The 127,672-nt window shown below is 52.4% G+C and overlaps 5 protein-coding genes and 1 long non-coding RNA gene across 12 annotated transcripts; 4 read left to right on the top strand and 2 right to left on the bottom strand.

Annotated features, from left to right (window-relative positions):
• Window positions 1-11,651: 11,651 nt before the first annotated feature.
• Window positions 11,652-24,268, top strand: ALAS1 (5'-aminolevulinate synthase 1). Its single transcript, XM_026500967.4, has 11 exons — window positions 11,652-11,821; window positions 12,764-12,983; window positions 15,340-15,567; window positions 16,344-16,493; window positions 16,888-17,110; window positions 17,997-18,181; window positions 18,716-18,895; window positions 19,232-19,396; window positions 21,542-21,810; window positions 22,473-22,635; window positions 23,994-24,268. Exons 1-11 carry the CDS (start codon window positions 11,663-11,665, stop codon window positions 24,152-24,154), a joined length of 2,103 nt encoding a protein of 700 aa, XP_026356752.2. The 5' UTR covers window positions 11,652-11,662; the 3' UTR covers window positions 24,155-24,268.
• Window positions 23,319-47,852, bottom strand: LOC113256944 (twinfilin-2). Of its 3 annotated transcripts, none has more exons than XM_044384887.3 (9): window positions 47,677-47,852; window positions 44,064-44,141; window positions 41,429-41,607; window positions 40,969-41,064; window positions 40,657-40,761; window positions 40,413-40,538; window positions 39,141-39,291; window positions 38,919-39,040; window positions 23,319-33,809 (listed from the first exon to the last, which is right to left on the bottom strand). In XM_044384887.3, exons 1-9 carry the CDS (start codon window positions 47,699-47,701, stop codon window positions 30,717-30,719), a joined length of 3,975 nt encoding a protein of 1,324 aa, XP_044240822.2. In that variant the 5' UTR covers window positions 47,702-47,852; the 3' UTR covers window positions 23,319-30,716. The 3 variants fall into 3 exon arrangements, with proteins under 3 accessions (XP_044240822.2, XP_044240821.2, XP_026356753.1); XM_026500968.4 differs by lacking the exon at window positions 23,319-33,809 and adding an exon at window positions 37,925-38,527 and having other exon boundaries at window positions 47,677-47,833; XM_044384886.3 differs by lacking the exons at window positions 38,919-39,040; window positions 39,141-39,291; window positions 40,413-40,538; ... (3 more) ...; window positions 44,064-44,141; window positions 47,677-47,852 and adding an exon at window positions 34,715-38,355.
• Window positions 47,853-56,577: 8,725 nt separating this feature from the next.
• PPM1M (protein phosphatase, Mg2+/Mn2+ dependent 1M) lies at window positions 56,578-61,277 on the top strand. 3 transcript variants are annotated; one of them, XM_057311753.1, is made up of 10 exons: window positions 56,578-56,830; window positions 57,501-57,624; window positions 57,767-58,021; window positions 58,446-58,558; window positions 58,868-58,982; window positions 59,089-59,207; window positions 59,370-59,433; window positions 59,665-59,772; window positions 59,882-60,030; window positions 60,394-61,277. In XM_057311753.1, the coding sequence occupies exons 1-10, from the start codon at window positions 56,613-56,615 to the stop codon at window positions 60,536-60,538; spliced, it is 1,410 nt and encodes a 469-aa protein (XP_057167736.1). In that variant the 5' UTR covers window positions 56,578-56,612; the 3' UTR covers window positions 60,539-61,277. The 3 variants fall into 3 exon arrangements, with proteins under 3 accessions (XP_057167736.1, XP_026356755.1, XP_044240823.1); XM_026500970.4 differs by having other exon boundaries at window positions 58,898-58,982; XM_044384888.3 differs by lacking the exon at window positions 56,578-56,830 and adding an exon at window positions 56,842-57,278 and having other exon boundaries at window positions 58,898-58,982.
• Window positions 61,278-63,308: 2,031 nt separating this feature from the next.
• Window positions 63,309-81,842, bottom strand: WDR82 (WD repeat domain 82). 2 transcript variants are annotated; one of them, XM_026500972.4, is made up of 9 exons: window positions 81,375-81,842; window positions 77,282-77,379; window positions 74,289-74,355; window positions 69,792-69,891; window positions 69,171-69,287; window positions 68,780-68,935; window positions 68,269-68,338; window positions 67,570-67,712; window positions 63,309-66,155 (listed from the first exon to the last, which is right to left on the bottom strand). In XM_026500972.4, exons 1-9 carry the CDS (start codon window positions 81,533-81,535, stop codon window positions 66,126-66,128), a joined length of 942 nt encoding a protein of 313 aa, XP_026356757.1. In that variant the 5' UTR covers window positions 81,536-81,842; the 3' UTR covers window positions 63,309-66,125. The 2 variants fall into 2 exon arrangements, with proteins under 2 accessions (XP_026356757.1, XP_057167738.1); XM_057311755.1 differs by having other exon boundaries at window positions 63,309-67,712.
• A 99-nt stretch (window positions 81,843-81,941) lies between these two features.
• On the top strand, window positions 81,942-102,019 carry LOC123001170 (uncharacterized). Its single transcript, XR_006409789.3, has 5 exons — window positions 81,942-82,164; window positions 91,114-91,264; window positions 95,147-96,470; window positions 98,794-98,918; window positions 99,868-102,019. It is a non-coding gene; the product is annotated as an uncharacterized LOC123001170 (long non-coding RNA).
• Window positions 102,020-104,763: 2,744 nt separating this feature from the next.
• Window positions 104,764-110,098, top strand: GLYCTK (glycerate kinase). 2 transcript variants are annotated; one of them, XM_026500975.4, is made up of 5 exons: window positions 104,764-104,812; window positions 106,928-107,342; window positions 107,566-107,717; window positions 108,336-108,511; window positions 108,852-110,098. In XM_026500975.4, exons 2-5 carry the CDS (start codon window positions 106,966-106,968, stop codon window positions 109,716-109,718), a joined length of 1,572 nt encoding a protein of 523 aa, XP_026356760.1. In that variant the 5' UTR covers window positions 104,764-104,812; window positions 106,928-106,965; the 3' UTR covers window positions 109,719-110,098. The 2 variants fall into 2 exon arrangements, with proteins under 2 accessions (XP_026356760.1, XP_026356759.1); XM_026500974.4 differs by lacking the exon at window positions 104,764-104,812 and adding an exon at window positions 104,858-106,734.
• Window positions 110,099-127,672: the final 17,574 nt, after the last annotated feature.

The raw sequence follows: 127,672 nt of genomic DNA on the forward strand, positions 1-127,672 counted from the left end.
GCCACAGGGGAGCTTTGAGCAGAGGCGGATCTCTGGGGTTTTGCTTTAAAAAGATCCCTCTGGCTGGGGCGCCTGGGTGGCACAGCGGTTAAGCGTCTGCCTTCGGCTCAGGGCGTGGTCCCGGCGTTATGGGATCGAGCCCCACATCAGGCTCCTCCGCTATGAGCCTGCTTCTTCCTCTCCACTCCCCCTGCTTGTGTTCCCTCTCTCGCTGGCTGTCTCTGTCTCCGTCGAATAAATAAATAAAATCTTTAAAAAAAAAAAAAAATCCCTCTGGCTGCTCTGGTTGAAGATCCGTGGTTTTCCCCGTGATGTCCTGGCAGGGAGAGTTCCAGAGAACTTGCAGAAATGCAAATTCCCTGGCACCCTGCTGAATCGGGAATCTTTGCGCCCCTCAAGCAGCATTGCTCAAGGTCTCCCACCCCACCGGAGGCTTGGAGAAGAGAGCAGGGTGGGAAAGGAGACTCACGCCATCTCCCCACCCACTCCCCGTACCCTGTTGCAGAGCACAGGCTGACAGAGGCTGTGCCAAAACCCACAAGCACGAAACCGGTTTGCCTTTGTTCAGCCCAGCTGAATTATATAATAGGCTTTCCTAACCAACCTACTTGACCACAGGATTTTTTTTCCAGAGAACACTGGTAAACGTCCTCCACCAGTGCTACTCCAGGTGCACTTTGGCTTATTTTCTCTGGGTTCCCGCACTGCACCTGGTACACAGTGCCCGCTCAACAACTGCCCTTTGGAAAGTACGCGAATCTCTCCATGGTGACCCTGACTAGGCTTGGGTGATTTACAAACCCATTGACCTTTCCTGAGCTCCGGGAGACATTCTGACTTCTGTGTTGCCCCGGAACCCTAGGGGTCTGAGAAGATCAGGAATAAGAAGGGGAAGACGGAGGGGCTGCCACTTGGCTTTTCCAGAACAATGACCGTCTCCGGTGCTGAGACACTCTGCCAGAGCTCATGGCTGAGTTACACAGCAGCTTTTCTAGAAGGTTCTTTTTGCCAACATGTTGCTTATAGAAGGCTTGAGTGAATCCCCAGAGGTCAGTCTTCCTGGACCCCTATCTCCAAGCCGGGCGCCTCCTCCTCGGGCCCTGGCAGACAGCCAGGTGTCAGGCCTTCTCGAGGGGCCCCTTGGAGGCCTCAAGCATAGCCAGCCTTTCCTTTGTTTTCAATGAAACTTCACTGGGGCCCATTCATTAGTGAGAGTCCTCTGCCTTGAAGTTTGAGTAGAGACTCAGGAGCCAGATGTCTCCAAGGAGCCCACGGCCCAGGAAATCCCAGAGGGGCCACAGGATCATAGCCGTTCCTATCACAAGTGCCGGAAAAGACTTGGAACCACCAGGTCCATGCCCCTGTTAAACAGGTAAAGAAATTGAGGCCCCCAAAGAAGAAACTGTTATTGTCACGCAGCTTGACTGTGATGCCCCAGGGAGCTCCCTGAGGCTGCAGAGGTCAGCTGGGGACTTTTCAGAGTTGTGCAAGGCCACCAGGGCATCCATGAGTAGGAGGGCCACTGAAGAGGCAGGCTGAGGGAGGGACAGTCAGGGCTCATGAGAGCTTTGACCTCATCAGGGATGTGGGTGGGGGAAGGGATGGTGATGCCCCATCCCAGGGAGCTAGTGAGCACCTGCGGGGGGGGAAGCGGTAGCAGCAAGAGGGAGGGACGAAGCAGGGTGCACAACCCCGTGACCCTGCACTCCACATGTGTGCGACGCCATGTATGACAATGTCACAGCAGTGGTGCCCTGCGGCTGCCCTTGTATGTCTGCCTGTAACAGTGTGAGTCCACAGCTACGGACGGCTGGGAGCATATGTGCTGCTGTCCCTCTGATCAGAGTGACTGGCCCTGTGGCCGTGCAGGGGGGTGTCGGTGACTCTGGCATCCGTGGGCCTGGGACCACTGCAGAGATATCCAGTGTGCCTCCCAATGTGACTAGCAGGTTGCTCTGGCAGAAACCTGGCCCTAAGAACTCACGAACCTGCTTTGTCACTTCAGAGCCATCGGCAAAGACACGGGCCGACAGTGGAAAACCTGTCTGCAAACGTAGTTACCCAAAGGTAAAGGGAGAGCCCTCCTGCTGCACGGCCATGGCCATCCTCTGATGTTTTGGCCACAGAAGGCAGCAGGACAAAGACAAAGAGAGGGAGTGAAGCCCTGGGGTGGGGAAGACTGGCCACCTGCCCCGTGGTCTGTCCTGCAGCCCCCATCCCAGCTCTGCTCCATGGGGCTCGGTGGGCTCCTGGCCATACACACACGGTCCACAGACCAGGCCCAGGATCAGAGATGGCCTGACCCAGGACGAGCACAGAGGGAGGTGGGAGGAGGACTGCATGGACACCTGCGAGGGCCCATGTGTGCTTGCATCTGGAGGAGAGGAGGTGTGGTGGCAGGGTGCTCAGGACGTGGGCACTCAGAGATCTCCCCGGGCAGGCTCCTGCAAATGCCCAAGCCAGCAGGTGCCTCGTCAACGACCTCACGAATATCCCATCTCTGGGCTATCTGCTGACCGGCCATCTGCTTCTTGCTTTCCACACTTGCCTCTTTGCTGACACAACCTGCCCACAAACTGCCCCGTCTCTGGGGCCTGAGAACCCACCCACACACATGCATTCACACCCATTCCACAGCGAATCCTCGTTTATTCACCCATTGCATTTATTCACGCATGCACGCATTTGTTCGTCCGTCCACCCAGTCATCTTGTGAGCCACCAGCCCTGCTGACTCCCTCAACACCCCCCCCAGACAAAACAAGGAAGGCAAAATCCCAACGAACCTTGATGTGAGTAGCTCAGAAAAGAGGAACCTTGGGGCTAGAGAGCATGGTGGCCGTTAGCTGGAGGGAAGCACTGAGCCGGTGTCACAACCAGGCGGCTGCATCAAGCCGGATGGGCTCTGGAGGTTGGGTAAATGTCACGGGGTGGCCTCCCCCCATGCCAGGCCCCCCTTAGCTGGGTCTGGCACTGCCACTCTGCCTGAAGCCCAGGGTCTGCCTCAGCTGAGGCTGAGCCCCAAGGCTTCAGAGATGTCCCTCAATCCCAAATGCCACACAACAAGGTTCATCTCTCGGCTGGCTCTCAGGGCCCCTCCACTGGGCCCTGGTGGCCTTGGCTGCCCTTCCCGCCCCTCCCCACCAGCTGCACCAGCCTCTGTGACGTCAGGGAGGGTTCGGAGGACCTGGATCCCTCCCAGCTCCTCCCTACCCTCCCTCCTCAGGGTCCTCAAAGGTCTAGAGAGCCCAACTGAGTGCTCTCCACCTCCCGCAGACTTCTCGCCCATGCCTCCTTGCTCACATCTTTGACATGACAGTACTAATATAACGAAACATGCCCACACCTCCTCGGTCCTGGGCATGATGCCTGGTGTTCCCAACTTCCCATGTTATAAAGTGCATTGGCCAGAGCTGGAGGTGGCCAAGGGCATGAATTTCCCTGCCTGGCCTGCTCCACCCCGAGTCATCACCTGGTTGGCTCCTTCTCATGCACCAGGACTCACCTTGGACACCCCTTCTCAGAGAGGTCTCCTCAAGCCCCCCAGTAAAGCAGTCCCTGAGCAGTGAGCGCTCACTCACCTGAGCAGTGAGCGCTCACTCTGTGATCACGTTTGCATGGGCTCGTATTTAATATAGATATAGTCTATATAGTAAATATAATACGTATACGTATATATAGTCTCCCCCACTAGACCATCCCATGGAATAGGACTACACCTGCCTCGTTCTGTCTTAACACCTAGTCGCTGCACAGTAAGTATTTGCTGAATAAATAAACCTATTTACACATTTCCTGAAAGCCACCTCACTTCATCAAGGGTCTGAGGCTGTTTATTACAAGAACACATGCAAGTCAATATGAGAAGAAAAAACGATGCTGGAATCAAAGATTTTGACCTGTGACCTAGCGATTTCCTTTCTAAATGTCCCACACCCCCATACAAGGAAGTCTGTTCACAAATTTGTAGGAGAGGGGCGCCTGAGTGGCTCAGTCGTTAAGCGTCTGCCTTAACGTCATGGCTCAGGGCGTGATCCCGGCATTCTGGGATCGAGCCCCACATCAGGCTCCTCCACTGGGAGCCTGCTTCTTCCTCTCCCACTCCCCCTGCTTGTGTTACCTCTCTCACTGGCTGTCTCTATTTCTGTCAAATAAATAAATAAAATCTTTAAAAAAAAAAAAAAGAATTTGTAGGAGCAACCTACTGGAAATCACCAAAGGACTGGTGAGGAGCTAGGCCAGTGAAGCAGGAACATCAGTGCCGTGGGGTACTGTGTAGCCATAAACAGGCTCTCTGCTCACTATGGGGCCCTCTCCAAGCTGTAGTGTGAAATACAAAAAGCAAGGAACAGAGAGGAATATGTTTTATAAATGGAGCTCATTTAAAATAGGCAATCAATGAATGATTGAGCAAGATCTTTCTGGAAGGACCCATGAGAACTTGGGAACAGTAACTGTGCCTGGGACAGACCCGGATGAGGGAAATTTCTTTGTTTACCCCATCTTACTATTTGCATTTTAGCCATATACAAATATTATGTACACAAATAAGTTTTTGTCATTTAAAAATATAAGAATTCTAAGTGTTCACATAAAAATCTGGATGTGAGGCTTTTCTTGAGAAAGGGGAAGAAGGCCTGGCCATACTAGGCTGTGTTCCTGGGGATGACAGTGAGCAAGGCTGAGATGGAGGAAGGCCGAAGGCACCCACTGCCCTCCCCCATCTGGCCCTGTGGGCCCCTGAGCTGCCAACCCCAAGTGCATGCTGCAAAGGGACTAGCTTGCTAGGTCTGCAGGGTGGAGGTGGGGCTGAGAAGCCTTCCCCAAAGTGAAGGGGTGGTTATTTGGCCATCACTCCTGTGCTGATCTCACTCCAACCACTCCAAAGGCCACCACAGGGCCACAGCAGTTCGGGGGCTGGTGAATGTCGGCATGTCACAAGCCGGCTAGTCTTGCCCAAGAACCTGTTAACTCAATCCCAGCCGGGCCCCAACAGTGCCTCTGGTCTCACCTCCTCCACCAGGACCTGAGGGCTTTCGTTCAACCCCAAGCGAACCCCTGAAGAAAGGGAGCCACCAGTGGCCCCTTGGGCCCCTCCACCCGAGGTTCTTGGCAAGAAGGAGGGTGACTGGGCGAAGACACATTGAAAGAGGTCGGAAGTTAGGAGTGGCTCTAACACTGACCCCAGCTCTGACACTTGGGACAAGTCACTTTTCCAAGCCTCAGTTCCCTCATCCATAGTCACCAGTTAGCGCGAACTGCGTGCTGTTCCGGGGCTGATCCCTCCCCCCAGCAGGGAGGCGGCGTCCCCGTGTCAACCTCGCAGGTAGCAGCTGTATCAGTCGGGCTTCTCCACAGAGACAGAGCCAGTGAATAGATGTAGATATGTGGAGAGAGAAATGTATTTCATTTTAAGGAATTGACTCACAGGGCAGTGGAGGCTAGCAAATCTGAAACATGGAGGGCAGGCCAGCAGGCCGGAAACCTGTACGAGGCCCACCTACGTGGCCTGGTCAAGGGGACACATAACATTCAACCATCACAGAAAGTACCACTCCCTTTTTGTGCGTGAGGGAATGGAAGCCCAGAGAGGCTGTGCCATCGGCTGAAGGCCAGGGAGCACACAGAGAGCGGAGCTGGGATCCGAACACCAGCCTGCCTCCACTCCCGAAGAATGGGGCTGCTCATTGCCACTTGGAGGCACACGTGGGAATTAGATGCGGAGACACGCACGAGTGCCAGGCCGAGGCAGAACTCAGCAAGGCAGGACCTGCTCTTAGGGATTGCTGTTAGCACTGAAGAAGGCTGGAGAGGGCTGGGGGTCTGGGAGAGGAGGCAGAAAGGAGGCGAGTTCTAGAGTACGGGAGAGAAAACCTGTAGCCAGGGCCCCCTTTCCTCCTTCCAGGTGCCCCAAAGAGAGAGGAAGGAATGAGGAGGCCTCTGCCAGGCCGTGAGCCCCAGTGCAATGCTTCTGGGCCCAGAGCCACAGACCCAGGTGCAGGGGATAGAGAGGGAATGCAGTGTCCACGAGGGTGTGGGTTCTGGAAGGACCCTGAGGCCATGGCTGGCTGCCCAGAGGTCCCTGCAATAGGTGACTCCTATGAGTCAGGCTGGCGGGTTCCTTGGCTGGCACTCCCATCTGCCTACCCACACTAGACCTAAGTCCTGGAAGTAGAGAGGAGCTTCCACTCAGACCTTGACCGCTGACACAGTCCCAGTCTCCTCCCAGCTGCCTCATCCTCCTGGGGGTGGAGCAGTAGACCAGAAAGTGCAAGGCCGCCAGGTGAGCCATGCTCTCCGCTGGCTGGCTGTGTGAACTGGGCAGTCTACTTAACCATTCTGAGCTTCTGCCCCATGCGTGGGGCTTGTCATTCCACTGACCTGTAGGGCTGCTCCAAGGGGAGCCGAGGTTGTGCATATAATCACAGCATCAGGACAGAACGTTGAATAGAGCTGTTCTTGCTGCCTTGTTTGCTGTATTATTCTCTTCCCTGGCCTTCCCCTAGTTACGCCTGTCGACCCAGTACCACTTCTCTGAGCCTCACTCACTCTTTCCCCATTCCTCCTCCTTTGGTCCAGCTCCCCGATGTCTGGACAGAAGAGGCCCAGGGCAGGCCTTTAAATGCCTCCGGGGCCAGCGAGAAATGAAGGGCCTGGTCTTGGTTGGTCATCACATTGTTGATAACAGGGGGATTCTGGCAGCCGTTGGTTGGGACTCCACTCTCCCCCCAACCTTCACCACACTCCTCCTCCTTCTTCTGCCTAGCCCCAGCCTCCCTGGCCTCCTGATGTCCCTCCTCCGCACCAGCCCCCTTGAGCCTTCACTGGGCACCCCTCAGCCTAGCTGCCTGTCGCTCTGACACCAGGCTCCGGCTTTGAGGTGGGTCTCCCTCCCTGTCATTCTCTGTCCCAGCAGCCTTGCCCACACTGGTCATAGCCTCAAACATAGCTACTTTCCTAGCGTCTGTCTCGGCAGCAGCCCAGGAGGGCAGGGAAGGAGGTTCCAACATGGGCCAGAGGAGCGGGGTCTCAGCCTGCTCTACCCATCACCAGCCCAGCACCTCGAGGGGCCTGCCCTGGCCTGATCCACATGCAGGAGCTGGGGGGGGGGTGGGTATGAAGGAAGACAAGCACCAGGGAACCCACCTCTTGGTCAGTCCCTTCCAGAAAGCCCCTCACAGCCAGCCCGATCCTTCCCCTAACCCCCTGCCTCAGACCGTCCCCTAGAGGCCGTGAGGGTGGAAGAGCCCAGTGTACGGCCTAGAAGGCAGGACACCTGGGTCCCCTCACAGCCCAAACCTCACTTGCTACATGACCTTGAGTCCTCTCGCCTCCCTGGGCCTTAGTCACCCTAGCTCTCAAATGCATCACGGCTGCAGACACACACTCTGGTGCCTACAGAGCAAACGTATGTCATTGCTTAGATGACACATATCCTTAGGGTTGGGGACCCACTGACGGGAGGGCTGGTAGAGAACTGGACAGAACACATCCACCTGGGCCAGCTCATGGGCTCCAGGCCTACTGATCCCTCCAGAGGAGTTGGAAATCTTTCACTTTCACCATCTCCTGACTGTTGAATGTTGACAACTAATTCACATTTTTAAAAAGCACTGTGTGGGTCAAAGAGAACATGTCTGGACCACAGTTTGTGGGTTCTATCCTAGAAGACTAGGTTCAGGTGTCCTCTGGGGCTTTCTGGGAGAATAGTGTTTGCTCTTTGGGGGGTGATGCTATTTCCTGTGTACAATTCCCCCTGATACACACACCTGGAGGATTTGACGGCTTTGCCCCAACCTAGCCCCTTTCTCCCCTAGCTGGTCAGAACCCACTCCTTGCTCCAAAGCTGTCTTTACAAACCCAGGCCCAGACCTGTCCCCGGTGGGCCAGAGCCTAAGAGGGTTCCAAAGGAAGGGCCTACACAAGACAGGCATTGGGGACTTCAGGACCTTCCTACCCTGCCCAACCCTTAAATTCCATTTCCTATGGTAATTCTTGGACCCTATTACTGTAAACCCTGGAGCTCACATTTCCAACTCTCCAGGGCAGAACTGAGCTGTTTCCAGAATCTCTAGCCATTCTGCAAGGCTGATCTCCCACTCGTTGCCAGCCACCCCAAGGAGCACAGCTGGCTCACAGCCAAGGCGACACCAAACAGCAGCAGCACAGGCTGGAGGTTTTGCCCATCTTCAAAACTGTCCCCAGGGGCAGCTGGCCGGCTCAGTCAGTTAAGTGGTTAAGCGTCTGCCTTCAGCTCTGGCTCTAGTCATGATCTCATGATCTCTGCGGTCCTGGGATCCAGCCTTGCCTAGCGGGGGTGGGCTCCCTGCTCAGCAGGGAGTCTGTTTCTCCTTCTCCCTCTGCACCCCCCCACCCCGCTCATGCATGCTTTCTCTCTCTCAAATGGATAAATAAAATATTTTAAAAATATAAAAATTTTTTTTTAAAAAGAACTGTGCCATGTCTATCTGGATCTCCTTGGGGTGGGGGGCTGGAGGGATTTTTTTTTTGCCTGATGGATATTGAAACTAAGGCCCAGAGGAAAGCCGTAAGCTTGTCTAAGTTCCCTCGTCGGCTCCTTGACCCTCACAGACGGGCACTACCACAAGTAGCTTCTGGGGCCCAGAGTAGAAAAGGCTGAGTTCTGGGGCTGGGGTTGACATTTTCCTTCTGCCTTGACAGCCGGGTGAGTGCTGCGTGCAGCAGCCCCGACGGTGACGACAATGATGACGATGATGGCGCAGACTGGAGTGGAGGGAAGAAATGGGGGAGGCCAGGCCCCAGCATGGGGTCTGACCTTGCCTGAACTCCAGCAGCTTGGTGATAAGATGGGTTTGTACCGCAGCTCTGAGGGAGGCCAGACAGCAGTACGGGAGGAAAGGGAGCAAGGAATGGAGGGAAGGCAGGAAAAAGAAGGGGAGAGGGAGAGGAGAGGAAGAAGGCTGAACCCAGGAAAGGGGTCACAACTCTGCCAGAATGGGCCCCGCCCAGACTCCTCAGCATGGCAGGTGGGGTACTCTCACTTCACGGAGGCGAAAACAGGTTTAGGGTCGAGCCAGAGTTAGAACTTATGGCTTTAGCCCTTGCCCTTCAAAGTCTCAAACTGGAAACCGCTCAGGAAACATTCCCCAAGATGTGGCCCTAAGATATGCCACCCCCACATTATCGAGAGGCCTGGTGAAGATGTAGATTCCTAGGGCAGGATCAAAGGGACATTGCCAGGGAATATGTGTTCTGACCAGTGCCCTGGTGATGGGTCTTGAGCCCTGACGCCGGAATCTCTGTGGCCCTTTTACGGCCTCTGTCTGACCTCCTGACCTCACATTCTGGCGGCATCCCTGAAGCCCAGCTATTCGGGCTGACTCACACTACCCCCCTAGGACAGGCCAGGGACCTTTCCACTCAAGGCTCCACTTATCAAATCTCTCGGTTCCATGTAGACCCACCCTTCCAGCTGGAACCTTCTCTTCCGGAAGCCTTCCTGGTGGCTGGGATCCCCCCTCCTTCAGCGTCTGGGGAGTAATAGCTTCCTCCTCCATCTGGAATTGTTTACAACATTCTATTTCACTTTCCATGTGAGTTTCTTTGTTTCTCAACCTTTCCCTCTATTAAACAGGAAACTCCCAGAGAGCTGGAGACTTGCTGGTTTAAACAATAAGCCTCTGAAATCCATGACTTCACCTGACCCTCCTGCCAACCCCAAGTGGCAGGGCTGGGAGAGCTTTACAATGAGGACAACAAGCCTCAGAGAGATTGCGACCTGCCCAAAGCCAAGTAAGATTTAGAGCCAGGCTTGGAACCCATAGTTAGTTCCAAAATCTAGTTCTTTCTGCTTCTGTTTTGCCTCTGACCACTCAAACAGCTCTGTGAGGCAGGTAGAACAGGGATTATGATCCCATTGCCCAGACAAGAAAAGTGAGGCCCAAAGATGGGCAAAGCACCCAATACCATCTTTACTGAGTTTTCACTTCTGGCTGCTCTTGGGTCTGAGTCCATGTGCTGACCTTTCCTGATGCTTCCTCTTGGGCTACTGGGCACTTTCCAGGGCCCCTCAGGAGGATGGGGCAGAGCTGGGCCCGGCGCTCCCATGGCAGAGCCCTTTTCCTGGACCCTGGACTGGTCCCAGTGCCTCTCTGGACCCAGCTGCCTCCTCCGCACGTGGAGACTCACCTTGCCTGCCTCTCAGCTGGCTGGAAGGGGATTGAGAAGTACCTGGACACATCTTGGTCACTATCGCTCTGGACTTTGTCCCCTTTATTAACGCCCAGCTGGGGAAGGAGCAACCTGGATGTCCCCTTCTTCAAGAATGGAGGAGGGTAGCTCTGAGCCTGGCACAGGCCCAGGCCAACCCAGCTCAACTTAAGCTGGGAAGGGTGTGGAGCAAGGAGGCCAGATTCCTGAGAGGGGTTTGCCTAACCCTACCCTGCAGGTGTGGACTAGGGGAGACCCAAAGGAAGCCTGGCCCAACTCTGAACTTTGGGATAGAGTCCTGAGCCACCCAGTTGGTGCCCAGGGTGGCCAGCAAGGGACTTTGGACAGCCAGCAATCGAAAATAAAAATAACAGTGATGTGGTTTTGGAACATAGGTGAGGCTCAGTGGGATGGAGTCTGGAGCCAATGACCAGGAAAGAATTCTTGAGATGTCTTTGGTGCAAAACGGTGGTTTTATTAAAGCACAGCGACAGGACCTGTGGGCAGAAAGAGCTGCACCAGGGGTCTTGAGGAGTGGTGATGGTATACTCGGGGAGTTGGGGGGAAGAAGGAAAAGGGAGGTTTCGAAAGAACTTTCATATGCTAAAGAGGAACAACCCACAAGAGACCTACAAAATACCAGCAGCCTTGCCATTGTCAAGTTAAGGTTGTTTTACCTTCTAACAAGGTTATTTACATTAAGATGGTTGGGAGAGTCCTGGAAGAATGTCACACATGTCGCACCCAGGAGTGGGAGATGGGGGGGGCGAGGTTGCAGGGTGTCAGCTTATGGTTTGTCTTCAGCTAGCCTTCTGCTCCCGCGTCAATAGTATGTGTCAAACCCTAACCCTGTGTCAGGCCCTGTGCTTCCACACCACCCTCAGGTTCTCAGAGCTGTATAGTCCACGGTTCCATCCCACCCTGCCCCTCCTCTGCCTCACGCTATGTCCCTTCGTCTCAGACCTTAAGTGCCACAGGTGGGTCTCCTTTCGCTTCTGCTCCTCCTCACTCCAAGAATTCCCCCTCCAGCCTTCCCCCCCACCCCCGCCCCCAGATCACTCCCAGAACCACTCCATCCTTGGGCAACAACACCCCCACCTCTTCCGGGAAGCCCTTAGTCACCGACGGGGCGGTGGCCTGGAACCCCCTCCTTTACGCTCCTTCTTCTATATCCAAGGATCCATTTCTACAGCCCCCTAACCCTCCAGTTGTCTCCGGTGGCACTTCCCCTCCGACTCTGCCCTTTTATGCCCTACACGGAGGCGTAGCGTTCTGAAGCACAGGGCAGTTAGTAGGGAAGCGAGAAGGGGGTGGTTTAAGATAAAGTCGTCGATCAAACACCGTGCCCCTACTCCTCCGGGAAGGCGACTCGGGAAAGCGCAGGTCCTCACCCTCCCCTCCCCGTCCTGCGCTTCCTACTCTGGGAGCGCGACGCAGGGCGCTTGCGTGAAGGCAGTCCGCGCCCATAGCGCATGCGCAGCGCTCCCTCCGGCTGTATATTAGGACGACGGCGCTCGCGGCCTGAGGCTTCTCGCCGACAAGGGCAACGGGTTGTTTCGATTTGGCTTGGGTGCCTGCCGTCGCCGTCGCAGCCGCCGCCTCCTCCTCCTCCTCCACAGTGCCCCGCGCAGGTGAGGGCCCGCGCTCTGGGTGCGGCGCCGGCCAGGAAAGCCCCCGCGTGTCCTGGCAGCCCGCGCCCCGCTCGCCCGGTCGTTAGGACCCCATCCCCCACTGCTCCCGTCACCCGCCTCCTTGGGGTCAGCGTTCATCTCCCAGACCCTTAGCCCATTGGGCTGCTTCAGTTTCCCCCGTTCGGCCCCCTTTCTACATTCCCTTTTAACCGGCCGCTTCTTCAGAATTTCTTTTTCCCGTTATTCTCAAGCCCTCGACCCCAGATAACCTCTGACCTCCCCCTGCCCGGGACCACCACCTAACTCCAGACCTAACGCCCTTGACAGCTCCTGCCTCTCCCCAGTTAGCCCCAACCGCGTCCCCTCCTACCCCTGCCCTTCTTTATGGCCCCTCGTTTCTCAATTCTGTCCTGTTGGAGCTGTGGAGGATGACCTCGAGGAAACCCTTGCCTCAGGGACCCAGAGCCCAGCTGGGTGCCTTCCTCAGATTTGGGGCTGTGAGGACCAGAAGTTCAGGATCCCTGTGAGTCCTCTCTGCCTGGATGGATGACAGTGGCTTCTTCCCTAGCCTCACCTCACCTGGGTGTACGCCAAGGTGTCTTATCTGCACGGTGCATCTCCCCGACCTCCCAAACCTGTTCCCGACCTGTCCCTCGTTGTTCCAGCCCCTTGGTTGTTAATCATCGATCGGCATTTACTTCACTTGGTAAAGTTGCTTTGCAGGTGCTTTTGTGTAGAGCTGGGGAATGAAAGAAGAAGTGAGTATGGTTACCACTCCTTAGTTGAGTCCCACATGAGTGCCGTCCTTAGACATTTTTGAGTGAGACTTGGTATAAGGGTACTCTTGTTATAAACTGCAGGTGACACCTGCACCCAGTGACCTCGCAGTGGTATTTGCCTGATTATTAACAAGTGTTGATGTCACTCCTTGTCTTTCTTTAGGATCAGTGTACCCTCTCGGACATGGAGACTGTTGTTCGCCGCTGCCCATTCTTATCCCGAGTGCCTCAGGCCTTTCTGCAGAAGGCAGGAAAATCTCTGTTGTTCTATGCCCAAAACTGCCCTAAGATGATGGAAGTTGGGGGCAAGCCAGCTCCTCGGGCCCTGTCCACTTCGGCAGTACACTGCCAGCAGGTCAAAGAAACCCCCCCAGCTAATGAGAGTAAGTGTCATTGGCAATAATGTAGGAGGTGGCAGTGTTTGCGTTCATCACTAGACTAGAAGCACTTGTAGTCCGTAGCAGTGACGAGGGGCACAGTAACTGAGGGGGTTTTACTCTATGCCAGGCTTGGTTCTTTGCATGGAGTATCTCATAATTGTCATCCTAACCCCGGAAGTGGGCCCTTTCGTTTTCCCATCTTTAAAAGTGAGACAGTGGCCTGTATGCACCTTATAGGTTTCTGGATTGCATGTCGGTTTCTGTTGGAGTTTTAGCGTTCATCAGTACCTCATTCGTGTAAATATAAAGTTGGAATGTTCTGGGGCGCCTGGGTGGCTGTCGGTGAAGTGGCTGACTCTTGATCTCAGCTCAGGTCTTGATCTCAGGGTCATGAGTTCAAGCCCCACATTGAGCTCCCCACTACTTAAAAAAAAAAAAAGTTGGAATGTTCTATTTTAACCTTTCCTTCATTAAATATTTGGCCCTTTGGCTTTTTTTTTTTTTTTTTTTTTTAATTAATAGACTTTACTTTTTGGAGCAGTTTTAGGTTTGTGGCAAAATTGAGTGGAAGCTTTTGGCTTTTAAAGTTGTGACTTTTTTCTTTTTTAAATTATTTTTTTATTGTGGTAAAATGCACTTAACATAAAACTTACCATCTCTTACCAATTGTACAGTTCAGTGGTATTAAGTACATTCATATTATGTTGCAACTGTCACCGCCGTCCAACTTCCAGAGGGCTTCAACATCCCAAACTGAAGCTGTGCTCCTTCAACACTAAATGCCCCTCCCCTGCCCCCTGGCAAACACCATTCTACTTTCTGTCTCTATGAATTTGCCTGCTGTAGGAAACTCAATAAATGGAATCATACAGAATTTGTTAAGTAGTGTTTTTTTTAAACACATGTATCTTTATTTTATATGTAAATTTGTAAATTTTGTTTTTAATAAAGAGATCAGAGTTTGCTTTTGTTTTGGTCTGGCTGTACCAGGAGAGGATGAGGCTTTTCAGGTTTCACTTAATCCTAGAGAATAATTCACCTTACAGGCTCTCGCAGGTGTATTCTCTGGATGTGTTCTTGTAAGAAAGGAGTGTTTTGTTTTGTTTTGTTTCTGTAAGCAGAAGGGATTTAATCCTTTGTAGGGTTTCTTTTCCTCTTTCCTCTTTTAGGATTTAGTTTTGTTTTTGTTGTTTTTACTGAACAATCAAAATACTCTTCTACGGTTCTGTCCCCGGCGTAGAGGAAGTCGAGTAGAATGTGGCTTGTTCACTTGGTAGACTCTCACGCGGCCGTTGCCAATGACGTTCACAAACTGTTTACCAGCTTAGGCAGATCTTTATAATGAAAAGGGAAAACTAAGCAGACACATGCAGAATAGGTAAAACTTTTTTTAAACTTGTACATAGGGAAAAAAGATAATTTACCTAGATGCCTGTAATGGTTATTCTTTGAGGGATGGAACACTATGATTCTGGATTTCCCACAGTGAATGTCTATTACTTTTATAATGAATGAAATGAACTTCAAAGCAAATTTTTTGACTTCCTAGAAGATTTTAATAAAAACTGTATTGAGACATCTTACCCAAGTTGTAGGAAAGGTTAGCCTCCGACTCACAGTATTCCAGGATGATGCAGAGTAAGCCTTTGCTAGAAGAAAGGTAAATGAGTTTGCTCCGGGGGAGAGGAAAGTCACTGTGGCTAGAAGCTCCGTTACCGGCGCTGCGTTAAGTCCGCGCGCTTCTTTGATGCACTCAGATGAGCAGGTAGATGAGCCGTGTGGATGTGATTTTTCTCAGCATACTAATAACTTGAACTCTATTAGACGACAATTGAAAAATCCCACTTTTATCCTAATTTCTTCTGTTAAGATAATCAGTAATTTATATGTTAAGCAACAGCAAGCTTCTTTGTCAAGAAACTGTTTCAAAAATATTGGCGGAGAAAAAAATTGTATGAACGCTTCTATTTACCTTCAAGAGTGTGTCCTCTCGTGAAATATGCTGTGTGTCCTTTGGGTAGATTTACTGGGAATCCTCCAACTCAAGAACTCTAGGCTAGAGTTCTGAAACTAGAGGATACTAGGAAAATACACCTTTTTGGTGGATTTATAAGGGAGAAATATGGCTTTGAGAGATAGCTGGATCGTGCCAATTAACTCCTCTCAGGAACATTGTTTTCCAGTGAGGCAGATGAGAAAACAGTTCAATTAGCAGAACTTAATAGAAATAAACTTGCGCCTGAAATGTGGGGGGAGAGTAAGTATAAAGCTTGTCTTTGAGGCAGTAAGAGAAACAGGGGCTTTCTTGTGTATTGTGCAACCAGATCTGATGCTTCGGTTTTTCCATTTCACCCCCCAGAGGACAAAACTGCCAAGGCCGAGGTTCAGCAGGCTGCTGACGGATCCCAGCAGACTCCAGATGGCACGCAGCTTCCGTCTGGACATCCGTCCCTTGCCACGAGCCAGGGCACTGCGAGCAAATGCCCTTTCCTGGCGGCCCAGATGAGCCAGAAGGGCAGCAGCGTCTTCCGCAAAGCCAGTCTAGAGCTTCAGGAGGATGTGCAGGAAATGCATGCCGTGAGGAAAGGTAAACACATGCTGGAACCAGGAGGAAGAGCGAAGAGGTCCTTTTGGTTCTTTTGATCCTTCCAGTTGATGTATGAGCTATTATTAGGGTAGCATTTGTATAAAAAACTTCCTCTTTTAGGGCCAAGGAGGAAGGTCATCAAGATAGGCAGTCAGACGACTGCATGAAAAATGTGGGACTTTCTTTCTGGTGTGTGTGCACGTAGGATGTGACCACTTTTTGTAGTAATTGCTTCATTTCTGAAAATACCCTGCTGGCGTAAGCTGTTACCAACTGCCCTTTGTTTCTTTCCTGCCATCGGGTGGGATAAAAGGTAAAAAATAGTGTTCCCACAGTAATTGAGGGTCTTAGGACTCCCAAGCTATGTGTCTTACAGATGGTCATTAAATCTTAATTCCAGTTGTGGCGATAGCCACAGAGCACCAGAAGTCCCCAGGAGACCTCACCAGCAGAAATGATGCATATGGCCAGAATCGTCTTCCATGGAGAAAACTGAGATTAGGGTTGGTGGAGTAGGAAGGTGGGGAAGACCTGCCAACCAATTAGAAAGCTTTGGGCTCTAATATTCATTAAAGCTGTCTGGTAGCTCAGAAAACAAAACAACACCAGGGGTCGCCCATTAAAATAGAAGGAAAAAAGCTTCATACACTCAGTTGCTACTAACTTTGGTTATGATCAGCTTTTTTTGGTGAACTAGGCAGTAATTCATTTTTTACAATGTTTCTGGAAAGTATTATGAACTCAGAATACTTTTCTTCTTGTTACCTTTGTTACAGAGGTTGCCCAAACCTCAGTGAACCCCAGTGTAATTAGTGTGAAGGCTGACGAAGGGGAGCCAAGTGGACTGCTGAAGAACTTCCAGGATATCATGCGAAAGCAAAGACCAGAAAGAGTGTCCCATCTTCTTCAAGATAACTTGCCAAAATGTAGGTCTCATTGTTCTTTGCCTGATGCATAAGAGCGTTTTTAACTTAAACATACATTAGATTAACCACAAAATTGCATGGTGAGTTAGAAGCCACGTCTCTTGCTTTGGTGCAGGTGGGTGTTCTTGGCCGTACTAAGCACGAACCCTGTTGGTAACCTGCCTTCTGTGCCCTGGCTCTGTGCTAAACAATTGGCATACCCAAGTCTCATTTGAGACCTTCACGGTCTCAAGATGAGGATGTCCTATGACTTGCTCACATGAGTACTTCGTTAACTTGTCCAGAAGCGCCCTGCTGTTGGATGACCAAGCTGGGGTTGGAACCCAGGTCTTTTGCCAAAACCCAGATGTGCTTCCTAACCATCCATCTGTCCTGTCTTTTGTTTGGTTTTTAGCTGTTTCTACTTTTCAATATGATCGTTTCTTCGAGAAGAAAATTGATGAGAAAAAGAATGACCATACCTATCGAGTTTTTAAAACTGTGAACCGGAGGGCTCACATCTTCCCCATGGCAGACGACTATTCAGACTCTCTCATCACCAAAAAGCAGGTGTCAGTCTGGTGTAGCAATGACTACCTAGGAATGAGTCGCCACCCACGAGTGTGCGGGGCTGTCATGTAAGTAGCCCTCCGCTTGCAGATACCACCGACGTCATTTGGCAAGACGTGGATGATTAGAGGGATTGGATCTTTAATGGGGGCCATATTCAGAAGCTGAAAGTGTGCCATCACAAAATACTCTCCTAGCCTTTAAAGATATCCACAGATGACTTTTAGACCAGAGTTCACGGGCAGGTGGTGGAGCCCCTTTGTGTGTAAGGGTTCGAGTGTATGAGCTCATTGACTACTCGTGTCCGTTCACTTCCTACCACTCCTCAAGTGAGCGCGCCTGCAACCCCAGGCCGCTTTGCACGGGCGGATGGAAAGATACGAATCTGGCAGCACTGGAGGGAAGACAGTAACAAGGGTGGTAGATGCCGTCATTCGTGTGCTTCAGGAGGTTCGCCATGGCTGGAGGCACCGGAGAGGGTTGCTTGCCAAAATCTCTAAGGAGGCTTGCTAGAGTCCAGTCTGAGGTGTAGTAATAGATCTCTCTTAATACTATGGGACTAGTTTCTGGAGGGTTTAGCTTCAGATAACCACCATCCAAGATGTCCCTGTAGAGACACATGTTGTTTGGAGAGAAGCTTGTTTGTCAGAGAGAAGACACCGTAGTAAGTTAACTCTGCAAATACTAAGTACCTAGTGACTGATAAACACTTGTTCTTGACGATCCCTAGAGGTAGTCAGGATCTCCTCACCAACACCCTAGTGTTGACACCTGCCAGCTAGTCTAAAGATGAAGTCAGTTGAAACTTCTGGCCCCTGGTTTCACCGTGAGAGACTTGCTAGAGGAGCATAAGATTCAGTGTCCTAGCTCCTAGGGAGAGGAATGATTCACATAGTGTCCAGAACCATGAGGTTTATTTTCTGTCTGCCCCCCCCCTTTTTTTTTAAATTAAAGGGAGACGTTGAAACAGCATGGTGCTGGAGCAGGTGGTACTAGAAATATTTCTGGAACTAGTAAATTCCATGTGGACCTGGAGCAGGAGCTGGCCGATTTACATGGGAAAGATGCAGCACTCTTGTTTTCCTCGTGCTTTGTGGCCAATGACTCAACCCTCTTCACTCTGGCTAGGATGATGCCAGGTAAGGAAGCCTGTCCTGGGTGCCTTAGAGTTTTTTGGGTTTCTTAGGAATAGCAGGGATATTGACAACACAGAGGACTTACCGAAAACAGTTAAGAGCAATGAACGTATCTGGGAGCATTTTTTTCTTGAAACATGAAGTGCTCACTGCATGTGAGAGGTAGCAGTGGCAGACGATACTAACGAAGGTCTCGTCCTTAAGCTAATTGTTTCAGATGTGCTTTGTATTCGAGGAAAATCCTTTGGCGAATTCTCTTAATCATTGGTAGTTATCTTTTGATGGAGTTTGGCACGAGGTGGCCAGATTTTAAAAGCAGATTGGTTGTCTGCCATTGGGTTATTCTACACCTGTGGGCCTTCTCAAAGGAGAAGCACTAGCTGACGATTTTCCCAGGAAGAAACTGGCCAGGAGTATCTTTCCTACTGGACAAAGCAGCACTTTCGGGGCAAAGTCCATTGTCCCTGTCTAGGAAATAACTTGTCTTTGGTGCAGATGGCAGTAAGTAGCGTTTTGGTTTTGTTTTTGTCATGTTAGGCTGTGAGATTTACTCCGATTCTGGGAACCATGCCTCCATGATCCAAGGGATTCGGAACAGCCGGGTGCCAAAGTACATCTTCCGCCACAATGATGTCAGCCACCTCAGAGAACTGCTGCAAAGATCTGACCCGTCGGTCCCCAAGATTGTCGCATTTGAAACCGTCCACTCAATGGATGGTAAGTAAGCAGAGGCCAGTCTGAAACCTTAGATGAAAAACTAGGCCTGGACTCTTTGAAAGTGTGATGCTCATTTTGTTTTTGCAATTTCTTTTTACTCTGCTAGGATTTTGTATTTGGTGGTTATTGTATAGGTTGGGTGAATGTAGATTTTCTATTCTGGCTTTTACTAGGCTCTGAGACCCCAAGATAACCTAGAAACTGGGGGAAGCTCATTGTTTTTCCCACTATTAAAAATGATACCCTTAGAACAGAAGTTATTTTGTTCTGACTCTTATCAAAACAGAAATTTGTGAAGTAGCAAGCTCTTCAGAGTAGCGTGTGTTCTCTCCTCAGGAGCAGTGTGCCCACTGGAAGAGCTGTGTGATGTGGCGCATGAGTTTGGAGCGATCACCTTCGTGGACGAGGTCCACGCAGTGGGACTGTACGGGGCTCGAGGCGGAGGGATTGGCGATCGGGACGGAGTTATGCCCAAAATGGACATCATTTCTGGAACACTTGGTATGTACACTCTACACATTCTGTAATCTGCACTACAATTTTATTCTCCCAACAAGGCCAGGGGCTAGCTGGGATCAGGTGAGGAGTCAGGGTGATGGCCTATAAAGCCTGGCCCGCTTTCTGGATGAGTTTGTATCTTCTCAGTGGTGGTACAGCTTAGCAGAATCCCTTGAATTATGGAGGCATGGCTCCCAGAACCAAAGTAAATCTCACAGCCTCACATGACAGAAATACTCTTTGTTGCCATTCGAGCTCATTCCAAATGTAGTTCCGGTTCTAGCTACATGCTATGGTGACAGCCTTTACTCTCTGTCCTTCAAATTGTTTCCTTATATTAAAAAAATATATATATATACACACACACACATATATACATATATGTATATATACACACACATATATATACATATATATATATAGTGCTGTTCTCCTGGAGCATTCATGAGGACCTGTAGGTTCAGGTGTCGTGAAGCACTGAGCTCTACTTCGTATTTGCTCCTCCTGGGTGAGAAGCATTGTGTCCCGGAGCTGGGCGCTGTCGCCGTGCTGCCTGCTGGCTGTGAATCCTGTCTGCCCCGCTCCCCAGTTGTGTGACCTTGGGCTGGTAGTTCGTCTCTGCCCCTCAGCTTCCTCACCAATATAGGTTTCCCCACTACCCTAAAGTAGAGTGTTCCTTTGAAACCTTCCATAAGCCAGTGTGGCATAAAGCACAGGCACAGGTGCTCACAGACCCAGGTCAGAGCTGTGGCGGCCTGCTGCTGGGGTGCCGGCCGCAGTTCCCGGGGCAGGGGCTTGGCGGGGCCGCTCTCACAGTTTGGGGTGCACGCTTGCCTCTGTCATGGCTCGCTGCCACCCACCAAAGGCTGTTTTCACTTTTCACTTTTTATCGTAAAAGTGAAACTCCTCTTCAGATTTCTTCCTGTTAGCGAAAACAAGTACTAAGTAGGTTTCTCATAAAAGTGAGGTGGCATAACAACTTTGGAAAAGTAGGGACACTTATATAATGGAGATAACAGACCCTACCTCCATTTTTGTGGAGAAGATGAATGAGTTGTGTGCAGTTACCGTAGACATTCTCTTTGCCTGGGAGGACTCTAGGGAGATGAAAATGTGAATTAAACAAATCTGAGGGTCTCAAATTTAGTAAGGCGGTTGGAGACCCAGGTCACATTTAGCTAAAATGCCCGTTCACAGCCTGCACTTGGTAAAGGAAGGGCAGGCCAAAAAGTGTCCCCTTCGGCACCGTCAGGGTGCTGAGAACCTTGGGTAGACCAGGAGAGCCCAGGGGTTGCAGGGCAGAGCCTCGCCAGGAGGAAAGCACTCGTTCATGTGTCTTAATTCCAGCAAAACAACCCTTTTCTCTCAAAGAGCTCTTGTGATGTGGGCTTTATGAAGGTACAGTCACTGGGTGCTGGAACAGGCTGGAGAGAAATTTTCCACTGTAAGAGCTTAACACCAACCCAGCCCTGCATGGGGTTCAACCAGGAATGTTCATTACAGAACACAGTGTTAACATCTAGAAGGACTCTTCTGCGGTCTTAATCCTGAAACTTGAGATGTAGATTATACAAAAGGATTTGAGGAGAATTGAGAAATGAGCTTGGCTCTAAATCAACCCTAACAGGTTCTGAGTTTTCATATTTCTCTGGGCAGTGCTGCTTGTCAGAGTGCTGTGTTTACTTCGGTAGGAAATAATACTGGTCACATCAAAACAACTCATGGCTTAGCTGGGTTATATTCTGGCTGTGGGGTGATGCTCGCGGTGGGAGGACAGTGCCAGTGGCACACCGTGCACGCCGTGGGAGGTGGCCCCTGGCCCGCTGGCAGATCAGCGAGTCCGGGTGGGAAAGGCGGGGGAAGAGAGGCTGCAGCGTGCTGTTCAGGCACCCGGGGCTGGTCGGTCAGTGCCAGGACTGGTGTGGGGCCCTGTTCTTGGTCCTTGTTGGACACCGGCTTGGTCCTGTGATTTAGGGGAGGACTCTAACCTCCTGCACTTTCTCCCCTTCAGAAATAGGTGGGCATCCCTTGACCTGAGTCTTAGGGCACGTAGAGAGGATAAAGAGGAAAGGGCTGTGAGGCTGGGAGGTGCCGTGCTGAGCGCATATAGGCGCTGTTGCCGGAGTAAATGAGGCTGTCTCCTCGCAGGCAAAGCCTTTGGCTGTGTCGGAGGGTACATCGCCAGCACGAGTTCTCTGATCGACACCGTGCGGTCCTACGCGGCCGGCTTCATCTTCACCACCTCCCTGCCGCCCATGCTGCTGGCTGGAGCCCTGGAGTCGGTGCGGATCCTGAAGAGCGCCGAGGGGCGGGCGCTTCGCCGCCAGCACCAACGCAACGTCAAGCTCATGAGGCAGATGCTCATGGATGCGGGCCTCCCGGTCGTCCACTGCCCCAGTCACATCATCCCTGTGCGGGTAATGACCTGTCTGGGACTGGACGTGCTGGGGGCTGTGCCTCTGCACGTGACCTGGGATGTTGCGGTTCACACCTTCCGGAAGTTGGGCTGGGGCAGGGTGACTGCTGGGGCAGGGGGCTGTAGTCAGCGGCCCTCTGCTCTGTTTCTGCCTTTGGCTGACTTCACAGTGAGAATGAAGCCTTTGAATCCAGCAGGCTAGGGCAGAGGTTCCTTCTCCCAAGCACTAGCCTTAAAAGAGCTTCTGTCTAAAAAGTTCCGGAAGACTCCACTTGGGTAGCTTTGAAGTCTGGGTTTTTATTCAGTTAATTTCGAAATAGGTCTTGCCCTTTCTGCTATAAACGGTAGCCCTGTTGGTGTCACAGTTGAATTAGTAGAATGAATATAGCTGGTATAATCCAAGCTGCTTCTTTCCCACGGTTACACACATCCCTGGGTAGGAGGGGCGGCTGGGGGCAACGCACTTGAAGCCTGGGAGGGAGATCAGTGTGAAATCTCCTTCTAATGTGCTCAGTTCTCTGGTCCGTGCTAAGCACTCCCGGGCCCTTGCAGTGGCAGCCTGCATCGCTGCTCCAGCCTGAGCCTCCCGACTGCCGTGTTCACTAGAACCGCTGCTAAGGGGTGGTCTGTCCTGTGCTGACCTTATCTTCTGTTATCACACAGGTCGCAGATGCCGCTAAAAACACCGAAGTCTGTGATGAACTAATGAGCAGACATAATATCTACGTCCAAGCCATCAACTACCCCACGGTGCCCCGGGGGGAGGAGCTCCTGCGGATTGCCCCCACTCCTCACCACACACCACAGATGATGAACTACTTCCTTGGTGAGTGCCTGCGGCGCTGCGGTGCCGCCCTTGCCGTGTGTGTGTGATTCAAGCCCGTCAAAGGCACTCAGATCCGTTTCTTCTCTCCACGTGACTAACAATGTTCTCAGATGGTATGAAACTGTAAAAGACATGGGGTTGTTGGATTCGCTTCGGGGGTGCAGGCACGACTTAGAAGCTCTGGGGGCTGGTCGCTGCTCATCCATCCACTGTTGCCAGGGCCCCCTTGTCGGGATGACTTAAAGATGCCCAGGAATGGCTGGTGCAGGGGAGGAGAGAGAAGCCTCCTGGCCCTTTGGAGGTCGGCTTTGTGCTTCTCTCTGTTTCTCTGGTGTATGAAGCAACCCCCCACCTAACCTCTTCTCATAAGAGTAATTGTTCAGTGTTTTATAAGGCTTGTGGTCCCAGCACCCTCCGTCCAACCTAAAGGCAGAGATGGAGGGGCTGCTCTCAGCCGCGGGTTGCCTTTGCCTCCTGAGGCCCCCTGACGTGGTCCTGCTGCCTTGCAGGCTTTGGGGCTGCTCTGCCAGGAACGCTCCGTTTCAGTGCGGTGGCACGATGTTGGAGCAACTTCTTCCTGAAGCTGTGTAAAACAAAGCCAGAGTTGGGTTTTGTTTCCCAGTTTTTACTTATTTTTATAACAGCCTTATTGAGATATAATTCACATATCACAAATTTCACCCTTTTGTTTTTTTCAGAGTCATTTATTTTAGAGAGCGAGCGCGCGAGTCGGGGGAGGGGGGATGGGAAGAGGGAGAGAGAGGGAGAGAATCCCAAGCTGACGCCCTGCTGAGCACGGAGCCTGGTCTCATGACCCCGAGATCACGCTTAACCGACTGAGCCACCCAGGCGCCCCTCATTTCACCCTTTTAAAGTGTACAGTTCCATGGGCTCGAAGTATGTCGTGGTGTTGTGCAACCGTCACCACTGTCTGATTCCAGAACGTTTTCATGAGCCCACCGAGAAGCTGCACACCCACAAGCAGCCGCTGCGTGTTTCCCCTTCCCCAGCCCGTCAGCCGCTGACCCCCTCTCTGCCCCTGTGCAGGTTCCCCCGCTTCGCTTTCCACGTAACGCTGCGTGGGTCCTACGTGCCTGGCTTCCTGGACGGCACGGTGTGTCCAGGGCCCGTCCACGTGGTAGCAGAATCCTCTCTCTCTCGTACCAGATAATCTTGGGTGAGGGTATAGCACCCTGCGTGTCCATCCGTCAGCGGACATTTCGGTCGTTTGCGCTTTTTCACAGTTAGGAAGATAACGCTGCCGCCAGTGTGTGTGTTCGAGTGCTTGTGTGGGTCTGTGTTTGCGTTTCTCTTGGACACATACTCTCTTCACTTGTTAAAACCGGTTTCTCTCACAGAGAACCTGCTGGCCACGTGGAAGCGAGTGGGGCTGGAGCTCAAGCCCCATTCCTCAGCTGAGTGCAACTTCTGCCGGAGGCCGCTGCACTTTGAAGTGATGAGTGAAAGAGAGAAATCCTACTTCTCCGGCATGAGCAAGCTGGTATCTGCCCAGGCCTGAGTGTGTCATGACCTCAGTTACTCACTCAACCCTGGGCCGTGTCGTATCCAGATAGCCTCCAGAGTTGTCTTTGTATGTGAATTAAATTATATTAAATTTTAATCTATAGTAAAAGCACAGTCCTGGAAATAAATCCTTGTGTAAGTGATGGGCCCTCCTGTTATTGGCCACTGAATCAAAGCAATCATTTTTTTCATCCCTTTCAATGTGGTCTGTGCTGTTGCGCCATGTGACGTGAGAAACCTATACTGACCCTCTGGTGGCGGCCCCAGCCCCGCCTCCCTCCCTTCTCCGCTACCACCTTGGCCTCAGGCTTCCCTCTGAAGGGAGGGCAGTCAGGAGGGAACACTTGTCTGTCGCCACCGAGTTCTCCAGTCCGTCTGCCCCTCCACCTGGGATGGTGTCCCTTCCAGGGTCGGTGCAGGTTCGCGCTCCTCTCGGACTCCTTCCGCGTGTATTCTGGGTCCCCTGGTTCCGAGCGCCTTCCTACAACCCTCTCGAACCCCCTCAGTCACAGATTGGCCCCCCTTGGCCTGTAGCAGGCTTTGTCGTCCACCTTAAAAATAAACAAGCTCTCCCTCTGTCCAGACCCCCTTCTGGCTGCTGCCACAGACAGGCCTCTGTTCTGCCTCTTTTCTGCCTCACTGCCCCACTTGGTCCCTCATCCTGGTCCCCGTGGAGGCTGCTCTTTTCTTGCCACATCTTGCCTCTTAGCTCGCCAAATCCAGTGGTTCTGTTTTCCTCTCATTGAGCCTCCCAGTGGTCTCAGGGGGCATGGCCGTCCCTGGCCCTTTCACAGCTTCCTGCTCTGCGCCACTGTGCCACTTCCCTCTCCTGAACGCGGTCCTCCGACTTGATGAGCTGTCCTCTGAATGCTGAGCACCCGCGGCTCGAGCTGTAACTGCCCTCAGCGCTTCCCCTCCCGCCACGTGGCCTCTTCCAGCCCTGGGTTTCCAGTTCCAGCCGTTCACTGCTGACTGCCGTCAAACAAGCACCTCAAAGCCCACAGGTCCACAGGGCACCCGGGCCTGCCAGCACCTCCCCTGCCTTCTCTTCCCTTGCCTTCCCGGCATCCACCCGCTTAGGCTGGCCGCTCACGGGGAAGCCAGCTGTCTTTCCTCACTTGAGACTCTTGGCAAGTCCTGTAAGTTCTACCTGTAGGCTACATCTCGGGCCAGGCCACTTGCTGTCACCTCTGCTGCTATCATCCTGGCATCTGCCCCAGTCTCATCCCCACATGGCAGCCCGAGAGAGCTTTCAAAATTACAAAGTGCGTTATGTTCCTCTTCTGCAGGGAACTTTCCTGGGCCTTCCAGTGGCACCCAGGTTAAATTCTAGCTTCCTCACACAGGGTGACCACATTCTGTGAGGTCAGGAGCCCATCCCACCTTGCTCCACCTGCTCCCTGCGTTGGCGCCCACTCATGGCCTCCGCTCCCCCGTGTGCTCTCCGGCTTCCAGGCCTTGGTGTTCCAGGCCATTTTTTCTTCCCTCGAGTTCGCTACTCTGGGTCATGACGTGGCGGCCTCTGTTTACACAGGACAAGGGTCCTGAGGAGACCTTTCCTGAGCCCCCGGGGTAGGGCAGCCCAGCCCCTCTGATGTTCTTACCATCGCCTGACCTCCTCCTGCGCTGCCCTTCAAAGCACGGGTGCCACCCCCGGTGACTATGCCGCTGCTGGTCACCTGCCCCGTCTGTCTTCTCACATCTACATCCCCAGCGCCCAGCACAGTACCTGACAGCAGGCACTGAGCCAACGTGTGCTGAGTAAAGGAAAGGGGGCTCTCCTCGCTCCGCTGCCATAACCACGGCAGACCCCAGCCACCAGGAGATCTCCACTTCCCACAGTTACAGAGGCCGGGAAGGTCAACACCAAGGTGCTCACAGACTCAGTTCCTGGTGAGAGCCCTCTTCCTGGCTTGCAGACCACTCTCTCCTTGCTATAAATTCACATGACCTTTCCTCAGAACGTGGGTGGAGGGAGATCTTTCTCTCTCTCCCCCCAAACCCACTAATCCCATCATGAGGGCCCCACCTCCTGACCTCATCCAATTATCTCCAAAGGTCCCACCTCCAAATGTCAGCACACTGGGGCTAGGGCTTTAATCCGTGAATTTGGGGGAGTACACATTCAGCCCATAACAGGGACCAAGGGAAACATCCAAGTCTACTTCCCCAGAAAGCAGAGATGAGCTGCGGAGACAGCAAGCAGCTGGAGGACAGAGCGAATGCTTGGCCTTGCTCCCCTCTCTTATCTCTAGAAGGGCAGCTGTGCTCTCTCCTCCCTGGACCCCATTGTGCTGGCACGGCTTCCCGGGGCGCACCCTTCTCCGGACTGGCCCTGGAGAGAGCGGCCGAGTCCTGGTCCCATCAAACAAAGCCACGCATCTAGGCAGGCCACTGGGCATGATGGAAGTCACGTCACCTCGCAACCAGCACACGGTTCCTTTCTGCTCGGGAAACACGCCTCACTCGCTTTCCCAGCCCCGGTTCCCTCAGGAGCGCTGGCTGGGCTTTCCCATTGTCCCCCACGCTCCCACACCGGGAACCCCCTCCACCCCTTCCTCCCAGGGTGACTTTTAGCATGGATCCTGTTTCTCTCTGAACACTTAGCAAGATCCCCTCCCCTCTTCCTTCTCATAAGACCCAGAGTCTGCTGGGTCAACGGGATTGGTCACTCCCCTTTTGTCCTCACTGCTGCGCAGGGTTGGGAGAACACTGGATGATGGACAGGTCGGTCTGCAGGAAGTGGACAGGGTTTGTGAACTGCTTCGAAATGCGGCGCTGGGCTAGGCTTCTAACTGATGTGCTTTTGGAACATAGGTGAAGTTTGTGGGGGGTGAGGTGCAGAGCCAACGACCAAGAAAGAATTCTTGAGACTTTGGTGCATACAGGTGGTCTTATTAAAGCATGGGGACAGGACCCGTGGGCAGAAAGAGCTGCTGCTCCAGGGTCTTGACAGGGGGTCTTGACCAGTGACAGATGGGGGAAGTAAGGACGAGGGAGGTTTCAAAAGGATTTTCCTAATGTTAAAGAGGACCCTCAGGACACTGGAGGCCTGGCTATGATCAAGCTGAGGTGGTTCTTCCCTCTGGCAAGGCATTAAGGTAGTTGGAAGACTCCTGGTAGAGTGTCGCCCGTGTCCCGCCCAGGAGTAGGGGGTGGGAGGTGGTGGCAGGGTGTCAGCTTCCGCTTTGTTTTTGGCTAGCCTTCAGCTCCCTCATCATAACAAGGACTTGAGTATGGAAATGTATGATGTCGTACAAGTTTTCCAAGAATATACAGATGCCTGGAGCATGCAAGTATCCTCGAGGGAGAAAAGAATTGTCGTTTCCAATCTTAGCAGGGAGAATTTCCTCACGTTTACGTCTTCCTCCTATCAGGTTGTCCTAAGTCTTGTGCCCAGATGTCTGCCTAGTACTGGCTGCCCCCACGACAGCAAAAAACACAGGAGGCAACACCGGGAGTCCGCTCCCAGCTTCACGTGCCTCTAATTCAACCACATCTGCCTCTGAACCCTGTTCAGTGCTCTGGGTGCAGGATCTGTCTCCGGGTCACAGAGAGAAAATAGCTACCGCCTCAGCTAGCTGTCCTCCGCATCAGCCCCTTACATAACAATGATGGCCGAGGGCTGCTAGTTTCTCAGAACTCCACACGCATTAGCACAAGCCTTCTTTTTTTTTTTTTTTAAGATTTTATTTATTTGAGACAGAATGAGAGCATGAGCATGAGAGAGCGCACAAATGGGGGAGGGGAAGAGGTAGAGGGAGAAGCAGGCTGTCCACTGAGCAGGGAGCCAGACGCGGGACTCGATCCCAGGACTCTGGTATCATGACCTGAGCTGAAAGCAGACGCTTAACCGACTGAGCCACCCAGGCGCCCCTAGCACCAAGCCTTCTAACAGCAGGCAGAGTAACCCTGGCCACCCCCCATTTACAGATGGGCAAACTGAGGCTCCAAACAGGAAGTCACCTGCCCGAGATAATCCAAATGGCAGAGCCAATGGTTAGCCCAGGTAGCCCGACCGGAGTCCCACTCTTCCCCAGCCTTGCGGGGCCAGGTCGCAGCTAGTGCTCATGGCCGGGGATGTCCAGCAGTGTGGGGGAGAGGGCCTGGAGTTAACCATGAGCGCCCTTCCTGAGCCCAGGGCAGTGGCAGCCGCCTCTCCTCCAGCCCCACCCGAGCCTAGGACCTAGGATAAAGGAGCTCTGCACCTTCAGATCCTGGAGACGACAGCAGAACTTCTTTCTGCAGGTTGAATCAAGGGCCACGGACTTAAACCAAACCAACCGTCCTACCATAACCCCGTGCCTCATTTCCAAAATGCTCTTCTGAATCCGAAGCCCCAGAAGAACCAGGACTGTGAGCAGGAGTGGGTGGGTGGGTACATGAGGATTCTATGTGGGAACTGCTTGAGGGCAGACGCAGCTGTCCTGAGAGGCAGATGGTGCTCCCCACATGCAAACTGTGGGGCCCTGGATAAGGCCCTGCTTCCTGCTCCTGCTTCCAGATGCGGCCAGATCAGCCCACGAGCGGCACGGCAGGGGCCTCCCCTAGATTCCGGCCTGGCCGAAAGGCAGTTCTTGTTTTCTTTTCTCCCCAGGGACAGGCCAAGGAGGTACTCGGGGCCATGCTGTGCCTCGGGCCGCTTCTCCAGAAGCTAATAGGCCCCCTCAAGACAGAACAGAGCCCATGTGGGACTTCCAATTGGTGAATCAGACCTTTCTGTCTTTCTTCTTCTTCTTTTTTTTTTTTTTAAAGATTCTATTTATTTGTCAGAGAGAGAGTACAAGCAGGGGGAACAGCAGGCAGAGGGAGAAGCAGGCTCCCCATAGAGCAGGAAGCCCCATGCGGGACTTGATCCCAGCACCCCAGGATCATGACCTGAGCCAAAAGCAGACGGTTAACCAACTGAGCCACCCAGGAGTCCCTGTGTCTTTCTGTCAGGCAAGAAGGTAACGGGGCGGCACAGTCGTTAAGCGTCTGCCTTCGGCTCAGGGCGTGATCCCAGCATTCTGGGATCGAGCCCCACATCAGGCTCGTTCACTGGGAGCCTGCTTCTTCCTCTCCCACTCCCCCTGCTTGTGTTCCCTCTCTCCCTGGCTATCTCTGTCAAATAAATAAATAAAATCTTAAAAAAAAAAAAGAAAGAAAGAAAGAGGAAGGCGGCCTACATTTCTCTCCCAGCTATCCCCTCCCTCCAAACCCCAGGGCTGCCCACAATCAGGCTGTGTAAGATTAGCCAAGTCTGAGGCCAGCATCAACCTTCCACCCCAGAGGCCTGGAGTGGCTGGGCTGGCCCCCAACTGTCCTGAGCCAGCCAAGCAGGTTCCACTGTCCTGCCGCCCCAGGCCCCAGCACCAACTGTCCGGCTGCACACGTCTCTTCTGCTCCTCGAAGGGCAGGTCCAGCTGTGGGGACAGTGAGGCCGCACCGCGTACTCCCCAAAGCCACCCCCAAGGCTCCAGGTCTGACATACCCACAACTCCCCCCACACTTGGCTATCTCCAAACACGGTCATTGGTGCTCCAAGCGATGTCTGGAACTCTACACTGGATAGAAATGGACACACATACTCCACCCTCATCAGACATGGCTGTGTCTCCCACCTAAGTGCAGTCGGCGGTGATAGGCGGGGGTGGGAAGGCAGGCCCCACCTTTGTAGCCGGGTGGTGGCTTACCCAGGTCTCCCTTTGATGTCAGAACACACAGACCCAGCATACACTCTAGGTGAAAACAGAAAGGGATGGATCTGAGCTCACTCTAGAATCTTGTGTGGCTCCCAGCTCCCTGCTGTGGGGACCTACCCAGACGCTTCTCCCCAGCCCAGCGCGGCCTCCTGGGCACAGCACAGGCACGGCCACCAGAGGGCGCAAACACCCCTCTGAACTCCGCACAAAGCTTTCCTGCCCCCCAGCTTGGGAATGAACACTCACAGAGCTGCTGCCTCTCAGGACTTTGCTAGAGGCCAGAGATGAAGCAGGCCTGCAGGTTCTCTGCCCTCGAGGCAGTTTCAGTCCTGCCGGTGTGGGAGGCAGATCCTGAGGCCAATATACAACAGAGGGCTGCTGACCCAGCGGGCCTTGGGCGGCCTGGTGCAGCCTGGGATGGGGAGGGGAGGAGGGCCTGTAGGGAGGGGCCTGAATGGGACGGGAGACCCGGCCTGCTGCCTGGGAAGGACCAAGACCACCTTCAGTGACCTTCCTCAGACTCCCCTGAGAAGATGCTCGTAAACACGACTGCCCTTAGCACCTTCCCTGCCCTGCAGACCTGCGTTCGTGGGCCCTCCCTTTTTCTGCTTGGCAATTTCTCCCAAATCACCTCTTGTCCCTCCTCGCTTCAGGGAGGAAAGCCTGGCGAAGGCTGCCTTCTTTCCTCCCACTCACACCTCCCGTGAGCTCAGGGTTAGCCTTCTGGCCTACCCGCCGCATTGATCGAGCGCCCCCTATAGGCCAGGGGTGGGAGTAGGGGAGGCAGAGCAGCGGCGTGGCCGGGCCAGCAGGTCAGGCCTCCCTGGCGGGCAAGCAGGTGGAGGGGGCGTGCGGCGCCGGGCTGTCACTCGGCTATTCGGCCGTCGTGGGGCCGCGGCAGAAGTTCCGGTTGTAGAAGTGGCGGTTGTCCCTGGTCAGGGCCGTGCCCAGCTGGGCCCAGAAGCTGCGCTGGCCCCTGGGCTGGTGCGGCCAGAAGAGGACGCTCTGGCGGCAGAGGCGCTGGCGCAGGCGCACGTAGCGGGAGCGGCGGGCGTCGGCGCGCAGCATCACCAGCACCACCACGTCCTTGCGGTCCTCCAGCAGGCGCTGTTGGGCCAGCAGGAAGCTGGCCCGCAAGAGGCCGCTGACGCTGTCGGTGTGGGCCAGCACGAACAGCGTCTTGCGGCTGCTGTACACTGAGGCCCACAGGTTCTCGAAGAGCGTTCTGCCGGGCAGCCAGTCACGCTCCTCCAGACACAGGCGGAGCGCCCGGCGCCCGCGCCGCTCCTCCAGCTGCACGCGCAGCTCGTTGTACACCCAGTCGGCCACCGAGCTCTGCGCCTTGTCGAAGACCACGAAGGCGTCGTAGAGCAGGGCGTCGGCGCCCCGCCGCCGCCCGCGCCGCGGCAGCCAGGCCAGGCACAGGTGGAAGCAGTACCAGAGGTCCCAGCCACACAGGTGGTGCAGCACGGGCACCGCCAGGCTCAGGGCCACGGCCAGCAGCGAGAGGCCGAAGCAGTCCCAGGACAGGGCCTCGTCCAGGCAGAGGCGCAGGTCCTGCGCGAAGATGCTGCGGCCCTGGAGCTGCCCGGGGCTGCCACACCGCACGTGGCTGGGCAGGCCGGGCACGGCGGCCTGCACCTCCAGCAGGAAGTCCACGAAGGCCGCCCCGCAGGCGCAGTGCAAGGGGTTGGCGGTCACGTCTAGGACTTGGAGGGCGCCCGCCAGCGAGCCGAACCAGGAGGGCTCGATGGTCTTGAGGGCGTTGGCGCTGAGGTTGAGCTCACGCAGCTGGGCGGCCAGGGCGAAGAAGCCGGGCACCACGAAGCCGATGCTGTTGCCGCTCAGGTCCAGCCTCTGGAGCAGGGTGCCGTTGGGCAGGCTGCCGTTGCTCAGGGCCTTCAGCTGGTTTCCGGCCAGGTCCAGGGCCTCCAGGCTGGGGAGGAGGGCCAGGCTGCTCCAGTTGAAGAAAGCCAGGTAGTTGTCACGGAGCCGCAGCAGCTGCAGGCTCTTGGGGAGGTTGTCCAGGTTGCGCGGCAGGAGGGTGTGCAGGCGGTTCTGGGACAGGTCCAGGTGGACCAGGCTGCTCAGGCCTTGGAAGAAGCGCAGGTAGAGGTCTCCCTCCGCCCACATCTGGCTCAAGGCGTTGCCGCTGAAGTCCAGGGCCCACAGCGAGGCGCTGCGGAGCTGCTGGGACACGCGGCTGTGGATGTCGTTGTGCGCCAGGCTGAGGTAGCGCAGGGCCGGCAGCTGCGCCACGAAGCTGAGGTTGTGGCCCACGCCGCGCATGCTGAAGGGCTGGCTGTTGTAGCTGAGGTCCAGGGCCTCCAGGCGCGGCAGCTCGGTGAACGAGCGGCCGTGGTAGAGGTCCAGCTTGTTATGGGACAGGTCCAGCACCCGCAGGCCGGTCAGCGGCACGAACTGCGAGCCATTGACTGCCTGCGAGATGCTGTTGTGGCTCAGGCACAGGCACTGGAGGCGCGAGAGCTGGGCGAACATCTCCGGCTGGATGGTCACGACGTTGTTCCGCGAAAGGTCCAAGGTGAAGTTGAGGGTCCTGCAGCTTGGCATGAAGTCCTCGGAGCTAGGGGCGCCCGGCGGGCCCTGAGCTGTGTTCCGGGGCAGCCGCCAGGCTTGCTCCGGCCCGTCCGCCTCCCCCGTGGCCGCCACCGGCTCCGCAGCTCCGCTAATGCGGTTGTCCGACAGGTCCACGTGGCGCAGGCCCGGGAAGGCCCCAAAGAGGCTGAGCTGGGCCTGGTTGATGAAGTTCAGCTGCAGATGCAGGCGCTGGAGCGCGGGCAGGTGGACCAGCGGCCGGAGCGTGGTCTCGCTGAGCGAGCGGAAGAAGATGCCGTGCATGTCCAGCTCCTGCAGGGACAGCAGGCTCCCGAAGGAGGGCGCCAGGTGCAGGTGGGCGAAGGACACCTTCTTGTGGTAGTTGAAGGACAGGTTGAGTCTGCGCAGCCGCGCCAGGCCGTGGAAGGCTTCCGTTTTGGTGATGCAGTCGTATAGGAAGTTCTCGCTCAGGTCCAGCACCAGGAGGTTGTCCAGGCCACGGAACCACCTGGGGTCCAGGCTGTGAAGAGAGCTGTCCCTCAACACCAGGCCTTCGAGGCGGCTCAGGTGGCTGAAGGTGTCGGGGTGCAGCTTGGGGAAGCCGCGGGGGCACTCCCTGCAGGGGTTGCGGGCGTGGTCACAGCGGCGACAGTTCCCGCCCACGTCAAGCACGCGCAGGGCGGTCAGGTCGGCCAGGTCGGCGGGGGCCAGGGTGGTGATGTGGTTGTAGGACAAGAGCAGGTACTCCAGGCTGGGGGGCAGGCGGCGGGGCACCGCGGTCAGGTTGTTGTACTTGAGCGACAGGTGCGTGAGGTTGCGCAGGCCGAGGAGGGCGCCCGGGGCCACGCGCAGGGCCTGCCGGCAGGGGTTCTTGTAGTAGCAGTTGCCGTCCAGGAAGAGGTAGCGCAGGGTGTGCAGACCTGCCAGGTGCCCGGGGTCCAGCACCAGGATGTTGGTGCGGCTCAGGGACAGGGACACGAGCGAACTGGGCAGGGCGGGCACGGCGCTGATGCCGTTGTAGCTCAGGTTCAGGTCCTCCAGTGTGGGCACGGCCAGGAAGGTGTTGGGCTCGATGGTCATGTGGCAGGGGAAGTGCATGGGGCTGAGGCCGGCGGGGGGGCAGTTCCACTTGAGGTCGAGACGGCGCAGGCTGGACAGGTGCACGAAGTCGGAGTCGTGGAGGTGGCGGATGCGGTTGGAGTACAGGGAGAGGCTGGTGATGTTCTCGCGGGGCGCTGCCGCCGAGAAGCGCGGCACAGACGTGAGGAACAGCCAGTCGCAGTTCACCAGGCCGCGGGACTGCAGCTCACAGGGCAGGAAGGGAGGCAGCGCGCCCGGGGCCAGGACCACGGCCAGCGTGGCGGCCTGCACCAGGAGAGACAGGGGGTGCAGGGCACCACTGCAGGGGCCCTGCCAGCCTGTGAGAGGGCAGCCCCAGCCCCGCCACCACCTGCCCCACTTTCTGGGGGCTCCCAACAGGGCTCCCAAACCCCTTTCTCTGAGCCCTCCCCAGGGAGGCTCCTACCTCTCTGCTCCGCACCCACCCCGCCTCTAAGCCTCGAGGAGAACGTAGGCTCGTCTCAGACCCAGCCTTCAACTCAAAGCTGCTTCTGAGACCTGGAATCCAGACTCACAATCTAGAACTTTCACACAAAACCAAACCCCAGCCAGACAGGGGAGCCAGGCAGGCAGTCAGCAGGCCCACCAGGTTCTCCCCCACCTTCCCTTTTCCTTCGTCAGGGGCCACTTCTCTTTCCTCCTGAGCCAGAAACATCTGGCTCCCTTCCACCCAGCTGCCCTGGAAAGCCCTCCATGTCCTCCACCAGCCTCCCCAATGCCTCTTTCTGCCTCTGGCTAAGTCCCAGGCAGGCACGAGGGTCTTCTGCTGGGGTCTGGGCTGAGTACCACCCAGGGCCCTGGCTGGGGGGATGGGGGGCTGGGGGCACAGCCCAGCTCTTCCCCCTCCCCCCACCTCTCCCAGACCAAGCACCCAACCCACTGTAGGTCAGAACGGATCAGACAGGATGGGCAGCACAGGGCCAGACAGGGCCTAGTCCTGGGCGTTCACCTAGTTTCTTGCCCCAGCACCACCACTGAGCGAAGCCTCAGGTCTCGGCCTCCCCAGCCATTTAATGGCTTCAGGTCTCATTGCCCAGAGAAGGCTTCTGCTCTGATGTCTTCAGGGTTCAGTGAGTGTCCCCAGGGCCATGTCGGGGGACAACCCTTTCACTGCTGTCTGCAGCCACCAAACCTTCCCCCCTTCCCACCACTTCCTGCTGCCCCCTTCGCTGGGGGGCTGAGGGCCGTTGTCCTACCATGACAGGGAGCGGGGGCTTCTCCAGAGGGTCTGGCTGGCAGACTGGGCAGCGGCTGCAGGAAAGGATGGTTGGAGCTCACAGCCCCTTCCCGCATCAGCTCAGAGAACAGAGAAGTGAGAATTAAGAAAAAAACCCAGTAGCCCCCTCCCTTGCCCTCACCGGGCCCAGGGCGAGGGTTGGGGGGTGTACTGAGTCAGCTTATTTGCATAGGCAGATGGAAGACAGCCCCTTCAATCCTTCCTCTTTCCATTCCCCCACCACCCCCACCCCAGCCTAACAAATTCGCCACCACCTCAGTGGGCCTCACACCTGTCATCAGGGAAAGTCTGGGGAGAAACAGAGGCCCAGAGCCCAGTCTCAGGTCAGTGAGAGACTGGGACTGGGGGCAGTACCAGATGGGGGCTGGGCATGCTGACACCCCTGCCAGGGCACTCCCTGTCCCAAGAGGACTGTCACCCTCACCGTTCAGCCCCTCGGCCCCTGCCCCAAAGGGAGCTCCCTTGGGCCAATGGCTCCCACATCTGCCCTTTCCTGCCCCCCACGGCCCTGTCCCAACACTCCAGGGGGCCCGGCATGCCCGGGGGTGCGGCAGCGTGGGCCTCGCCCTGGCTGCACCTGCCTCCACCACAGCCTGCCACTTCCTCCAGGGGCAGGGCCTCCTCCTCTGCGTTCCCAGTGTGCTGGGGGCCCCGTCAGAGCACCTGCCCCATGGCCGGGCCAGCTGCGACGGACCCAGCTGATCCTAACAGATTATTCAGGCCCAAGGCCCCAGGGTGATCTGGGCCCACGGCAAGTCCCGTTGGCTCCAGCCTCAGAATCTGCCCGTTGCCCACGACGTTCACATTCACCAGACTGGCCTGAGCTGCCATCGACTCTCGCCTGGACCAGTGCGGTCACCGCCGCCTCACGCATTGTCTTGCTTCTGTGCTCACACCCCACGGCCTATGCACATTCAGCTCCTAAGTCACACTAGACCCTTCCTCGGCTCAGATTCCTCCCTGGCCCTTTCTGGAATCCAAGGCACAGTCCACATCATAGCCAACAAAATCCTGTGGGATTTGCTTTCCCATTGCCTCCCCGACCAATCTCCAGCCACATTGGCCTCCTTGCTAGGGCTTGAATACTCCCCTGTAATCTCCCGTCCCAGGGCCTTTGGACTTACTGTTCGCTCTGCCTGGAGACTCTTCTAGATATTTAGTTGGCCCCCTCCATTGCCTCCTTTGTATCTCGGCTCACACATGGCCCTCTGGAGGCCTTCCCTGACCTCCTTTTAAACCTCTCACCCTAGATCTGGCTCTCCTCAGCCCCTTTACCTGCTGCTTTTCGTTGTCATAACTTTTTACCTGCTAACACATCATATCATTGATTTCCCATGGTTTATTGTATATTGTCTTATTCCCCTGCTGGAATGTCTGCTTCTTTTTTTTTTTTAAGATTGTATTTATTCATTTGAGACAGAGAGACACACAGAGAGAGAGAGAGAGAGCGCACAAGCAGGGGGAGGGGCAGAGGGAGAGGGAGAAGTGGACTCCCCGCTGAGAAGGGAGCCTGACGGGCTCGATCCCAGGACCCTGAGATCATGACCTGAGCCGAAGGCAGACACTTAACTGACTGAACCACCCAGGAGCCCCTGGAATGTCTGCTTCTTAATGGCAGGAGTCTTTTGTCTGTATACCCAGGGTCCAGCACAGTGCCCAGAACATCATAGGTGCTCAATATTTGCTGAGCCCGTGAGTCTCCAGCACTCAGCTCTGGGCAGGCTCAGAGAGTGTGTCTCTGAATGATGTCTGGATGAATTAATGAAAGAACAAAGAGCTTCTGCTGGGAGGAGGCAGAGCCGGCCCCCCGGCCCTCCGGCTTCCCCATGCCCACTTCTGGGTGGCTGTCCTGGCAGGCAGGCTCCAGGCTGCCGGGTATCCAGCTGGCACCCAGGCCCAGGGCTTCAGCAGCGTGGGGGCAACACCACTGTCTTCCTGCCCACCCGGGAACCAGCGTTTGGGGTGGGCAAGGATAGGCCTCCTTCTCTGGGTCCTAGCTAGGGTTCCAGCTCTCCTCGCTATAATTGTAGGGTCTTGAGTAGGGGCTGCGAAAAGCCCTGGGGATGGGACACTCCTCTGAGCCCCAGCCCAAGACGTGCTCCCAAGAGAAAGACCGTGCCCTCAGCAGCTGAATCCTAGCCACTGACCCCTCATGTCCCCTCCCCTGCACACCTCCCACCTGGGATAGGAGGGGCCTCTCACCCACTTTTTGGAGGCACCGACTGAAGTTCTGGCTCCTGCTGAATCCCGAGCCCGAAGGAGACTCTCCCAGAGTCCCCGGGAGCAGGGAGCCAGACCCTTGAGGGCAGGAGCACAAGGAGTGGAGAGGACCAAGGAGCCGATAGAGCTCAGGTCTGCACGCACGCGTGCAGACTGGAAGTCCAAGGTCCACGCCTCAGCCCCCACGAGTCCAGGAACCCCAGCGGGCAGAGTGTACCCAGTGTGGCGGGCTGAAGAATGCCCCAAGGAGGTCCACAGCCTACCCCCCAAACCTGTGGGTACACCCTATACAGGACAAAGGGGGCCTTGCAAGTGGGATTTAGTGAAGGGTCCCGAGGTGAGGAGAGCATCTGGAAAGTGGGGAAGCGAATGTAATCCCCAGCATCCTTAGAAGACAGACGAAGAGGAGGGTCTGACTACAGGGAGGCCATGTGACTGGGAAGCAGAGGGAGGCGGAACCACAGACAAGGTGCCACCTCTCCGGCTTTGAAGAGGGAGCAGGAGCCATGAGCCAAGGAATGTGGGCAGCCTTTCCAGCTGGAGAAGGGAAGGCAACAGATCTCCCCTGAGGCCTCCAGAAGGCACGAGTCCTGCCAAGAGCTGGGTATCAGCCCTGTCTGACTTTGGCCTTGTTAGATTTATAAGAACTACTAAGACAGTCCGTGTCTGTGGGTTTAAGCCACTGAGCCCGTGGTACCCTGTTACAGCAGGCGTAGGAAACCAATCCACCCAGATGCCCCAGATCATGGCGAAGGTGTGCCCGCCTCTCAGGCTGAGCTCCCATCAACAAGGGGACCCGTGCGAGGCCTGTGTCCTCACACACGCAGACACACACCCTCCCACATACCTGCAGCCAGGAGTGCTAGAGCCCCCCAGCAGACTGACAGGCCCCTTCCGAGTTCCCCAATTCCCAGTGCCAGAGGTGATTCCTCAGGGCCGGACTCAGGTGTTGATTTAAAAATATTTTATTCTTTAAAAAATACAGCATTCAACCATCTTATCTTTCAGTGACCCCCTACCCCAGCCCTGACTGAACCCACCCCTGTGGCCAAAGGCTTTGGGGCTGTGCTAGGACCCTAGCCTCAGTTCCCCTGGGGGCCAAGCTCGTTCCAGGCTCCCTACCCAGCCCCCTTGAGCCAGCCAGGCGGGGTCCCTAGACCCCGTGGGCACACAGATGAGAGGCAGCGACAGCAACAGGGGGAAGGTCACAAGATGCTGAGCCCAATGGCCCTCGGAAGCTGCAAGAATGTTCTGTCACCAGCCGTCCTGCCCCATAGGAAGCAACCTTCCCCTGGAGCCCAGGCTGGGAAGGAGGCAGGTGGCCGGGAGCAGGGGGACGCACAGCCCCACAGTCCACATGCCCACATGGCTCCGGTCCGGCCACCTAGCTGTCGTCCCCATTCTCGCCGGGGCCACGGATGAGGCGCTTGTGGCCCCGCTTGCCCCCTGGGCCCTTGGGCTTGGCGAAGGCCTGCTTGAAGGCATGTTGTTTGGGGTGCACCTCGTCGTAGAGGAACTCAGCTGTCAGCTCCGCCCCATCACCAATCTCAATCTGCATGGGGCAAGGCAGTGGTCTGGTGGGGGCCCCGACACACACCCCCCTGGGTCAGCCCCACTCCCGGGGCACCCCCTTGACCTCTCTCACACTCCAGCCCTGGGGTCTTCTCCCAGATCCCCACCCGAATGCCACCCCCAGGAACACAGAGTTGGGGCCCGCTGCCCTGCGCACCTTGGTGACCCCCTACCTGCCTTCCAGACCCAGGGAGAGGAGAGTCACGGGTGGGTAAGCCTGGGGCTTGTCCACGCCACCAGTCAGCTGGCCCCACCCGTGTAACACAGCGCTAATAACCCTACCCGACCACTGCCTTGGGACTCCAGCGCCCCAGGTGGAGGGCGGTGGTACAGGCCCCTGGGTGGTGAGGCTCTGGGGAACGGGCACCTACCTTCTTGGAGATCTCCAGCTGGAAGTCCTGCTCCACAGAATCGAGCAGGCGACTCTTGCAGCTGGAATAGAGCATGCGCTCCTTGATGCTGCACTTGTACCCCGGCATCGAGTAGATGAACACTGGGGGGGCGGGGCGGGGGGACGTGAGCGGAGGCTGGGAGACCTGCTGACCCACGCCCCCTGCAGCAAGGCCACCCAGCTCCTGTCCAGGCACGCTCACCCACAGACTCGAGGGGGTCACCCTCATGGGTATGCTTGTAGAGGAAGAAGTGGTAGCGGGCAGCATCTCGGGGAACCCTTGAGGGCAGCTGGGCCACCTCCGTGGGCTCCGTGTGCACCAGCTCGATTGTCTCCCGCTCCAGGTCCAGCTTCTGCCAAGGGCACGGGGAGTTGTGAGAACAGGAGCCTGGGCCCACCCTAGCGAACGAGAAGTCCTCGAGGGGACAGGCAGGAGCCAGGGCCGAGCCTATTTGTGGTCTCCCGCTCTCAGGACTCCCCACCCCAGCAGCCATCCCGCCATGGGGGTCCCTGCGAAGAGGCCACACCTGGGCCCCTAGCTCTGCCCCTCGGAAAGCTCTGCTAGAGGAGCAAGTCCCACCAAGGGCAGTGGACAGGACAGCAGGGAGGGCCTCAACCGGAGGGAGGCACCACTATCAGGCTGGCCTATCCTCAAGGGTGAGGCTTCTGGGGGGGACACGCCTCAGAAGGAAGAAGCCATTCTGCCTGGTAGGGGGAGGCATGGGGCGCCCGGCAGGCTCAGTCAGTGGAACATGTGACTCTTGATCTGAGGGTCTTGAGTTCAAGCCCCACGCTGGGTGTAAAGCTTACTTTAAAAAAAAACAAAAAACAAAAGAAGGGGCAGGGGCAGCTGGGTGGCTCAGTCAGGCGTCCAACTTTTGATTTGGGCTCAGGTCATGATCTCAAGGTCATGGGATCAAGCCTGGGTCAAGCTCCACACTCAGGGGTGAGTCTGCTTGAGATTCTCTCTCTCCCTCTCCCTCTGCACACCCCCGGCCCGCTCACACTTTCTCTCTCAAATAAATACATAAATCTTTTTTAAAAATTTAAAAATAAGAAAAAAAATGAAAAGGGGAAGCCTGGCCATTGGGCCAGGAGGCCCTGAGGAGAGGGGGCAGCCAGGGGGGCTGCAGGGGCATCTCAGACAGATAGGGGCTCAGGTCTGAGGGGTCAGCGTGAACTCCAGGGTGAATGCGTGTGTGCAGTGAGGAGGGCGGAGTCAGGGACAGATGTGTCTCACGGATGTCCCTGGACATGAGCAAGGACTGGGCAAGGCAGGGGAACGCCGTGTGTCTCCTGCATGCGGCGAACAGGACCAGGTAGGGCCGGGGAAGGGGCGGGGGACAGTGCGTTCCACGAGGACGCGGGGGAGCTGAAGTGCACAGACCGGGGGGAAGGGGGCGGGCACACATCCGTACACAGTCCGGCCGAGCAGGGAGCGGCCCGGTGTGCCTGGGGCGGGACAGGCACCTACCAGCTGGATGTAGCTGATGGTCCTCTGCTTGAGCTGCTGCAGTGCCCGCTGGGCTGCCGGCTGCAGTGGGAAGGTGAGGCCCTGCAGGGTCTGGTGCTTGCTCTCCACACTGATCTCTGTCTTCACCTGGGGATGGGGGAAGAGCAGGGCGTAGCCCTCCTGCAGTACAGGCCAGCCGCCAGGCCTCATGGGACGTGGAGGGCCTCAGGCCGGGACTTCCGCCCACCCGTTCTGGCACAACTACCTCGTTAATACGGATCTGCTGAAGCTCTCTCTCGGCCGAGGTCAACGGGGCGGGCGCCGCACACGACGACAGGTGCTTCTGGTACCCAGCAAAGGAGAGGTCGTCCTGGCCGGTGGATGCAGAAGCACAAATGGGCACCTTGGCCTGGGCTGGCAGAAGCCCGCTGAGCACCCAGCTGGCAGCCCCTGGACTCCTCCAGCCCTCCCCACGCCTTCCCACTCCTGGCACCCACTTCCCGTGCGACCCCGCATAACACCCCACCCTCTGTGGGCCTGTGGGCCTGGCCTGGGGGGTCTGGCCTGGGAGGCCTACCTTCACAGTCCCAAAGAGTTCATCCTTGATGTGGCCACCGCCAAACTCCTTCTTCACTGTGGCCCGTGTGGCTGCATACAGCATCTTCAGCCGCACCTGGAGGGCAGGAGCTAAGCCGTGAGACCCCTCTAGGCAGGGCTGTCTCTCCAGGAGCAGGCAGGAGCCTCTGGGTGGGGACCAGGTCACACCCAGCAGAGGGCGCAGCGCAGGGCAAGGATGCAATGGGGTGGAGCCCTCTCCATGCTGACCTCGCTGGCTCCTGGAGCCAGGCTGAGGCGGCTGGGAGGCATCTGGGAGATGCCAGGCTTCAAGCACAGGGTCTTGCCCTCTCTCAGACTCCGGGGCAGGACCTGGTGTCTCTCCCCTCAGAATCCCTAGGGCAGGGCCTTGGTATCTTGCTCGGACCCAGCTTCCCCTCTCCCCTGATCTGGGGGGCCGGGCGGGGGTCCTCAGGACTCACGGGAGAATTGTCAGGTGACCAGGCGAGGAAGAGCCACTCAAAGCCCTGGGCGTTCTGCGAGTCCAGGCGGTAGAGCAGATAGCAGGGCTCCTGGGCGTCCAGCAGTGGCAGCACGGCCTTGTCGTAGTCCTGGTCCCAGCGGCCCATCAGCTCCCGCGAGGCACCCAGCACGAGCTGCTCTGGGGGCAGAGGCCGGGTGAGCCACGGAGCAGCCATCTCCCATACCCATCTTGGACTGTGGACCCCCTCGGCTGGGGCTCAGACCTGCTGGCCACTCCACCTCCTTCCCTGGAGCTCGCAAGTCCCCGAAGGATGAGGCGATGGGACTGAATCCGTGGATGAGTAAATGAATGAACGAGGGCTCAGTGCTGCCAGCTGTACGAATGCATGCGCACACGCACACACACGCATGCACAGAAATGGCCTCGAGAATGCGCCCCCAGATGACCGAACACCGACAAGCGCGAGAAGACACGCAGCTGTGTTGCCCACAGCCACCTACGATGTGGTCCCCTCGCAAACACCCACACGCCAGACCCATCCCCCGGCCCAGCTGCTCAGGCACAGTCCCACTGTGCCACCTCCTGCTCCCCTCCTCCCTTAGCCTAGGGCCCCAGCAGAACCCCCAGCGCACCCTTCTCAGAACAACTCTGCCGAGGGAGGTGGCGAGTCCAGCCTCAGACACAGGGAGCTGCAGGAGCAAAGAGGGAGATGGAGGCTCCTCCCAACACGATACAAACCTGTACCCTGCTGCCAGCAGCCAGCTAGAGTCCCCCCCCCCCCCAAATGTCACAAACCTCTTAACGGCCGGGGCCAGGAGGCCTGCCACCTCCCCGGCTGGTGTACATTGGCCAAATGGGCCACTGAGGCTGGACACACACTTGACCTATCCACCCACAGGGCCTTAGCGGGGCGCCAAGCACCAGCCCAGGGCGCACAGGCATGGCCAGGGGCTACCCGACCACCAGGCCCTCCTGATGAGGGCAAGGGGCCCAGCTGTCTAGAGCCCAAACACGTCAGGCCCACCAGCCCAGATGCCTCTTTGCAGGCCTTGGCCTCCTCACCGATCCTCCCAGAACTCTGACGGGATCAAGGGTGAAAACCAGCAGGCACAGTTGGCCCAACAGCACTGCCAACACTGTTTAATTTTATTGCCGACATTTTCAAAATGGGAAGCTTCACATAAGAAGTGGGATGGACAGGGGCGCCTGGGTGGCACAGCAGTTGGGCGTCTGCCTTCGGCTCAGGGCGTGATCCTAGCGTTGTGGGATCGAGCCCCGCATCAGGCTCCTCCGCTGGGAGCCTGCTTCTTCCTCTCCCACTCCCCCTGCTTGTGTTCCCTCTCTCACTGGCTGTCTCTATCTCTGTCGAATGAATAAATAAATAAAATCTTTAAAAAAAAAAAAGAAGTGGGATGGACAGATTCTCTAGAAGGTGCTCCAGCCACAGTCGGGAGGTGGGCAGTGGCCGCCTGTCAGGGGGCCTGAACCTTCCTGGGGATCCCAGGTGGCCCAACAACCACAACGCAGAACAGCGCTAAGAGCCCACCCAGAGATCCCTCCTGCTAAACACCTGCATGGACGTCCGGTCTGGGAGGCAACAGGGAGGCTGTGGACTAGGGCCATGAGTCTATCTCTTTCGGGGGCAGGGGGCTGGTGGCCTGTCACCCCAGGAAGCCTTTACTCTTGATCTACTGCAGTGACCCCGACCCAGCCTCTGAGGGCATCTGAACTTGGCGATCCCGGACAAAACCCAGCACAGCTCTGGCACTGAAGCCTGGGGTGAATTCTGGGTCTGGGCAGACCCTGCTTTGCACCAATTCAGTGGGTGAAAAGTCAGCTGGGAACCAAGCCCTTTTGGGAGGCCCACGCTGCTGGCTACTGAGGACTGGAAGGATTCGTGGGGGGCCCGACCCACTCCCAGTGTCTGTCCCCCTCACCTCCAGGGACAACCCTTCAGCACGAAGGGAAGGCGGAGATGTCGCCACCAAGCCTCTGTCCAGTCCTCTTCTTCCTCAAACCCTCCCCGCACTTCAGGCCTCAGCTCAAGCTCACCCACCCGCAATCCCTATATGCCAAGCACCGCCCTCCACAAGCCTTGGGTTCCCAGCGTCCAGGCCACGGCCTGGTGAGGCCTGGAATCCCCCAGTCATGCCCTCAAAGCAAGCTGGGCACGAGTCTCTTTGCCCTGTTGCAGGGGCACTTCCCAAGGGCAGGGCCCCTGGCTTCTCCTTGGGACTCCCCCCGGCCAGCAGCCAAGCCAGGCCAGCCTGCCGATCACAGAGGGAGGTGAGTGGCACTCGCCACATGCGGCAGTGCCTGGCCTCACTGGTCCCCTGCCCCCATGCCCAGCCCAGCACTGGGCCTCTGACCCTACATAGCCTCTGGGGAGCTGGACAGGACCCCCAGGCAGGGCTGTCCTTGCTGTCTCCCCAGCTTTTGACCCCTGCTCTAACAAGGGCAGTGATCATGCCCACCTCCGCTGCTCCCCTACAAAGCACCTCCCGTCCCCAGATGGAGGAAGTGAGGTCCTGAAGGGGCTGGAGGCCAAGATCCAAGAGCTCCCAGAGAAGCAGCTGGGTCCAGCCTTCAGCCCACGCCCTAGCTCGCCAAAGGGGGCAGTAGGGGGCACTCACCATCCTCAATGACGACTTTGATGAGCCGGACAGAGCCAGCCCGAGCCTTGGCGAAGAATTCCTTCAGCTCCTCGGTGGCTACGAGCACAAGAAACATGGTGAGGGATGAGTGGGCAGAGTGAGCAGGGTGGACAGGGACACGTTCAGGGCCCGCTCGGTCCTGCGGGGTCTGCTGGTGGAGCTGGGAGCCGGGTTAAATAGGGCCCCCCATGTGACTGGGAACCTGACACGGCCCATGAGCAGAAGCTCCCAAATTTAGCCGGCAGTGTGGCCTGCTGGCTGAGATAGCGCTGGTGACAGGGTGGGTGGGGATGGGCCAGCCCACTCAGGGATGGGGCGGGCTCTGGGACAGGCCAGGCCTACCAGAGCGAATGCCCCCTACCTGTCCCCTGAGGGGGGCCCAGCACTGAAGCGGCCTGTGACACTGTCTGGCATATCCACAAACACAGAAATAGGTGAACAAACACCCCCACTGTGCACTGACCACTATGTCCACGCACACACACAGAGGCACGCGTGCGTCACCTGTTGTGTATGCCATCGGACAGCCACTCAGTCCAGCATGTGTGAATGGAACAAATAAACCCGCATGTGACAGAGTGGAGTAGAAATGCAAACACCCTCACATGTGAAAACCCACTCAGCTGGTCAAAGATAAGCACACACACACATTTAGAAACGCCAACATATACACGGACACAGTCCCCCAGTAACAAACACATAGGCCTGCACACCTGGGGCCCTGTCAACCAGGCTGCCTCACCCTGAGAGGCCAGGAGCCCAGCCCGAGCCAGCCCTAGCACAGCCTTGCCAGGGGCAGTAAGTCCCCAGTCCTGAGGCAGTCCAGAAGGCTCCCAGATGAGGAGTGGCAGTCGGGAACACTCCAAAACAGACCCTGTCTTGGTCCTTGGGTCACAGACATGGAAGGTGACAGCCAATGACCAAGGATCCCAAAGGCAGACGTAAGGACCAGGGTCGTCCTGGATCTACCAGTGGTTCAGACGCGGAAACAAAGTCCAAGTAGGGAAGGGGCCCAACTTGGGTCTCTGGGTGTGCAGGGCGAGGCCAGCATGACCTTGAGGCCACCCAGGGGTCAGGAGAATTCGGCAGGAACACAGCTGGAGGGCTGAGGTCAGAGAATATTTATAGGGCCCAGACTGGGCAGCTTGGGGGGTGGGGGTGGGGCCTTTAGGAAAACAAACTCTGGTCATGTCCTCAGGGGCCCCTCAGACAGGGTGAGCCTGAGACCTCAGGCTGCATACCGCCCTCCATGGCTGCTGGGCGAGCAGGGTCCCAACCGAGAAGCATGGCGTGGAGACACAGCCCCACTGCGCCAGGACAGAGCTGCCTATCAGCAGACCCCAAGCAGGTCCCCGAGGTAAAGCCTGGCCTCTGGGTCTCCACCTTTCCCAGAGCTGTGTGTGACCTCTGACCTTGCTGAGCCTCGAACTCATCTATACTATGGAGCTAACACTCCCAAGCTGTAGAGAGCCATGCTGAGGAGTAAATGGGAAAAAATACTCAGTAATGGGGCGTCTACGAATAACAAGTGTTAAATTTTATTACTGTAATGACGGCAGGGCAGGCTGCATTGAGCGGCCCTTTCCCCCTGCTCAGACCTTCTGGGAGGTAAAGCCAAGAGGCTCCCCTAAGGGAGAGGCTGCCACGCCCCTTCTAGAGTTACTAGGACAGAGTGACACCCCAGTATTGGAAGAGACATCCCCCTCCATGACTCCTCAGCCACCATCAATAATCCAGAGGCCAGGCCTGGGACACCTGAGCCTCTATCATCAAAGATTCATGCTCTCCCACCTCCCTGCCCCCGCCTCTGCTGCCCTGCCAACCCTCCACCCCGTAAGCCTCAAGTTACAAGTCCCCCCACCCCCGCCCCCTGCCCTGCTCTGAGGTCACCAGATCCACACTTATGGCCACGACTGGGCTGGCATCTGGGCATCCAGGGCATTCGATCTCACCTGCCACCTCCCTGGGGCCGAAAGGGAAAGGAGTGCGCTGCTCATAGGCAGCAGGGCTGGGGGGCAGCCCAGTCCCCAGTGACCCCCCTAGGCATGCCTGTCTTACCACATGGGAAATGAAGGCGCGAGGCAGGGCCTTGGCCACAGGACCTGTCAGTCCTGAGCAGGGAGGAGGGGCCCTGACTTCCGATCCCCTCTCAGATGGAGGCAGCAGCAGTAGTGACCAGACAAAGGGGAAGGAAGGGGCAGGTCCAGGGGGGCAGCTGTTCCCTTCTGTGGGGCTGAGTCACGAAGCCACCCTCCAGCTCTTCCAGCTCCTTCTGGAGAGGCTGGCCCACTGGTAGGAGGCTGGCCCTGACCCAGACCCTGCCTTTTCTGGTCCTGTGGGGTGGGGCCAGGGAAACCCTCTAGCTGGTTTAGCCACCAGGCAGCCACGACAACCACAAGCCAAGCTGACATCCAGGCAGTTGGGCCGGTCGATGGTGGGTTGGTGTCCCCGGGCTGGGGATCCTGGTGTGGTGGGAGGAGTGGCTGATGGCCAAACCACCAGGCTGTCGGCTGTCTGGGCAAGCAGCCTGGGCCTTTCCCACAGGCCAGGCAGTCCTCCCAAGCCAGTGACAGAGGGGGATACTCAGACCCAGGTAGGGTCAGGACATCTGGCTCCTGGCCATTGCTCCCCAGCCTGTGTAAAGAGGAAACTAGGCCCTTGGGGGAGGGGGTGATGCTCTAGGCTGGAGAAGCATGGGTAGGGTAGGGGGCATTGGCCCCAATCTCTAAAGCCAGGACCCTTCCTCACAAACCCCATATGTGGACCCTCTTTTCTACCTCCAGCCTGGAGCTGGGACCTTCCAACCCTGGCTGGGGCAGACTCAGGAGATCTGAGTGGAAAATGGTAGGGAGGTCAGAGGTCAAGGTCAGATTGGCAACTCTCCCCATCCCACTCTGAAGGCCCTGTCCCGGTTTTCCCTGGTCTTGCTTGCTCAAATGTGTGAGGGTCCTAGGAGGAGCCAAAGGTCAGGGACCCCTCGTCACACAGACACAAACCCACAGAAGCCATACAGAGACACATGATACATGCATCCGTGGTAACGAACGTACACTGAGATGTAGCCAAACTGCACACACACACAGACACCCACAGACGTGTGCACATAGTCACAAAACACTGATGCCTAAAGATGGTTCCATGCGACACTGGTCATTCAATCAGCTATTGGTGCATGTGCATGAATGACCCTAGACGTACACAAGCAGTCACATCCAGATATCCAAACACAGGACTGTACTCACAAGACAAGTGCACATGCGTGCACATTCCCCCAGATGTGTACATCCGGTACACCCACCCCCAGAAAGGAACAAAAACATATAGATGGGTACACACAGGCACATCCACCCCCAGATGGGCACACAGATATTTGCACTCCAGCTGTGTACCCACATACACCCACTCCCAACTATGCACAGTAAGAATCGCACGCCCCCAGATGTGCCCACCCCAGGCGACCCTCGGCTGCAAAAGAGAACAGGAAGCTTCCCCAGGCTGGTGCCAGGAAGGAGAAAGGGGCTGAGCGCCAGGGACGGGGCGCAGCCGCGAGCGGAGACCCTCAGCCCCCTGCCCGCCCACCATCCGCCCTCACCGTGGATGCCCGTCTGGTGCGCCATGGCTCCGTGCCCCGCTCCGCCCGCGCCCTTGGAGCCCTCGGCTCAGCCCTGGACCCGCTCGGCTCGCCCGGCCCGGGAGGAGGAGGAGGATGTGGCGGCGACCGCCCAGCCTCGCGCAGCTTCCCGGGCGGTGCCGCAGGACCCGGCCCAGCGCGCCCCGCCCCCGACGGGCGAGGCCGGGAGGGGGCGGGAACTCGGGGCCGCGCGTGCGCGCACCGTGCGTCTTGTTCCGGGTGGGCCTATCGCCGGGAGCTGAGCGGTGTGTCCGCGCGCCTGCGCGTGCCTGTTTGTGGCGGACAGGGCCTGCGTGTGGTCGAGCGCGCGTGGGCGCACGCGGGCGTGTGTGTCTGTGCGCCCGGGGCCGAGGGGTCTGTGGCTGGGGCGGGTCCGGGAGTGCGCGCGCGAGTCTGTGCGCCCCACGATAGGTGGGTTTCTTAGTGGGGTGGGATCCGCGCCCCACTTATGGCCATTTATGGCCGGGAAGGGTGTTCACTTGCGGATGTGCGCGCGTGTTTGTGCCGCATCCCTTTTCGTAGAGACGTTTCCTGAGCGCCTCCTGCGAAGCCCTGGCACCTGGAGGCTGGCCTGGCCGCAGGCCCTGCCCTGAGGGGGAGTCGGACTGGTATACCAGGTAGTTAGCAGATGAACCTGTGGCCCCGAGGGCCCAGCCCAGAGAGCCAGGGGCCACCAGGAGGTGAAGTTTGGGTGGAGACCTGGAGGTCAGCCTAGTAGAGCAGAGGGAAAAGTTTTCTGAGAAGCGGAAACTACATGTGCAAAGGCCCAGAGGTTGAAGGAGGGCCAGCGCTTGGCGAGCGAGGAACTTCCCAACTCCTCATCAACTTCTGGCTCCGTACCCAGAGACTTTGCCTTCTTTGGCATCAGCCCTGCTGTGACTGGCCAATGAACATAATGTATCTTCCAGGCCACCGTGAGTCAGGGGCGAACACGTGACCCCAGTCAGTCCAATCAGAGCCTGTCCCGGACTTGGGCTGGAAAGATTGGGAAGGAGGACACGTTTTGGGGCTGGGGTTGCTGAGAATTAATGATGGGGTGTGGGGCCTGCCTGGCGCCTGGCCCCAGTTTGAGCTCCCTGCTCACTGTCCCACTACCCCGCCCTGACTAAGGAGCATTGCGCCCTCTTCTATGTGCCTCAAGCCCTGGGTTTCTCATTTTCTGAGTGTCCAGCAAACACGAAACTGAAGAATTCTCTCTTCTCTTCTTTTTTTTTTTTTTTTTTTTTTTTTGAGAGAGAGAGAGAGCGTGAGAGCGCACGGGGTGGGGGGAGGGGTAGAGAGAGGGAGAGAGAGAATCTTAAGCAGTCTCATCGCCCAGTGCAGAGCCCAATGCCAGGCTTGATTCCACAACCCTGGGATCATGACCTGATCCGAAATCACGAGTTGGTTGTTTAGCCCACTGAGCCACCCAGGCGGCCTGAAGAATTTTCTTTATCGTTCTTTTTTTTTTTTTCTTAATCTATTTATTTGAGAGAGAGAGTGAGAGAGATCACAGAGGGAGAGGGAGAAGCAGGCTTGCTGCTGAGTGGAGAGCCCCATGTGGGGCTGGATTCCGGAACCCCAAGATCGGGACCAGAGCCGAAGTCAGATGCTTAACTGACTGAGCCACCCAGGCACCCCTGAAGGATTTTCTTATTTATCTTCCTGAGCCCACCCTGAGACTGAACCTGTGTGGTGTGCTCACGTTGGCCACCCCACGCTGGAACATAAGAACTGTGAGGCCTCGTGGCCTGCCCTTGGGAGAATAGCCCCTAGGCAAGTCCCCAGCTCAGCCCTGCCACATTGCAGATGCGACCAACCACATAGAGCCAACAGTTACATCAGCTCTCAGGCCTGGCCACCTCCATGGGAGCACTTGGCAATTCCACTGAAACAGAAGAGCGTCAGCTTCTTGGAAACAGGAATTAGCCAAGAAAACAGGTTCATGAAAAATAATAATGTTATGTTCCCTGTAGAAATGTCCATCACTGGATGAACTGTGACTGCCTTACCTGCATGGTCTCCCCTGTTGCCAGACTAACCCCTGCCTGCATCATTCTCTTTGATTTTATTGCCGCCTGATATCTATACTTACCTGCTTATTTGTGTATTGTCTTCCCTCTACCAGTAGTTAAGTTTCTGCCCCTGCTGCATCCCCAGCACCTAGAACAGTGCCCAGCATTGCTAAGTGTTCGGGAATATTTGTCAAATAAACAAATGAATGAACAGTTGGAGTCTTAGGGCACCTGGTGCCTCAGTCAGTAGAGCACGAGACTCTGGATCTCAGGGTCGTGAGTTTGAGCCCCATGTTGGGCATAGTGTTTACTTAAAAAAAAAATTAAGAGTCTTTATGTTGCACACGTACTGTGTACTGGGCACATTTATTTAATCCTCGTGACAACCCTACGAGGTAGGTGTTACTGTCTTTTACAGTTGAAGAATTGGAGGTTTGGAGACATGAAGTGATTTGATGCAGGTTACAAGGTAGTGAGTGTCCCCAGGAACCTTAGTTTCCTTGACTCAAGACAGTGGAACAAGCAAAGGCTGAGAATCCCACTGGGCAGTGGTCCTCACACCCTCCATCAGTATCTCCCACCTCAGGGATGAGGGTTTGGCCAGGGAAGGAAACTCCTTGGGAGATGGGTTCGAGCCCAGTCCTGCTCAGCTTCACAGCCTGGGATGCAGGCAAGGAGCCCAAGGGCCAGCAGAGTGCCCGGACTCCATCCCTGACTGAGATCTGGTTTCAGGCAGAAAGATGAGAAAGCTGCACCCAGTTCCTCACATGAGTCCAGGATGAACACAGTATCCAGGAACAGGTTGGCTGCTCCTTTCTGATGTTTCTCAACACAGAGTCAGCCATTGAAATCGTTAGAACATACTGTTTTTTCAGGTGGATCCAAGGTTAAAAAAAAAAAAGTGAGCTATAAAAATACTGAAGAAACAAAGGGAAAGTGTTGTAGAATCTTGGAGTGAAGGAGGCCTCTGAGTATGTCACCAAACTCAGCAGCCATAAAAGAAAAAAAAATCAAAGAAAAAAATCGATAAATTCATTTACATTAAAAATTAAAGGTCTGGGGGCTCCTGGGTGGCTCAGTCGTTAAGCGTCTGCCTTCAGCTCAGGGCGTGATCCCGGAGTTCTGGGATCGAGCCCCACATCAGGCTCTTCTGCTGGGAACCTGCTTCTTCCTCTCCCACTCCCCCTGCTTGTGTTCTGTCTCTCGCTGGCTGTCTCTCTCTCTGTCAAATAAATAAATAAAATCTTTAAAAAAAAAAATTAAAGGTCTGGATTGAAAGAGCCACCATCAAAGCCAAAACACAAACAACAAACTGTAATTGTCTACAAACAACATACTTGTAACTCACTTCAAAATAAAGAGCTCTGGGCCACCTGAGTGGCTCAGTCAGTTGGGCGTCCGACTCTGGATTCTGGCTCAGGTCATGGTCTCGGGGACAGGGGTTGAGTCCCTAGGCGGGCTCCCCGCTCCTTGGGGAGTCTGCTGGAGATTCTCTCTTTCCCTCTGCCCCTCCCCTCACTCTCTGCCTTTCTTCTCCCTCTCTGAATAAATAAATAAATAAATGAAATCTTAAGAATAAATAAATAATGAGCTCCCAGATCAATAAGAAAAAACCCAATGGCTCACTAAGAAACTGGGTAAAGGGTACAGAGTATCCACAGAAAAAATACAAATAGGCCTCTAGAACTATGGAAAATTGATGATCCTTCCTTTTTTTTTTTAAGATTTTTTATTTATTTATGTGACAGAGAGACTGCCAGCGAGAGAGGGAACACAGCAGGGGAGTGGGAGAGGAAGAAGCAGGCTCCCAGCAGAGGAGCCCAATGTGGGACTCGATCCAGGAACGCCGGGATCACGCCCTGAGCCGAAGGCAGACACTTAACGACTGAGCTACCTAGGCGCCCCTGATGATCCTTTCTTACTAAGATAAATGGAAGTCAAACTAGACTTGCATATCTGTATCTATAGGGAAAGATTAAGTTTAATGAAAAACTGTGATGGTCAAATGATGGGAAAATAGGTTGACGGGAGAGGAAATTGGGGCAAACTTCATGTAGGACAATATCTACAAAATTGTAAATGTGTATTTCCCCCCCCCCCCCATGAATTGAGGTGAAATTCACACTGGGACGCCCAGGTCGCTCAGTCAGTTGAGTGTCTCCCTTTGGCTCAGGTTATGATCCCAGGGTCCTGAGATCCAGCCCCACGCCAGGCTCCCTGCTCAATGGGGGAGCCTGGTTCTCCCTCTCCCTCTGCCCCTGCTTGTACTTTCTCTGTCAAATAAATAAATAAAATCCTTAAAAAAATGTAACCAACTTAAAGTGATCGAGTCAGCGCATTCACTATGCTGTGCAACCACCGTCTCTAGTTCTAAAACATTTCCATCGCTCTGAAAGAAAACTGTACTCATTAAACAGTTCCTCCCCATTGCTCCCTCCTCCAGCCCCCGGCAACCCGCAGTCTGCTTTCTGCTTCCACGGACTGACCTAGTCTGGATATTTCATATGAATGGAAGCATGAAACAGGTGACCTTTTCTATCTGGCTTTTTTCACTTAGCATAAAGGTTTGGAGGCTCACGCACATTGTGGCATGTGACAGTACTTTGTTCTTTTTTTACGGCTGAATAATATTCCATTGTGCGTATATACCACAATTGGTTCATCCATTCATCCAGACGATGGACATTTGTGTCGTTTCCACCTTTTGGTTGTCATGAGTAGCGCTGCCTTTGCCCCGCCGATTCCGTTACTAGGAACTGATCCTACCCACACGCCCCCGCAAAGGACTGTACAGCCAGTAACTGAAGACAGGCTAACTAGCCATCACTGAGAGGCTAGCTACAGAAATCTGCGTTTTTGCAGACTACTCTGTAGCCTTGACAAATAAGGCAGGCCTTCAAGGACTAATACTAAAAGATAGAGGTATCTTTTATGAAAATGTCGGGTGTAGGATATGGCACAGAGTATGCCATCACGCATGTAAAGAAAAGGAGGGGAGGAGGAAAAATTTTACATATATGTAATTTTAGTTTTTTAAATTTTTTTTAAAGATTTTATTTGTTTGACGGAGCATAAGCAGGGGGAGCGGCAGGCCGAGGGAGAGGGAAGAGCAGACTCCCTGCTGAGCAGGGAGGGGGGGGGGCCCTTCGGGACTCGATCCCAGGACCCTGGGATCATGACCTGAGCCAAAGGCAGACGCCTAACTGACTGACCCACCCAGGCGCCCCCATATATGTAATTTTTAAAGTATTTAATTTAACTTGAGATATGATTGATGTATCACATTGTATCAATTTTAGGTGTACAGCATGATTTAATATTTATATATTTTGTGAAACGACCACAATAAGTTTAGTTAGCACATGTCACCACAGAGTTATAATTGTTTTCTTGGGATGAGAACTTTCAAGATCTACTCTCTTAGCAACTGTCAAATGTGCAATACAGCAGTGTTAACTCTAGTCACCATGCTATAGATTACATTCCAGAACTTACTTACTTATAACTGGAAGTCTGTACCTTTTGACCAACTTCCGCCAATTTTACCCACCCCCACCCCTCACCTCTGACAGCCAGCAGTCTGCTCTCTGTGTCTATGAATTTGGGATTTGTTTGTTTAGATACCACATACAAGTGAGATCATACAGCGTTTAATCTTTCTCTATTTTATTTGGCATATGCACTCAAGGTCCATTTGTGTGGTTGCAAATGGCAGAATTTCCTCCTTTTTATGGCTGAGTAACACTCCTCTGTGTGTGTGTGTGTGTGTGTGTGTGTGTGTGTGTGTGTGTACCACACTGTCTTATCCATTCATCTGTCAGTGGACACTTTGGTTGTTTCCACGTCGTAGCTATCGTAAATAATGCTGCAGTGAACATGAGGGGGCCCATGCATTCAGGATTTCACTTTCTTCAGATAAATACCCAGAAGTGGAATTGCTGGATCACATGGTAGTTCTATTTTTAATTTTTGAGGAACCTCCATACTGTTTTCCACAGTGGCTGCAACCCATTTATAGTCCTACCAACAGTGCACAGAGTTTCCTTTTCCCCACATCCTTGCCAACACTCTTTATTTCTTGTCTTACAGGTAAAAAAAAAATTTTCTCTTGCTTGAATTTGCACAGAATACCTGGCATCTCTGGAAGGATCCGCAAGAAACTAATAATATTGGAATGCTCCAGGGAGAGGAACTGCCTGGCCAGGGAGGGGTTAGGGTTGTGGGCAGAGACTTGTTACTAAATACACGTTTACACCTTTTAAATTTGGGTTTTTTATAAAGGCCTGTTTTTAATTTTTATTTATTTATTTTTTTAAAAGTAATCTCTATGCCCAGCGTGGGGCTTGAACTCATGACCCCGAGATCAAGGGCTGCCTGTTCTACCGACTGAGCCAGTCAAGCACCCGCCTTTGAAATTTTGAGTCATGGGACTCGACAAAAGCTATTCTCATTGTGAGTGAAAAAAATGTAGCATAAAAACCTTTTCTTTTTTCTGAACTTGCTCCTCTCACCCCCATCCCTCACATGCTGGCTGAGTTAGCCGAGGAGAGGTGTCTGGCCGGGAGGGGGGCAAGCTTGGGTTCATTTGAACAGTCGCGAGAAGAGTGTCACTGAGGGGTGAGGAGTTGCATGGCCCCCAGGGAGGGCTCAGCCCAGGAACGAAGAGAGACCCACCCCAGGGAACCTCACCTACGATTTCAGACAACAGCGATGGAAGTGCCTGGAAACTTCTGGAGAAAGAAAAAGGCAAATGGTCAATCCAAAGGTCTGGGAATGAGGGGCACTGGATTGCTGAAGCAGCAACAGTCAGAAGACAATGAACAGAGAACTCAGAATTCTGAACCAAAATATCAGTCAAAAGCTAAGGCTTTTGCCCCCATGTTGGGTGTAGAGCTTATTTTTAAAAAGAGGCGGGGGAGGCTTTTGAGACAAACCCTCGCAGACTGGCAAGGACCCAGGGAATTACCTCGCAGGCATCCTCTCTCAGAGAGTTGTTAGAGGATGTGCTTCAGCAACATGACGTAGAAACCGAGACAGGCTTGGGATCCAACAAGAGTAGAGGCTCCCAGGGACCCAGAGGCCGGAGCAGCTACTGTGGCACTGGAGGAACACCCAGGCCGCCGTGGGACGGGGAGGATGGGACTGCCACAGGGCTCCAAGGCTACGCTGGGCAGCAGACCTCCTGCAACATCTCAGGAGCTTCTCTGAACAGACAGGATTCATCCCACACAGGGGAGCCCAAGATGATGGGTTGGAGGAATAGACTGTGTGTTGTTTCCTCTCATTTTAGACTTTAAAACCCTCTGAGCCATTGGCTGGTAGGGATGAGGAGGTGAGCCCACAGACTGAATTGGGTCTGCCCCACCCTGGGTCCCTGGTCCATTTCTGTCCCAATGATAGGGCATAGCTCAGGGGTCCTTTGGGAAGCTTTTTCTGACTTTGCCCCCAGCCCCTTGCCAGCTGGATCACACGCCATCCACCAGGATTCCACCATCAGAGCAGGGGAGCCCACCTGCATTAGTGCTGTGCTCCTGCCCCCAGCGTGGGGCCTGGTGCACACAGTGGGGGTGGGAAGTTAGCCCCCAGGCTGCTCTGGACTGGAGTCATCTGAGGGAGGGGACATGGGGCACAGCTTCCCGTCTCAAAAACAATCCTCCTTGGGCAGGGGGACCTCCCAGTGGGGCAGGGCTGCAGCCCAGAGGAAGTAGGGCGTCGTGAGCAGGTGCTAGGCTTGGGAGTGGAGGCAAAGGTAGGGACTCCTGCTGCAGCTCTCCCCCGGGACCCTGGGCTAAGGGCCTCAGGGGCTTTGAGTTGGCAAGCCTGCCTTTTCGAGGAGGAAAGGGGAAGAGAGATACCCTGTGGGGGGTCTGAGTCAGCTGAACTGTCATAATGGAAACAGCACACCCTGGGCATCAGGACACTTCCCCTCTGCGGGCCTCTGAGTCCCCCTTATGAGACAGAGGAGTCCTGCACCAGCAGTTGGGCTTAAGTGACAGAAGGGTGACAAAGCACCCTGTTAACAGGCAGATGCGAAGGGAGACACTACTGCTGACCCCACCGTGAGAGCTGGCTGGGGGGGGGTGGTGTAGAGACTGCAACATCTCGCCCCCAGCCAAGATGAAAGGCTTTCACTTCCCTTAGTTCCAGGTCTGAACTCTGGTTGGAACCTTTTGGAGACCATGAATTCCTCTTGTCCCCCAGCCACCAACACTCTAGTGACGATCCTGGCGTCTGTCCAGAGAGGACCTCTTGACTTGGGGGGCAGTCGTTTGGGAGGCTGTCCCCGAAGTGGGGAGCAGCCTCCCACGATGAGGAAGGCCAGGGTGACCAGCAAGCCCCATCCGGGGCGGAGGGTGACAGACTGCGGGGGTGGGGAATGAAGGCCACCTGAGGGAACCCTGTGCTCTGAGCGTCTTACTCAACGCGTCAGCCTGACACCTCCAAGCACATCCTGTTCCCATCTTCCCCTTGCGCAAGGCTGAGGCCCAGCAGGAGGAGGCCGGAGGCTCGGCTGCGGACGGGGGCCCCACCTGGAGGCCCTGGCTGCGGTCTGAACGACCCCTGCACCTCGCTGGGGGGCCGGGAGGGACTTTCCCGTGGCCAAGGCCGGCGCCCCCCGCGTGTGCGGCCGCAGCAGGCCTGCTCGGGCGCCTGTGGGACGCGGGCGAGCCGCTTCGCTTCTCGAGGCCTCAGTTTGCTTGCCTGTAAAGTGGGCCTGACGACAGCCTTGGCTTCTCGGGGTCGTGCCGGGGCTCGGCAGGCCCGAGGGCGCCCAGGCCGCGCGCGCGCGCTCCCCGCGGGAGGCCGGGGTGCGGGGGTAGCCTCCGCCCCGCCCCGGCCCCGCCCCCGGCCCGCTTCCTCCTCCCGCCCGGCGCCCCGCGGGCAGCCCCCTGCCGCCGCGCCATGTCCGCCGGCTGGTTCCGGCGCCGCTTCTTGCCGGGGGGTCCGCTCCCCGCGCCGCGGCCCCCCCGACCGCGCGCCAGCCCGGTGCCCTACCGGCGGCCCCGCTTCCTGCGCGGCTCGGGCTCCGGCCCCGCCGACGCCCCGCGCCGCCCGGACGCCCGGCCCGTGCGCAGCCCCGCGCGGGGTCGCGCGCTGCCCTGGAACGCAGGCTACGCCGAGTGAGTGCCCCGCTCCCCCGGGCCCCCGCTCCCCGGCCCTGCTGGGCCAGCCCCGGCGCCGGGACCAACCTGGAAGACAGCCCACGCTGAGCGAGTGCCCCCACCCCCCAGCCTTGCGGCTAGCTCCCTCCTGTCCGCCCCTGGGACTCTTGACAGCTCCCCCCGACTCCCGGTCCCACCGCAGCCTTTTCTTCGGGACTCCAGCCTCCCTCAGAGAGGCTTGCGAGTTGGGAAGGACCTGCGCTTCTGGGGCTTCCACGATGAGGCAGGGACACTGGGTAGAGTTCCAGCACTGTGGCCTGGGAGCTACGCCTCTCCCGCACGCACGCATCTCGCCCGGGGCTGTGGCCGGCGCCCTACGGGACAGGAACTCTGGCCGAGGTGGGGTGGAGGATAGGCGAAGGAGCCCAGATCTGCCCTGGCAGCCCACCCTCACCTCCCAGCCCAGGTCAGCGGGTAGGCTCCAGGGGGGCTGGGCCCTGAGTTTTGCCTTAGCTTGAGGTTACTGACCAGTTAGGAAACTTCTACTGTGTGTCCGGGTGTGTGTTAGGGGCAGCATGGGGCTGCTGTCGCAGAGGTAGGGCTCCTCCTTCTGTGTACCAGCTCTGGTGTCTGCCCGTGGGGACATGGGTGTGTCCCTGAAGGGTCACTGATCGCTTACCGGCCTCAGGATCATCAATGCAGAGAAGTCGGAGTTCAATGAGGACCAGGCGGCCTGTGGGCAGCTGTGCATAGGGAGGTGTGCGTTTGCAGCTGAAGAGGACCAGGAGTGGCTGACCTTGTGCCCCGAGGAGGTGAGTAGGACCGGGCCTGAGCCAGGCTTACAGGCTGGGACCAGGACTACAGATGGGACGTTCTTGCTTCAGTGTTCTGCTCTGGGCCAGGGCCCAGCTGGGGAAGCCAGGCAGAGCCTGACGCCAAGCCCTTCCTGCACAGCTCCTGACAGGTCACTACTGGGCCCTGTTTGATGGGCACGGAGGTCCAGCTGCAGCCATCCTGGCTGCCAACACCCTGCACTCCTGCCTGCGCCGACAGCTGGAGGCCGTGGTAGAGGGCATGGTGGCCACTCGGCCCCCCATGCACCTCAGCGGCCATTGCGTCTGCCCCAGTGATCCCCACTTTGTGGAAGAAAAGGGCATTAGGGCGGAAGACTTGGTGATCGGGGCTCTGGAGAGTGCCTTCCAGGAATGTGTGAGTGTGGCCTTTGGCTGGGGAAGGGACCAGGGACCTGAGGGGCATTGCAGCACACAGCGGTGGTCTCCTTGGATCTTTGCATTGGGAGGACAGGATGGGGCTGGCTTGTTAGTAGTGGTCGTCGTTGTCATCATAAGCCCTCCCGTTTATCCGCGTGCTTTTCCGTGCCGCGTACCTCGTGCGCCCTGCGGGTCCTTGGTGCAGGGGCTGCTATCCCTTCCTCAGTTCTGAATAGGACTTCCCTCCCTCTCAGGGGATACATCCAGATTCTCTGACCACAGGGATCCTGGAGTCATAGCTAGACTTAGGGTGGGGACCGCCAGGCTTGCTGGTGGGGAAGTGAACTGTGGGGTGGGGACTGGGGACAGAGTGTTATCGTGGCAGTACCAGCAGCAGCTCAAGTGGCTTCGGTTTGCCCCAGGATGAGGTGATCGGGCGGGAGCTGGAGGCCTCAGGCCAGGTGGGCGGCTGCACAGCCCTGGTGGCCGTGTCCCTGCAGGGAAAGCTGTATGTGGCCAATGCTGGGGACAGCAGGTAAGAGCTGGAGGGTAGGTGGGGTTGGGGCCGGGCAGGCGGGCACAGAGGCAGTGGGGACAGTGAAAGGGGCTGGAAGTGGAGGGCTGGAAATGGGGATTGCCTGGCTGAGTTGCTTGTGTACCTGCATGTCAGGTGTGAGTGGACAGCAGATGCGAGGGAGGGCAGACTCCTCAAGCGCCAGGCCCAAGGGCTGAGCTTCTTCTCTGCAGACTGTAGGTGGTCATGGGGGGCAGAGCTGGTCCCTGGTGGCTGGAAGAGGGGCTGACAGGAGGGGGGCCATGAACGAGGGCGGAGTCTGTCCCGCAGACCTCTGCCTTTCTTCGGCCACCTGTCCAGGGCCATATTGGTACGGAAAGACGAGGTTCGGCCCCTGAGCTCCGAGTTCACCCCGGAGACTGAGCGGCAGCGGATCCAGCAGCTGGTAGGTGCCTTTGGCAGAGGGAGGCTGTGGACTCCCAACTTGTGAGTCCAGGGTCACCAGAGGCCACCAGAGAGAACCTGATCCATGCCTGGCCTTCCTACCCCAGGCCTTTGTCTACCCCGAGCTTCTGGCTGGTGAGTTCACCCGACTGGAGTTTCCTCGGCGACTGAAGGGGGATGACTTGGGGCAGAAGGTTTTGTTCCGGGATCACCACATGAGAGGCTGGTGAGCGAGGTGGGGTTGGACACAGTGGGGAGAACCCTGGTGTCCAGGCCCAGTGTGTGACCTGGGGGCCGTCCTCTCGCACCTGGGCAGGGTGGGCTCCGTGGTGCGGGGAGGTGAGGGGGTGGGTGGGGCCTGGGTTGATGCTGGGTCTGCTCCTGGTAGGAGCTACAAGTGCGTGGAGAAGTCGGATCTCAAGTACCCCCTGATCCATGGGCAGGGCAGGCAGGTCAGTGAACGGCCCCCTCTAGGAACCCCTCTTAAATTGCCCCCTGCAGAGGTGGGAGCTCCTTTCTTCCTCTGGTGGGGGCTGTAGCTGGGGTCTTGGAGTTTGCTGCAACGCTACGGGATGTTTGTCCGTCCACGCAGGGCACTTGAGGGCCATACTATGCTTCCGTGTGCTTTATTTGTATGTTCACTGGGGCTGTTGGCCATTACCTCACATCTCCCTTGTCCTCAGGCTCGGTTACTGGGAACACTGGCTGTCTCCCGGGGCCTGGGAGACCATCAGCTCAGAGTCCTGGACACAAACATTCACCTCAAGCCCTTCTTGCTCTCCGTCCCACAGGTGAGTGGGCAGCAGCGCGCACCAGCTTCCGTCTGCCCCCGAAGGCAGACAATGAGGCTGGCGGGAGCCGGGAAGGGAGTGCGGAGGGATCCTCAGGCTTCACTTGCAGGTGACTGTACTGGATGTGGACCAACTGGAGCTGCAGGAGGAGGATGTGGTTGTCATGGCAACTGATGGTCTCTGGGATGTCCTGTCCAATGAGCAGGTGGCACGGCTAGTACGGAGCTTCCTCCCTGGCAACCGAGAGGACCCACACAGGTACTGTCGCTTCTGGGGACCTGGCTGGCACCAGCCGCAACACCAGAAGTAGCTGTGGCTGAGAAGACAGAGTTGATGATGAGCCCGGCTCAGGGCAGGGGGTCAGGAGCAGAGCTCTCTCAAGCTTCTGGGCGGAGGGGGGGTGACTGTGGGTCCCCCAAATCCCTGGGTTCAGAAATCCCCAGGACCCAAATCTCCATGGTCCAGCCCGTGGCCCTCCCATGCATGTGGTTTGCCTGGCCCGCAGCTGGACTGCATGGTTTGGGTCCCCACGTGCCCAGCCCTAGCAGCAAGTTCTCCCTGAGGGGTGCCCTTGCCTCTTTGCTCTGGCTCCAAAGTGCATCTGCAGGATGATCCCCACAGGTTCTCGGAGCTGGCCCAAATGCTGATACACAGCACACAGGGAAAGGACGACGGTCCCACAGGGGAAGGGCAGGTGTCCTACGACGACATCTCGGTGTTCGTGATTCCCTTGCACAGCCAGGGCCAAAGGAGCGGTGGCCGCTGAGGATTCAGACACTATATCCCAGAACCACTCTCGGGCCGGGTATAGTCTGGGCATCCCTCCACCATGGTCAACAGCAGGCCTGCCTGCCCTGGCCTAAACACAATGGGTTGACCCCCCACCGCAGCCCATTTCAAGGAGAGCATTTATATCAGGCAGTGAAAGCTGGAAAAGTATGGAGAGCCCAGCTCCCCAGGGCCCCCTCTGGCAGGCAGGGCAAGAGCACAATTACCAATAACCTCTCTTTACAACGTAGGAAACCAGGTGGGGCTCCTCTGACAGGGTCTTAGCAGCCCAATGTTATTGCCAGATGGGGACAGCCGGACTAAGGGCATTGGCCACTAATGCCAGGAGGGGCAGAAGAGCCTGTTTGGATCCAGGTCTCCAACCCATGAATGTCAGGGTATTTACTCAGTAACCCCCAAAGCCTATGCAGGGTGCCTTATTGAAAGCTGGGGGTAGCCTCCTATGTGCTCAACAGCCATCTTGAATCCGCCCCTCGGGAGAGACCAGCCCAAGTCCTGCCCTGACCCTCTTCTGCCACTGGAGGTGAGGCCCAGGCCCGGGGGGTAACGTTGGGGCAGAACAGAAAGAGGCAAGAGGAGCCCCAGAGTTTGCTGAGCCAGGAATGTCCCGATCACTCCTTTCTGGCCCCAGCCCTGCCCTAGGCTGATGTGCCGGCAATGCCTTTGGTTTTGTTGCTCCCCGTCACCTCCCTATTATTAAATGTTTGTGTGCTGAAGAGCCCTTGTGAATCATGAGTTGCTGTAAAGCTTGGCATTATAGTACACTTTTTGCTCTTTTACTTTCCAAAGAATCGGTCTTAGCTCCACCTTGCAAGTTTGCCTGTAGTCAGGACTGCATTTTCTCCAAAGGCCTTCTCAGTCCCCAGCGTGGGGTGAGCCCCAGTGAGAGAACTGTGGTCCAGGGAACAGAAACGTCTCTACCACCATCTGTGAGCTCTGGGCTTGATGTACCAGGAGCGCCTTTAACTTGGTTTTGGATGCCGATTTCGATAAACCAAGAATTAGCTGGCGACAAATCACTGAGGGTTCCAGGGCTTGCTGTCTGATGAACAGCTTAGTTCTTCACCTTCCCCACAAGACTGTCCTCACCTAGCACTCGCTGAGGCCCGGGTGCTCAGAGCGTTTGTTGAACTACAAGGCGACCACCTTTATGACTCAGCCTCACACTCCTACTTTAGTTTACAACTAGGATAAATTCTATTGAGGCAACTCACAACCCTAGATGGGGGCCACGAGGGACATGGGCTAAGAGGCACCAGAATTGATGGTAAAACTTACGTGTTTAGATTATTGGGGAGGCTCTCAGGCCCCCTTTCCTGCCATTAGCTCCTTTAATTTTTTTAATTTGCCCATTTATCTTTTTAAAGTAAGCTCCATGCCCAGTGTGGAGCTTGAACTCACACCCGAGATCAAAAGTCACATGCTCTACCAACTGAGCCAGCCAGGTGCCCCTCATGAACTCATTTTAGACCCCACTTCCTGTACATTCTCCAGGAAAGGGATAGGAAACTACCAAATTCCTCATTTTGCACAGTCCTGTCCCCCAGCCCAGCACTTCCGGGCCTCCATCTGTCCACAGCTAGGTCCTGACACCTGGGGCCGCCGAAGCGCTGGCAGCCTCTCCAGGCCTGCTCTAGCTAGGCGGCCGAGCGATGGGGGAGTACGCCTTACCAGCCTGCAGTTTTACTTCCTGTCTTCAGCAACCGCCCCTGCCCCCCAGCAGTGCGGGCAGCATCCTGTGCCCGCCTCTCACCCACACCAACTGCTGAGGCAGCTCACCCTGGCAGCCCGCTGCTGCCTTTGCTCCTCACACAAGGCCAAAGGCTGGGGAGTGGGCCCCGTGGTGTATCCACGGCCAGCACGCCAAACAGACGGGAGTGACGGTCACAGGGTCAGCCACGCTGACCTGTGTGTTCATGCTGCAGCAGGCCTCCCACCAGGCCGTGGGTGGGGGGGGGGGTTCTTTCTCCTTGAGCAGCCTGCCAGGAGAACCTACGCATGGCCTCTCACTCACAAGCTGGCATGTTCCCTCTGCTGCTCTTCATAATCCTTGGCCAACCTCCAGTGACCACGGGCAAAGTGGCAGGCCCCAGGATGTCTTCTCTGGTTCAGAGGGGGCCAAGAAGAGGTAGGCAGCAGGTCCTGCAGCTCTGAGGATATGGAGTTAGTGCATGGGCTCTAGAGTCACCAACTCACCAGCCAGGCGATGGGTTACCAAGCAAGCTACTGGCCAGGGCCTCTGTCAGAACTAGTGCAGGAGCCTCAAAGAAGAGGCTGCATTCTCCCTGCCCCACAGACGCCAGGGCCTAGCAGGACAAGCTTTATTCTGGCTAGAACCTGCCAATCTGAACAAGTTGAGGTAACAATGGGGGATGAAAGGCAGCCTGAGGTATGTGGCAGGTCGTCCGAAATGCTACTTCAATGCTGGCTCAGGTTGGCTCTTCCCACTCATTTCCGGCTCTGTGGCTGCTTATTAGCGCCTGTGGTTGAGGAGACCCAGGCTGCTGTGCGTTGAGGTCCAGGTCTAGGGGTTCTTCCCACCAGCCCTCAGGCCTTGGTCACCAGGGAAGGGCAGGGGACAGTCCCAGGAAGCCCAACAGTCCATCCACACAGCATGATCATGAGTCCCAAGGTGAGTCAGGAGGACTAACGGGAGACAACCCACCCCTCCCTCCAACCCTCCAACTCTAGGAACCAGGCAAACAATGCTACGGAAACTCAACAACAGAGAGGCTACAGCCATAAAATTCTGTTTAAGACTGGTAACATGGAAAAAATGTTTATATGTTAAGTACAAAAGGGACATAAAATTGTATATACAGAATAACAACTATGTAAACACACCAAAAATCTATGCACAGAAATGTCTAGGGGAACATTTAACACCAAAAGATTAACAGTGGTAGCATTTGGGTGGCAAACTGATTCATTTTAAAATTCCCCAAATTTTCTCAATAAGCATTAATTATGATTGCAACAGGGAAGGTTTTTTCCTTTAAAAAAAATAATAATAATAATAAAAATTAAAAACACACCCCACTGGCTGGTGGTTGAGCAGTGCAGTGTCACATACAAATCGGTGGCTTTGGCCAGGACTCTCAAGAGTATGGTGTGCGCCCGCTCCCACCCCAGAGAGCTAGGGTACCCCTGGCTCCACTGAGAGCAACCCAGCAGCCCCAGCCCCTCTGCTCCCTTTATTCTACCTTATTCCCACATCGTCTCCAGTCACTTCCAGCGATATCCTTCCTCTCCCTGCACACTCAGGAGCCAGCTCTATAGCCACGGGTCCCTAGAAAGAGAGGCAGTGCCGTGCATATTTCAAAGGACATGGTACCTCAGCTTTGGACACTAGAAACTCAAAAGAAATCACCTTCCTTGCTGACAGGCAGGCCAGTTGCTGCTGTGGTTGCAGCTACGCTCACTGTGCAGCCCTTCTTGTAAACCCGCAGTCGTAAGCACTCTCTGAACAGTTAGTTACTGCTACCACGAATTTTCCACCCTGGAGAGCCAGGAGTGGGCAGTAATAGCTCGATCATCTGGTTTCTGAAAGTCCCTCCGCTCTGAGAAGGCAGAGCTACAGATAGTGGGAGGCACTGCAGAAAAGCTGCAGATCCCAGTCTACATTTTGGAAAGATGTATGCCCCTTGCCCTTTAAGTTTGAGGAACAAGTCGAAAGTAACTGCTAACAAAACAAAACTGTAATTGCTGGCAATTCACAGCCTATTCCTGCTGCTGAACAAAGGCAGTTAATGGCTTACTTCCCTTAGCAGCTATGTCCTCTTGGGCAAGTAGTAACCTTGTTGAGCCTGTTTCTGTATCTGCAGGGAACGTGTGACCTGCTTCCATGTTTGGGAACTTAGTGAAATAACATGCCACTGGTCCTGCTCTAAGGCCATGCAGGGGAAGGAAAGGCCATGAGCCAGCCTTAGCTCATTACAACCCTGATCAAGACCTCTCCCCCTTCCAAGAGAAGGCAAGGAAAAGAAGAAAGCAGACATACCAGGTAAACAGGAATGACCTGTAATTGGAAAAGAAGCTTCGGACAAACTGAAAATGCTCTGGTTCCAGCATCTTGTCCCCAAACGCCAGGAGCCAGACACAAAAGGCATGCAAGAGTGACTGTCACACATGTACAGGCGCAGACAGAGCATCACCGAGCAAAAAGGGGGCTAATACTGCAGAAAGGGCCCCAAAGTGCGGCTTGAGGAACACAAGGGAAGTTATCCCAAGACCCTCGTTTAGCTGCCATGGGAACAGCGAACACCTGAAGCTTTGCTTCGTTCTGTCTCCCAAAGGAAAAAAGGTAATAGAGAAGACTCACTAACACTTGTGGCAAACACTATTAGCAAGGATGCAGTCTTTCTCCTGGGCTGCCGGACTCCACCTCCTTCTGCTGAACTCTGAGAAATGACATATTCTATATACATATATATATATGCATACATACATATACATATATATGTATGCACACACGGATATATTTCAGTGAAGGTGTACACACTGTGCTAAAATACAAACAGAAACCCCATGTCATATATAAAAAGGCTAAATATAACATATAACACAGGCCTAGAGCCAGCTCTCGCTTGGGAGCTGGGAAAGGGGTGGTATCATCTGGAGACTCTGTACACAATTTGTGGTGGGCAGGGAAGGCATCAGTGTAAACAACTCGGACTCACGCCACAATACTGGCCCACAGGAAAGCGTGATGTAGCTCACGTACAAAAATAGACTCCCACCTTGCTTTTGTACAAAACCAAGCGTGGCAGGCACCCAGAAAGACCGCAGGTTTGTCTTGATGACGGGGGATCACACCAGGCTACCGCTAAACCTCCCAACCACAGGAACTACCTGCAACCCCTACTTCCCTCCCTTCCAGGCTCTTGGGCCATTTCCCACCCAACACTCAGCCTTGAGGCATGCCCAGATCACCCACCCTCACAGGACTAACTCACAAGGCTTCCTGGCAAGCAAGGTCCTTCTTTCTGTATCTGTCCCTTTCTTACCCCAAGATATATGAAGACTTATTTCTGTAAATGTTTGGCACCTAAGTAACATGATGGTTGTGGAATAATGCCACAATGACACAGGGAGACCCAGTAACAAGACATGCAGGGTGAGGGCAAGGGGTGCTGAGCTGCCCTTAGCATCTCAAAACCAGAACTGTGGCTTCCCATGCATTTATGGGGGTGGGAGAAGGGATGTGCAGAATTAACAACTTCACCGGCTCCTCAGCAGCAAATACATTCAAAATTGAAGGCGTCTCGAGGGCCCCAGGATACCCTAATCATGAATCTGGTCACTCCTCTGGAGGAGCTCAGTGCAGTGACAGCTGGAAAATACATCTAAGTCCTGATAGAATCTGCCACACCAAGAGTCTTTTCGAAGAAGCTCAGCGAAGTACTTTTTTTCTTTTGAGCAGATGTACAGCACATCCATGGGAAGGCCATGTGGAAGGATGCTCTCCAGCCCAGTCAAATGATCCAATCCATTGTCTCAGTCCCCTCTGAGTTCTTTCCTGTTGGCCACCCTTACTGTACACAAACAGCCGAGCAGCACCAAGGTCAGTCGTCAATGGTGGGCAACCAGAAGGCCTGAAAGGAGAAACAGAAGTCAACTTTTAAAAGCCAAGCCCGTCTCCTCACTGCTGAGGGTTCTTACCCTCCACACAGCATCAAGGTGCCCAACCCCAATAGTGGAGGAATTATGGCTGGTGGCCTTCGCTCACAACAAATCAATTCTGGCGGTCTATGGAGAAATACCCCCTCCATGCAAAAGCAAGCTGGTTCTGTCTCCAATACTGTCGACCTTCTACCCCAGTGGCCCAGTAGTAAGGAAAACCAGGAAAGCCATCTGCAAGGTGGGTGTCTGGGCAACCTGGCCTCACTGCTAATCTGCCAGGTGACCTCCAACAGGCCCTCTCCTTCCTGAGCTGTAAAAAAGTGAGAGGGATTGAACTGGATGGTTTTGTTGCATTTCCTTCTGACACTGTTTCCTTAGTTGGAATTAAAAAAAAAAAAAAAAAAAAGACCAAGGGGGCAGTGTGTTCTGGGTAGGCTAAAAGCAGAATCCCTCATCCTCAAATACCCAGGTGGATTTAAGAGATGCCAGAAAGAAACTTGAGACTGAGACATACTTTGCTTTGTTCTGCCAGCCTTGCCTAGGAAGAGACAGGGGCCTAGGGGAAATTCTAAGTAGTGAGTTATGATCAACCGTATGAATTTCTGAGGAATTCAGCATAAACTGAAAGGAACGGCACACTGAGAGGTTACAGCCACAAAAGGCTGGTTCAAAGTATTTTAAAAGGCCAAAAAATGGGACGCCTGGGTGGCTTAGTCGGTTAAACGTCTGTCTTCAGGTCGTGATCTCGGGGTCCTGGGATGGAGCCCCACATTGGGCTCCCTGCTCAGCGGGGAGTCTGCTTCTCCCTCTCCCTCTGCGCCTCCCCCAGCTCATGCGCATGCGCGCGCTCTCTCTCTAATAAACAAATAAAATCTCAAAAGAAAGGGAAAAAAAGGCCAAAAAACTATCAGGCGTAGTCCCAAATAGTTTGGGCATAAAACCAGGGGCCACAGCAAAAACTGGCCTGAGATCTCCCAGCAGCACAAAGTTGATCTCAGATCAGGAAAAGAAGGGTAAAAGTAATAGTGAAAGATCAGTTCATAAGCATCTGACTCTTGATTTCGGCTCAGGTTGTGATCTCAGGGTCCTGGGATCAAGCCCTGTGGAGGGCTCCCTGCTCAGCAGGGAGTCTGCTTCTCCCTCTCCCTCTGCCCCTCCCCCCTGAAATAAATAAATAAATCTTAAAAAAAAAAAAAAAAAAAGTGAAAGACTACTCCAACCAGAGATCAGATAATAGGTGAACCAGAGAGGCCACCAGTTGAGGAACAAGAACCTGGAGGCTTGTCACATACCTATTCAGAACACATCTTGCTGTGCTCACTGAAGCACCCATCACCCCAACTAGAAAGGGCCCCTAAGTGGAAGATATCTCCCATGTTCACATACCATGTTGGAACATGCACTGGCAAAGGTCATGAACTTGGGGTTGAACTGCAAACAGGTAATGGGGCCTGTGTGTTTGCCATCCAACACAGCTACTTTTATACCACTCTCTCCATTCCAGACATGGATCTTGCCATCCTCTGAACCTAAAGGGAATGATAAGGGAAAATACAACAGCTCAAGGTGCAATGCAAAGACAAGTGGGAAAGACACAGATTGACATCTGGAGAAAAGCCAAGCTTCAGGACCTGGCCCCTCATCAGAAATTGAGGGAGGAGAGGCAGTGAAGAAAGGATACTTTGGAAACTGATCTTAACCCTAGTTATTTGTTCCCGAGCAAGTCATTTCCCCTCTAACTTCAGTTTTCTCACGTAAAAAGGGGGCTCTCTACCAACGTCGAGCCACTGACAACCGAATGCAGGGTTAAATCAGGAAAACAGTATTACTAGTAATATTGTGCTTGTAGAATTTAACTCTTATGATGGTCAAGGGAAGATCAACATTAATGCCAGTTCCCGATAAGGAACTACACAATCAGGATAAAGACACTGTACCTTTGGCATAACATGCTATACAGAAATCTGAGAACATCTATCAAAAGGATAACAGATAGTATCTTAATTAGTTAAAACTAATAAAAATAACACAAATAAATACACAATACCAGAGAAATAACCTCCAAGGGGGATAAAGAAAGCTTACCGATCATAATAAACTGGGAGTCTGGAGTAAATGAAGCCTCCAGAGTGACAGCTTTACTGTTGGCATAACCCTAAAAACAAGAAAAACAGTTCTCTTATCACAGCCTTGTTAACATAAAATGATTCCCTGCAAACACTGACCCAGCACACACACACATCACCTTCCTTTCCATGAAACCCTCTCCTCTTCATGCACAGCATCACAATGTTCCACACAAGGCTGCCACCCTTTACAATTCAACCCCATCTCAGACTCCACATTCAGTGCGGCAAGAAAATTATTATGGTCAAAAATTATTTTGTATCTATACTCCAAACGTGGGTCATTATGTGAGAAGTGAATGTCTCTAAATCCGAAAGAAGTATAAATTCATGTTCAGAATGAAAATGCAAGCCTGTGCCTCCATCGGCAAGTCCAGGATAACTGCTGGTCTCCATCAACCAGCTAACATAATTCTCAGCCCAGGAGGTAGAAGCACGGAAGTTGCCATGCTCAAAGGTTGTCAGCTCACCCCAAAGGTGTGCATCACCACTCCCTTGAATGCATCGATGAGACGGATGAAGCTGCCATTGGTGGAGATGAGGATGAGTTTACCATCATTGCTGAATTTAAGTCCTGTCCACTCACAAGTCCGATCGTACTGCATCTTAAAAGTCGCAAATGGCCCCTGAAATGATAAAGACAGCAGCCCCAGCCCAAGGCCCATCAGTGTTCCTTCTGCCAGAGCCAACTCTCATTCTGTCCCTTTAGATTCCTTTTTGACTAGGAAAAGGAGAGGAAGAACTATTGCTCCGACGTTCTCTAATGTCTACCACATACCTCCTCTACCATGGAAAAGGCTCTCATCTTACCCTTCAAAACTTCCATAATACCAAGATAGCTCAAAGACTCAAAGATTTTACCTTATCAAAAGAGCGAAGGTCATAAAGCTTGACCATTTCAGAATTGACACCTGCAGCAAAAATTAACCCTTCTGGATCAAAGGAACAAACTGGCTTGCCTTGTAGATGCATGAGCCCCTAAGAAAAAATAAGAAAAAAAGTTAATGAACTCAGGATCCTACCACTATGTAATTTACTTTTTCTAATGAAAACTCAAGAAAGGGACACAAATACCTTTATACCTGCCTACCTAGGGAACAGAAAAAGCAAACAAAACTAACTAAAATGAGGCTTTTTACAAACAGGTCTCCATACAACTGGCTTCATCAACCCTAACTGTACAATTCTATAGACACTGAATTCAAATAAAAACAAATCCCTTGAGAATAAAAGCTATAGCTCACAGGTTTCAGGAAAACGGTTTTGAAAGCAAAAAGCTGCAGAGCATAACTCACTATGCACTGGATTATGGCATTTGCTTAATTACCAGCTACCTACCAGGAAGACAGATTTTCTCCAAAGTTTAGAAAGACTCTGGGATCTCAGAATGGAACCATTACTTTCTCCCTTGTTTGAGAAGAAGAGCTGATGACATTGCCTACCATAGAAAATACTCGAAGTATAACTGTGAGGTACCATTACCTGGCAGTTAGGAGACCGGAGATCCCAGAGTCGAATGGTCTTATCAAGAGACCCAGAAATGAAAGTGTCATCCACAGGTGACATGGACAAGGCCACCACCCTGCAATGCATCAAGATAAATAGGAGTTGAAGTAAAATATTTGCAAAAATTGGATGTGAACTCTAAACCACTCTACTTGCCTACCTACATACACCTGTTCTCCCAAAACTGCCATTTTAAGAAACATACATATACAAACAATCTGGAATAACCAAAGACAACTAATATAATGAAAAGCCCTATGAATGAAACTAATTGCAATGAAAAGAGAAACTTAAAACTAGAGCATAAAAATGGAAGACTCCAATGTAAATTACACCACAAGGAGATACCAATTCACAAGAGAGATAACAAGTGTTGGAGAGGATATGGAGAAGTCAGAACCCCCATGCACCGCTGACTGGAATGTAAAATGGTGCAGCTGCTTTTTAGGTTTTACAGTTCTTCAAAAAGTTAAAGACAGATACATTACTATAAGACCTAGAAATTTCACTTCTAGAAAATGTATGTCTACACAAAACTGTACATACATCCCAGCAGCATTATTCATCTTAGCCAAAAAGTGGAAAAAACCCAAATGCCCATTAACTAATGAATGGATAAGCAAAATGTGGTATAGCCGTACAATGAATTATTATTTGCTAATAAAAGAAATGAAGCACTGATTCATGCTACAACATGTATGCACCTTGGAAACATGGTAAATGAAAGAACTAGACATAAAAGTTCCCACACTGTCTCATTTCATTTACACAAAATGTCCAGAATAAGCAAAGCTATAGAGGCAGAAAGTAGATTAGTGGTTGCTGGGGACCTGGAGGAGGGGGAGTAGGGAGTGACTGCTAAGGTGTGCAGGGTTTCTATCTGGGAGTGATGAAAATGTTCTGGATTAGTGCTGATGGTCGCCCAACGCTGTGAAAATACTAAAAACCTAAACTGTGTACTTTAAGAGGGTGAATTATGGTACTAAACCGTATCTCAATTGAAAAACAAAACAAACAAAAAACACTCATGATTCCTTAACTAGAGTTTTGTGGACTATACTAACAGTCTCAAACCTGAGTATCATCAGCATCACCTGTGGGTGGACTGAAACGCAGACGACTGGGATCCACTCCCAGAACTTCTCATCTAGTAGGTCTGCGGTGAGGACTGCAAACCTGCACTTCCAACAAGCTCCTAGGTGATGGTGAGACTGCTGGTTTGGGCACCACACTTACTAAGCCACAGGCCTGTGCTAATAGCAACCGTATTTCTGATATGGGTCCCCTCTTACGGTTATAGCATTAAGAGTCACTCACTAAAAGACCTTTCTTCCAAAGGCTCACCCCGAGCTCTCCTGTCCCTTCTGCTCATGTTCTCACTCTGCCACGCCCTGCTCTGAAGACACCTGCCGCCTCCCAAGCATTTGGGCCTGGCCTGCAAGGAAGGACAGCATGTGGCTCTACGTCACCTGCCTCTCAGAGCACACCACAGCCCCAAGTGAGGGGAGCTATTACCTGTACAGCACCTATGCTTCTTCGGTCAGTACCACCTATAAAGAAAGCCCTTGTGAAAACAGACATTTGGATAACTCTTCCTTCTGGATTATGGAAGAGTAGTTCCACATTCGGGTTTGGCTGTAAAACACTTCATAGATATAAGAGCTGGTGTCATAGATGAAGATTATAAAGGAAATGTTGTTGTGCTATTTCATTTTGACAAAAGTTCGAAGTCAAAAAGATGACCAAACTGCACAGCTCATTTGTGAATGGATTTTTTTAATCTAGAAATAGAGGATGTTCAAGTTTTGGATGACACTGGAAGTTTTGGTTCTACTGGAAAAAATTAAAATTTATGCCATGAATAGAAAATGAGAAAATGTACTTTTTTCTTAAACTTTTTATCTAAAGAAAAATTTCTTGCAATATAACTCAACTAACATTCAGACCAGTTCCTCAACCTAAACGTTTAAAGATACCATAAGCCAAAATTTCCTGGGAATGCTGAGGTGGTAATAAAACAGAGTGAGCAGAATGCATATGGACATGTAATTTTAATGCCATGGTATTCAGGTCAAAAGCTCAGACGAAGTCTATCTTGGCACAAGGCTCCATGCTGAGAGGTAAAGGGAATGCAATGAGGAGCAAAATCTCAACTCTAAGAATGCATTAATTGTCTAGTCCAAAGAACTCCGAGAGAGGGTGAGAGAAGGCTTTCTGGAAGCAGCAGCATATGTAGTGGACAGGATCTTAATGGGAGATGGCTTTACGAAAAAAATGCCAGATAAGAAAGCATGAGGCCCACATTCAGGAAGCAGCGCAGAGTTCACCTGAAGTGGTGGGAGATAATGCTGGGAAAATGAGTCAGCCTGGAGGGAGGTGAGCCTGACTCCAAGGGGAAGGAGCAGACAGATATGGTGAACCATTAAAGCTTCCAGACAGACTGTGAAGTGGTCAGAGCTGTAATACAGGATGCTAAAGCAGGATGATGAGGGCTGGGGAGATTAATTAGGCTTTGCCAATAATTCACCTGACAGGGCATGAGCTGGGGCAGAATAAAAGGAAACAGTACAGAGCCAAGTGACACATGAGGTTAAACCTAGGCAGAATCAATAGGATTAACGGCTCATTAGATGTGAAAGCAGGGGAAAGAAAGCAAACAGGTAACAGAGGCTCTGAGTCAGGATAATTAGAAGGGACAGTGATGAAGACATATGACGCAAACAGAGAGGAGCTGGCCAAAGGCATGTAACAATGAGGGATGGCATGCTGGACCTGTCAGGTGGGGGCATGAAAGAAACACTACGCAGATATATACAAAACCTGGAGGTGGAAATTGAGTCTGGAAATCAGGATATACATGAGCTAAAAATATTGATTTGGGAAGCCGTCTGAGTAGAGGTGAATGAAATTAGTGATGGAGGTATCTGAAAAAATATCAAGAGACGTAGAAAAATGAGGGTAGAATCTTGTTTATTTTAAAGTCAAAAGGAGAAAGAGAGGCCAAGAACAGCAAGAGTAGCACCAAGATGGGAAATGTGAGCTGCCAAAGGGAAAAAAAAAAAAAGAGTTATTGAGAAGTTGAGCACCAAAAAAACAAAAATAAACAAACCAAACCCCAAGGCAGTAGATTTTAACTGGAGGCAGCAGGGAAAGGGAAATAAAACAGCTTGGAAAAAGCTCTATAAGTGATTCTGGGACTAGACTGAGTGATTTAAACAGTGAATGAGTGTGAGGAGGTGGAGATGGGAGTATGCAGATTATTCTTTCATGTTTGACAGTTAAAAGGAGTGGGAGATAGGTTCAAGAAATAGATTTAAAATAAGGAAGACCAAGTAAGTTCGTAGGCAGCAAGGAAAGGTCTAGTTTAGAAGACAGAAGCAAGCAGAAAGAGGGAGGTTGATTTTGTCAAGGAAGAAAGGCTATTTCTTTTTAAGGAAAGGGTTCCAAGAAAGAAACAGAAGGGACAGAAGTTGAAAGAACTCATTTGGGATGGCCTTGATTTTCTGAAAACAACAAAAGAGGCACAAAGTCATCTAAGAATCAGAACATCAGAAGGGTGGATAATCGGGAAGATTGGAAAGAATTTTAAACAACTGCAATCAGCTTATAATTACAGACGATACATTTGTGAACACTAATTTGACTACAAACAAGCAAAATCATCTCCTTGTCACAGGCCATTCTTTGTTTGGAACTACACGGTAACCAACAGCTGCCACCTTTCATCTTCAGCAACACAGATCTGCCCTGCCCAATCACAAGCGCAGCTAAAAACAGGGTGCTCTTGGTCCACCTTCTGTCACGGTTCTGTACCACTACTCCAAGTCACGCTAGGTTCATGTATAGTTGCAAACAAAAGGATGAGGAAATACCCTCAGTGATTAAAGTATCATCCAAAGGAGAATGTTCAACATTCAACCCAAACTTGAAAAATTGGAGAAAAAAACAACTGGGGGAAGTGGGGTAGGAGACAGAGAGAAACAAAATGCATCACAAAATAGAATAAGGAAACAAGTTTTTGGACTTTCAAAACTAAAAAAGGACAATTTTATTTATTAATATTTTTGTATTCTCATTAAGATCTTCACATGGAACATATTTATTTAAAGCAGGGGCCTGCTGAAATGGGGCCGCCAATACTGGAAGAGGCCTCGTACACGTAAATAGTCTTTTCCATTAAGGGACATCTGATTGTTTGGGGTTCCTAAATGATGAACATAATTTGTACTACCTAGGTTTCTACTGAATATCTTTAATCCACTTTTTTCCTAATTATGATTTAACTGAGATCTTGGTTTATCTACAAAGTCCCACCCCTGCTTCCGCAGCCTCAGTTAACAAGAGACAAGTAAGGATGCCAAACAGCAGTGAGGAACTAGCTTCAGTTCACTAATAAAATCTCTCTACTCTCCTAGTCTCTGGATAACCTCAGGAATAAAAGAACTCTCTATTTCTGTAGCACTTGGCTCTTACCTTTTGCTATGTCCAGGAAAGTATCTGATGTATTTGTTGTCATGCAAGGACAGGTAACGAATAGTATCTGTAAGAAGACAAATAAGGCACGATGATACCCTATTATTTTTAAAGTAATTACTCTGCATTTTTTGTCTTGAAGGTCAAAGAATACATTGTTTTCCATAACTCAAGAAACGTGTGAATAAATAAGGTTAAGTAATTCCACTTCACAGCTGAAGAATGGGCACTACAGATTCCACATAATTCAAAAGCAGAGTTCTCAAGTTGACGTCATATAGAGCAATGTTTAAAATCATTGTTACCACCAATCTTTGGCTTCCACATAGTTACAGTGCAACCTGTCCTGCAAAAATACCCAGCCTGCGCCATCCCCCCAAACACAATACTTTTAGTGCCCACAGAATGGCAAGCCTTACAGGAAAACATTTAGCTGCTGAGAAACAGGCTCAAAGTATTAAGCAGCCATGCTAAACTGAGGATTGGGCTGGACTCTGGCATAATATTTTTGTCCAGGGTTCTCCAACAGTGTGTCAACCCAACTCTGACCTAAATGTTAACTGGATATACAATTTACATCAAAACTAAACAAATGGAAAGAGAAGTAATGTCCTACTACTTCTTAAATTAACCAACTATCCACTGGTCCTTTGTGCAAAGAAGTCGGTTAAAAAATAATAGTAATAGTAATAACATAACCAAAAGAACAAATAAGGAAATCTGGGTTAAAAAGATCTTAAAACATTTAAAAATCAAACTCATGAATATACCAACAAGTCAAAGCAGTGAGATTTTGTCAATATTAAAGACAGGAATAATCATAGAGGTTTGCACTTGGGGAGAAAAAGACAAACACTCTTAAAAACCAAGGGATTCTATCTGAAAAAGTAAACAAAAAAGATAGTGGTGGGAAGGGAATGAAGTGCCATAAAGAACAGAACTGGAAAGTGCTATGCCCCCCAAAAGACTAGGAATAAGAAGCAATTGTTGAGAAAGAGGCACTAAGAAACAGTGCCAAAATACAGACAGGAAAGCACAGAAAGAGGCAACAGAACACAGAAACAAAGAGGCTGAAAGCACCAAGTCATTTCAGTGGTTCACAGGGGTACTTTCTAACAACAGGGCATTTGACCTAGGAGAGGAAAAATCGCACTCTTTGTATGTTCCAAAACAGAATTCTAATATAGTTTTCTTTGAAAATCTTCAAAGTTCTAGAATGACAACTACAAAGTCTTCCTGGTTGTTCTACTTCTAGTAACTCACCTGCCCTAAGCAGAAAAAGACTTCCTCCCCATTACCTGTTCTCCCAGAGATGAGCAGGGCGTCGCCATCCTCTCCGCCCCACTCAGTAGCTGGTGCGCTGTTCCTGGCAAGGCAGTGGCCTGTACAGTTATCTCCTGTACCGGGTGGTATCATAGACCCTCAAACTGTACAAACTACTACCTCAGCCTGGAATCAGGCAAAAGGAAACGGAGCGTTGGAGGAACTCTTCAGGATGCACTCGAGACAGGAAAGGCAACATCCTCACAGCAGAGGCCTGGCAGCAAAGCTGCAAGTGCCACACATTTGCCTCATTTTGCACCATATTTGGAGAATCCTCACATTTATTCACCCAGAAAAATACCCCAACAGAAGAAGTATACCAGTCAATCAGATGATCACATAGATATGTTTCCTCAGGATCCTAATGATTTATATTCTTGTCCAAAAGCATCAATTGCACTGCTTATTTAGAAAACCACTTCTGAAATAGAGGCATGAAAAGCAGAAATGATATACTTACTAAAATCAAGTACAGGCAGAAAAGTCTCATTTAAAAAAAAAAGACTTCTGCCCATCTGCCCTGAGATAGGCATAGCCAAAATAGCAGTCTAAGCCATCTTTGGTGGATGACATTAGAAAAATCTTACTGTAGGGCACCTGAGTGGCTCAGTCAGTTAAGCGTCCAACTCTTGATTTCAGCTCAGGTCATGATCTCAGGGTTTTAAGACCGAGCCCCAAGTTGGGTCTGCACTGGGCTCCGTGCTGGGTGTGGAGCCTGGTTAAGATCCTCTTCCCCTCTCCCAACCCCCATCACGCTCTCTAAATAAATAAATAAACAAATAAATAAATAAATAAAAATCTTACTTCAAAAAGTGGATCAATAAATCCAGTGATATTAAAAAAAAAGGGGGGGGGTCCTAACATGAAAGTTAAGTGTTACATATCTCAATTACCAAGATGAATTGTCAACTGAGGATGACTTATTCCAGGGGAAATACAGGTAAAAACAGAGATCATTAGAGAAAAAAATTCACAAGTTTAATTTCTAAAAATAACTCTTTACTCTTCAAAGACATTAGTTTTATTTAAAAATTAAAAGGGGAGGACACGCCTGGCTGGCTCAGTCAGTAGAGCATGCAACTCTTGATCTCAGGGTCATGAGTTCAAGCCCCATGTTAGGTGTAGAGATTACTTAAAAATAAAATCTTTAAAAATAAATTAAGTAAAAAGGGAAAAGGGTTTCAAAATTCAGCTTTTAAAAAGTCCCTGAAATCAAAGATAATTAAGGTCAATACACTGTCCTTTATGACACAGACCATAAAACGTGGGCATACACCAGAAACTCTTCAAAGGTCCCTAAATTACCACAGTTCAGGCATATGTGGTTATTTACCACTTGCTATATGTCAAGTACTCTTTCCTTTTATTTATTCTAAAAGTATTCTTTCAAGTTTAAATAAGTACAAACTATAAATACAATTCATTGCTTCCTATACCCACTCTCCACTCTAATCTGGAGACCTTTCATAGTCCGTTTCAAGTCCTTCAAAAGTACTAGTGGATTGCTTCCAGCATCCCTTGAGTCATAACAATGTTGGCACTGCTAACACCATAGGAAAACATTTAAATTAAAGTAACTCTAACCAAAGCAGAAGTAGTCACAGAGATTCCAAGAACTATTTAACAAAAGAAACCATGAGCATAACTTCCTAAAAAGAAGGCTTGCTTACCGTCTATTTTGTTAGAGCTGTAAACGACTGTGTTTGCTGCATGGGTATATCTGATGAGGTCCACACCATATTTCTTACTGTACAGGGTTCTCTTTGGTCTGACGAGGAAATGGACAGAGAAAGAAAACCATCAAAATCCTCCATCACCAAAATCTGGGATCTTCATATAAAGAGAAGCACTTGAATGATGTGGCAAGGATGAGGATTCTTGGGATGAAAGAAACAGAATTTCTTCCAAAAGGGAGGAAACAAATGGAATCAACCAACTGCAACAGACTTTCACCTCTGAACACCAAATACTGAGGTTAGGAAGTGGAAGTAAATCTGAGGGCTCAAATGAGTGTTTACTACAATGTTCAGAAGTTTTGAGAAAAAGTACATCTATTTGCGAAGAAAGGCACATAAAACACAAGTCACAACTTATAACAAAGAGGGATATGAGACTACGTCATACCAAGGAGGCCAGAACTTTTCTTAAGCTATTCATTTAGAAATAAGGTCTTTTTTTTAAGAAGAAATGATTTATCAAAACTGAAACCAGATGCAAAACTGCTTGCCTTTCCTAATATAACCTGCTGTTGCAGAAGCTATCCATCCTTCCTATCCTACAAGTTCGAAGTACTTACTGAGCCTTATTGAAGGCAAGGCTAACCCTCCCTAGAAAAAAACTAGTCACTGGTTTCCTTTTTTAAAGCAATCCATTTGAAGTTCCTTCAATGCTTCCCTCTACAGAACCTTGACGATCAAACATCAAGCTGAAACGGATCTCAGCAAAGTCTTTAACCAAAAACTTCACCATGTTCTACATTTAGGTATAGGAGGATTTCATAAATCCCGTACCAATGTTTACCAAGAGTTCCAATTTTGAAAAAGAAAAAAGTTCACCCTCTCAATGGAACCTAGACGCTGAACAATCTGATTACTCAGGCAGCTTTAAGAAGTCAAATATTTGCACTTTCAATTTTTGTTAATGTCAGGGAGGTCAAGAGTTTCGATACATAAAACCTATTTCCAAACAAGACTTCTCACTCCACATGCACTGAATTTTCCACTTTCTCACCTATAACTGAAAGATCGGCTAAAAAGATCAGCCCAAAGGCTACCCTGCTGAGTTCACCATCCTGAGTTCTGCTGTGGGGTTACTGTGTGGTAAACAGAGTGGGCACATGCATGCATAAGCACGTGTTCTTGCTCTCAAAAAATAGTTGACTTTGTTTCTACAAGTGGAAAAAGAAGCTTACTTATCTCAATAATTCGGTCTGTATAAAACAGTGAAGACATATCCTGAAGAGCCAATATTAAAGGGTGTGGTATAAGGAAAATTTTCAGCTCCACTTATATATGATCTATTTGTCTCAAATTTATCAGGAACACTAACCTAAGATTTGTTTTTAAAAACAGAAATTTTTATCTCATATCACTTCCTAGTTTGAAAGAGCCTAATTTTTACATCCATTTCACAGGTTTTTATGAAGCCCATGCACTACATTTTTCCATGAATATTTTGGTAAGTTTCTTTCCACAAACTATGATTCTTGTGATCAGATATGAATAAATATGATTAAAGCCTGTCTATGAATAATTTGCATCACCTAGCAAATAATATCTTTCATATTCTTTCAAGTTGAAAAATCACTCAGTGGATGTTAACAAAACATGGACAAAATGAACAAAGAACTGGAAAATATTAAGCATAAGGAACCCTGTTTTAGCCTTTTTCAAGCTCCCAAATTCTAACATTAGTACCATCCAGTAGAGATACTATGCCTTCCCAAAAAACACTATTCTTCTACCAATGTTCAATTGACTTACACTAGTGGCAAATTTTTTCTTCACATTACCACTTAGGATCATGGACTCTTAAAGGTGAAAGAGGTCATCTAATATTTAGGGGAGTGCTCTGACCGCTGTCACACACTTGGTCACAAGGCCAAACTACAACCCAGGTCTCCTTAACTACAGGCCACTCTCTTGCAACAAACTACAACGTCACAATTCACTGATAAGAGAAAATTTAAAACAGTGTGTCCTATACTATCAAATCAATCCTAAATTTTCTAATTTGGATAACTGTGCTCTGGCTATGTAAAAGAATGTCCTTGTGCTTAGGAAATCCATGTTGAAGTGTTTAGAGGTAAGGGGCTTGATACCTCCAATTTATTGCCTAATGGTTCAGAAAAAAATGCGTTCCTTAATATTTAGAGTGATAAAGCAAAAGAGGTAAAATGTAACCGATTACTGGATGATATGGGATATGTGAGATACTGTTGTAAGTTTTCTCTAAGTTTGTAATTATGTAGAACTGCTACATCAGTGAATAAACTGCATTATGTCATAAAATTAACATTTTACTTTTAACAAGAAAGGACTTCCAAGTCATTGCTCCCAACAAGTAGAAATTATGCCACATCTGCAGACAAACTGCTAAGGACTGCTGTCACATGTCACAATCTTCATTTTCTTTGAATGAGAATATACATCTCTATCCTCAGGTTACAGGTAGAAGTTCTAATCCGTGCACAAGCATTAAACATTTCAAGCCAGCCAGCTTCAAATTACTTTTAGCTCCAGGACCCAGCAACCCTGATGCCCACTCCAGCTCTATGTTACTCTCTCTTCCAATCTGATTAAAGTGGCCAGATCTGGACAGAAATCCACCTACTAAATGAATAATGGTCCAGCTAGCAATTCTCTCCTCCCCCAGGACCACCAGTATATGCCACTCTTCCGCATACTGCAGGCAGATTCAGAGCCAGTTACATAATACTTTTTCACAGCCCCCGTGGGAAAAAATTGGGGAGAAGACACAGCTTAGACCAAAACAGCATTATAACCAAATTCACAAATGAAGAGACAAGCTGCAAAATAAAGTTTATAGAAGACACTGGTTTTAAAACAAAAGGCAAAAGAACAGTTGGAGAAAAGAGAGAAAACTCTGAGAATTCAAAAAATAATATCTGGAGCTAGGTAACAAAATGAAATCTGACAAAACCAGTAGCCACCAAATTAAACCAAACATCTGCAAGCCTACTTGGGCAAAGTGGCTGAGGAAAATCCAATCTAGCCTAAACCAGTTTCGCCTCCAAAGGCGCTCACAATTTAGCAAGGAGAAAGCAAAGCAGGTCTACAGAGGGTGAGGTGAAGCTGACAAGGTGCCCAGAGAAAAGGGCAAAATGTGTTTTGAAGACTTAACAGAGATGCAGTGCAGTGGGTCTCCAGAGGACTCGGGGCAACATAGAAACTTCAGGATCAGACCCTGAATTCTGGTAATTCCATGAGGACCATAAAGTGTAATTTTAAAAAAGTATAAGAGGAAACACGAAATTGTTATAGGATGCTTTCTTTGTTTTCATAGCAGGCTCCCATTCAGGTTGGGATGGGACAGCCAAGTTCGTCTTTTTCTGGCAAAAAGGAAAAGTTTCTGATGTTGTTCAAAAGTTAACTGCAAATGTGGGCATCGGGTCTCAGGGAGTAAGAGGGATGATATGGAACAGAAAGGAAAAGACAGGGGGCCCAAAGAGGCACAACAAATAAATCCTGACAGCTAAGAACTGCAACCCACGCGGCCTTCCGGCAGAAGGCCGCGGGAAGCTGCGGGGCAGGGGATGGGCGGAGTGCCAGGGCTGAATCGAGGTCACCGAGGAGGGCAGAGAGCGCGAGCTGTGACGCTCTTGACTGAGGCAGGAGAGCAGCCTCTGCGGTTCTGCGCGGGGGCCAGGACTGACGGGCACCTCTGACAGAGTCGGAGGAGCGGAAAAGCTACGTGCTGGGGCCGAAGTGGGCGGACAGGGCGTTTAAAGGTCAAGGTCAAGGTGGGGTTTGGCAAACGATGCAGAAGCGCTTTTCCAGGAGGCCGAAGGCATACAAAATAATGATGTTATCACTCTCATCATTTTTAAAAAGAAAATTAAAGGTCTCCTGGGCGGCTTCGGAGTGGAAGCGGCCCTCGCAGCAGCGAGAGCAAAACAGGCCAGGGGAGGGCGGCGGGGCCGGGGCGGGGGAGGGCGGCGGGGGCGAGCGCTGGGCCCCGGGAGGGAAGGAGGGTGGGACGGACCGACGACGGGCCCGGGCCCAGGGCCACCGCCGCACTCACTTGCCCTCCTGGCAGTCATAGAGCACGATGGAGTCGTCGTCGCTGCTCGAGATGACCGTCTCGCCGTTGGGGCTGAAGTCGAAGCAGTTAATCTTGTCCGAGTTCTCGCGGAACACCTTGGCGACGCGGAAACTCCGCAGCACGCTGTCGGTCAGCTTCATGGCGGCGGCTGCTGGAGGCGGCGGCGGCGCAGGGCTGGGGCGGGGCCCGGCGGCGAGCGGGCGGGCGGGCGGTCTGGCTGCCGAGGGGCCGACCCGGGCGGGGCGGGCGCCGCGCCGGCGGCGAGCGCACAGGCGGCCGACAGTCGGGCGACCTCCTCCCCTTCTTCCTCCTGCACGTGCGACGCTCTTCTGCCCGCACTGAGAGGGCTCGCACACCGTTCCTCCTCACAGTCACCTCAGGGCCAACCGGCGCGGCGCCGGCTCATTGTGTCCGCCATCTTGGGACGACAGGCAGAAGCCGAGGGCGAGGAGCCTCACCGCGGCGCACGCCGGGAAAGGGGGCGGGGCGGAACGGCGGCGCGAGGCGGGGCCGGCGGGGTGGTGACGTCAGTGCGGCCGCCCAGGAGTGGAGTGGCGGGGTAGCCGGAGGCGGTGATTCCCTGACCGGCAGTGGGGCCCGAGGGGCGGGGATGTCCACGGCCTTCCCGGGTGGGTCCGAAGGCGGCTGGTGCCGGGGAACCGTGGGCCTTTGTGCAGATCGCAGCCCCCCCGAGAGGCTCCCCTCTCCCGCAGGCCATGGGGAGCAGGTACTGCGGGGGTCGGCTGCGCCACTGGAGGCCTTTCTAGGGGTGAGTCAGTGCACAGATCCCTGGCGGGCTTTGCTCGTGCACCACAGCGCCAGCATAGTTTAAATTTCAGGGTTTTTTGTTTTTGTTTTGTTTTTGAGGTATAAGATACGGTAGACTGCACAAATTTTAAGTGTCTTTTTTTTCATTTAGATATATACCCTTGGGACTACTACCCAGAAGTTTTCATTAAGCCTTCTTTAAAAACTTTTTAATTGACACGTAACATGAAGTGCATAAAGTGAACTAATTTTAAGTGTACAGCTCGACACATTTTTGTAAACACTTATCTTTAAGTTTTAAGGCGTATTTATAGCCTCAAAACTCATAGCACCGATTACAAAGAAATTTTTAAAAGGGAAAGTTATTTCCTTATTCAACAAAATACAGTTTTAAGTTCTCCGGATTTCCTCCTCCTTTTTCACATATGAACATAAACTTTATAAATGCTACCATCTTTTTTCCTAGGTCTGTATTACATGTTACACATTTTTCCATGTTAGTGAACCGAATTGGTGGTGGTGTTCTTAATCGTGGTATAATTTATATACAATAAAAACTGGCCTTTTAAATGGATAGTTTTATATAAGTTTTGACATCCATATTCAGTTGTCCAACCACCACCATATTCAAGATATAAAACAGTTGCATTACCCTCTTTGTAGTCAATGGTTTCAGTGATTTCTTTAAGGATTCTTTGCCTTAAAAGGAAGGAAAGTTGATCTCTAACAAAGGAAAGCAATATCTGATCACAAAATAGGTACGGGGCACCTTGGCTTTTTAACTTTCTGTGCAAGGGGTGAAACTCAGTGCAACCTAGGAGAGAGTTCGTAGATCTCTAACTTGTGGGCAACTCCTCAAAGATTAATTGCCTGGGGTCTCTAACAATGGAGATAGGCCCGTTTATTTTGCTTCACTAAACTGCAGTGGCTAAAAAGGAAGAAAAACGGAGAGGAAAGGCTTAAACATTAAAATCACTGGTATCAGGAAGATGTGATATCCAGAGATCCAGATATAACCTAGACAATGGTAAAAACAAAACAGAAACCCTGGGATAGTCGAGTCTTTCTAAAAAGAACTAAAGGGTGTCCCTGGGTGAAAGGAGAGCCAGGATCCCTACACAAAAAGAGAAGTTGTTCTTTGAAGGGAGAGGGCAAGATCCTGGCTAAGTCTGGGCTGCAATTGCCTCCTGACAAAGAGCAGAACTTCTGGCTACAATTTGTCCCGGGATCTGGCAAAAGCCTGTTTGAGTGAAACTCGAATGGATGGCAACTTTCCAAACTGCGAAGCAATGGAAGAAAAGTCCACTGTGCCCTGAAGCACTCACTCCTCTGCAATTCCTGCTTCTTTATTAGAGTCGGCTTTGAATGGTTAAATGGCAATAAGAACAGATCTGGTGCCATGTCCTGGAACTTTCGGGAAGTGAATATACCCAATGAAATACCATTTTTTTGGTCCCTCTTACGAAACAACTAAATATTGTCAGCTAAAAGAAATCTCTGTAGGGTATCTTTTGAGTTTCGTACTTCCTGTACTTTTCCCAGATTTCACTGTTAAGACTGACGTTTCCTCCCAAGACTTTACTCCCTGAATTATTTTTGGGATGGAAAAAGTAATTTTTTCATATTTTAAGAGTGTCCTGAAATGGCTCAGCCTGGTTCACATTCCTCGTCTGGCTCCCTGCCCTATTAGAGTGGGGCTCTCCTAGCTTCCGGTCCAACAGTGCCTTAAAGGCTGGACTTTAAAAGGTGACCCAGAAAGGCTGGCTCCAGTGGGGGAGGGGTAGAGGGGAAAGCTACAGTCAGAAGTGCATCAGGCTTCTTGAAGAGCATCAGACTTAATTTTTTTATTTTTCCTTTTCTTTTAAATCATTATTTCATTTATTTACTTAATTTTCATACAAGTAAATACACATCCATTGCAAAAAAACTAAAAAACTACACATTAGTAGTAAAAAAACATAGCATCCAGAAGTAGCTACTGTTACATTTGTTTTTATTAGGATAAAATATACATAACATAAATTTTACCATTTTGATGTAGAGCTTTTCAGACTTTTCCCCTGAAATATATTTTTAATGGGCTCATGATATAATATTTATAATCTACCCTTTTCCTATATGCTATGAACATCTTCCAGGTCAATAAGTACAGAACTACATAACCATTTTGAATGGCTATATACTACTCCATCATGTGTTTGTACAGCAATTTTGCTTCTTATGTTATCTGGGGTCCAGCCAAGGTCTGGCTCAATTTGTATTTTTAATTGAATAAATGAATTTAGCCAAAGGATTTCAGATATTCGATTGGCCCATTTATCTTTTTTCCATTTTCTCTTTCTTCTAAGACCAATTTTTTTATAGATTTATTTTTTTATTTGAGGGAGAGGAAGAGAGAGAGACCGACAGAGAGAGACTGAGAGAGAGAGAGAGACTGAGAGCAGGGGGAAGGGCAAAGGGAGAGGGAGAAAGAGAATCTCAACCCAACTCCATACTGAGAGTGGAGCCCAACGTGGGGCTCGACCTCACCACCCAAGACCATGACCTTAGCTGAAATTCAGAGTCAGATGCTTAACCCAGCTGAGCCCCCCCGGTGCCCCAAGACTTAATTTTTTTAGAACAGTTGTAGGTTCACGTCAAAATTAAGAGGAAGATAAAGAAATGTCCTGTATACTCCCTGCCCCCACACATTCAGGAAGAAATTATGTGACTTTTAGATCCCTGTGCATACCCCATCTTCTGCAACATCTGGTCCACGGGAACCTGCATAAAAGGAGGAATTTGTCAGATGTTCACCCAATGGAAAAGTCATTTCAAAGGAACTGAAATGCCCACTTGGATTATGTGCACAGATTATGTTCAGAGCAGTAATACCACCATTAAATAAGAATGTTTCTAATTGTGCCTCATTATTTTGAATCTGCAACAAAATGTCATGGACCATGCGTGTATCTGAGTCTGTCTGGAAATCGAGATATTGGCCATGACTATGTGACAAAAGTAACTGAAAAAGGAAATGTCTGCTACTTTAATAATTGAATTAATTTTGCCCAATTGATTTCAAAACTCATTTCTGAAGAGGCTCACGAAGAAGTACATTCCAGAGCCAAAGTAAAAAGAAAACAAAGCAAACAAAAAAGGGGGAGGGGGAGAACAAGCAAAAATGTCAAAGAGAAATGTATAATATCAAGTTCAATTCACCAGAAAATAATGTCATGTCATGCAAGACAAAGACAAGGTAAACTCATTGTTTCGGGTTGATTACAACAAAAGTTTGATTGGATTGGCTCTTTAGGAAAGAGGACAGGACCATCAGAAGTTTTGGCCAAGAGAGAGGATTTTTGTACTTTAAACAATTAAACTGAATTTGTGAAATAATCATGATGAAACTAAAATGAACCTTAATAATAATTCCAGCTAGAAAATTTTATTTGGATTTAAAAGTTAACCTTTTTTTTTTTTGAACTCACAGTATTTTGTTTTACTTTTTAGAAGTTTTTGTTCACATTCTAGTTAACATACAATGTAATGTTAGTTTCGGGTGTACAATATAGTGATTCAACTCTTCATTACGACAGCTGGTGGTCATCACAAGTGCCCTTCTTAATCTCCATCACCTATTTTTTTTTTAAAGATTTTATTTATTTATTCGACAGAGACAGAGACAGCCAGCGAGAGAGGGAACACAAGCAGGGGGAGTGGGAGAGGAAGAAGCAGGCTCATAGCAGAGGAGCCTGATGTGGGGCTCGATCCCAGAACGCCGGGATCACGCCCTGAGCCGAAGGCAGACGCTTAATCGCTGTGCCACCCAGGCGCCCCAATCTCCATCACCTATTAACCCGTCTCCCCACCCACTTCCCCTCTGGTAACCATCCGTTTGTTCTGTATAGTTAAGAGTCTTGTTTTCTTGGTTTGCCTCTCTCCTTTTTTCCCCTAGGATCAATTGTTTCTTAAATTCTACCTATGAGTGAAATCATATGGTATTTGTCTTGCTCTGACTGACATGTCACTTATGATATATTCTCTAGTTTCATCCATGTCCTTGCAAAACGCAAGATTTCATGCTTTTTATGGTGGAGTAATATTCCATTTTTATTGTATATATGTATATGTATACCTCTTCTTTATCCATTCATCAGTTGACGAACACTTGGACTGTTACGTATTTTCGCTGTTGTAGATGCTGCTGTTACAAACATGGAGGTGCATGTATCCTTCTGAATCAGTACTTTTGTATCCTTTGAGGAAGTACCTAGTAGTGCAATTGCTGGAACATAGAGTAGTTCTATTTTTAACTTTTTGAAGAACTTCCATACTGTTTTCCAGAGTGGCTGCACCACTTTGCATTGCCACCAACAGTGCAAGGGAGTTAAGATTTCGTGTAACTGTTCCTATGTGTTGTCTTCAAAATAAAACTGCTTTTGCCAAGATCAACAAAGATCTTCTAGTGGTCCAATCCACTGGTCACTTTTCAGTGCTTACACTCCTGTTCCTGTCTGTGACATTAATGGTGTTGACTGCTCCCCAATCTCTTCTCCATGGCTCCCTTGACATCATTCTGTTCTGACTCTCTTCTCACCTGTCTGGACACACTCCTGGTCCCTTCCTAGCTGCTCTTTGGCCTCTGTATGGCAGACGCTACTGGTTGCCTACCCAACAGTTTCCTCCTCTTGGCTCATTTCTGATAGAATCCTGATTTTTTTTTTCAGGTATTCCTCCCTCCTCTGGATAGCAGTGCATTTTCCAAGAGTTGACCCCAGTTCTCTGAGATAAATCCTGATTAGTTTAAACCACTGGTTCTCAAAGTATGGTATCAGCCCCAGCAGCATCAGGCTTGCCTGAGAACTTGTCAAAAAGTCAAATCCTCCGAACTCAGAGCAGACCTACTGAATCAGAAGCTCTGGGGGTGGAGCCCAGCAATGTGTTTTAAGAAGCCCTCCGGGTGATCATGATACTTTTTCGAATTTGAGAACCTCTGGTCTAAGCCAATCATGATAAGTGGTCTTGTTTCCCTTCCCAGTGATGGGGTTAGGCTTGCACGTGTGATGATATTCTCGCCAATGAGAAATGAGAGGAAGTCTCCTGGGGAAGGGTCTTGGAAGGTTTCATTGCTTCTAAAAGAGATACAAGGAAGAGGTGATCCCTCTTCATCTGGTGGACACTGCTCTGCTGGTTGTGATGTCTGGGACTGCTGTAGCCACATCTGACCGTGAGGAAGGCAGCCTAAAGGCGAGCCAGCAGGATGAGAATGGCAGAGCAGAAAGATGGGAAAGGTCTGTTATGGGTTGAACTGTGTCCTCCCCAAAAGGTATATTGAAGTCCTCACCCCCCAGGACCCCAGAATGTGACCAAATTTGAAAATAGATTCGTAGTAGATGTAATTGGTAAAGATGAGGTCATACTGAAGTAGGGTGGGCCCTAAATCCAGTATGACTGGTGTCCTTATCAAAAGAGACAGAAAGAAGAAGATAGCGCTGTGACATTGGAGGTAGAGATGGGATTCTCTCCTGTAAGTTTCAGAGGGAACGTGACTCTGCTAACAACTTGATTTTGGACTACTGGTCTCCAAAACAGAGAATAAAATTCTATTGTTTTAAGCCACCCACTTTGTGTGACTGTTAGGGCAGCTCTAGGACACTGACCCACACACCAGTCCTACAGCCATCCTAACTTGAGATCACTTGTTACATGAAATAACAGTTATTCCTTATTGTTTAAGCTAGGTGGAAAGGTTTTTTCCCCAGCTGTATTGAGATATCATTGACATGTAACATTATGTAGGGTGTACAAGGTGATAATGATTTAATACACTGATATATTGTGAAGTTAGTACCACAATTGGGTTAGGAGTGGCCCATTTATTAAATTTTTAAATTTCATGCTACACAATTTAAAGCAGAACCTCTCCTAAACAGTATAGCTTCTAAAACTGAGGGCTTCTTATGAATTCCAGTTCTTTGAGATAAATTTCTGAGATAGAATGCCCTATGGGGCATCCCTGGAGCTTGATTAAGATGGTTCTGGAGGAAAAGTTTTCCCTTCTTTCCTTCTAGGTTTGTTACCTGGTCTAATAATTAAATTGAAATAAGACAGGGGCATCTGGGTGGCTCAGCCGGTTAAGCTTGATTTTGGCCCAGGTCATGATCTCAGGGTCCTGAGATTGAGCCCTGCTCAGTGTGGAGTCTGCTTGGGATTCTCTCCCTTTCCCTCTCCCTCCCCTTCTGCTCCCCTCTGCTCCCCCCTTTGCCCCTCCCTTTGCTCATGCCCAATCCTGTGCTCTTTTTGTCTCTCAAATAAGTGAATAAATAAAATCTTTGAAATAAGACAGGTCAACAGGAGAAAAACAAATTTAATTATGTATGTAGGTTTGGGAACCCCACAAAGACAGACTCAAAGGCATGAAGGGAAGGAAAAATTCTCTACTCTCAAGGTCTTCCAGCTAGATTAAGAATTAAGCTGACTTGAGACAGATTAACAGGAGAAAAAACCCAAAGTTTCATCACATGTGCGTGGAGGCCCAGTTATGGAATTGAGACCAGCAAATGACCAAGGCATGCGGTTTTGATACTTTACAGAAAGAGAATAAATCTGTGAGGAACTGACAGACCACAGAAAACTTCACTTTGGGAGCTTCAATTAGTAAGGAATTCTAAACAGAATTTGGGCTGGGGTCATAAATTAGTAACAAGAGCTGTTTATATAGCCTTCTGGGCTCGAAATTTCCCATCTCTGGTGATAAGGATGTCTCTTTAGCTCCTGGTACAGGGAGGGCCCCTTTCACTTGGGAGATTTATTTCCTGCTTTCGGGGGGACAGAGGAGGGTCTGAGTGTCTTCCTACATAGGTTGTCTCTTCAGTAACTTTTATTTAAAATAAGCACTATGTCAAAGTGGCATATTTTGGGGCAGCCTGCCCTCGACCCCTACAGTTCCTTCCTTTGAAACGTCCCTGGAAATGTCACACATTCAAAGTTGATCTGGTAGATTGTTCCATCTTGTTGAATCAGTCTCTTAGTCTTGACAATAGGTTAGTTCAGCTAAACTCATTTCAGGAGGCACGGATGCAGATGTGTTTTTAAAATTAGGCTTATGATTCAGGTATTAAATAAGACGCATTCCAATAGAAACAAAAGACAAATAATGGTTAAGGATTAGATCAGGGGCGCCTGGGTGGCTCAGTCATTAAGCGTCTGCCTTCAGCTCAGGGTGTGATCCCAGGGTCCTGGAATCGAGCCCCGCATCAGGCTCCCTGCTCCACTGGGAGCGTGCTTCTCCCTCTCCCACTCCCCCTGCTTGTGTTCCCTCTCTTGCTGGCTGTCTCTCTCTGTGTGTCAAATAAATAAATAAAATCTTTAAAAAAAAAGATTAGATCAAACTGTAAACCAGTGTTTGAGTTTTTAGGCCAGCCAGTCAAGATCTCCAGATGTCAGGCTCAAAGCATCTTCAGATGGAGAGCAAACAGTGGCAGTCTGACAAATTTTCCTGGTTAGTAGTTCGAATGTCTCTGGCGATCTTTGAGTGGCCCACAGAGCAACGGGCATAAAGATTGTCTATATTTGAGCTATCGTGGTAATTTCTCTGAAGTTTACATCAAGTTGTTCATATTTAGTTTTCAGGGCTTTGGGGAAATGGGTGGTGTTAATTACCAAATTATTCCAAGTCAAAAGGATGGGAAAAAATAAGAAACATTAGTTTGGAGAGTTGTAGCCAGGCATTGGAGGCAACTAGAAGAAATCAGGATCTAGTCCAGTTTATAGTAAGCCGTATTAGAATCTAATATTTACACAGGTGTATTATTGGAACATAATTTTGCTCTCTACAATCACCCTCATTTTTTTTTTTTCCGAAGACCATCAAATTGAGACTAATTTGTTTGCAAAATAAGTCTAGTTTCAAAAAACTTGGCCTGATTCTTTGTAAGTGCAGCAAGAGTAGTGATTGGTCATATAGGCTTTTAAACTTGCTTTGTTGCTGGAATTTTTTTGTTAGGATTTTATTTATTTGAGAGAGAGAGGGTGCAAGCACACGCACACATGAGAGAGAGAGAGTGCAAGCGTGCACACAAGCAGGGGGAGGGATAGAGGGAGAGGGAGTAGCAGACTCCCCGCTGATGCTCAGGACCATGGCCTAAGCCAAGGGCAGACAGACGCTTAACCTACGAGCCACCCAGGTGCCCTTCTCCGTTATAAGGAGAACAGAGTCTCGTTGAACTTATGCAAATAAACACATTGCCATAAAAATATAAGAATTCTCACTGAGAGTTCTGAATTCTGGAGCCATCAAGTAGGGAGAAAATAAAATGTTCCAATTTGGTCACAAAGGTTTATTTGATCAAATTGCTGTAATCAGGTAGCTAAGAGAAAGTTTCCCTAAACCTGGAAAAATAAAACATTAAGAAAAAAAGATCAGCAACATGGGGCACCCGTGTGGCTCAGTCAGTTGGGCATCCAACTCTTGGTTTCAGCTCAGGTGGTGATCTTGGAGTCGTGGGATCAAGCCCCATGCGGGTCTCTGCACTGAGCTTGGAGTCTACTTGGGATTCTCTCTCCCTCTCCCTCTGCCCCTACCTACCTCCCCACCCCCTGGTCTTGCACATGCACACACTCTCTCAAATAAATACATAAAATTTTTTTTTAATTAGCAAAGTTTTGAACAAAAATTTCATAAAAATACAAACCTCCCCCTGAGTTTCTTTAGTCCCATGTTATTAATTCTTGCTCAGCTTGAATCCAGTTCTTCCACTAGTTCTGGAAATTCTTACCCAGTTCAGTTTTATGATCTTAAGGTTATCAGAAACCTACATTTGTCAAAAAGTCTTTTCCATGAATCTCTCTGAAGATCAAACCCATTTGTAGGAACCTTTTGTAAAAGCATCGGAGTAAAAGTATAACTCTTTATTTTTTTATTTTTATTTTATTTTAATTTTTAAAAAAGATTTTATTTATTTGACAGAGACACAGCGAGAGAGGGAACACAAGCAGGGGGAGTGGAAGAAGGAGAAGCAAGCTTCCCACTGAGCAGGGAGCCCGATGTGGAGCTCATCCCAGGACCCTGGGATCATGACCTGAGCCAAAGGCAGACGCATAACGACTGAGCCAACCAGGTGCCCCACCTTTTTTTTTTTTTTTTTTAAAGATCTTATTTATTCATGAGAGACAGAGACAGAGAGATGCAGAAACCGGCTCCCTGCCGATAAGGGGCTCTATCCCAGGACCCTGGGACCAAGACCCCAAGTGAAGGCAACTGACTGAGCCACCCAGGTGCTCTTTAAATGATAAAGACTTATCTTTAAAGGACTTAATCCTTAAATGATAAAGGCCAAAAATGGCCATGGTTAAAGATCTGATTAAAGTTAATTACAATGCGATTGACAAGGAAATTCAGTTATGTCTGTGACATACAACACTCGACGATAATAACATACCACAACATATCGAATTTCTAGGAGTTTCATAAAATGTTAGAATACTTACTTGACAATACTTGCCAGGTAATTCAATGCATAAAATAAGCCTAATTAATTAGTTCAGTCTCTCACAAAAATCTTTCAAATGCTATAGGAACTTTCTGGAACATCTGTTAGGTTATGGTCAAAAGATTTAATTTTAGGATTTGATTTTGGGAAGTTTGTCCAAAAAATGCCACAAGGTTTGAATATTTGGCTAAACTGGATCACAGATCTTTATGAAACAATATTTATCTATTTAACCAAAGTGACAATAGAAGATTTTAAAGGCAAATACAGAAGGTTACATTGTTATGAATAACACTTAGCTCTTTTTTTTAAAGTTTTTTTTTTTTTAAAGATTTTTAAAATTATCTGACAGAGAGAGAGAGAGTACAAGCAGGGGGAGTGGCAGGGAGAGGTAAAAGCATGACCCTGCTGAGTAGAGAGCCCCACGTGGGGCTCGATCCCAGGACCCCGGGATCATGACCCAAGCTGAAGGCAGACGCATAACCAAGTGAGCCACCCAGGCACCTCAAACTTAGCTCTTTTAATACTAAGAAGATTCAGGTGGGTTTTTTTTCTTTTTCTTTCTTCTTTTTTTTTTGAATAATCAAAGATCTGATAAAGACAAAATACTGAATATTTGTTTTTCAGGCAGATTACATTAAAGGTAAAGAAAAACTTAGTTCACAATTTCTTATAAAAAGCAAACCAATAGGAGCACCTGGCTGGTTCAGTCAGAAGAGCATAAGGCTCTTGATCTCAGGTTTGTGAGTTCAAGCCCCACGTAGAGATTAGTTAAATAAACTTAAAAAAAAATTATCTAAGAAAATTTTTTTCTTTAACAAGGACAAAAGCTAAACTCTAATTTTGTATCAATGTACTTTTGATATTGAAACTCATTTTATTTTTATTTATTTTTTTCTAAAAGATTTTTAGTTTGGGGATGCCTGGGTGGCTCAGTTGGTTAAGTGTCTGCCTTCAGCTCAGGTCATGATCCCAGGGTCCTGGGATCGAGTCTCGCATCAGGCTCCCTGCTCAGTGGTTCTCCTGCTTCTCCCTCTGCCTGCCCTCCCCTGCTTGTGCTTTCTGTATCTCTCTCTCTGTGACAAATAAATAAATAAAATATTTTTTTAAAAATTTTAATTTTCATGCTGATAACTTTAAAGACATGTCTACTTTGATTAGACCAAGTTAATTTTTTTAAAGATTTATATTTATTCATTTGAGTGTGAGAGAGAGAGTGTGCTGGGAGAGGGAGCCTGATGCAGGGCTTGATCCCAGGACTCCGGATCATGACCTGAGCCAAAGGCAGACACTTAACCAACTGAGCCACCCAGGCGCCCTTTATTAGATCACCTTTAAATTAGCTTTAGTACCAAATATCCCAGATCACATAAACTTGAAAAACATTTGGGTTTCTAGATTTCTGAGTTTTTAGAATGCCCCAATCTTTATAAGCGCTTGCCTTCAAACCAACTAAATAGAACTCTTTTACAAATTAATTTTGGCAAGACCATCCGGAAGTGGACAAAATATCTCACATTTGGAGCAAATCTGCCTGTTATCAGAGGTGCCGTCTTAAAGAGCCCTTTCAGCAGCTTGTATTTTAAAAGACCTACCCCCCTGCTTGCTTTTTTCCCTTTATCTCAGGCAGTTGTGGGCTATGTCATTTCAAAGACAGAAGATTTATAACTTTAAGGGGCTGAAAAAGAATTAAGTGTTTTTTTCTAAGTATAGGACAATTTTGTTCCAGTATCTTGATTTTTATAATATCCATAAACAGGGGCACCTGGCTGGCTCAGTCCATAGAGCATGTGACTCTTGATCTCAGGGTGGGTTTAAGCCCCACACTGGGCGAGGCGCCTACTTAAAAAAAGAAAAAAAAGTATAATATCCATAAACATTTTTAGAGAAATAGGTGAGGTTTATAAAGCAAGGTTGGCTGTGACTTGTTTCTCAGATTGAATATCTGGTTTTATAGATATTTGTAAGACAAAGATGTTTTTAATTCCGCAAAGAACTGGATTACAGCCTGAATATCAAGGGATTGGTCCAACTTCTAACTAAATTTGTTTCTTTGTATCACGGAGATTTTTAACTAAAATGGGAATCAAAAGATTTATGCCTTTGTTCAGTCTGCATAAAGCATTTTAACAAAAGCCTTCTTTCTGAGTACTGAGTACAACAGTTGAGCCTAGGCTTTTATTCGTCTCTGAATATTGCCTTTTTGCAGATCATTTGTAGGAGGGCCTAGGAGAAATTTTGGTCACCTGTTTCTTCTGTGAAGGGGGGTTTCTTGAGGGGGCAGAGTGGGCCTGTCTAATAACCGTAGTATAATCTTGGGTAAGAAGAACTCCCCTTAGCAGCTAGTCAAGGTTCTCTGTGAGTGGGGTTGGGAATAGCAATTAATCTTTCTAATTCCTCTCTATATTTGGTAGGATCTTTTGAAAGTGGAGGATAAAGGGCTTTATAATTTAAAAGATCTGCTGCTGTTCAAGGGATATGAATTCTTTGAACCAGGGGACGCAGGGGGTCGGGGGGTGGTGTCCAATAAATCTGTGAAGGTTATTGCGTAGAAATGCCTGAAGCTGGCAGACCTGGTTCCAGCAAAGTGAGCCGTGCTGCCTGTCCCAGGTGCTTCTGCTACATTCACTTCCTGGCTTTCGGCATTTACAAGAAGAGCCTATGTATGTTGAACCCAGAGATTAGTCTGGAATGCTCTCTGCAAATCTTTTAGGCAAAGGGAAGTTAAGATAGGCGAGGTAGGACTGGATTTTAAGAAAGGAAATCTACCCTAGTTGTGGTCATTTATTTGCCTTAAGTCTAATTTTTTTAAAAAGATTTTATTTATTTATTTATTTATTTATTTATTTATTTGAAAAAGAGAGAGAGAGAGAGAGGGAACATGAGCAGGGGGAGGGGGAGAAGCAGACTCCTCTGCTGAGCAGGGAGACTAATGTGGGGCTCAATCTCAGGACCCTGGGATCGTAACCTGAGCCAAAAGCAGTCACTTACCCCACTGAGCCACTCAGGCGCCCCAAGTTTAATATTTTCTTGTCAGGGGAATCCTAATGCTAGCCATTATTCTTTTTTTTTTTTTTTAAGATTTTATTTATTTATTCGACAGAGACAGCCAGCGAGAGAGGGAACACAAGCAGGGGGAGTGGGAAAGGAAGAAGCAGGCTCCTAGCGGAGGAGCCTGATGTGGGGCTGGATCCCATCACGCCGGGATCACGCCCTGAGCCGAAGGCAGACGCTTAACCGCTGTGCCACCCAGGCGCCCCGCTAGCCATTATTCTAATAAGACAATTGAGAGTTCTTTTTTAAAAAAAGATTTTATTTATTTATTTGAAAGATTGAGCAAGTGAGAGAGAGAGCATGAGCAGAGAGAGGCAGACTCCCCGCTGATCAACGCTGGGACTCGGGATCAAGACCTGAGCTGAAGGCAGACGCTTAACCAATTCAGTCACTGAGGGGCCGCCCTGCCCCCCACCTTTTTCAAAGACAGAGTTCTTTTTTTTTTTTTTTAAGTAGGTTCCATACCTAGCATGGAGCCCAACATGGGGCTCGAACTCATGATCCTGAGATCAAGATCTGAGCTGAGATCAAGAGTTGGAAGCTTAACTGACTAAGCCACCCAGGCACCTCAAGAGTTCTCTTTGTAAAGGATTCTTTTTTCAAATATAGCCAATTTAAAGGATTTATCGTCTCACCATTGAAGAATAGGATCCATTAATAGCGACTCAAACCAATAAGCCTTTTAATGGCTTAACCAAAGATGCAAGAGGCGTCCAGAGAGGGCATAGATGATGCAGTCTCCATGATCCAAAAGTTCACTCCCAAAATTAGCGTAAGAACAAGACCTTCACTGCACAGGAGGTAAAGATGTCTCCCATCTCCCTTGAAATTGTGAGATGCCTCTAAGCACAGACCCGCTAAACTGTGACACTGGGCAGGTGCTACTGGAATGGGATTTTTCCAGCACAAGCAATGAAGGTTGGACAACAAAGGCCCCTTATGGACTGGGACCTTTTATGACAAATTCTGCTGCAAGCTGACACGGCCAGACAGAGAGGGAGACTTGTAACTGCGGGTCTGTTGCGCTGGTCGCCAAAGTGCGTCCTGGTAAGTATACCCTCCCGAAGGCAGAGACCAGAGTGAATGTTCTCACTGGTCACAAAGCCAAGCTCTTAGGACACAGAAGAAAACAAAAGGGAAAACCTCATCCTGTCCTTACGCAGACGATCCACAGCAAAGTTTGTCTCCGAGGATGCCCGTGTCGGAGGCCGGCTCGAACAGGAGGCTTATCGGGCCTATGTCTGTGTTCTGCCCAGAAATGGTAATTCCTTTTTATGACAAACAACACAAAAGACACAGAGAAAGGAAAACGAAGAGCATCTCCAGGAGAAAAAGGATCAATAACCAAAGACTGCTCTATCAAATTTTTACCAAGAGTTGCTAAGCCCAAGGATTTTGTTCCACAATATCTTCTCCTGCTAATCTGAATTTAGAGAAAGAAAAAAAGATTCTCCCCCCTGTAGCTCCATTGGACTCCACACAGAGAGATTCCAGGAGGCTGACATGGTACGAAATCTTACCTTCGGCCAGTTGTATGTCAGATGTCCCAGGATCTCTCAGCCGCTGCAGGATCTGGAGCGAGTGATGTCCCGTGAGTTCAAGTACCCTGCCCACTATGCCAATAGAAGGGAAGGAAAAATTCTTCTCTACTCGCAAGCTCTTCCGGCTGGACTAGCAATTAAGCTGACATGAGACAGATTAACAGGAGAAAAGACCCAAAGTTTCATTACATGTGCGTGGAGGCCTAGTGACGGAATTGAGACCTCAAGAAATAACCAAGGTGAGCAGTTTTTATACTTTTTACACAAAGGGAATAAATCTGTGAGGAATCGACAGACCACAGAAAACTTCACTTTGGGAGCTTCAATTAGTAATACATTTTAAACAGAATTTGGGCGGGGGTCATAAATTAGTAACAAGTAACAAGAGCTGTTTATATAGCCTTCTTGGTGCAGGGAGGGCCCCTTTCACTTGGGAGATTTATTTCCTGCTTTCGGGGGGGACAGAGGAGGGTCTGAGTGTCCTTCCTGCGTAGGTTGTCTCTTCAGTAACTTTTATTTAAAATAAGCACTATGTCAAAGTGGCACATTTTGGACAGCCTGCCCTTGGCCCCTACAGGGAGTCAGACAACTGAGAGTTTTTGTTTTTTAGTTTTTTTTTTTCTTTAAGAATTTATTTATTTATTTGACAGAGATAGAGACAGCCAGCGAGAGAGGGAACACGAGCAGGGGGAGTGGGAGAGGAAGAAGCAGGCTCCTAGCGGAGGAGCCTGATGTGGGGCTCGATCCCATAACGCCGGGATCACGCCCTGAGCCGAAGGCAGACGCTTACCCGCTGTGCCACCCAGGCACCCCTGTTTTTTAGTTTTTATTTGTTCACTTAAGGTAATCTCTACACCCCATGTGGGGCTCAAACTCACCGTCGCAGGAACAGGAGGCTCAGGCTCTTCCCGACTGAGCCAGCCAGGTGGCTGGGCATTTGAGGTTTCTACGCCGTCTGGAGCTAAGGAGAAAAGGGGAGGAGGCTGGGGCTTCAAGGGGGAGGAAGACAATTCACAAGAAGATGATAAAAGCAAACGGTTGGTAAACAAATGTTTGCCATGCCCAGCAGGTAAGTCTTTCTTATGTAAACGGTAATCTCGGGTAACAGCTAGAGAGCTGTTACCCGCCGCCTATCGGAATTTTTGAGGCTCTTCAGGGAGAGGTTAGACACTTCTCCTTAGTCGGCTGGGTCTTCCTTGCCTTTGGCTCAAAACAATCTACATGTCCAAGTGGCACGATTTGGGGGTGGTGTTTTCTACTCTCCCTCAACTTCTGAAAACCAGCCCTCACAATACCTAGAGTTGGGTGACTCTTCTCTGGGAAGGGTGCGTGTATGTGTGCGTGCGTGCGTGTGTGCGTGCGTGTGAGCACAGTCGCCACAGAGGAAGAGCAGGATGTTGGGACACAATTGCAACCCACGGTGACTCTGTATAGCACGTTTCGGCTGTCACACTCGGTTCGCAGAGAACCACTTCGTACCTGACAAATTGCTGATTGGCTGAATGAATGCTTCGTCTCGCTGACCACCAAGAGGAAACAATGAGGGCCATGAGTGGAGGTAACATTTTACGTCATATGGCAGTTGTAAACCTCTTCTGTGGCATTAAAGGCACCTCAGCAGTGGTTTCATTGAAACATGTTTTCTACCGGTTTTTTGTTTTTTCCTTCTGTTGATCAAATTAATATATACTGAAAAGCATTTTGAACGATTAGAACATTTGATTCCCCCCCACCCCGGCCAAGGAATCCCGGGCTGATTTCATATAATTCGTGTGGCTTGTACCCTGCCTGAATTACGAGCAGTGTTCAGCTCCCCAAGGGATCAGCCTGTGGCCACCTCAAAGTGTGCCCCTCAACTATTGAGGGAGCCCAGCCGAGGGTTTCTAGGTCTCCTGCTTAAAGAGCTCTCCTGGGCCAAGTGGCCAGGACGTGCTTGTACTAGCAGGAGGGCTCCAACGCTCTCAGGACAGCCTCAGCACTGCTCAGGAAGCGCAAGTCGCCTCTGTCCCCCCCCCCCCCCCCGCCAGTGTGGAGCGCTGGCACTACTAACATGTGGCCACTTACTGGAATTCTTCAGAGAGGTCCTGAGCTTCAGGACCAGGGGCATCTGAAAGGAGGGCATCTTCCCCCAATAGCACGACCGACTACATAATTTTCAGGGCCCAGTACAAAATACAAATATGGGCCCCTTCTCAAAAAATTTAAGAAATGCAAGACAGCAACAGTAGAATATTCAACAATATTCAGTATTTAAGTGCGGAATCTTTCAACGACTTTGGTTCCCTGTGTGAATTGCACAGGCCACACTCCCACAAAGCTGGCCCAGCCACAACTTAGAGGCTTTTTTTTTTACATACACTTTATTTTAATCTTATTTTTTAAAGAAGGCACCAACGCCCAGCATGGAGCCCCCAAGCCCAGCGCAGGGCCTGAACTCCTGACCCCTGAGATCAAGACCTGAGCTGAGATCAAGAGTTGGATGCTTAGCCAACTGAGCCATCCAGGTGTTCCCTGCTTGCACTTTAAACACTTGTTTATTTAATGCTCTTAACCCCATTTTAGTGATGGAGACTGAGGTTCTGAGAGGTTAAGTAACTTTCCCAGAGTCACACAGCCAAGAAGCCTAGAGGCTGGATTCACACTCTGCTTCTGACTGGACCGTTCCAGCTCTCTTTCTAGGGCAAAGGGTAGGTAATCATTCACATTTTAAAAAGTCCATTGTTGGTAAACAATGCCTTTTTGTTCTGGAAGGAAGGGATGGGTTCTTCCCAGATAAGCCTAGACTGCCTAGAGCCCCAGGGCCTCTGCCTCTAAACCTATGGAACTGTTTCAAGAGGCTTAAAAACCCTTTCTGATCATTCAACCTACTGTGGATTTTAGCAGCCCCTCATCGCTCACAGCTGAGCTGCTTCCGGGTATATTGTTTGGATCCCCCACCCCACCTTCCAAGAAAAATAGCTGTGAGGGGTTCCACAGCCTTCACTAACTCCAGCTCCGCCCCTCCCTGCCTCCTGACCCTGTCCCTCCCACCGAGTGGCCCTTCACTACCCCATCCTCACATCGGAGCTGGGCATCTCCCAGAGCACCCACCTGGGGCCTGCCCTTGGAGAAGTGTCCAGCACTGCAGAGACAAGGGCAGGGGTGGAGGGTAGAAGGGGAGGCTCCTGAGAGCTCACTGCAGAGCTGGCCCTGGAAACCCTGAAAAGGGCGCTCTTCTACCCCTCAGTGCCAACTCGGTGAGGCATTAGGGGCTGAATGCTAAGGAAAGGGCCTAGGATGTCAAGGACAAGTGGAAGGGAGGCCAGAGACACCAGGTGTGCCTCCCTGAGGAGTGCCTCCCTGCCTCTAGTTTGGAGTTGAGGACAGAGCCTCTGACTTATCTCAGGTTTTGCATACATAAATTTTAAAAAATCACTGCTTTATTTTCACAGTGGATTTTAAGGAGGCAGAACATTTTACAGGCTCTCTTATGGATGCAGTGTAATAATTCACAACACTTTCCAGATCAAATCCCCAAATTGAGTGCCTCTGACTGGAGAAAAGACCGAATGGGTTCCTATTCACTATTTTTGGTTCTACATCAATCTTACATTTCTTGCTGGTCCTGAGTTCTTGCTATCATTTATCTTTGTCCAGTCACAATTAAAATGCAGTAAAGGAGGAAGACTCCAGAAACCACATGAATTGATGGAATAAAAATCTGCCCTGCCGCAGAAACCCACGACTGATGCAAAGAATTTCTCTTCACGGCAGCGGCTCTCTGCTTTGTGCTCCTGCCTTGTGGTATGGACTAGTGCGCAAGACTCTCCCGAATTTGTGAACGCACAGCGAGATGTTCTGCAGCTCGTGGTGCGTCTAGCAAGATGAGTGCTGGTGAGAACCAACATTTTCCAAATGATATGATCTCAAGAGCAAATCAAGATTCTAAGATGCAGGTCCTGATTTCTGAATCCAAGTTGCGACAGGATAAAGTGTGCATATCAACCAGCAGATTAATCAGGTTATGGTGCAGTAACACAAACCCCCACATCTTAGTGGCTTTGTCCCCCCCCATACCCACACATCTTAGTGGCTTTAAACATCAAAGGTTTATCTTCCACTTTAAATACCTGCCCTTTGTAGGTTGGCAGGATGGCTCTTCCCATCAGTCAGTCACTCAGGTATTAGGATGTCAAAGAAGCCACCATCTTGAATGTTGTCAGTTGCCAAGTCCAAGGGAAAAATACTCAGGAAGGCCTCGCTTGGGCAGTTAACTGCCCAGAAATTAGTCATACCATTTCTACTTGCTACTCATTGGCCAGAACTAGTCGAATGACCTTTCTCAACCACAAGGGGGCCAGGAAGTCCTGGAGGGGGAGAGAACTGGACTTCGGCGGTAAACAGCGCTAGTAACGACCACGGTGGTTTGAGGTTGGAGGACAGCAGGGTGAATGTCGATAGAGGAGCAGATAATTTAGGGGGATGGCTGCTGGCTCTGCTGGATGGACAGCATGCACTAACGCTCCAGACCCCCTCAGGCATCTGAAACCTCAAATGGCTGTAGTCATGTGCAATCAGCTTCTTCGACAAGCAGGACTTACTTATAGCAAAGTTCCAAGTCAGAACACCCAAGACTGAGCACTGTTCTCCCGAATTTGCACCGTTCACTACCGCAGCGACCCTCCTGAGCTTGTGTGTAGGGGTGGGAGGGTGATTTCAGAGTTATCGGGACCAAGTACTTTATCCATGTTGAACTCCTGAGATTCAGCACTGTTAGTGGAGATGGGTGCCACCTCCCCCTGGTCACTGATGACCTCGCATCACCCAGGAATGACCTCCTCCTTTCCTCTAAATGGTAACATTTAAATTAAAGTTTAATCTGAATGAACAAATTCAGTAAACCCTCCCTCAATAGGGTATGGGTAATGTATCCCAGTACATTGCCTTCTTTCCTTCGGCTTGCTTGAAGAAGAAGAAGAAGAAGAAGAAGAAGAAGAAGAAGAAGAAGGAGGAGGAGGAGGAGGAGGAGGAGGAGGAGGGGGGGGGAGGAGGAGGGGGGAGTGGGGAAGGCTTATATTTTACTTAAATGGTCTTTAAAAAAATTTTTTTTTAAAGTAAGCTCTACACCCAGTGTGGGGCTTGAACTCACAACCCGAGATCAAAAGTCATAAGCTCTACCAACTGAGCCAGCGAGGCACCCCTTAAATGGTCTTTTCAATAGTTTTTTTAAAACATAAAATAGCATTGCAAAAAGTAACATGTATGTAAGCCTTAGTAACATTAGAATACCATTTTAAATGTCTGTTTAGAAGTACTATAACTTATTTGTGTAAGTACTCTTATCAATGGGTTTTTTGATTGCTTTATACTCCTAACAACTCTGGGCTGAATATCTCATGTCCATTTGAAGAGGATCAGAATATGCCACCCCAAAATTTGGCACTTTGGCATAAAGTTTATTTTGAGTTGAAGGCATTCGAGAATAGATGCAGAAAAGGCTCCCTGTCCTCCTCCTTCCTACCTAAGAGCAGGACATAAATTTCTCATGAGAAAGGAGTCCTGCCTGTACCAGGAGATAGAGAGCCAACGCCAAGATGAAGCTGTACAAACAAATCTTACTATAGCGATCCTTATCTTCCATTAGTTTCCCCCATATATTTACTTTCCCACAATTTACTGCCCTGAGAAGTTCGAACTCCTTTTGTCTTGTGACATCTCTCAAATGTATTGCTCTTTGTTAAAAATGGTATATAAGCTCTCAGGCCTAATGGCTTCTTTGAGGTTTTTACTTCATTTCTGTGTGGTCCCCCATATACATATGAAATAAACATTTTTTTTTCCTGTTAATCTGTCTTCGGTCAGTTTAGTTTGTCCCAAGGCCTCAGCCACTGAACCTAAGAGAATAGAGGAAAAATGTTTCTTCCTCCCCTACATCATTTTTTAAAAAAGATCTATTTATTTTTAGAGAGAGAGAGAGAGCGTGCTCCTTACACGGAGCTTGTTCTCACAACCCATGAGATCATGACCTGAGCCGAAGCCAAGAGTCAGATGCTCAACTGACTGAGCCACCCCTACATCATCTTTGTCTACGCATCCAGTTATTTCCTTGGACTGAAGTTGCCTGTCACATTTTTGACATTGATACTTATTGCCCAAGTGCACTTAAAAAGACTATAGACAGGGGTGCCTGGGTGGCTCAGTCAGTTAAGCATCTGGCTTCCCCTCTGGTCATGATCTCAGGGTCCTGGGATGGAGCTCCGCAGCATCGGGCTCCACGCTCAGCAGGGAGTCTGCTATCTGCCCCTCACTCTGCTCATGCTCTCTCTCTCTCTCAAATAAATAAAGAAATAAAATATTAGAAAAAATAAAATAGCTAACATTATAAAAAAAGATGACAGACATATTCATGCCTACTCTCAAGGTATGTGTATGCAGTCTCATGAGCCTAATTGTTTTCTTAGACTTAAATCCCACTGCTTCATGAAGGCGGCAGCTCCCTCCTCCTCCTCCTCCTCCTCCTCCTCCTCCTCCTCCTCCCCTCCTCCTCCTCCTCCTCCTCCTCCTCCTCCTTCTTCTTCTTCTTCTTCTTCAGATTTTATTTATTTATTTGACAGAGAGAGAGACAGGCAGTGAGAGAGGGAACACAAGCAGGGGGAGTGGGAGAGGAAGAAGCAGGCTCCCAGAGGAGAGGCCTGATGTGGGGCTGGATCCCAGAACACCGGGATCACGCCCTGAGCCGAAGGCAGACGCTTAACGGCTGAGCCACGCAGGTGCCCCAAAGGCTTCTACTTCTATCACCACCATCCTTTCCTTTTGTGAAATTCTTTCCACCTTGGGTCTGCAGCACTTTGCAGCTGAGTACTTCACTGTTCTCTAGTTAATTCATTAAAAAAAAAAAAGAAGAAGAAGAAGGAAAGAAAGTTGGGGGAAAAAAGAAAAAAAAATAGCAGTCCCAGCTTTTATTAGTGCCTGCTCCCATGCAAGGCAGTAGAGATGCAAATATGAATTAGACCAAGTCATCACCTTCCAAGAACTCACAGTCCAGTGGGCATCAAAACCTGGATGTGAAATACATCTTGTGAGTAGCTGTGGGGTGGAATGGGGGATTTCAAAAATGGGTATAATCCTGCTTACAGTCTGACCAAACAGCACTGGCAGAGTAAATGGTGTCTGTTCATGAGTGTCTGGCAGTAAATAATGAAAGAGGTCCTCAAATACACATTCCTTCCAGCAGTGTGGGACTGTCATTACAAAAGCAGAGTAAAATTCCCAACTAAAAGTACCACTTCTTATTCATCCCAGTAGCTGTCGCATTTGACCCACATAGGTCAGGAAATGTCTGTTGAATGGTGGAGGAGTGAATAAATTCACGATGGATAAAGACTTCTTACTACAAGCAGGGAAAAACGGAAATTTTGAGTATTTACAATCTCCCCACATCTAAAGAGAGTAGATTCTCCTGAAGGTGCCTTTATTTTGATGATGGAGTGGAGAAGTTTGGGAGAGAGTGATAGGGAATAAAAAGTCCTCTATTATAGGGGCGCCTGGGTGGCACAGCAGTTAAGCATCTGCCTTCGGCTCAGGGCGTGATCCCGGCATTATGGGATCGAGCCCCGCGTCAGGCTCCTCCTCTATGAGCCTGCTTCTTCCTCTTCCACTCCCCCTGCTTGTGTTCCCTCTCTCGCTGGCTGTCTCTATCTCTGTCGAATAAAAAAAAAAAAAAAAAAAGTCCTCTATTATAAAGGGAAAGAAAACCCCAGGCAAACAACTAGGAAGGAGGTAGGAGGAGTTCATGAGAGCAGAGCACAATATGGAGAGATGTGGCAATTGCAAAAGGCAGGGGGGATATGTTTTAAGAGTTTTAGAAAGTCTGCTGTGTGATTTGTGATGTAACTCCCGTCCCTCTCTCCCCAAGAAAACATCAGTTAAAAAAAGTGCACTCTTGTGTCTTTAGAGTCTGGTCAGGACTTGTCTTTTTAATGGGGGAAGGTATCAAGTTGGGCTCAAGGGTGGACACAGGCTGAGAGCGGAGACAGTAAGGGAGGCCCAGGGTCATTCGTTGTTTACACACACACTTTGTGTGTTCAAGGATCACGGAATAGATCTTTCTGACTCGGAGCTGTTACTAGGTTGGCCGAGGCGGAGAGGGGTGAACACAAAGTTGTTATGGGATTATAGCGGTGGGGAAGAGCCAGGATGATTTAATCTGGCTCCAGAAGGGGTGGGTTGTGGGGAAGTAGTAATTCTCCGCCCGCTTGCTCAGTCCAGTGCCGGGCACCTAACAGGCGCAAGGAACGTATGTGCCGATTGATGGGAACCTAGGGATAAAGGAGGGGACAGTTACGGCAATCCGTGAGTCAGGGATTGCTGTCCCCATTGCAGAGATGAGGGCCGAAGGTGATTCCATCCAAGCACCCCAGAAGTCAGGGCGGAGCCAATCCCTCAGTCCCCACTCCTGCTACCCCCGCACTCCTTCCCGCCGCAGCTCGCGCTGGTACCCCAACCCCACCCCTTCCACCCCACACTTCCGGATTCCGCTCCGCCCACCCGCGAGTACTTCCGGCCTCCGGCACCGGAAGCCGCGGCACGGAGTCGTGGAGCCGTAAGTCCTCGGCGCGAAGGCCCACGGGAGTAGTCTTTGGGCGGGCCAGTGGCGGGTCCAGGTGGCAGCGGGCACTTATTTCTTGGGTCACCACTGGACATCACGCGGCAGGCACTTCCCTCGCAAAGGCTTAGGACTGACGTTACTTCCGGGGCATGTGCAGGCAGGAGAAGGCCGGAAGTGGCTCCAGTCCCACTTGGTGGCGGGGCGGAGTCAAGGAGGGTCTTCTTGGTGTTTCCGTGTTTCGTTCTGGAGCACCTGGGAGTTTAGGAGGGTGTCCTGGGTAAAGAGTGGCTGGTTAGCAAATAAAAATACAGGACGTCCAGTTAAATTTGAATTTCAGGTAAGCAACAAGTAATTATTTAGGGTAGGTATGTCTCAAATATTGTATGGAACATACTTATATTTTAAAAAATTACTCGTTTATCTGAAGTTAAAATTTAACTGGACGTCCTGTATTTTAACTGGCAACCTTAGCCTTGAAGACTCCCCCCATTCTCATCTGCCAACCTCCCTGGGCCCCGGTATACCTTGGCAAGGCTAGGATCCTCTAGGCTTGTGCCTGTCTGGGAAACAGGTACAAAGTTCACCCAGGCTCTCAAGGTGTTGCTAGATTCTAAGTCGCTTTTGGTTTCTAGCCCAGTGGGCCAGTCCCAGGGGCTTCCTGGCAAAAGCTGAGCCCATTTTCCAAGTCCCCATGGCAGTGCCCTCTGTTCCCTTTCAGGGCTGGAGTCGGGCAGCATTGGTCTTATGGGAAAGCTGAGAACCATGCTGGCTAAGTGGCTGAGGGCTCCACATTGTTAGTTTTTTTGAGTGTGGGATGAAGTGTTTGGGGTTCAGGCTTTCTATGTTAATAGTGGGCAGCTTCAGAGAGGCCAAGGATGTCAAGGGGAGAGCATTAGTCTTACTTTCATCCCACCTCTCATTTTGCACTTGAGGCCCAGTGGAAGAAAAGGAGCTGTCTCTGTGGTGGAGCTGGAGCCTGATTCCCAGACTCCTTCCCCTGCTCTATCCATGCTTGCTGCTGCAATCAGCCGGCAGCATTTATGGTGGGCATTGTTAAAGTAGATGCCTTTTTTAGAGGTGATCTCTTTGGGGCTTCCTTGTCCCTGAACTCCTTTACAGCCTCCTGACCTTCACCCCAAGGCTTCTTGAGCCTTTACCTTGCCCAGTGGGGAAAATGACTATTTGGCCTCAGCTGTGGGAGTCTGGCCTCCTGCTCTAGACACTCGGCTCTCACTCCTGTGGGTGGTGTGACCCAAGACTTGTTATGTCAGAGGGAAAGGCATGTTCTTGGCAGGGCTGGGTCTGGCCAGCCAAGTAGGTGGAAGGGTGCCCTTTTCTGTCCTGCAGCTTGGGCCCCACAATACATGGCGTCAGTGTGGTGTCTAGGGACTTCCCTAAGTTTCCAGCATGAGCCAGTCTTTGCTGCTACTTCTCATTTGAACCTGAAACTTTTGCTGGACTGGGCTTGAGTGCTGGGATTCCTCAGGTGGTGTGTCCTGAGGATGTGCTCTGAGCCTGCCTGTCAGTGCTCCTGTGAGCCTGCAGCCTCCCCACACAGACCTAGCCTTCCCAGGCTCCCGAGCCTAGATCCACGAGCTAATGACACAGAGCGGGCTGCAGGTCATCAGGCTCGGGGTCGGTTGGTGGGACAGCCAGCAGCCTCTTGGGAACAGAAGAGGTAAAGAGGCAAGGAGGGAGTGCCAGAAAGGGGTGTTGCCCCTGGATGAACCTCAGAAGTGCAGGGGGTGGGAAAGGGGTGGGGCAGGAGCCCACTGATAGGAATTGCTCCCTCTGTGAATAATTAACCCTTGGCCAAAGTGGGTGGCCTAGGGGGAGGGCTCAGCTAACAGGACCTTTGGACCCAGGGGCCGAGCATCCAGAGGGCCCGAGGATAGCCTGCAGAAGAGGAGGACATGGTAGGTGGCAGGCTTGGGCTCTGAGAACTGGAGTGAGATCAGGCAGCTGAGGGCCTCAGAAAGTCTTGGACTGGCAGCTGGGCCACTGCAGCAGTCGCTGGTGGGGTCCAGCGGCCCCCAGCCTTCAGACAGGTGGCTGTGGGGGGTCCATCTCTGGGCTTGCAGCAGCTCACTAGTGCTTTCTTCCCCCTAGGCAGCCATGGATGCCAGGTGGTGCTGAGAGCAGTGGGCATGGCTGCGGTCTTGCAGTGTCTGCCCTGCATGGCCCGAGCCCCCTTGCGCCCGCTCTTCACGGGGGGCCCAGTGGTCCGGCTGGCCAGTGGCATGGCCCTGGCAGAGCAGGCGCAGCAGCTGTTCCAGAGCACTGTGGGTGCCGTGCTTCCAGGCCCCATGCTGCACCGGGCACTGTCCTTGGATCCCGGCAGCGGGCTGCTGAAGGTGCGGGACCGGAGCTTTCAGCTGCGGCAGAACCTCTACCTGGTGGGCTTTGGCAAGGCCGTGCTGGGCATGGCAGCGGCAGCCGAGGAGCTCCTGGGCCAGCATCTCGTGCAGGGTGTGATCAGCGTGCCCAAGGGGATTCGTGCTGCCATGGAGCATGCTGGCAAGCAGTAAGGAGCCTTGGGGGGGCTGCTGCCCACTGTCCCCTGGGTGGGGAAGCTAGGCCCAAACTCAACGCTGGCTCAGGCCTCCCTCCCTCACCAGCATCCCTTTTCTTCTGGGTCTGGACCGGCTCCGGGATGGGTGGCCTTCGTCACCTGTACCGCTGACAAATCAGGTGGGAGGAAAGGAACCCACCCCATCTCTTGCTGTCTGTTCTGTCTCTCTCTTCAGGGAGATGCTGCTGAAGCCACACAGCCGTGTCCAGGTGTTCGAGGGTGCAGAGGACAACCTGCCAGACCGTGATGCACTTCGGGCTGCACTGGCCATCCGGCAGCTGGCCGAAGGTCTCACAGCTGACGATCTGCTGCTTGTACTCATCTCAGGTGTGGGTGCCAGACTGGCTCAGGACAGTTTAGGGGGCAGTGGTGGTGGTTCCAAATATCAGGTCTGTGAGAGATGATCTGAGTCCCCAGGGTCACCGAGCAAGGGAGGCAGTAAGGAGCCTGGATGGCTCACCTCTGGGTTGCCCTGGGCAGGTTATCTGGCCTCCTCAGAGCTGTGGGGCCCTTCCCTGACTGACCTTGTTTGGTGACTATGGGAGGGCGCCTAGGGAGCTTGTAACTCAGGGTGTCTCAGGAATTAAATGTCCCTGCTGTTGTTGCTGTCTGTGCCCATGTGATCTGGGGCTAGAACCCAGGCCTCTCTAGCTCCCATGGAGCCCGTCCTTGGTCTTGCTGTCTCCTCCTGGTCTACCCCCTATTCCAAGCTCTTAAGGAATAGTTCTTCCAGTGCCTGCTGGAATCTGGGCTACTCCAAGGCAGGGCACAGCCTCAGGGTGTGGTGACTATATACACGTTCACTGTATGTCCACACGGGGGCACCCTAACCTCACCTTTCCAGCACCCCCTTCCCTAATGTGGGTACTACGTGCCTGCTTTCTTAAGTGGAGAGGTTCCTTTCAGTCTTATCCCCTCTGCCCAACTTCTTCACTGTCTCTGCAGGTGGGGGCTCAGCCTTGCTGCCCGCCCCTATTCCACCCGTGACACTGGAAGAAAAGCAGACACTCACCAAGCTGCTGGCGGCCCGCGGAGCCAACATCCAGGAGCTGAACACCATCCGGAAGGCCCTGTCCCAGCTCAAGGGTGGGGGGCTGGCTCAGGCCGCCTACCCTGCCCAGGTGTGTGGGTCCCTGCTACCCTAAGCAGCCCTGGGCTGGTGGAGCCAGACCCACATGTGCCAGGGAGACGAAAGCCTCTAACGGCATACAGATTGGCAGGGGCCCAGTGCGGGAGTCCACAGGGCTGGCTGGGCGGGGCCTCAGAGAGGATGGGGGTGGGGTGTCCAAATGGCCACATGTTCTGCAAATCCCTTGGAGAGGGGTTAGAAAAGGGTGAGAAAATGCACCGGGCAGTCTGATCCTGTGTGGATGCATGGCAGGGGATGGATGGCAGTTTGATCAATGGCTCTGGGCTGAGGAACTGGAGGGACTGAGCCTTGCCTCTGCGACCCCTCCCCAGGTGGTGAGCCTGATTCTGTCAGACGTGGTGGGGGACCCAGTGGAGGTGATCGCCAGCGGCCCCACCGTGGCCAGTGTCCATAACGTGCAAGATTGCCTACACATCCTCAATCGCTATGGCCTTCGCGCCGCCCTGCCGCGTTCCGTGAAGACTGTGCTGGCTCGGGCTGACTCTGACCCTCACAGGCCGCACACCTGTGGTCACGTGCTCAACGTGATCATTGGCTCCAACGTGCTGGCACTGGCTGAGGCCCAGCGGCAGGCTGAGGCGCTGGGATACCGGGCCGTGGTGCTGAGCGCAGCTATACAGGGCGATGTGAAGAGCGTGGCCCGGTTCTACGGGTTGCTCGCCCAAGTGGCTGGAGCCCACCTCACCCCGCCTGGGACTGGAGCCTCCCTGGAGGAAGAGGAGCGACTCCAGGAAGTGGCAGCTGAGCTTCAGCTCCCAGACCTGCAGCTCAAGGAGGCCCTGGAGGCCGTGGTGGGGGCTAGGGGCCCCGTCTGCCTGCTGGCTGGTGGCGAGCCCACCGTACAATTGCAGGGCTCAGGAAAGGGTGGCCGGAACCAGGAACTGGCTCTGCGTGTTGGAGCAGAGCTGGGACGATGGCCGCCAGGGCCTGTAGATGTGCTGTTTTTGAGTGGTGGCACCGATGGGCAGGATGGGCCCACAGAGGCAGCCGGGGCCTGGGTCATGCCTGAGCTTGCCAGCCAGGCTGCCGCTGAGGGCCTGGACGTGGCCAGCTTCCTGTCCCGCAATGACTCACATACCTTCTTCCGCTGCTTCCGCAGCGGGGCGCACCTGCTGCGCATGGGTCTGACTGGCACCAACGTCATGGATGCGCATCTCCTGTTCCTGCGGCCGCGGTGATGGCGTGGGTCGTGTTTGAGGAGTACAGAGGAGACCTACAGGGCGGCATCCTGGGGCAGACCAGGGTTGGTCCCCAAGGCCTCACCAGGCCTGAGGGCCCCTTCTCTCCCTGGCCCTGGCTGCTTGGTTGACCCTGACACCTCATACCCAGGGCCTCTGCTCTGTGTTCGTTCCCCCAGCTAGACTGGCAGATGGGGGCTCTCTCCTCTCCCTCCTTCCTGCCGTGACAGCAGCTAACCCTGAGGACTGGGATGGGCGCTTTGGCCTGTTTGCTGTTCCTGGTCTTCTCCCCCCACACTGGGCAGCCCCTCTGCCGAGCTCTTGAGTGTCTTTTCCGTGGGGTGAAGTGAGAAGGACTGCAAATAAAAAGAACTACGCTATAGGTTCTCCGTGTGTTTTCCCTTAGGGCAAGGACTCAGAGCTGCAGGGAAAGGGAGTGGGGTCAGGCTGCAGCCCCAGCTCTGGGACGCTACAGGGGTTCCCCATTCCCCTCTCTGCAGGGCACGCTCAGCGCTTGTTTCACTGAAACGGGCCAAGGAAGGTTGAGCCTGGCTCCTGACACACTCAGTGTGGGCAAGCAGAGACCCTTGGGAGGACAGGCCGAAGGACTACGGTCTGTGGGTCTTCGGGCCACCTGTCCAACTGCGACTCCCCTGTGGCATCCCTGTTGCAGTCTCCAGGCTCTGCTGCATACCTTGCTGGCTGCAAGCCCACTAGCCACGAAAGCTGTCCTCGCCTTCTGTATTTGCACCGCCCTTAGGGACAGATGACACTGTTGGTTGAGCTGCCCTTTGTGTATCCGCAGGCTATTCCCAGCCACACAGGATTCTGGACCTTGTTTCCTTGTGTCAGGCCCATTTTCTCAGGCTGAACATCCCAGTTTCTGAGCTGCTTCTTTGGGACAGGGCAGTTCCCGGTGGCAGCCTTGCAGTGGGGAGTCTCCAGCGCTGAGATGATGGGTCAGAGTACTGATGGGGTCTAGCAGCCACCTGCCCACCCCCCTGTTACAGTTGGCCAGGGAAGAGGTCAGTGGGGAAGAGAGCAATAGAGGAAAGGTTTCCTCAGCTAGGCTAGCAGCCTGTGCCGGGGGAAGGCAGGGCTGCCGTCCTACCTCTCTCTGGGCCCCCTTGCTCAGGATCCGAGCCCTCCGTTGGCCGCCCCCGCCGTACGCCACGGCTCCAATCCCTATATGAGTGAGCAGTAAAATCACATAGGAATAAAAAGCCATAGAGAACAGCGAGGCCTGGGGCTGCTCCTGCTGGCCCCCTCCTCTGCTCCAGCTGTCCCCTCCTCTCTCAGGGTGTGAGAGGCTCTGGGTCAGGGCTGGCACACCCTCCCCCTGGAAAGTCTCCCTTACCCACTTGGACTCTGGACAGCCCAGCCTGCAGAAGGTTCATGACCCGAGGACAAGGTGAGGCGAGTCACGTGAGCCAGGCTCTGGAGGTCAGGGAGGTTTAGGGAAGAGGGGAGTTTGCACCCCTGTGTGATGCAGGGCACGGCTTCCTTTCCTTCTGTGCCGGCATGGAGTTTCCGCTGACGGCAGGGTCATAGTCTAGGGGGTATGGTCCTTCCATGCCCCGCTGCTCCTCTGACAGCCTCCCTGTTTCAATCCTTGCCCTTGGGAGCATGAGCGTGAGCGCTGGGTGTCAAGTTCCAGGCAAGAGCAGGACAGAGGGGCAGGGCCTGTGGCAGAGTACTTGTCGGCCCTGTCCACAGTGTGTGTGTGTGTGTGTGTGTGTGTGTGTGTGTGTGTGTGTGGTGGCATGTGAGCATACACATGGGTGGCCAGGGGTAGGGGACGTGCAGCTGCTTGTGTAGTGGGCCACTTACATGACTGCTGAGGGGTTTGGGTGTGGATGAGGTCTTGCCAGAGGGTACCCCTGTACCCCCTTGGCCCTTGCCCTATGCCTGTGTTTGTGGGGGCTGGGAGGCCAGGGTCTGGATTGGGCCTAACCCATCAGCTTTGCTCATTTGGTATCCCCAAGATGAGAACAGATATATTTGGCCTCAATCTAGATGAAAATATGAGATAAACGCTGCATGGTGAGTGTTCGATAGGACTTATTATTTGCGCCATAAATTTCAATTATGGGTCATAATAAATGCTCCCATCCTGTGGCTCTTGGCTTCTGTCTTTCCTGGCTCAGGTTCCTCTTGCCCTGGCACCCACCTCATTTCCATTCCCTGAAGCTTTCCCTGGCCCATCTGGAGGCTTTTGTCATGCAGGGTGCCCAGCTCCCCCTCACTGCTGCCACCTTTACAGGCCCTTCCGTTCTCTGTACTTGGCATGAACTAAGAAGAGCCGGGCAGTGGGCCTGGACAGCCCTTAGGTATCGGCTACTCCAAGTCCCTATTTTATAGCTGGAGAACTAGAGAGGGGAGGTGGCTTGTCTGGGGCTGCCCAGCCAGTCTGCCACAGAACCGGAAGGAGAGCCTGGCTGGGACCTGCTTGTCCCCCCTGTGGGACTCAGAGACCCTGGGCTCCAGAGAGAGCTCAGCCAGAGTTAGGGATCCACTCTTGCCTCCCTGCTGCCCCTCAAGGGCTTGGGAATGGTGACATGACCACGCTTGGCCTCTCTGGGAACCATAAAACAGATTTGCCGGTCCCTTTTCGGCTTAGATTTCACAGTTCCATTGCATGTATGATTTGGTAGAAAATCACGTGCAGTTGGGTGATGGGCTTCTGCACAGAGGTGTGTGTCTGCAGCTGTGTATGTGTGCATGGGGATGCGTGCGAGCATGTGTGTGTCCAGCCCACCCCGCAGCCAGCTCCTGAGCCGGCATCTGAGCCGTGCTCCACCCCGCCCCCAGGTGAGGACACGCAGTTTGGTGTGGTCAGCCTACTGGAGATACTGGGAAGCAAGTTGGACAAGGAGGCCGTAAGGGCTTCTTTACTGCAGGGATGGGGGATGCCAGGGTGACATGCCAGGAGGTAGAGGAGGGGCCACATGTGAGAGAGAGGTGCATCACTAGGCTGGGGGACCCCTCCCAGCTCTCCTCTGCTTGCCCCTCTGCAGCCTCACCCCAGCAGCCTTCGGCCAGTCCAGGCAACCCTTTAGGTGTCCACTTTGGAAACAAGGCTAGAAGCCCTGGCTCAGACAGCCCTCTCAGTGCCTTCGGGGTCTTCGTGTATCCGCAGGCTATTCCCAGGCTTCCCACCTGGGCAAGCAGCAGGTGCTTTGGTGAGCACAGGCACCCTGCCCTCAGGTGGGCTCTCACAAGGAGAGCAGCTAAAAGACCTGGAAGAGCCCTGCAGTGGGAGTCGGGCCCTAGATCTTGGCCTTGCCACCTTCCTTTCTCCAGGTCTTGCTTTACTCTTCTGTCTAATGGGGACAAAATCCTGTCCTGCTCACCCCTCTGGGGAGGGGTCAGCAGTATATGGATCTCAGTAGGAAATCTCTGTGGAAGTGGGGGTGCTCCGGGAGGGAGGCAAAGAAGGGAGAGGTACTGGCCTCTTCCAAGGAGGAGCTCACGGAGTCTCCATGCAGGGAGGCCCCCTTCTTCCAGGCAGGGCCTGGGTTAGAGCCAGTAAGGCCTTGGTGCTCACTGACTGAGGCCCACTGGCACGGACTAGCACTTGCAAGGGGTGGTCTTCGAGTTTTAAATGGCTGCTGCTGTGCACAGTGCCCCGAGAGGTCACAGAACCAATGTGGAGGGGTGGTGTCAGCTAGAGTTAGGGTAAGCTGACCCACCCTGAGAGAGAGCCACCTCCTGTCTCAGGAAAAAAAAAGACAGGGCAGCCTGATACCTCTGGATCTGGATCATGTGTGAGGGACACGATGAGGCCCAGACTGGGGTGGGGGAGAGCTGGCTTGACTGCAGGCTAGGAATCCCTAGCAGAGTGAGAGACTCTGGGGTGTGCTAGGAGAGAAGAGGGACTGTGTAGGGCTGGGGGGATACTGACACACCACCCAGGGTGTAGCCAATGGCTTAGGCAGGCTGCTGCATGAGAGCGGGATCACGGAGCTGTGCTGAGCTGAGGCCAGGCCAAGAGGGCTGGCCTTTTTCCCTGAGACACGGATGTCTGGGGGTCAACCACTCCCGGGGAGTCACTGGGGCCAGTCCTGAGGCTTATCTTTTCCCACTTGCTCAGGCTGCCCTTGGGCCTGGATGGGTTGGGCTGTGGCAACCCCCCCCCCCCCCGGGGCCTTTAGATGTGATGCCCGGAGCTCTCTTTCCACCTCTCTGTACAAGTCGGTCCATCTGGGGTTGTTGCCTGCTTGGTTGAGGACGCTGTTAGGGAAGAGGGTGAGGGAAGTTGGGCCCCAGAAACAAGTGCCCCATCTGACCAGTCCTAGGGCGACAAATGCCCCCGACAGCTCTGCCTTATGGGTCACTACCTGCTATGACCTTGTACACGGATGGCTGCCTGGGGGTTCACAGAGCTCTAGGACCTGGCCCTGCCCTGGCCAGATTGCCAGAGGCTATAACCCCGAGATGCACCCCACTGGGGAGCTCCCCCCTGGGCTCTCCATTCTCCCAACCTTTCCTGCCCCTCCTCTGGCAGCCGGGAGAGCCACCCTGCTTGCTTCTCTAGAAAAGTGTGAGCAGTGCGCTCTGTCCCCAGGCAGCCCTACCTCTCCGCCCCCAGCTTCAGCTGAGAAGGGGGCGGGGCCCTGGCACTGGCTTCTGCCCCTTCCATCCACTCCCACCCACCTGCCCAGCTTCGGGGTCTCTGGATCTCCTGGTAGCCTTGGATCATCTCTAATAACTGCACTTGTAGCCCTCAGAACCCCAGGGCTCTGTCTCCACCTGTTCTCTTCCTCCCCTGTCCCCCCCCCCCCTTTCTTCCCTGTCCAGCTCGGGAAGCCGACCAAGGGAGCAACTGGGCTCTGGCCTGAATCCCTACTGCTCGCTACTGTGGGTAAAGCTGTCCTGGGGATCCTATTTTGTGGGAGCTGGTCAGAGACCCCTAGCGAAGGGAGAAGTGCCCCTCCCCACATGTGGCTCTGTGGGTCCCGTGGTCAGGAGCTGGGGGCAAAAACAGCCAGCCTGTGGCGGGAGGTGGTGGTGGTGGGGGGAGGCAGTTCTCTCCTTCTCTGCCCGCACCCTCCCCACCTGGGCAGTGGGAGCAGCCCAGCACATCCTTGACCAGCAACCCAAACCCCAGCAGGGACAGGCACTTAGGGGTCATAGCCCTGTGGACAGCGCCACTGCTGCCACCCGGCAACCTCGCAGCCACAGCCCTGCCAGAGGCAGGGTTCAGAGCCCTGGACTCCAGGACTGGGCATACACTCAAACCTTCAGGTGTGGCTATTCCGGGCAGCCCAGCCCCCGCCCACCCAGTTAGGCTCCCCCCCACCCCAGGGTCCCCGTCAGCCCAAGACCACCCGCAGAAGCCAAGCACCAGGCAGCTTTGCCCCCCGGCGGCCAACTGGCTGCCCCTCTGCCCTCGGCTCCTGCTGACCGCCGGGGCATCGGGCACTGTGACTGCTGTGCCTGCTGCCCCAGGCCAGGAGGCGCCGCGCCGGACTGCCCCCTGTCCCCACCTGCCCGCCCCCCAGGGCTCCAGCGGCCGCGCCCGCAGGCGTCCCGGCTCCCCGCTCACCTCGGTGGCGCTGTCTCCGCACCAGAGGCACTGCAGTGTGGGAACTGTCCCGAGGAGCCAGTTCTCCGCTGAAACAAAGAGGTGGGGGAGAGAGAGGGGGGCAGCGGGAGAGGGAGAGGGTGAGTGAGCGGGAAGGAGCGGAGGCTGGAGGGGAAGAGAGAAGAGAGAGGGCGAGGGAGGAGACAGGAGGGGGGGGAACGCAGGGAGATCGCGCCTGACTCCCGGGACTGAAGGGCCGGCGCCGAAGGGAGAGGAAGTGGGGAGGGGACGGAGGGGAGAGATTGTTCGAGGGGCCGCACGGCGAGGGGCGTGGGCTGGAGAGGGAGCCGGGTGACAGGCAGGGCTGCGGGCCGGCAGCGGGCTGGGGGCTGGGGCGGCGCGGTGGGCAGGGGGCCCCACCCGTCCTCCGCCGCTCTGGCACTTGGGTGGGTGGGCAAAGGCCACGAAGGGGAATGGGCGGGAGAGGCGGGCCGCCAGGCGCGGGCTAAGGGCTGGCGGGCTGGCCGCGAGGACGGGGGCCAGGGACAAAGGCGGGAGAAGAACAAAGGTGTCCGAATGGAGGAATCGGCCCCTGGTGACCTCTGGGTGCCGCAGTCCCCAACGTCCTGGACAGAGTCTCCCGAAGGGAGGGCAGGTCCACGCTGGGGCGGTCCAGGCTCTGAAGTGGCAGCCCGAGGTCAAGGGGAGAGGGGATGGGCTGTGAGAGTGGGCAGGGCCCCTTCCTTCTGAGAGAGGTCGAACCCGCTGGCTGCAGGGGCTGACCACATATCAGGATGCCAGTGTCACTGTCTCTTTGGGGGAGGGGAAGGTCAATAGGGTCTGAAGCTGGGCCTGAAAGCTGGGTGGGGCAAGTCCTCTTTTAGGGAAGAGCATGTGGGGTCCCTGGGGAGGAGGGGAGGGTAGGGGGCACTGTGGGGAAAGGGGAGGAATGGGGATGAGGGAGCGGGGAGCTGGGGACAGGGCAGAGATGAGGCGGGAAAGGGGCCACAAGGGTGGGGCCAGAGCTGCAGCCCCTCCACAGGCCCATGGGCAGCAGAGGCCTCCCTCTCCACACCCCACAATTCTGGGGCTGCCTAATACAGGAGAGGCTAATGAACCACTTCCGTCCTGCATCTGAGCACTGCTGTGACAGGCAAGGGCACCAAGGAAGTCAGTTTGGGCTGCTCAGGGATAAGTCTGTTTTAGTGCTGTTAGTGCTGCAGGGGGCAGGGGAGCAGGGTGGCCTTGACCAGAGTCCCTCTCTGGCCCTGGGCATAGTGCCCTGGGCTGGTCTAGTCTCCTCTCATGCCCAGGGGCACAGAATGCCCTCCTAAGCCTTCTGACCAAAGGAAGTTCCCCTTGTCCCACCGGAGACTCCTTGTAGAAATTCCAGAGCACAGTGTCTGGAGCACAGGAGAAGGCGAGGGAGCCGTGGGCTGGCCTAAAGCTGTGACAGGGAGAGGGGAAGACACTCAGCCCCCAGAAAGCATAAGAGCTAGATGCCCCTTAGATTCTGCCCAGCCTCACCCCCTACCACCTCCTCAGGGAAGCCCTCCCAGCCCCACCAAGCAGGGCCACATCAATCCAGTAGCCTGGAAGCCCGAGAATGGAAAGAAACTACCTCCCTCCTTTCTTTCCTCCCTCCCTTCCATCTTTTCTTTCCACCTTCCACTTTTGATTTAGAAATAATTTCAAACTTACGGGAAAGTTGTCAAAATAAGAAGAGTCTAAGATACTCATATACCCTTTGGTCATATTCAATTATTGTTACTATTTTGCTTCCCTTGCTCTGTGTATTTGCTCTGTGTGTGTGTGAGAGAGAATCAGGCATCATTTTTTTTCCTGAGCTGTTTGAGAGTAAGTTGCAGGCATGCGGCTGAAAGGATGGTTTCCTATCTGCTTCTGTTTCTATCTCCCGGAGGCAGCCTGAGGGAGCCCAGACCATGTTGTAAATGCATGAAGGTCTGGAACAGGCAAGGAATGAGTGGACATCACCTCCTGGGAGCCCGAGGCGTGGGGACTGGAGGCCCTTGGCCAAAGCCCCGTGAGAGTGGGGCTGCGGGGCCGGACAGTACTCATTTTCTGCTCCTTCAGCCTGGGGTCAGGGCGCCTTTGCCCACCGGAGCAAGCCTGTGGTGTCTGGCAGGTCGGAGCTGCAGCAGATGTCTGCGGGGCAGGTGGCAGGTGGGCAGGGTGGGGCCGGAGGAGCAGGGACGCCCATGCTGGGCACCCTCGGGAGATGGGCTACTGCCTGCTTGGCCCTCAGTGGGCTTGAGAAGACTCAGTTGCTGGAGGCCTTGAATTCTTGCCTTTGGGCCCTCCCCACAACCCCACGAGAGACAAGGCAGGGATGGGGCCCCACCTTGATAGCTGGTCCATGCTGGTTGGCTTAAAGAGGGCAGGGTGGGGGCTCTGGTCATACTGGGGCTTACGTGATGGTCCCTGACACAGGGCTGGCATTCCTTCTGTCCCCCTGGTGCTCTCAAATGGTTGGAGTCCCATCTGGAGGCTGTCCTGATGACTTCTCTCTTATCCCTCCTCACCCCTATCCAAAGGTTATGGTTAATTAAGTGTGGCATTTAAAAATCACACGGTGAGGAGTGCCTGGATGGCTCAGTTGGTAGAGCATGTGACTCTTGATCTTGCGTCATGAGTTCTAGCCCCACATTGGGTGCAGAACTTAAAAAAAAAAAAGTAAAACCTCCTGTATCGAATGAGTCATAATAATAAACTTAAAAATTTGGGGAACAAAATCACCTGGTGAAAAATGATCTGAGCTCTGAAGCCCAGATTTCCTCTCTCTTATAGATGAATTCCTCTTCCTCCAGGAAGCCCTCCAGACTTTCTCAGAGCTTCCCACCTCACATGGCTTCTGGGAAATGCCAACCCTATTTGTTCCTTTGCTGGTTCACACTGGTGCTACATCCGCCTATGGCTTTGCTCTGCCATCAGCCTTTCTCCCTCTTGTTGCCCCAGGCCAGTCAACTAACTGATGTCCCATAGATGAATGGCAGTGGCTTGGTTAATCCTGCCAGGACACTGAGTCTCTCTGATGCCCCTGTGCCCACTGATTGAGAGTCCACAGGCTCTGGGGTGGCTGAGGTGGTGGGAGAGTGTTGGGCAAGGGGACCCACTTAAGAGAGGAAAAAGGCTTTTTCAAGGCAAGCCTCCAGCTTGGGTCTCTGACCACCTATCCAGCACCTTGTGTTTCTTGCCCTGCAGCATGGGGGAGCCTGTGCAGGGTGGAGGCTGAGGGTCCTCTCCAAACCCCACTTGGGTGATCGCAGGACCTGCGGAACTGAGGGAGGAATGCATCCCCTGCGTCTGTTACCCCCGACCCCCTCCATGGGAGAGCCCGGGGTACGCAGGCCTCCTTCCCCCCGGCCCATCCCCCAGAGCGATTTCTGCCAATTAGCACATACAGTATTTACTTAATTAGGGTAATGACATAATTAGTGTAAGTTGGGCTCCATTGCATGGCTTCAACATGCAATTAGGAGCCGTCAGCGGGAGGCGACATTGTGGAAAAGCTCATTCAATTTTGGTTCCAGCATGGAGGCTGGAGCAGCTGCCGGTGCTTGGGAGGGAGGCAGGCAGCAGCCTTGGTGTGTGTGGGGTGACTGCAGGCAGCCTCGGACAGCCTAGGCCAGGACAGTCAGCGGGGGCAGAAAGGCAGTTTCCAGGGCTGAGGGAGTCCCCGACCCCGCCTCTCCCATCACTTATGGACGTTGCCACCTCACCCCACAACCCCAGGGCAGGGCAGGGGCCTTGGCTTGGCTGGGGTGACTGAGACTAGGGGCCTGAGCACTCCAGGCCCCTCCAAGTTGTCTGCCTGAGATGCCACCGTTAGTGGGATCTGTCTTTCATCCTCAGGGCTTTACTGCTCACCAGAGCCACCATCTCATACCCACTGGCCTGGTGGCTGCTCACGGTGGCCCGGTGAGGCCACAGAGTGGAAGGACTACTGTGATCCTCACTGGTCTAGTGGGGAAACTGAGGCTCAGAGCAAGGAAGGTGGTAAAGGCAATCACAGCAGTGCTGACCCTGAGGCAGCCTGGAGACTTCGTGAGCGACGCAAATCACCCTCGGCCTCAGGGAGGTCTCCTGCCCTATGGGCTCCTTTCCCTGGGAGGGGGCAGGGAATCACCGGGGGGGGGGGGTTGTCCTTGTCCCCAGACCCCTGCCTCCCCTTCCTTCCACAAGGCCGGGAGGCAGGGCCTGGACCTACCCAAGACCATCCACAGCTTTCCTAGGCAGCAGGAGCAGGGAAGTGAGAGGAGATGGGAGGCAGTACCACTCTGTGCCAATGGGAAACTGAGGCTCTGGGACCTGCTCCAGGCGCTGCTGCGAGAGCTGAAATCAGGCCTCAGCAAACCTGTTCCCTGCTGGCTGAGTCACCTGGGCTATCCTCTCCGTCAGGCCTCAGTTTCCCTGTGTGTAAGGAGAGAGTCTATGATCCATAGTCTCAGACATCCTGGGACTGTCCAGAGCTCCCGGGGAGGTGGGACCCACCTTGGCATCTATTTAACCTCCCTCTAAATTATGTCATCATAGCTGTCCCTCCCCTTTATGTCCCACCTGAGCACAGCCTGGCAGTCAGGGACCCTGGGGAGACAGTTCTAACTGGCAGTTCTGTCTGCTCCGAGCTGGGCCCCCTGCCCTTCGGAACTGGGGAATCCCTGCCTCCTGTCTGGGACGGTTGGGCTCTGGGGGCCATCCTAGACTCTCTCACCCAGTGGTGCCCCATTTTACAAGTGATACCTCCAGTTGGCCGGAGTCTGCTCTGATCTGGGCTCGCCCAGATCTGTGTGGTCAGGGTGACGCTGACTTGTTTGCTAATTGCTAACTGTGGGCCAAGCACCTTGGGCCTGGTTACTGGGGGCAGGGATGGAAAGTGATGGGCAGGCACAGAGGAGGGTAAATGCCTCCAGGAGTTCACAACCTCAGCATTCAGACAGACCCAGGTGCAAGAAGTGTCCTCCAAAAGATAGGCAAAGATAAGCACCAGGAAGAGCCAAGACTAAGGGCCACACTGAGTGGAGAGGTCTGACTTTCCCTCACTGGTCAGGAGAAGCAGCACCTGCTGGGCCTGGGGGAGGTGAGGCTCTCAGTCCACAGAGGACGTACCTCAGGTGGTACCAGCGTGAGCAGAGGCTGGGAGGCCAGAGTAGGATGTGGGGATGCCATCTTTAGGCATGAGGTATATGGGTGGGCTCTGGGGAGCTTGAGGATGGAGCTGGAGACCCTGGCTGTGTGCGGGAGGGTCAAGGCATTCCCTCAGCATCCATTCAACAAAAAGTCCCTTCCATGTGTTAGGCATATGGTGTTCTAGGTTGGGAATTCAGTAGGGACCAAGACAGAGGCAATCCCTTCCCCCGTGAAGCCTGCACTCTAGTTGTGAGAGACAGGAAGACAAGAACAGTTTCATGCAGGTGTGATGCCGGAGACCTTAACAGAGTGGGTGCCCGGGTTGGGGACGCTTTAGGCTGTGGGGCCAGGGAGGCTGCAGTGACATTTAAGCCAAGATCCGAGGGATCCGGAGACTGGGGGAAGAGCATTCCAGGCAGCAGGAGCAGGAAGTGCAAAGGCCCTGAGGCACTGAAGGACAGCTTGCAGGACTGGTGCAAGGAAAAGAGGAGAAAGGAGGTGGATGAGACCTGGGAGGCAGGCAGGCATCTATGGGTCAGGGTGAGGCCCATGGATTTTATTCTGTGTGTGATGGAAAGTCATCAAAAGGTTTTAAATTGGGGAGTGATTCCCCCTGCCCCTAGAGTGATTTTTAAAAATCACTGTGGCAGTGGTGTGGAGGCTGGAAGACCACAGCAGAGCTGAGAGAGGATAGTGGCTAGGACCAGGATGCTTGCTGGAAGGTGATGGGAAGATGGGATGTTGTTTGGAAGCCCGACCAACAGGACTCCTCTTGAGTGCTAGCTGTGGGGTGTGAGGGACGGTTGTCAGGGTAGCAATTTAGTTCCTGGCTGGGGCGCATGAGCCAACGGTGTGGCCATTTTCAGAAGAGGGGAATGCTGGGAAGAACTGGCTGGTGACAGGGAGGTCGAGGGCTGGAGGCCAAGGGAATAGTTGTCAGGTTTAAGCCTGGAGTTCCAGAGACTGCGCTGCCTCAGAGAAGGAGTTCATCCATGTTTAGCAGAGACACAAGACCCAAGGTCCCCGGGCAGCTCCAGGAGCCCCGAGATTCAAATGAGCCAATCATCTGGAGGTTTCCAGAAGGGCCAAAGCAGGGGCCAGTTGGGAAGCATGCTGCTCTCCGTGCCTCCCCCATATCTTGGCCCGATGGGCCAAGACCACCTCATCCCACCCCAAAGCTGGAGAAATAAGCTGATTCCACAAACTTGGCTTTCTGGAGCCAAGGTCCAAATGGGCTGGAAGGTGGGTGTTGCCATGGAAACCCTGGAGGCCAGCCGTCCAGGTAACCAGGCCTGGTGCGGGAGGGGCTACAGCCCACCTTCACAGGACCCCATCATGGCTTAACATGCTCCTTCAGAGTGTCTGGGACTACTCCCCCTCTGTCATTGCGAGTTAGCTGTGTGTCCTCAGGTAAGCCCCTGACCTCTCTGGGCGTTGGCCTGCCCATTGGAGGCAGCTGGAGGAGTCCTTGCCTTCAGCCCCAGCTGAGGCAGGACAGGCAGAATGATGGGGCGGGGGAGGGGCGCTGTCCCCACAGGTGTGGCCCGTGGCCCCCGCCTCACTCCCATGCCCAGACTGCCAGCTCCGTGGGGCCCACTCGTGGCAGGCGGGCATCACTCCTGGGTATCCCTTCTGCTGGGCGAGGAGGCGGCTGCTGTCGCCAAAGCCGTCCTCCAGGTCCCTTGCTCCTCCATGCCAAGCACATTAGGGGATAATTAAGTAAAAATAGGCCTTCCGACCAGTGTAGCTCATTAAGGCCTAATTAAGTTAATTAGTTCCAGGTGTGGATGGCGCGGCTCAAGTGAGGCGGCGGCTGTTCGCTGTAATTGCATTTTCGAAGCAGCAGCGGTGGCGGCGCGGTAATGGTGGCGGCAGAGGCGGTGGCTTCCTCCGAGGCCTGGAAGCCTGCCAGGGAGTTCAGGAGGCTGGCTCAGAGCTGGGAGGGGTGTGAAGCCCAGCAGGCCTGGACCACCCACAGAGAGCAGTCGTCCAGGTTCAAGGTCAGCCAGGAGCTGGGGAACCTGCGCTCTTGCAACCTTGCCCGCTCTCCTCTCCACAGGGGTGCGGGGAGGGGGGGCTGGGGGACTGGGGGGTGGGATGCACAAAGTCACCAACAGGCATCCTCCCTTCTGGCCGAGAAGGGTGGGCCCACTGTGGCTTGCTCTTTGGATTCCTCACGCCCCATGGTGGTCCCCAGGAAGACTGTCAGGTGGCTTTGCTGAAGGGGAAGGGAGGCAGCAGGTCGGACCTGTAGAACCTCGGTCACCTTCTCCATTTGGCTCAAATCCGTACTCCGGGTCCTTTCTCCTGCCGGTGTGTGGCTCTAAGAGATGCCTTGTCTTTGTGGTTCAGGGCGGGAGTGGGGCCTCTGCAGAGGGCCAGCTAGACCATCAGTGTCCTGCCCCGATGTCTCCCCAGACATCTGTCGCAGCTTCAGGACGGCCCTCCCGGCCGTTGCCCCATTCAGTTCCCTCATCCATTTGGCGGTGGCTCATTAGGCCTCTCCTCTGTGCCAGGCAGCAGGGCCAGGGCTGGGGACGCAAGGCTGGCTGGCAGGTTGGACCCTGCCCCAGGGCACCTTTGGTCCTACTAGTGGCCCTGGCCATGCAGTGTTGTCGCACTTGGGAGGAAAGCTGTCTGAGCTGCCGTGAATATGACCCAGGTGAGGAGAGGGTCAGGCACTTGGTGTGTGCCAGAAACTAAAAGGGCCTCCTTCTGGTCAGAGGGAGCGCAGAGAAAGAGGGGCCAGATCAGGGAGGGACCAGGGGACCGCGGAGGGGGTCTAAGGTCAGGGAAGAGTGGCTGGATTTGAGGGATGTTTGGGGTAGTAGGGGTGGGACTTGGTGCACTGGTTGTTGCTGAAAGGGGGTGGGGAAAGAAGAGCCTGCAGCCCCCCTGGGGAGGGCCTTTGGGAGTGGGGTTGTGTTCTGAGACCCCACGGGGGGCCGGGACGAGGCAAGTAAAGTGCCTAGGATGGAAAATTGGGGGCATTCACTCCCAGCCTTGTGTCCCCATTTGTGCCCTGTCCCTGGTCTTCGGAAATTTCTCACTGACAAAGTGGAAGCCATCCCTAGGCTTGGGGCAAGGGGGGTAATTCTGGACAGGGTGTCCCCCTCTGTCCTTTAATCCCTACTTGGGAGGCGCTGCCTTCTCTGCACCCTCCAGGGCTGGGGTGGGGCTGGGATTGACACCTTAGGGTCTGACATATTCTGGACAGGTACTCCATTTCCATTCTGATGCCGAATGACAGGTACCCCACCGGGCTTCTTCCCGCATGCCTCTCACGACTGAGAGCTCCCTGCCACCTTGGCTTCAGCCCTTATAAAAAGTGTTTTACCAGAGCGCCTGGGCGGTTCAGTCGGTTAAGCGTCTGATTCTTGATCTCCACTCAGGTCTTGATCTCAGGGTAGTGAGTTGGAGCCCCACATTGGGCTCCATGCTGGGTGTGGAGTCTACTTAAAAAAATATTTTGTGGTTTTGTTTTTAAATATTTTATTTGTCAGAGACAGTGTGTGTGAGCACGAGCACAAGCGGGGGGAAGCAGGCTCCCCACTGAGCAAGGAGGCTGATTCAGGACTCTATTCCAGGACCCTGGGATCATGACCTGAGCCAAAGGCAGATGCCTAACTGACTGAGCCACTTGGGCATCCCCCCCCCCAAAAAAAAAGTTTTACCCTGAGCCTTGCAGGGTCTTCTATCTACCAGTGGCCTCAGCTCTGCCTCTGACCCTTTCCCACCCCTCTGGTGGGTCTGCTGATCCTCTTTCCCAAGACAGCTTAACCTCTCTGAGCTTTCGTATCCCCATCTGTAAAAAGGGAAACAATACCAGTCACCACCTTCTAGGGCTGGTGTGATGATTAATGACATGCTGTGCGGGGCACTTTGGTGGCTCAGTTGGTTAAGCGTCTGCCTTCCGCTGGATCCTGGGATCAAGCCCTGCATGGGGCTCCCTGCTCAGCAGGGAGTCTGCTTCTCCCAGTCCCTCTGCACCCCCCCCACTTGTGCTCGCGCTCTCTCTCTCTGACAATAAATAAATAAAATCTTATTTATTTATTTATTATTTATTTAATTTATTTATTTGACAGAGATAGAGACAGCCAGCGAGAGAGGGAACACAAATAGGGGGAGTGGGAGAGGAAGAAGCGGGCTCATAGCGGAGGAGCCTGATGTGGGGCTCGATCCTAGAACGCTGGGATCACGCCCTGAGCCGAAGGCAGACGCTTAACCGCTGTGCCACCCAGGCGCCCCGAATAAAATCTTTTTTAAAATTACATGATGTGCATAAACCTCAGGACGCACGCTAATTCCTCAATAATTGTTCACTAACTCCTAACAACCGCACGTAACTACACAGGTGGGCGCCGTCTTCCTCCTGGCGACGGCTGCCCGGTGCTGTAGCCTCAGCCCAGGCCCCAGAACCACCCTGGTGGCCTCAGGTGGCAGGCTCTGCTGTGTCCCTCTCACGTCCAGCCCAGACACAGAGATGATCTCGGAGAAAGACGTTCGTGGGGAAGAGGAAGTACCATTTTCCTGAGCTGGCCAAGCCGTGCTGAGATAGGACGGCCCGCCTGCTCGTTCCAGATCTCTTCTCTGCTCAGTAGTCACTCCATCTGTAGGAGCAGCCTTGGCCTCTCCTCTCTGGCCCCCTTCTCCTCAAGTCTCTCATTCAGGGGGACCAGTGGTGGTTGAGAAGGAGGGGCGTAGACCCACCCTGACTGAGGTGTCTGCCAGTAGGCGTCTCTGGGGCATATCACCGGACCTTGTCATGTCTGGGGCCTGTCCTGGTTGGGGGGCTCTCTTCTGAGCCTGAGGCACCTGCAGAGCCCTGGATCCCATGGAAGTTCACTCCACATAGGCGCGGTGGTACGGGTCATTATCAGGGCACCCAGCCTCCTCCCATGAGACTGGGATCCCTGACTCCCCTCGAGAATCAGCAAAGTCAGCCCAGGAAGGAAAGGCAAGTGGGGCTGTAGCCTAGGCCCTGATGCCATCCTGTGACCCTCCTTCTGTGCTGTCCCGTTCCAGGAACTGCGTCCACAGCTGGCCCCTGCCCCAGGGCTCTCTGCTTCGGTTCGGGGAGCGGCTCCCTGTTGACGGTCAGGGCTTGTCTTAAGGGGACTCCTTTAGATTTAAGACTGCAGTGGTCCTGCTCACTGACTCCCAGTGACCCGGGACCTCCGGATTCTTGTCTGAGGGAAAAGAGCCCCACAGAGGAGGAAACAGGGGTGCAAAGGCCCAGAGCAGTGAGGAAGTGTGGATGCAGGGAGACCAAGTCCTGGGTCCCAGGGGTGATGCTGGGGGAGCAGAGGATGTGGGGTACTTTGTGGGGCTGGGCAAGGAGCTGTCTTTGTGCAGAGTAGGCCTTATTCCTTTTCATTCCGGCCATAGGAGGGAGGGTTCTCTGTTACTGTAGACCCACCTTATTTTTATAGACTGGGGCTCCAAGAGAAGAAGGGACTTGCCCAAAGCCACATAGCAGGCGGGACCTGGGCCACCACTGCCGGCTCCTACCCGTGCCAAATCCTGGTGGCCAGCCTCCTCAGTCTGGGGGGTGTCAGAAGAAGGACCACCTAACCTCCTAAGGCTCAGTTTTGTTTGATTTGGGGGACTGCCTTGAGGCCCTGGGTCCCCCGGGAGGTCTCATTAACTGTGGCCTAATCCAGGCCAAGGCCCAGCTTTGCTCTGTGCCTCAGTTTCCCCAGTTGTACAGGGTCGTTAACAAACCAACTCAGATTTGCCTGTACTCTTTTGCCCCCCTCACGGTGCATCAGGGGAGACAGGTGGTCTATAGCTCCATGCACAGATGGGAAAATGAGGTGCAGGGAGGGGAGAGGAGCACCTGGGGCCCAGGTCACCCCCAGGCCTGTTGACCCAGCTCTGAGGGGTGGTCAGCCACCAGGAGGGGAGGCTGCAGAGTTGGTGGCCAGAGAAGCCCAGGCTTTCTAGTCTCCAGTGTTCTTTAACCTGCCCTCCAGCCCCCTCTGTCTTGGGTTCACAGCTCCACCCCTGCTGAGTGCGTCCCCCCTCCCCCCTAATTATGACTGGTCACAAAAGCTGGTCCGTGACCAGACAAAGGGACAGGGATGAAAGTGCTGGTTGTCATGGCAACCTGGAGGGTTGCTGGGACCCAGGGGAGGGGCTTGGCTGTGTGCCTGAGCCCAGGCATCTGGATGACCTTTGAGCATAAGCCAGGGTGGCCCAGGGGCTCACAGGGACTCCCCCTCCTGTTTCAGGCCCACCAGAACCGGGCGCACAATGGCAACCTCACCCCCTCCATGGCAGCACCTGCTCCCTGGGCCTCCCCTGGTGGCCCCATTATCTTGCACCTGCCGCCCTCCCCCACACCTGCTCCCCAGCCCAGGCGCTCTTCCCAAGGTGCTCCCTGCCCATCCCCAGGCCCAGCTGCCTGCTCTGAGGGCCAGCCAAAAGGGGCTGTGGAACCAGGAGGGGTCACAGGGAGAGCCCTGGGGAAGGACAGAGGGTCCAGCTGCCAAGCCAGCTCTGCCTGACCAGCAGTGTGTGTGCCCATGATAAGGCCTCCTTTGGGGCCTCAGTCTCCTTGCCTGTAAAATGGGAACAGCCATTTCTGCCCTCAGGACCTCCAAGAGTAAGTTTCTCTCTGCTTGGAAGGAGATCTGAGGCAGAATGTCGCCAGCGCAGGGTTAGGGTAGACAGTGAGGTTGGGAAGAGCAGAGGGAAGGGGTTGTCTTGGGCCATAATCCCAGGGCCACCTCTGTTAGAACACTTGCAGACCTGAATGCCCTCCTGCACACTCAAGGGTCACAGCTTGGAGGGGGAGATGCCATTTTCCAGGGGACCCTCAGGGGTAGAGGGGATCTGGGCTGGGAACCCATCAGTGCCAGGTTCTTGAGTGGCATATCAGGAGTATTAGGGAACAGCGCTCCCCCCCCCCCAGCAGGAAGAGTGCATGCTCCCAGGGGGTGGCTTGAGGGGTCTCTGGTGATCCAGTTCAGGTGGGGAAACTGAGATTCTAGGCACTGTAGCGTCTGGCTCTCTGGTATCCTACCACCAGATGGTGGAATGGAGGAACAATGGAGCAGGAGGAGTGGGACGTCTGCCAATGCCCCCGGAAAGGATTGGGGATCCCCATGGCAACTGGTTTTTGTCTTGTGGTCCACATTCCAGGGTCTCCCTATATCCTATGTGACAGCCCCAAGTTCCCCTCATAGTTGGGCAATTCCCTTCCCTTCTTGCCCCCTTAGTTTGCCCACCTGGAGTGTGGGAGCAGATTGCCAAGGAGGCTGTCAGCTCTGGCTGC

Source organism: Ursus arctos, unplaced genomic scaffold (genome assembly GCF_023065955.2).
Source record: "Ursus arctos isolate Adak ecotype North America unplaced genomic scaffold, UrsArc2.0 scaffold_14, whole genome shotgun sequence".
Classification (NCBI taxonomy): Eukaryota; Metazoa; Chordata; class Mammalia; order Carnivora; family Ursidae; genus Ursus; species Ursus arctos.

Coding starts and splice junctions, on each gene's coding strand:
- ALAS1 (XM_026500967.4), top strand. CDS start 11,663: ATGCGCAGCGCTCCCTCCGGCTGTATATTAGGACGACGGCGCTCGCGG. Junction 11,822..12,763: donor CTCCACAGTGCCCCGCGCAG/GTGAGGGCCCGC, acceptor GTCTTTCTTTAG/GATCAGTGTACCCTCTCGGA. Junction 15,568..16,343: donor AATGCATGCCGTGAGGAAAG/GTAAACACATGC, acceptor CCTTTGTTACAG/AGGTTGCCCAAACCTCAGTG.
- LOC113256944 (XM_044384887.3), bottom strand. CDS start 47,701: ATGGCGCACCAGACGGGCATCCACG. Junction 40,539..40,656: donor AGCAGATCCGTATTAACGAG/GTAGTTGTGCCA, acceptor CCCCATCCCCAG/GTGAAGACAGAGATCAGTGT. Junction 39,041..39,140: donor TGACCCCCTCGAGTCTGTGG/GTGAGCGTGCCT, acceptor CCGCCCCCCCAG/TGTTCATCTACTCGATGCCG.
- PPM1M (XM_057311753.1), top strand. CDS start 56,613: ATGTCCGCCGGCTGGTTCCGGCGCCGCTTCTTGCCGGGGGGTCCGCTC. Junction 59,773..59,881: donor TCTTGCTCTCCGTCCCACAG/GTGAGTGGGCAG, acceptor CTTCACTTGCAG/GTGACTGTACTGGATGTGGA. Junction 60,031..60,393: donor AACCGAGAGGACCCACACAG/GTACTGTCGCTT, acceptor TGATCCCCACAG/GTTCTCGGAGCTGGCCCAAA.
- WDR82 (XM_057311755.1), bottom strand. CDS start 81,535: ATGAAGCTGACCGACAGCGTGCTGCGGAGTTTCCGCGTCGCCAAGGTG. Junction 69,288..69,791: donor TCCGGTCTCCTAACTGCCAG/GTAATGGTACCT, acceptor ATTTTTTCTTAG/GGGCTCATGCATCTACAAGG. Junction 68,936..69,170: donor ACCTTCGCTCTTTTGATAAG/GTAAAATCTTTG, acceptor TTATCATTTCAG/GGGCCATTTGCGACTTTTAA.
- GLYCTK (XM_026500975.4), top strand. CDS start 106,966: ATGGCTGCGGTCTTGCAGTGTCTGCCCTGCATGGCCCGAGCCCCCTTG. Junction 107,343..107,565: donor ATGGAGCATGCTGGCAAGCA/GTAAGGAGCCTT, acceptor CTCTCTCTTCAG/GGAGATGCTGCTGAAGCCAC. Junction 107,718..108,335: donor GCTGCTTGTACTCATCTCAG/GTGTGGGTGCCA, acceptor CTGTCTCTGCAG/GTGGGGGCTCAGCCTTGCTG.